The sequence below is a fragment of the Pseudochaenichthys georgianus genome, chromosome 19 (genome assembly GCF_902827115.2).
Source record: "Pseudochaenichthys georgianus chromosome 19, fPseGeo1.2, whole genome shotgun sequence".
Lineage (NCBI taxonomy): Eukaryota > Metazoa > Chordata > Actinopteri > Perciformes > Channichthyidae > Pseudochaenichthys > Pseudochaenichthys georgianus.
In genome coordinates this window covers 18,532,998-18,653,043 of record NC_047521.1, presented here as the reverse complement: position 1 = coordinate 18,653,043, position 120,046 = coordinate 18,532,998, and the positions used below count along the sequence as shown (strand labels likewise).

Below are 120,046 nucleotides of genomic sequence, written 5' to 3'. Positions count from 1 at the left end.
GTAGCATGTAACCGTATAATAAACATATTATATTCTTTGCAAGCTCTTGTGGGGCCACATAAAATGAAGTCGCGGGCCGAATGTGGCCCCCGGGCCTTGAGTTTGACACCCCTGGCCTAGATGTTAGGCTGCAAGAACATTAGCCATGTCTAGGTTCTATTCAGACTAGTAGCACTGACAGTACAGTGAGCCAGCATGCACAAAACCAGTAACCAGAAAATGAGGCGCCTAAATAGAATACAGCCATTATTGATTTAAATTACACCTGGGCTTTTCATGTGACATGTCAAAATGTGTTCTCACCAAAAGGGGTATGTATACAAATATGTTATCATTAGGCAAAAGTGAAGCCGAATTAATATTCCTCCATGATACAGAACCTTGTCATTGATATCCATCTAATACAAATATGTGCACTAATGGATTTATGTTTTAGTTTATTTATTTCCTCTTATTGACACTATATGGTCTGTTGAGATATACGTATCTTAACAGAAACCAGGCTTAAATGGCGGCATGGTTTTGTCATGAACAAACACGGAGACCATCAGATAAATATTTTCGTAAAGAAGAATGAGATAAACTTGTTTAAAATTAGTTGATTTAAAGGGACAGTTTACAAATTAAACTGAATTATCATAGACAAATAGAAATATATCTTGAATCCGCACTGCAGACACAAAAACATATAATAATGGAGATACTGCTAGGGCATTGTGACACGCAGTTTCATGTGTTGTCATGGTGATTCTACTTGGATATACAGCCTTTTTATTTTTCACAGCTGGAAGTTTTTGAGTGGCCATAGTCAGCTCCAAAAGGTATGTAAAAGCTTCTGCTATGAGAGAAAATCGTTGTATTTTCTTGTATTATAGATATTAAGGAATTGGAATTGTGCTGCATACATCCTGTTTTATGTTGACTCAAATGTTTAATGCAAAACTAAGTTTAACACAGTATTAGTGTCAAAGCAATACAGCAAATGTTTGTTTGGGAATTATTCAAATACATCTGTTAGTTCTTGTTTATGTTATTGATTATGAGTAGACCTGAATACTCAAATCCATCTCAGCGTTCCCCAAACAAAACCTACCTGGCAGGCAGGCAAGATTTAAGCTGTCACAAAACATTATTGCCTCCACATTTTCTCAGCCCTCACATGAGTCATCCACACACACTTTGAAATCTGAACAGCCTTTGTTTATTTTCCACAGAGGTTACTGTGAACCTGAGCACACATGAACTAAGAACAATATTATCGCGCTATGACTTAACACTCTTCTGCTTAAGCCACGGGAGAGCCTCTTGGCGTTTAGTCAGGTGCGCACACCTCCGTGGTGCAGTGAAACCAGCACCATCTTTACATGGTGTGTAGTGTGTCTGAAGCCAGTGCCCTCTGCATTTTTGGTCAAAATGCTCTTAAAACAACAGGGAGGTGCAGCAGAGTCAGTGGATTCAACTTTCTCTGGAAATTCCCAGACGTAACAGTAAGAGTTTGGACTATATGAAAATACCTAAATAAATGGGGGGTCTCTTTTCAGGGGATTCTGGGTGCATTATGTGTCTGAGAGTATGTGTGCAAAGATGGGAAATGCCCCCTGAATCAAAGAGGGTCCAGTGCTAATTTGGAGTTGAGTCAGTGGCCTCTGTCCTCTGATTCACAGCCGAGGAATGCTCTTTGTGCTACAATCAGCAGCAGAGAAAAGGAGAGAAGCCCACTGCTCAGTTGCACCTTTGACTCAAAAATGCAATTTTATAAAGTTCAAGTGTGTCTGACTCAATCAGGAACTTTTAGCCACATCTACGCGCAAACTCCGCACACACATGGACAAGCCTTTTTACCCCGAAATAATCCAAATCTGAATGTTCCCAAGACCTGAAACTTCCCGTACAGCCAGGGCCTTCCAAAGGTCTGCTGCACAATAGGAATTCCCCTGCTGGATTATGAAGACAGTTCTTCTGCAGTGGACAGAGAGACACATAAAGGCCACCCTTGAATCCAATTCATGCTGAGCCATCATGCCTGACTCACATTCACATTTTCCCCATTTGCTCAAGGCTCTATGATAAAGTGTAGAAAAACTGTGACATCATCCGTTGACTTTAGCTGAACCGTAAAGTCTGAGCAGAGAATCAGACTAATTCACACAGCTTCAAGGCAAAGTATTGAATAATTTCTGTGAATTGTACAATGGAAGAGGATGAAAATATGTTTTCAATTGAATATTTCGCTTAATATTTCTCATAACAAAAACCTAAACTTATTTATTGTCTTTGGAGACAATAGTTTGACACGCAGACAAAGAACAAGCATGGGAATATATACAAAAAAGACACAAAAGCCAGATTTTGTCTTCAGATTTAAAACTATACTGTAGCTGTTCAAACATTTTAAAGCAGTTTACCATCCAGAAAAGAAACCCTGTAGAGTTTAACATTTAGATGAATACAGAGTGCATTCAGCAGAATATCTATCTATTATTGCTTTTTCCAGTTTATCCTTTCATTGTCAATTCATCCTAACTGACAAGAGAATTTATTCAGATTTTAAATTAAACTGAAACTTCATGCTATGTTATTAAATAGATATATCCCTAAAATAAAATATACCCAGTGTTGAAGTCTCAGAACAACGTATTAGCTTCAGAGGAACCAGTAATGGGAAAGTAAAGATAAGTGCATAGGTTAGGACTGCCTGCAGATGTGTGGATTCTTGAAAAATAGCAAAACTGCTTGATTATATTCATATTAGCTGTTCTTTTATTTATTTGAATCTTGGAATTGAAGGAATTAAGAATAAATCATCATCAAAAGTGTGAGGCTATAAAGGAAGTTTGTTTGTTTGAAATGCTGAAATCTCTTTTGAGGCTGATAGTTGTGACTTTAATGTAAAACATGAAAAGGGTTCAATTTAGCACAACCTTAAACATCTAAAACAGTAAACAGCAATACAATACCAGAAACATTATATTTATAGTAAATCACTGACATTTTTACTGTAGGCTCCACTGAATACTTTTCATACATTAAGTACATGTTTCTATTACCTACATGCAACTAAAGTTTGAAGGACTTTGATTTGCAGCAGAGTATGTCCAGTGTAATACAAGTGCTTTTGGTTGAGTGGAGAATCTAAATTCTTCTTCCTCAACTTTCAGAACAGAATATAGCTTAAAACATCAAAAAACATATCAAAATATCAACTTCTGTCCCAACCTAACCCTCTTCTCTCTCTCGGCTGCAGTTTGATCATTAACCAGCATCAAATTACACCACCTGCTTTATCTGTGGGTTATCTTGGGTGTGACTGGTGGAATTTAACCATGACCAATTGGGTTTGCTATTTTGCTACTCCAGATCATTGTTCCTGACCACGAGCATGGTAGCATATGTTTCAATACAAAATATTCATCCAGATTGATGGTTTTATACAGAACATTTGCATACACGTCACGCGTTTGAACCCTCCTCTGGAGCGTGTTGCGTTTTCTGTGGGACATTCCTCTCATACCTCCACCCGGCCACGCTTCTCCCACGCGGCAGATAACTTCACTTTCTTATTGTTTGAAAGTACAGTTCTCACACAGTTTTTCTTTTTAAATACATCTTTTAAGAGTAATATTATCGATAGCAGTGTTTTCCTCAGGCACTATTTAGACACCATTTCCTCTCTTTCTGTCTCATCTGGCACGGACGAACTGTGTGGTTGTTATCGACTTTTTTCAAACATTTGCCCCATATTTCTGACAGTAGTCCCACCCATTCAGGCTTAACACTTGTATGGGTTTATTTTAAAAACAAAATGTATAGGTTTATCGCAGAAAACAAACCAAACCTGATTCAAGATCCCCCCAACACACACACGCGCGCACACACACACGCACGCACACACTTAAAAACATACGCCCCATAATGCAACCATCCTCTCCTAAAAGTTTGTCCTCTTCCTCACTTTGTTATTGTGGGAGAACCTGAATGACACCTGACGGAGTCTCAAAGCTGCAGTGTGGATGCTGCATTTGGGAGGAGGTGCAGCAAAAGTAGATGAGGAAGACGATGAGAGCGCTGTCGTTCCGTCAAATCTCTCCGTGTCTAACCCAGCAGTCAGTCACTCAGCCAGTCTGTGTGTATTGTTGAAAACGGCAGCGTCGGGCTACAATCCGCACAAATTCTCCGTCCCATCACCCAGAAACTGATCAGCAAACTTTTGGGATTGTTTGATTTTATGAGTGGAGGAAAGCGAGGGACTAGAAGGTGAAACGGCGAGGGAATGGAGAAGCACAAAGGTAAGAGTTTTTCACTTTGTGTCATAACATTAGACTCTGCTGACTTCTCGAGTTTCTCCATGACATCGCTGACAATGCATCTTTACAAAAATGTTTGCTTTTCAACCATTTGCAACAACTTTTAAGTAATACACATTTAATACACACCACATCTGGCATGTTTTTGAATTTGGATGCATTAAAGTCGCCAAAACTGGGTAGAAAGACAACAAATCTGATGTTTTTCTTTAAATTATATTATTTATTTCTTGTTTTGATAATTGGGAAACCACCATTATGATGTATCTTCATGTTGATTTCAGTTGTGGTTCCTCCGTGCTGTAAGAAACATTGTTTCACTTTGCTTAGCTTTGGTATTGGTCACCTGCCACTAATACTGATGCTTACAATTCCTCAGGGGTGGGTTATTTAAGGTAACCAAAGAACAGCCAAAGACTTTCTTGTCAAACTTGTAAGCTGCCTTTGGGCAATGTGTCCCCAGAACCAGAGTTGAATGCAACCTGTGTGTCACCAAGCATATGAAGATTTGTGGCTTATCCCTAACCGCCTCGCCATCCAAGTGGGCTCTATCAAATAGTTTACACTGTGGCCACTGATGAATTCCAATAGCAGCAACATTGTTCTCACAGCATTCCTCAAATTCCTGCGGTTATTTGCCCATGAGGGGATGAGCAAGGCCGTTTAATACTTCTGGATTGGCAAAAGGATCGGCCATGCAATGCACCTCGTCTTGCTGTTAAAACATGTAAAGACAACAAGCAAATAGGCTTGTTAGAAGGAAGTTTATCAAGTCATCTTTGGAGCTGAGAAACATGACATCTGGACCCTCAACACTTCATCTAGTTACCTCATCCACACCAGAGACGGTCTGGGTGAGGTTACTGGGTGAAGCAGCTTGCTGGACTGAAAACAATAGTGACTAGTCTAATTGGAATGGACAATTTGAAATTCTTGCTGCAACATTCCCTATCTCCAGCTGACCAGCAGCCCAGTCTGTTTACTCCCACTGTCTCTCAGAGTGGAAGCCAGTGCTGCAATGTGTTCATTCATGGTCCATCCATCATACAAGAAGTCAATGAGTTGATGAGACGACTGGCAAGGAACTAACATGCATTATTAATTCATTTTTCATGCAGAAATAGAAGTTTCTCTGCTTCAAGCTACTCACATGTATGGATGTGCAACTTTTTCTTCTTTTATTGTTTCAAAAATTGAATATCTTTGTGAATTGTGATGGGAAAGTCCATTATTTTCTGACATTTTGTAGATTAAACCATTTTTCTACTGAGGAAATAAGAGCTATAATGTGCATTATCTTAGGATATATCCTAAGATACATTCATTTTGACAGAATGTAGTGGAGTGATGCCATGTTTCAGCATTAAAGAAATTGTACTGATCTATAGGTTACTTACGTAACCCCAGTATTCAGAGTAACATGAAGTGAGATGTCTCACTATGGGATGCGCCTCATCGCGGAGCAAACAGAAGCATCAATCTCATTACGCCAATCCTGATTGGCTGGTGATCTTGACGTCAGCGTCAGGGAATTCACCCCCTATAAGTAGCCTGCGCCACAACGCATGCGTCATTCAAAATAAGCACCTCTTCTCGCTTCACCATAGCAAGGAGGGCCGTCTGGTGAGACATCTCACTTGTTGCTCTGAGACTGGGGTTACGTAAGTAACCTATAGTTCTCTTTATAACACTCCGTTCGATGTCTCACTATGGGAAATTGTAGCTCCCGTATTGCCAGACGAGCTTATCTCGAAAATCACCAAACCGACCAGAACTTTAACAGGTAGAGCTCTGACTCAACCAGGTGCCCAGCACTGCTTGAGTCACACTGGGAGTAGAACGTCCAGACTGTTAAGAGGCGGACAAAAGTGAGCGGCGAGGACCAGCTCGCCACTTGCACCAATGTCTTGGATGGGAGACAGGATGCAGCCAGACCCTGAGTCAAAAGAGCTCGCGGACCCGAGGGTGCCTGCGAACTCTGACTTGTATGGGCCCCACAGCAATTGCTTCCACAAACAGTGGGAGAGCCGTTGCTTAGTAACAGACTTGCCCTTATAAGGGATAGCCCAGGACACAAGGGGCTTGGTCATTATGACGAAGCACCCTTGATCTGTCCCTGTACGTGCGTAAAGCACGGACTGGACACGGCAAGTCCGGCCGCTGTTCTCCGGAGGAATACAGTGGCGGGGAGGATGCCTCAATGTCAAATATGGTACCTGAACCAACCGCCTTAAAATAAAGGAAGGGTTGGGCTTCAACCACACTCTGTTTGCCCTGGGGCGAACCGAGTGCCTGAAGACTGTACAGATAGCGCATGAGTGCCACTGGCTCGCTTTGCAGCTGCCAGGGTCAGCTTAATGTGTACCACTCACGGGCCAAGCCCATAGAGCCAAGCGCTCTGGGTGTGGGTGAAAGATCGCCCCCCCCGCTTGGGACAGTATGTCCCTGCGTAGTGGGAGCTGCCATGGCTGCCCGCACAGCAGCTGATATATCTCCGCTAGCCAGTACATAGCTGGCCAGTGCGGAGCTATCAGAATAAGTGTGTGGCGTTGCTCTCTCACTCTGGCCAGAGTTGGAGGTATCAGAGCCAGGGGTGGGAACGCGTACAGAAGGCCCGGGGGCCAATCGTGTGCGAGTGCATCCACGCCTAACGGTGCATTTAGATCACGCATCGAAAAGAACAGCTGACACTGAGCGTTGTCTTTCGATGCGAACAGATCCACCGCGGCTCTGCCGTAACGCACCCACAGCTGGCTCACAATCCTTGGATGTAGAGTCCAGTCTGCATAAAGTGGTGTACCTCTGGACAGTAGATCTGCCCCGAGGTTCATCACTCCCGGGACGTGCGTCGCTCTCAGAGAGAGGAGACGTCTACCGCTCCATAGGATAAGTTTGCCCACCAGTGTGTGTAACTGGAGAGAACGCAAACCCCCTTGGCGGTTAATATACGATATTGTGGTCGTATTGTCTGTCCTCACGAGGACGTGATGTCCCCTAAGGAAAGGCAGAAAGCGTCTTAGGGTGAGAAACACCACTAAAAGCTCCAGGTAATTTATGTGCGCCCGCTGGAGGTCTCTGCTCCAGAGACCTCCAGCGGGCGACCTTCATAAATACCTCCCCAACCTGTCAGACATGCGTCCGTGGTGACCACTTTCCGTGAAAGGACAGCACCCATAGGCACACCTCGTACTAGAAAAGTCGGGTGCAGCCAGTGGCGCAGTGCCATTACGCATTTCACAGTAACTATCACTCTCGGGTTTAGTTTTAGGGCGGCCACCCAGCGCTGAAACTCCCTCATGTGTAAGCGTCCTAGTCATACGACCAGGATGGCTGACGCCATGAGCCCCAGCAATCGCAGGCATGATCTGAAGAGAACATGTTTGCGCAGCTGGAAAAGAGCGAGACAAGCTCTGAAAGCTTTCACTCTTTCCGCTGACAAGCGAGCTGAAAAGGGCACCGAGTTCAGGCGTAAACCCGGGAAGAGTATAGTCTGCGCGGGGCACAACATGCTCTTCTCTGTATTTATTATGAAACCCAGGTTGAGCAGGTGCTTAACGAGGACATTTGTCTGCGTAACAGCCTCCTGCTCCGACTGTGCGAGAAGCAGCCAGTCGCCCAGGTAGGTCGCCAGGCGAATACCCTGTTGTCTTAACGGGGCTATCGCGGCTTCCGTACATCGTACAAACACCCTTGGACTGAGAGACAGACCGAAGGGGAGTACTCTGTATAACAGATCCTCTGAAATGCGAACCTCAGATATTTCCTGTGTGGGTAATATACTGGGATGTGAAAATACGCATCTTTCAGGTCGACTGATGTAAACCAGTCGTTTTGTCGCACGAGCCGCAGCAGAGATGTGTGAGTGAGCATTCTGAACTTATATCTTTTTAGATATTTGTTCAGAGCCCTCAAATCAAGTATTGGACGAATTCCGTTCCCTCCCCGTTTGGGAACGAGGAAGTACTTAGAATAGAAGCCGCCCTGACTCTGTTCGGCGGGTACAATAGATATAGCCCTTTTTTCTAGGAGTGAGAGAATCTCTTTCTCCAGAATGAGGGCTGACTCTCCTCGGGCCTGCGAGTGCAGAATGCCCGAGAAGCGAGGGGGGGTGACAGCGAATTGGAGTCTGTAGCCCTGTGTTACTGTCTTGAAAACCCAAGCAGATGATGTGAGCATCTTCCACTGCATGCTCCTTAGAGCCAGCGGAGATGTCACATCTCTTCCCCTCTGAGTCTCTATTTGTTGTGTTATGGGGCCCTCTAGTGTCTGAACACAGTGGTGCCCCTTTTCGACAATACCCACCGACACTGCGCATGCGCGTGACGGTGGTACCTTCACAACCCCAGCCTTCGAGGGAGGCAGAGGTGGAGTGCCTCGTCCTCCTTCTTCTTCGACTCACACCTCCTTTGCATGGAGGCGAGAGCGGAGCTGAAAATTCCCTCGGGAACGATGGGTATATCCAGCACATCCTCCTTTTCCCGGTCTGGGAGGTTGGTGAGGTTGAGCCATCTCGCTCTTTCCTGCACCACCACGATCCCCATTGCCTTGCAATGGACGGCGCAGCATTGGACACGGAGACAAATGTCCGTGACCGCTGCCATCTCGTCCAGAGTGGCTGCCCCCGGGTTACCCGACAGGTCCTCGCAGAGCTCCGCTTGGTAAGCGGTTAGCAGCGAGGACACATTCAGGGCCCTGGCGGACAACGCTGCAGCTTTGTAAGACTTTTCAGTCATTGTCGACTGAAATCGGTCCGACTTTGCTGGCAGCATGGGGTTCCTGCTTGGTGACCGGCCCACCTTCCGTAGGAGGTGGGCCGCTACCAGCGGTTCCATGGGCGGTATGCGGAGCAGGCCGAGCTTCTCCATTCCGTCACAATCTAGGGAGGAGGCACCCTGGATTGGGACCTTGCTGCTGAAGGGCCGGTCTCTCCACGAGACCGACACCTCATCCAACATCTCCGGGAAGACCGGAAGGAGTTGCCTCTTTGTCCGCGCTGCTTGGGGAAAATGTTTCCCCTCGTAGCGGGACCTGGAGGTCTCCTTGGCCATTTCAGGCCACGGGACGTCGAGTCTGGCCGCAGCACGTTTACACACGGCCTGCAGGTCCATGCTCAGACCGGGCGAAGCTGGTGTGCTATCACCCGGGGGAGCAGCCCTCGCTCCAGGCTTTGCAGCCTGAGCCGATGACATGAAGGTGTCCTCTTCCTGTTCATCCGACTCGGACAGGAGGAACGCCAAGGCGTCCTCTTCTTCGTCCTCCTCGTAGTCCAGCTCGAGGACATCCTCCGCGGGTGAGACCATGGTGAGGTCTAACCGGGAGCCCCAGCTTGGTAAAGTGTGGGGACCCGTTCCCGCGTGTCTTGCCGTCACCGGGTCCCGGCCTGCCAGGGCGCGGGATTCCGGTTCTGTGGCCATAGCGGATAATGAGCCCCAGACCGACACGGAGAGGGGTTCACTCTCTGTGGCGGACGCCCCCGTGTCTTGACTGCCGGCCGGCGGATCAGTGGACATGGGGGGGGGGTCCTGCGGTGAAGCGGACACAATGTCCGCACGAGCCGGGGTTGTCGATAGTGCCTCGGGCGTGTTCCAGTCCGAGGCAGGACGAGCAGACCTGGTGTGTGTCTGCGTCCGAGATCTTCAAGCCGCAGAGTCAAGCCACCGAGTCCCTGACTCCTCTGGTGTGAGGGAGAGGGGCGTCCATCTTGTTCGCCTCGTGGCGTGGAGAGAGCCCGCTCTCGACAGGTAGGATGGGAGAAAAAGATGTTACCACCCTGTCCTTAATCCGGAGAAAAGGACGGTGTGGGTCTTTTATTCCCTGAGAATACTGACTGGTGTGACAGTATGCTCCTTTAATCCTTTCTTCCTCCGTGGAAAAGAGAAAAGAAAAAACTTCCTTGCTACCGTGGTATCGATAGAGAGGGAGCTAGCAACAGGTGTGTTGCTAGCTTAAAAAATCAGACCTACCTTACTTTCCCGGGGAGAGAAGGGCGAGGTCGATTTTAATACTAACTGCGTTAGTACTACTGTCTTCCTGCGAAGCAGAAGGAGTAGCCGGCGAGCGCCCGTCAACCGAAATGGGTATTTGGGCTCAGTTTGTGGACCGTTAAGCTTGTCCGGCTACTGTAGAGATGTGCTCTGAAGCGAGAAGAGGTGTTTGAATGACGCATGCGTTGTGGCGCAAGCTACTTATAGGGGGTGAATTCCCTGACGCTGACGTCAAGATCACCAGCCAATCAGAATTGGCGTAATGAGATTGATGCTTCTGTTTGCTCCGCGATGAGGCGCATCCCATAGTGAGACATCGAACGGACTGTTATGAATGAGAACTACATTGTTAACTTGACTGTATCTCTATCAGTTGTATTGTCTAGAGACCAATACAGCATGTGCCAGTATCTTAAATCCTCGAGTGGGGTGGGCCTGAGTAATGAGGATCCAAACCAATTCATAAGAGTAAAGGAGAGCTGAGGGCAGGTGGAGTAATGCAGGTCAATGATGCCACACCTGACAGTTAGAGGGTGCAGAGAATCAGAGTTGGGTGTAACGCGTTACTGTAATAATATTACTTTTGTCGGTAACGGAGTAGTGTAACGCGCTACTTTTATAATTCAGTAATCACTTCACTTCGTTACTTACTAAAATCAGTCATAATCAAACCTCAACAAACACCTGCAAAGAACACATGCTAAGGTGAAGCTAACGGTACGTCCACACAGCAGCTTTTCAAAAATCTTGAAAATCTTGGAGCTGGGCGTGTCTGACAGCTTGGGGATTTTTTGCGAGCAATGCGACCAACAACCAATCACATGAATCTCCCGCCCCCGACATACAAAGCAAAAAACCCCGGGATTTTATGCGAGCAATATATATATATATAAACTCCCCAAACAGGCGAAAACCTACCAGTTTCACCCACTGTCTCTGCCACCTCCCTCCATGCCTGGTTCCTCCGGTTTGTATCCCGTTAATAGTTCTGGTCGTAAAGAACCGGGTGATTTGCTACCGTAATTTCTCGTTTGGAATATGAGGAAATGAACTGCGGTCTGGCTCTCCCTGCTTACACGCGGTTTGATTGGCTAGCGCTTCTACTGTCAGATTTGCATAAACGTGTTTGATTGGCTGGCGCTTCCAGCTCAGCTTCAAAAGTTGAACATTGCTCAACTTTTAAATCCTGGAGATCCTGGACATCCTGGAAATCTTCGCTTCGCTCCCCCACAATGCAGTTCGGCGAAAAGCGAGGCAAAGTGACGTCATCCCCATTCAAAGTCAATGGGCAGAGAAGCGTTGGAAGCGGTGGAAGTTTCTTCTGAAGCTGCTGTGTGGACGTACCGTAACGCACAGCTATTTGTTGTTTGTTTATATCACGTCTTCTGTTCTTCTTCTCTGTTTTCCGGTTGTTGCCTGTTTTGAATGACGAATACACACTACCGCCGCCTGCTGGTAAGGAGAGTTATTGCCACTCACGCATGCGCAGTTCGTACGTGCTCGGCTGAAGTCTTTGCGGTGTCTGGTTCCAGTGCAACACATGACCAACACGCAGGAGAACACGCCGACGCAACAGCGTGAGCAGAGATAGACTGCGCAAAATATACAGATAGCAGGAGACAGAGGACAGCCACGGTCAGATAGGAAAACATTCAGGATCTGGATCAGTCTTATGCGACAATGGAAACTGAACTAAAGAGAACATTTGAAACTTTAGCAGTCTGCGTGATCTGCCTGCAGGGAGGGGCGGGCCGGCCCTGCGAGTAAAGTAACGAGTAAAGTAACGAGTAAAGTAACGAGTAAAGTAACGAGTAAAGTAACGAGTAAAGTAACGAGTAAAGTAACGAGTAAAGTAACGAGTTACTTTATGTAGAGATTAACGAAGTAGTGTAATATATTACTTTTTTTTTTTTTAAAGTAATATGTAATATATTACTTTTTTTTAGTAACGACCCCATCTCTGCAGAGAATGAGGTGGTGTGTGTGGGGTCGGAATAAGAACTAGTTTGTCTTCTGTTGGCAGCTGTATGCAGCAGCACCAGGACACCGAATTAGATACTAACAGCCACAGGCAGCAAGTGGAGGAGGTACGATAAAGGGAAACCTGGGAAAATGCAGGGAGAGACAAGGCAAGGCATTGTTTAGTATTCTGGATATGCCGTTTCTCCCAAACCTGACTCGTGCAGGTTTCATTCCAGATAAACAACTTTCGGCAGCTCATGTCTCTGATCTTCAATCGTTCTGCTGGAGATGGAGATCACACTAGTGAAGCTACCAGGAGCTCGGATATTTAATGAATATCAGTTGGGCTATCATCAGAACGGCAGATTTTTAAAAGAAACATTACACATAATTGTGTTGTAATTTCCCGTAAATATAACAATTAAGGGGAATGGAAAAGTGTGTTTATTTATCCTTTTTGTGAGTTCCTCTCTAGTATTTATTATCTCCATTTCCTTGTCAATCAGTGCCTTCCACCTCATGCCCCTGCTTGTTTTGCTTTCCTTGTTATTATGGATCTCACCAGTTTCTGGGTAAAGCATGTCCATGTTGAATTCACTGTGCTGGCTGCACACTCTTTGCGGTTGGGTTCCTTCCCCCCCCCCAAAAAAAAAGCAGCGATGGGCTCTAATAGGATGGCTCCTTTTCTTGCCTCGAGTGTCAGTCGTCTTCTCCAACAATAATTTGATACTGTGATCTCTGCCAAAAAGAAAAAGACAAATGATAGCATATACGTAGACAGATGTATTGATGGGCATTTTTAAAGTGGATTATTCGCTTGAAACACAAACTACGAATCTGGGAATTGACAGAAGACGTCTTTTTTTGGTAAAGTGTCATTCCTTATTTTGCCTTCAGGCCTTTTGATCTGCTGTGGCAGGAAGGTTATGAATGAATTTAGACAGCAATAAATAATATATAGCTCAAATTCAGCTTTCAACCATCCACCGCACCATTATTATGGTTATGGTTTCAAACCATAAAATGTTTGTGTGCAGTATTATTTGATGTATTGAGGAAAACCACTTGTTGCTTAAAAGTTATTCTCATTGTTATTAGCGTGTGTATGCCAGTACTGGCTGGCTTTCAGGGGCCTACAGTCTGGGAACTGCAGGGATCATGTCAGTAAAAATGACTCCCAGTAAAAATATTAAGCAATTTTTGTAAGAGTCTGAAAATTGGAGTGTCAAAAGTGCTTTTCAGTGTAGCATGACAATGTGAAAGAGTCCGTGGGTTTAGTGGGTTTGACCCTGCATAAGCTCAGCGGAGGCAGACTGAGTTTTAGGACATTAAGGCTGGCATGGGGTCCCCCGCTTCACTCGTGTGTGTGTGTGTGTGTGTGTGTGTGTGTGTGTGTGTGTGTGTGTGTGTGTGTGTGTGTGTGTGTGTGTGTGTGTGTGTGTGTGTGTGTGTGTGTGTGTGTGTGTGTGTGTGTGTGTGTGTGTGTGTGTGTGTGTGTGTGTGTGTGTGTGTGTGTGTGTGTGTGTGTGTGTGTGTGTGTGTGTGTGTGTGTGTGTGTGTGTGTGTGTGTGTGTGTGTGTGTGTGTGTGTGTGTGTGTGTGTGTGTGTGTGTGTCATGGGCTGTACTTGCCAACGGGGAGTGAGTGGAGTGCGGGTAATTCAGGAAGCTATAAAAATGATGAAAAGAAAGACGGTCTTCCTGATCTGTGGCAGTGCAGCGCCTTTTCACCCTCAGGCTCTCGCTCCTGTTCATTTACAACACATCAAACGTGGCCTTATTTATTGGATACAGGAGCTCTGGATCAGACCTGTATTTATTTTTTTCGCCAGGTAGAAGGAAATGGTAGATTAGAACAAGAGCTTACTGTCTTGTAATCACACACACATGCACACTCACTGGATCTCACTCTCCCTGCAGCCCTGGCCACATATCTGTGGGATATAACTGAGCACAGAAGCTTTCATGTGGGTGACTCTGAGGGGGCATTGCTAGTTAGTTTTTATTTGTCAGCAGCTGCTTCTAGTCTGTCGCTTTCTTTCTCATCAAGCCAAGAGCATGGAGCCTCGTAATTTTTTCTTTAAACGTGAATCTGCATATATCTGCATTTGGCTGTTGCTGGGGTCCTGTAGAGCGAGGGGACGTAAGAAGAGATTGGAGGAGGGATGTTGGCAGGGTGCTGCTTTAAGAAGAGGAAGTGGGACCACACTGAGCCTCTTCTGCACCATGGCCCAGGGCTGACACATTTTTCATCTCTTTGTGTGTTTGTGAGCAACATGGGAGAGAAAGAGATATAGAGTTGTGTCTGGAGGAGACACAATATTATCATTTCATGGCAAAGGAACTATCCAGCATTGACTTATCTGAATGTACTGCAGATATTAGTCAATGCTGTTGGTATCTTTAGTGGTTTCTGATGTACAATAAGAGAACTCATGTTGGATTTATTACAGCAGTGATTGGCTTTTTCAGCGGTAGTCACGTTCCATTAGTGCCGTAAGATATGATTATATGTTTCAGAGTTGTCATTAAACATAGTTAGCTGCAGGCTACATAAATTCCTCAGAGGTTTCCAAAAATAAGAATAAGAATAGCATAAATGGCAGATTCTGGCATTATCCTTGAAACTTTGTTTTAATTCAGCTCTTTTTCTCACTTCCCACATATTTGACTTTGCTTCGTACACTCTCTCACACACATACACAAACTTCATGTCATCGACTAAGCCAGCATTTTGAACCTCCAGCTCAAGCATTCATCTGCAGGGACTACAGTAACATACGCTGCATCCTAATCAAGATGAAGTTGCTCAAGTACACCATGGCTCCTTCCTTTAAAAAAAACAAAGATTCACTTGGATTTTAAGAGCCCATTAGCATGTTCCAGCTATAAAAACGGATTCCTCCAAGGGCTGAGCTGTAAGGCTCGATATCACTGACACTGCACAGATCTAAAGACAGACTGGAAGAAAAGAAAAGGGTGTTGGTAAGATAAAGCGTGAGATGAATAAAGACGAGGTTCAATAGTTGGGACAGAGGGGAGATGAAAGAGGAGCAACTTGAAAAAGAAAATGGAAGTACGCTTAAAGTGAATCTTCCTCACGTATTTGTAACTTGATAAAAGCTAACACTTCAATCTAGCCTATAGCTATGGTTTTAATATTTGCTGCCCACAGACTCTTTTTCTCTTAAGCCGATTCTGTTTTATCTTGTTCCTCATATGACAATGGAGCTTTGGTTTATTTGCTTATTTTCATACTTACATACAAGTCTGTATCGTATTTTGATATTGGCCAAAAAGAAAAGGAAAACACAAGAGACGTTAATAAAGAAGGAGTCAAAACAGTCTGTACTACAGTAGCTCAAAAGAGTCTTCATGACAAGACTGCAGGTTTTCATTTCACCGAACAAACAGCAACTGATTCCACTGAGTTCCTCTTCTCTGGTCAAAGCTGCAGCAGCATTACATCCAGTTAACTCTTTTGCCATGAACAAACCACTGGACAACCTCAGGCTCCGCCTACATTGCATTTTTCCCATAGTGTAAAAACAACTTCCTGTCGATAGTGAATGACCTCCTTTCCGACCTCAAGCAACTACAATACTGACATTATTTGATTTGAACAATTTTTCCAAATCAGCGATTATTGATTTAAGATGATGACTTTTGAGTCTGTTTTTCCTCCCCTTTATATATGGGCTCAGAACAGTCTCGTAATACACACATGCATACAGAAGGATTCACACTTGTATTTCATAATCCGCAAAAGGATTCACACTTGTGTTTTTCAATGCACACACAAATGTGTTCCGTTTCATATTGATTCGGAAACACAAGTGTGAATCCTTTTGCGGATCATGAAATACAAGTGTGAATCCTTCTGTATGCATGTGTGTATTATGAGACTGTTCTGAGCCCATATACATGTCCATGATAGAATATGTGCTTGTGCAGACTCTGCAGATACTGTAGTGTTGTTGCATGCGATAAGGGGCTAGATGGCGAGAAACATGGTCAGATCTTCTAAAAACCACATCCTCCCACACAACAACACACTAAAACAGAAACTTAAAAACACTGACGCACTTTACCACAGTAACAAAAAGACTTCTACCTGATGCACAGAAGAACCTTGATATTGAAGTGAAAAAAATACTTACTGTAAACAGCAAGTCCTGTCTAGACTACTACTCTCACAGTATGCAGCCATTCCATATAAATATAAATCTTTACTAGAAAACAAAATAAAAAGGGAAAGTGAAAATGACAGAGAAAGCCAGAGGAGCAGCAGTCATTTAATACAAATATTTTTATAAAATGACTGCTGCAGTCGAGGGACTGATATGCAGAGTTTGTCACGGCGTGGCAAGGAATAATATTGAATGGTTATATTTGACATTTTTCCTGCTGGCTAATATTCAGAGAGCATGTAATGTATGGCTAGAAATATAAGGCAAGTCATGACAAAACATCTCTACACTCCATCACTCAATATGCTGTAGTCTCTGATTCAGGGTCATGGGGAGAAATATTACTTATAAGGAAGTAATTGGTATTTGCCACACTTGAAGTTACCTAACTGTTGGAGAAAATACTGTTGTCTCCTCTTTATGGGTTGTTTTAATGCACTGATACTACGTGTGACTCTGCACTGTGTATGACCTTGCAGCTGCCTCTTCTAATGATAGGAGGAGGCAGGGCATTTCAGGTTGTTGATATTTATGAGAAGGCACATGATTGTTGTCTCCTAAATATCCCACTTCTATGAGGTGTGAAGGAAGTACGTGACTCTTTCCAGAAGACGTCGCAGATGTCCCCGTCACCTGTCCGACACCTGCTGATGATATTAGCGCCACCTCGATTTACGACTTTGTTGTTATCTCCGTATTTTGAACTATATAAGCCTGATGTTTTTTCCTGCTCCGTTGAGCAACATACCCCATGTGTGTGAGTTAACCCATATCCTTTGTATGTGATAAATTAGTACCTGATTATTGATTCTCAAGCTGGTGTCGAGTGATATTTTCCTAACACTAACCATAAGATTGCTCAGATCAAGATATTAAAGTTTCTTGCTTTTTATTGGGGAAAAGTATTTTAGTGTAACAGTGCATGCTGTTCGTTCCAGATACATCTGTGATAACAAGATCCGCTACACTCATTATATGTGATGTTTCTATCAAAACCACCTTTTGTTGAAACTCAAGGAAATATTTACTTAATGCCTTGTGAATTAGACTTATGTGCTTTTACCCATATTGTTTGTTGTACCATTTGTCCTTAGTTGTTATATGTTTCTTTAATATTTAACTCCTCTTTTGTGTCCATCTGTTTCCAAAGCTCCTTCAGTTCAGCTGCTATCAGACACATGCAGCCCTCTTCTTAGAGTCATCAAGTTCACACCTGCTTTCTACAGCAATAACACCAAAACACAGGTTGGATTTATCGAGCCATGTCCACGCAGGTCTCTGCCCCACAGCTGAACCCAGCATGCAGCTGGGAGAAGGACCACTGCCTGCCAATAGGGATCAAACACCAATCAAATCAATGTTTTGTCCTTTAATTGACCATTGCCATGAGCCAATTATCTGCTTTATCACCAGAGCCAGGCCAGACTGGAACAAACCAATCCTACGTGGCTTCTTCTCTCACTTGGATGCATTGAAACAAACCCAAGGGTCATTCAGTGTATTCCTCTAAACGTTTGGCATATAAGAGTCAAACGATAGGAAACAAACCTGCTCTGACATTTCTGCTTCATTATACTGAGAATGGCTTTAAAAGTGTTGGTGTACAACCCAAACCTTCTACCGTTGGGTTAGGTCACTGGTTCCAATTCTCGTTATATCAACCACTTCTCTTTTACCTGGAGTTGTATCTCTTTCATTGTCAGTACAAAAATGACACTAAGTAGACTCAGTGCTGTGAATAGTTCATGTTATTTTCTATCAATATTCTTTGTTTTGAAAATAGAATTGTGTAAGTGTGTCTACTTTTGAATTTGATTCACAAATTACATTTACATGAATCTTAATACAAATAGCCAACAGAAATGTACCAACTTAGCACACATTAGATCAATGTAGCACCAACGCTTTACTTACTAGCCATGGGTAGAAAAAGCAATAAAGTGTATTTGTCTAATTTATTCCATTAATGTTGGGTTATTTTCTTACTCAGACCAAATATGGTATTGTCACGCACATCGTTACAATCCACTCTAATGCTTTCATGTCACTAACGTTTGATGTTAAACTTGAGCGGTTTGACTTTGACTCTGCATCACGATAACAGTACTTTAGTTTGGGTTAATAACCCAATTGTAAAATGTTGCTGGGAACTTCTTCAAAACATAATGACAATCAGGCACAGTGGTCTAAAACGGCTGTCTCCTCTTTAAAACATACCAAAGCAGCTGCTCAAGTGGGGTGCCAAACTAATGAAATCACATTTAAATACACTACCAGTTCATCTCCATCATGAGTAATGCAGAGTTGTGGGGTAAACAAGTTTTATGAGTTTAAAAAATGCTTGCTCAGTCTAATTTAATGTCCCATCATTACTTAATCATGTTAAACAAGTTAACACTGTGGTGGTTTGTTGGTAACCGGTATAAAGCCAGCATTGTTTAGCAATGTTCAGCAACTATTGTGCCCTTTGATAGTACGTCATATAAGACACTTTAACATAACATCATATGCTGCATCAAGCTATAAGAAAAACATTGATACTATGTGAGTAAGAGTCTGTTTGGCTTTGATCAACTCTTAAACACACGCAGGACAACTATTGCATCAGTGAACAACTGGATATTTCCTGGAGCATGAATTGATATGCAGGAGTTGTTTTGAAAGTAAGACAGATGGAGGAAGATGATGAAATGATGAGGAAACAGGAAAATGTGGCCAGTTTCATTTGAGAAAGGAATACAGTACAAATGATAGAAGTACAGACCAGACACATTGAAAAGTGGTGGCAAACATTTGAGGTGCTTTTGCTATTAAGAGCGCTTTGATGATGATTTATGGGTTTAGTAAGGGTTACATATTGAACGCTCATTACTGATCAGTATGGATACTTTCTGTAGTTGATACTACACTTGGAAGGAATGCAAATTAGATTCTTATCAGATTATATTAGCCCAATATGTTTTGAGACCATGTTTGCACGAACATTTGCACGAACATTTAACCCTGAGACAGTGTAATTTAAATGAGAGGCCATGCCTGTCTCGTTAATTCAATAAAATGAAATGCTTTCACTCGTCTCTGCTAAAATGTATCCTGTCAGTGTTGATGGAGGACGTCAAGCTTCTCGGAACAAGAAAGGCTGCCAGGATCCCAAAATGACCCTGTTGTTTGGCAGAAGATGTTGTCAAAATTAACATGGAGAGTCGTGATACAAACCCAAGTTCAATTCCTTCCCTCTTTTGAATGAAAAGCCCCTATTCAGTTCTATTTTGGTCTAATCCCTTCCTTCGCTGACCAATTTGTTTCAGTTTCAGTAGGACCTTGTTGTCATCTCCCTCCTAACAGGACACACAGGAGGTTGACAGATGTGGTTGAAGATTAAGAGTATAGGCTATCATTTGTAGTCCAGATGCACAGTTGGAACAGATAGAGACAAAGCACTGATAAAAAACGTAAATAGCTTAAATCAAATATTGCAGGAAGCATTTGTTGTGTATAATCTCTGGTCTTTTTGGCCTGTTTATGTTAATATAATGGTGGATGACTTTCAAATCTAACCCATTCTTTCACTATAGTAATCTTGTTTTGGAAATAATCCCAAATGTAACTCTTTAAAGTGGACCTATCATGCTATATTTGAAAAATATATTGTAGGGTCAAAATATCAAACAGATCACCCATTGTAGCCATCCCTCATACTGCTCAAACCCCTATTTTGAAGCCCTGTTAGAGAAACGCAGATTTTGGGTCCTTAGCTTGAAAAAAATAAATAGGAGGAGGCAGAGCTAATGCCTGATCAGAATTCTACTGGAGATAAAGTTAAATTCGGTTGTGATAAAACGCCATCCTGTTTAAACCACGTCAAGGATTATTTCTGAAATAGTATGGAGCTCAAATGCCTTTTCTCTTGCAGGTTTATCACAAGGTGAGTTCCTTTCTTTATTTCCTGCTTTTTAAACACAGGTTAGCTGTGTGTTAGCGAGGCTTGCTAATGTAAACAAAGACGTCCAAAACACGTCAGGCATTGTTTCTCATAGCAACTTTCTGTGGGTCCGCTGCCGATTTGGCGTCAGTTCGGATGGAAATCTGTATCTACTCGTTGTACACACGTTTTTAAAAGATTTGGGGTTTTATTTTCTGACGCTGCGTGAGTTCCCCGACGCACCGGAGACACATATTTAAGTATAAAAGACGTCGCAAAGTGCATTTTGCAAGATAAGTCCCCTTTAAATGTAATCTAATCAGGCCTTTCACAATACTGTACAGCGTGCTGATCGGCAAACGTATCAGAGCACTATCAACCACACTTTGAATGGATATCTTAAGTGTGCGAGAAATCAAACAAAATGGCTTGGTTGTATTGAAGCAAAGCAGGAAGTACAACCACAGGCATGAGGAAGAGAAATTCCCCTAACCCTCTGTGTGTTTGAAAATCCTATCAACTGATTACTGACACAAAAGTTGTGTTGTTAAGCGATCTTATCTGCCCAAGTTTGCATCACAGAAATATATTTCTTTAGTTGGGAATGCTAAGGCACCTTTGATGGCTGATGGTCTCTTATTCCTTTTGGCCATTCGACAGAAGGGAATTGTTTATGCTGTGGAGGCTGCGGTCACTCACTGGATGTGCAGTGGGCGTCTGGCCAACCTGTAGCCCACAGAGACTGCCTGCTACAGACCTCCCTGTCCTGTCAGCTGACTCTGTTTCCCAGGGTCCCCCAAACCAAAAGGCCATCGGAGTCAATCTCTGCAAACACACAAGAAGGGGAAACCGGAAAATGTTTACATTCGTAGTGAGCAGGCAAACATCAGCAGCTAAACAACTCTTCAGAATGTAATGAAAAATCTGTATAGTAGCATTTTAATTACTTTACATCCCCTATGTGCGTGCGTGCGTGTGTGTTGGTGTCTATATATGTTCAGACCCATGATGTTTTCCATGGTGCACGTCCTCCCACCACATGGCCTCTCAGCAGACATTGACTCAGCTTGAGCAGGAGTCATTAAAAACAACCCAGCTCGCTTGGAGCTTTGGGAAAGCCTCTCGTCATCATCGAAAGGCAAAGCTTAGGGGGTCTGACACCGTATTTTGCAGAAATTCTCCCCCTTTGCAGAGGTTCTTTGATGTGAGGGAGTGTAGGGAGGAGGGGAGAGGCCATGAGTGTACTCCCCTGCAAGGCCCAGTTATCAGTTTGAGCCGGAAGGAGCCACTAAAGCAGAATAGCTGACAGTTTTAAAAAGGGTTCAACAGAGAGAAGTTTACTCTCCTTATTATAACTGTGAAAGTTGTGATAATTAATGTGGAGTAGAGTTCAATTACTGAGTAGAGTCTGATGTTTTTGACATATAAATGTCTGTTTGTTTCTATTTTTCTAAAAAGTTTGTTTTACAGTAGTTATAGCAGGTTAGTCCTCAAGGGTACAAAGGCAGGCACTACTTCAGGGGTTTATTGTTATTTATAAGAAACAAAGATCTATGTTTGGTACTCAAAACAGGATTAATCTGAATGATCTGCCCTAACATGAGCTGCCCTGTTAGCTTGTCCAGCTAACCACCTACAGTAGGTAGCCTACCTAATTCAGCGTTTAACTGTTAAAGTTGTAACTTTTACATTTCATTAATTTGAAAGTATAAACAACAAGCATATACAGTATATAGCCTTTGTTATACTTGTTCTACTTTGAAAACTTGATAGCTGTCAGCTTGCCTATCATTAGACTGTAAACAGGGGCAAGAAAAAGCCTCTATTCAAAATAAAAGAAACTACTCTGGCTCCATACTCCATGCACACGAGAGTATTATCAATTCCTATTAATTGTAAAATGTTTTATGATTTATTTTGTACTTGACTTTGAAGCAGAAATCACTCAGCCTATACTTTTACACACAGCTAACTGAAGCTAACATTTTAGCTTTTTCTTTAAACTTAGTAGTACAGAACGTGGAAAGCCATGACTGTCGTCCGGGCTTTACATTTTGTCTATTTTTAACATTTGCCGAAACTGATTTTTAAAACACAGACACATCTAAGAAAACATCAAAAGGTAACAGTGTAGGCTGAATACTGTGGGTGATTTCATACATTCCAGTATCTAAGAACAGTATGACACCGGATGACACCCCCTCTGATCTTTGCCCCACCTTTTCCTTTAATAAGGTCTCTCTTCTTTATCCCCCTTCTGTCTGGTATTTCAGTAAAATGCTCAAACACTGAGGCCCACTGTAGCAAGGGGCCGATTCATAAGGCCGAGAGACAGTGAAGGGAAGCACAAAGAGCTCCCCACACAGGGGAGAGGGCTGTGAGCTCAGCGCTGACCCCTGAAGGATGTGTGTGGGCTGCACCCAGACTCAGACACAGAGGCCCCGCCGACTCAGGGCCCATATTCCGCACTCCATTGGACTTGACCTTACACTAAACCCTAACAACTCCCAAAACAACCTCAAACAGACTTGTAGCTGTCAACATCAACTGGATGAGAGTTATGACTGAATGACATAAAGTCTGAATGGTTATCGACTTGATTCCAGCTAAAGACCACTGAAGAGTGTCTCCCATGTTAAATGTTGGCATACAGCTCACAGCCTGAGGCACGATTCCCAGCAGTGAGAATGAAATAGCTAACAAACTCGCAGCCGAATTTAGTGTTAAAAGAAAAGTCATTGAGTTTAACTTTCAGCCATAAATTAAAGTATAATGTGCAAAATATTTCTGCCTGGAAACTTCACAGGCTTTATATCGCTCGTAGCTCTTCTCTTTCTTGCTGATGGGAACTGTCACAGCTCTGGTCTCAAGCCATTGTTTTTATATTCTGACTGCAAGAAACATGTAACACCATTTAGCATAAAGGAATTTTGACTTTGCTCTACCTCTGAGACCTTCTCGTCTGTCTGCTTGCAGTGCTGGACCAGCTCCTGATGGAGCTCCACCGCTTCCTGCTCATCCTGGATAAGGAGACCCTGAGTGGGAACGCCACCATCCAGAAGGGCTTGCTCTCTGATCTCCTCCGGTCCTACAGTTCCTCCAATGGTATGAATTGAAAATATAAGTGCTGGCTGTTGAAAATTGCGGGAAGGCACCATGGACATTCTTTGGTTTTATTTGTTATATATTTAAAAGAGCATATGCAAAGAGCCTTTACCGATATAGATTATTTGCTAACTGGCTTAACATTTCAGTGCTAAAAACCTTTTATCGACCTGAACTCAGCATGTGCCTAAGGAGTGCATACCTATAACATTACATGTCATTTGTTAGACGCTTTTATCCAAAGTGACTTACATTACATTACATAACATTCCTTACCATCTTTAAAATCCCCTTAACTGTATTAATGAATAACAAAAACTTGGCAGTGTACAAATAAGGAAATAGGTTCCTCAAACTGTATGATGTGTATGAAAAATGTGAGGAACTGATTAAAGTGGCTGAAGTCAGAGGTGGGAGAAGAATAAGTACTTATTTTGCAAATTGGACCATCTCAGATTAATATACATGATATGTTTTGATTATAATTACTGATGCATTAAAGTGTTATCAAAGCTGGTAAAGGTGCAGCTAGTTTTACAGTAATGACATTGTATACTGCAGGCAGGGTAGCTTGTGGATGTGAATTTAGTTCAGGTGTAACTTAAGTCTTATTTTTCATTAATCCAAATCTGCAAAGTAACTAAAGGTACAACATAAATGTGTAAAAGTACACAATTTAACTCTTAATGTAGCATAACATGGAAATAGTAAAGTACAAGTATTTCAAAATGTGTACTGAAGTACAGTACTTACTACTTCGAGCTCCAAGAAATATAAGATCCCATCGACCCTTTTTGAATAATGAAGGCAGGTACATTGAAAATACCAAGCGTGTTCTATTAACCTTGGTACATAGGGATATCATGAAGGATATACGCAACGAAAGCTTGGTTGTTTTGAGAAGAAAACAAGTAGTCTAAAACATTCCCTGTGGGTTCCTTTAATTTTTTTCTTAAACGTGTTACCTAACATTTATTGGTTGAGGTTTAACCACAAATATTTAACCATGGATCTTTAAAAACTCAAGCAGTAAGCCTGCATTTATGCAAAGCACCTTATGTAACATGTGGTCATGCCCTGCGTTTCCCACAATGCACTGAGCTTACACTGTCGCCTACCAGTCTTTTATTATGATTTTGGTTACTTAAAACCACATTGGGATGTTTGAATGAACTAGTTTTGCTTGCATTTCTACTTTCCTTGCAAAAGTATCAGAATGATATTTATTTATATTTTGTAAATACTTAATTGTAGTTCCTCTCGCTTCATTATATAGTGATGCATGGACCGGTAATGTTTCCTGTCAAACAGCTAAAGACAAGTTTGTTGTTCTTGCTCACTGGCTCTGACACTCAACATGAACATGTGGCAACCGCTGGTGTGCTGGTGTGATTAATGGTGCCTGGAAGTCAGTTACAATGTGAACCAGTGCTACACCGAGCCCCGTTAAGCCTCTGCCCCTAGGTGTGTGATAAATTGGAAATAATAAACGACTGTTGCTCCTTCAGAAATCTTAGCTTTGTGTGATGTAAAGAAAAGTAACTTTGAGCTATGAAAACATTAGACGGCACAAAAATCCCTGCTTCATGATTTTTACAACAAAAATACTGGGCACTTTTGTAGTGACCCAATTATTTTACTGCCATTTTTATATTGAAAAAGGCAACATGGGTTTTGCTTCTCTTTCTCAGTGTTTCTCTGTTCCAAAACACACACACACACACACACACACACACACACACACACACACACACACACACACACACACACACACACACACACACACCAGCAGTCGTGCTTTTCCATGTTCAGGTCCTGGACTCGTCTCCGTACTTCCTCTCCTGGCTCCAAGCTGTATCATTTTTCCGAAGCTACATTTATCCCTTGAGGACGCTCACTTCCTTTAAGCAGCAGCTTATAAATAGCATTTCAACTCTGTTCCCCGAAAATCTGTTTTCACTGTACAGGCAAAACATACTTTCAATCTGCTGTTGTTTGGTTTCACCTCGCAATATCAATTTCAAAGGAGAAAGCTTCTCCAGAGTATCACACAAGGTTAGAGTTTTGTTTGATTTCCTCTCAGGGTATAAACTTAGTCAGCTAAAATATTTAATTCAATGAAAAAACCTCCCTTAAAACTGTGCTGAAGCTTCGAACATTTTTCCCAGAACAGGTCACTGCAACCGGCTGGAGCCTGCTACGCTGAAACCACACAGTTTATTGTTTAAGAAAAGACATTCAAACTGTTTATGTGGCAATGTTATGGCGACGTCTTCGCCAGCTTATACTTATTCCACCATGCTAAGACCAACGTTTAACCGAACACAGTCCTTTTCTCACTACGCTGACTTCAGCATCAATGTATTACATGAGGTTTCATCATCTCATGCTCACACTAACCCATACACATACACATTTCAGGCAAGTTCAATGACCGCTCTGATCATTTGTTCAGCAATGTTTAACTCCTCACATCATGTGAAGCACTTCCGATTCACTGTGCTTTTGTATTTGCCACAGGAAATCAAATTATATTTTAATATTGCCTAAAAAAAAAAAGATTGCTTCAAAAGATACTGCTGTCATTATTATTTGTCAATACAGGTTTCATGCAAATACTGAGTGGAAACATATTGTAAAACCAAACCACAGTCCTATGTTTTGGTTACATCAAAACTATTTTGGACTGGACTCAGCAGATGTAACATGTTCAGGAACTTCATCATATATTTAGTTGTGCTATCTTCAAAACGTCAAAGATAGAAAATTGACACAGCGCTCTATCTGTGCAAAGTGTTCTGACTAATGTCCGATGAATGCCAGTCACGGTGAGAGTGGGTGTCAATAATGGCCCCATCTGTCCACACAATAGGCTACTTGTTTGGGTCAAGTTCCCCCTTTAATCCTTGGCTTTTGACTAACATGATGCAAGTTTGTTTGGCACTGGAGGTACATTTTCCTGTCAAGTAAGGCAAGGCAAGGCAAGTTTATTTATATAGCACTTTTCGACGCAGGGTAATTCAAAGTGCTTTACAAAAAAGAAAAGTAGTATCAAATGTCCTCTTTAAATAATGTGATGATAGTGTTTGTTGTAGCTACTGTACCCCAAATGTAAAGCGTGCTTTCTGTCTCCATGCAGGTGCTGACGAAGAGTATATCTACATGAACAAAGTCATTGTTACTGGTAAGGACAAAGGTGGCAAAGGTGTGATTTTCATAAGGCTCCTCTCTGTGTGATACTGATACTTGAAGATGATTTATTTCCCATTTATAATAGCTGAAATATAATCTATAAAGAAAAGGAGTTTTATCCTTGCCAGCTGTGTGGCTCTATATATTTCAGTGTAAATTGGACCGCCAACTGCTGGATGGATTGCCATGAAATGTAGTGCAGTGATTATTTGAATGCTCAAGACATGTTAATTCTTAATTACTTTAGTGATCCCTTAACTTCTACTTGTGACACCAGTAGGCCAATATATATAACCAGTGAAATGCTTCATAACAAGCCTGCTAAATATTATAATTGTAGCTTCATCATGACCATGCTACTGTAGACTACTGGCTTTAGCATTTGGCTTCAATAATAGCCTCCTTGAGACACCAGCATGGCTGTATGTTTATCTCATGCATCCTTTTTGTTAGCAATAAATGTATCCTTGTCAAAAAATATTATGCAATCTGGAACTAAACTTTGGTATTTTAAGGTTGTCCAAGTCAGTCAATCACCATAGCGTGCTTGTTATGTCATTACATTTAATTTCAATGCATTTGCCTTTCACATGATTCAAGTGTATACTGTAGCAGATATGATAATAAGCTGCAACAAGCAGCGCCCCCTCCTCAGCTCCCCTCCTTTCACCCACCATTTCCTGCCTGTTTCTTCAGAGCTCCCCACCATCTGAGACCGACCTGTTTTGTTTGGACAGTGATGAAGAATGTGGTTTCAGCAAGCGCTAGACTTAACGCACATATTTTCAGTAACAACACAAGCAAAGCCACAAGTTTTCTTTCACAGAGACTGAAGGAAAGTGTGCGTCGAGTTGTGAGAATTGAAATTTCTCAATCATTGACCATTTGTTAAACCTGAACCACAGTCGAGGAGCAAGAGAAAGACGTTTAGATCTTAATGTCACTATTAACAGTGTTAATTAAAAAAACACTTAGGTACATTACCGGATATCTTACTGTCCTGAAATAAACTCAACAAGTCTAGGCCTTTTTTTCAGTCATGTAATACTCAATGATTTTGTAGTTACAGTGAGTGTATATTTAAGAGTAAGGTACAAAAACATTTCAAAATAGATCTTTAAAGTGTTTCAAAGCTCTTCCTATTCAAGTAGAAACTAGGTGAAATGTCTATTGGGAGAGGAAGTAGCTTAGACATTTGTATTTTGAGAGATTAACTCATCATGTCAACCTGGTGGACAGTACAGTCTAGGCAACAGCCAGCTGAATGTTAACTTACATTAGCAGGCAGACTGGCTGCAGGGCTAAACTATTTGCCTGACTTTATCCGAATTAACAAATGTGCTTACCAGCACCGCTAAAGCTCAATGATTACCATGTAAAATCTCAATTGTATAAATATAGTTTAGGTGTTTCCCACCGTCTCCAGGCTTTATGCTTAGCCAAGCCAACTGTCTCCTTGCTGTAGCTTCATTCATCTCAACGGAGCTCTGACCATTGTTAATGAAAGGGAAAATCCACTGAGAACCATCATCCCTAAATCTCTCATACAAAGTCTTCTCAAATGTTCTCAACCTTGAACTGTGGTGTTTGTTTTGCATAATAGGGTTGTTGCTATCATACAAATGTTTCCCTTGACTTGGGTTATGCGGTCACTGTAATTTAACAATGAAAGGTCTGTACAGTCTGTGAGAGTTAGGGAGGAGCTGGTATGTACAGTATAGGAGACATCTGGAAATAGTGATAAATTGACAACATTTTGACCTTACAGTTGTTTGATTTATCCAGATTCTTGTACATTCCTTTTTCAACATCCAATATAAATTGTTTCTGTTATTGGCTGACATCCTTCTTTGTACTTGTGTGACCTAGATGACAGATCAGATGCCCTGGTCAATGGAAAAGCAGCAAAATATGTCCCTGTCCCAAAGAAGAGCCTCCCTGACTTGCCGCCCCCCAGAGCAGTAAGTGATTACTAGCTTGATTGCATCAGAGTGGATTAACATGTTGTTTTTATGATGCTACTGTTATGGGAATGGTAATAGCACAATTGACCCCAGTAGAACTCCTGAACTCAATGAAGTACATGGGAGAGTTCAGTGGAAGTCATGATTTTCAACGGTATGCTAAAAGGAGCCCAAAGACAAATTCTGACTCTAAATGCAATTGACAGTATTTTGGTCTTTGGTTACCGTAAGAACATTACTATGACAAAGCACCCTAAGTGTTCAAACTAAACGGCTATGGATTGATATCACATGTTGCCAGATAATTCCATTGGTTTTTAATGTACTTAAACAAATTCAGTCCAGAAACATTTCCCACAACCGTCAGAGTCACAAACTTGAGGCTATGTGAAATGTATTCTCCCACAGAAACAGGTATTTAATCAGTCACGGGGCAGCAAACCTGGGAACGTGAGTATCCAAGAGTGTGTAAGGGAGCTGTGGTGTGTTTAATGTCGGCTGGGAGGCCGTTGGCTCCTGAATTGGCCCAGTGTGACTTCAGGAAAAACGTAGAGAACGAGAGGTTTAGGACATCCCGTCAGTGCCTTTGAACTCTGCACTCACACACACACACACACACACACACACACACACACACACACACACACACACACACACACACACACACACACACACACACACACACACACACACACACACACACACACACACACACACACCACACACACACACACGCACGCACACACAGTGGCCTCCCCTAGTATAAACTACAGTAGCAGCTGTTGCTAATCAGAACAAATGTGTAGTGTCAGCATGTGTGTGTTAATATGTGAGTGCATGGGAAAGTGAATGCATCGACACATTTGTGACACTTAACATCAGAATATTTTTCTATTAGTGTTTTACAATTCTTAGTATTTTAGCTAAGAAACCCGAAAAAACAAAACATTGTTTTTCAATTGTGCAGTATTTCACATTTGGAGCAGAGCTTCCACAAATCCCTCAGATGTGTCTGTCAAAGTCCTTTCTCCTTCCTCTCCTCCTGCATCCAGCTGTGGCACAACTGACCCCGTCTTGGGAAGCCTGAGTAAACACGTCCACAGTGAGCCACTCTTTGGAAATCCCTTCATCTGTCTGCGAGGCTTCCATCCATCTCCAGTGATGGAGTATTCAAGAGTAAGCATGTGTTTCACAGTGAACACAGAGTCCCCCCTTATCATTGCAGAGAACAGCGCCCCCTTGCTGTTAATGTAGTCCCCCTGCATGGCAGTCCACTGGCCTGTCGTGATGTTGTAGAAATCCATCCGGCAGCGAAGGAAGTCGTCAGAAGGCCCGTTGCGCATCACATATAAATTGTCTCTGTGGGCTACCATACAATGGCCATAGCTCTGAGGTTTGATCATAGTGGTGACAAGTTTCCACTCGTCTTTCACTGGTATGTATTCGTAAATATCTGTAGTGTCTGGGGGTTTCCAGAAGCAAAGAAACATCCGCCTTCTTGCAACAGCACAAGCTGCAGATGCTACAGGTCTTGGTGCATTTTTTATAAATGTCCACTCTCCTTTTCCAACGTCGTAACTCTCTGCTGTGGAAATTGTCCGTTTCTGGAATTCGCCTCCAATGGCGTAGAGTCGGCCTTCGAGCCCCAGCAGGGTGAAGTCATATCTTAGTTGCTGAGGACCTGGAAGAACAGTCCAAACCCCAGACTCAGGGTTAAAGCAGAAGCTGCTGTCCACTGTGTCTTTACCGTACCCGTAAACTCCCCCCACAATGTACAACTGATTGTCAAGAACTGCAACTCCTGCCATGGAGGTGCTACAAAGAGTTGGAAGGTTGGTCAGATGCTTCCAATCTTCCTCTTCTTCATCAAGGTAGCAAGCAACCCTAAAGGAGTCGTGATGTCCTTCCATTGAAGGAGAGTGCGTGCCAAGAGCAATGTAAGAAGCCGGAGACAATGCTTGAGAATATTGAAGCAGTTCATCAGGGATCATACTCTCGGCTGCATCCTTCAAATCTTCAAAAGCATCACACAGAAAAAGGGCAGCATTGTGATAAAGTGCATGCACCCCGAAGATGGATGCTGCATGGTAAAGCAAGAGGCAGTTGTCTGAGTCGATAATGTCACAAAGATGCTGCACCAAACACTCAACCTGCAGGAAAGCTGCACACTCAACCGCTTCTAAAAGCTCATCCGGGTCATTTAGAGGTGGGGTCTCTCCCCTGCAGACAGCTAGGGCGATGAGGAAACCCCTTGCATGTACTCCTCCTTTCAGGTAGAGCTCGTCCTGGTGAATTTCCGTCATCCCAGACTGATAGAGGGCATTGAAGTAGTTGCTTTTCTTCACAAGCAAGTCCCGCTCCACAGTGAACCAGCTCTCCTCCACACTGACTCTCACACAGCCCCCCCGGTGCTCTCTGTCCTCCAGACCAAGGGTCGCATTCCCTGCATGAATATCCCGGTTGACTCCCAGGCCTTCAGGCTCTTCCATGGTCTCTTAAACCCTGGTCTGTTCTCTTCCCAAATCTCAAGTGACAATGCAGCGTGTGACTCGAGTGTATTTTTGCCATTTTTTCCCCACAACTGGTCGGTAAATAAAGGCTTGTGAGACTTCCATTGCGTCCCGTCTGCATGGTCTGAAAATAGAGTCGTACTATAGATAGCAGCTGCGCCGCTCGCAAGCGTCAGCCAAGGAAACGAAAACTGTTGACATGCACACTGAGCGGTAATGTGGCTGCCGGCAACTGGTCATTATCATAACCCCAATATAATTGGCTAGCAAACACTACGCACTTGCTGAATTATTCATGATTAGACTGCCAGCACTGCCCCTTCAGGTCCGGTTTAGTTGACTACAATTCTTACACATGTGTGTTTTCTTCATCCATGGTATACAGTTAAAATGAATACATAAGCATGGGGGGGAAATAAAATACAGCTGATAAGAAGAGATTCCCAATAAGACAAAATAATACACACCATGCGTAAAATCTGTGTCATGTGATATTTTTCTTGCTTCTCCAGCTCTCTTATTTTTTCATTTTCATTCAGGCTTCAAACATTATAAAAATAGTTTGCATTTCACACAAGTGTGCCCTACCAAAAAGATACAGAGCAGTGGAAGGATAGGAAAGGCCAAGAGAATTGTGTGTGTGTGTGTGTGTGTGTGTGTGTGTGTGTGTGTGTGTGTGTGTGTGTGTGTGTGTGTGTGTGTGTGTGTGTGTGTGTGTGTGTGTGTGTGTGTGTGTGTGTGTGTGTGTGTGTGTGTGTGTGTGTGTGTGTGTGTGTGTGTGTGTGTGTGTGTGTGTGTGTGTGTGTGTGTGTGTGTGTTTTTTTTGCTGTGCTGTGTTGGAATCTTGGCATGGGAACCAGGGATTTTCCATGTTCCTCCGAATGTTTCGTTTTTTGGCCTCTTTTTCCCACTCTTTACTCGAAGCCCCTCCACCACACCCCTGTTCCTCCTCCGCCGCCCCTCTCCTTGCTTTTGTTATTTATGCTCTGACATCCATTCCTTCTACCCGATGTCTCTGTGGTTAGGATATGTGTGTGAGAAGTGCAAGAAAGAGACTAAAGTGAATAGTTTAGTGTTGGATTAATTGCTCAGTCTTCTAAAGAAATACACTTACAGACAAACTGTTCATGTTCATTTTCCCTTTTGCTTTAATATCAGTCCAGCTGGTCTGAGGAATGGGCTGGATACTCCTCCTTAGCCTTGGCCCAAACAACAGGCAGATTATTATTATTTTTTCAGATAAGTGAAATGTGGAGAGAAAGAGAAAGAAGATAGAGATAAGGGTGGGTGGGCGGTCAGGGGGGGCTGCTGCTGCTCTGGAATGCCTGCCTCTTTGTTTTAATTAATAACAGATGCCTGAACTGCTGTTTTTTCACCGTGGAGCGGTTTACACTGAGCTTTCGTGTGTGTGTGTACGTGTACACTTCTACTCAAGTCTCTTTCCTCACAGGAAACACTTTTTCTTATGAAGTCCCTCACAGGTCTTGAACTTTTGAAGCTGTTCCTCTTACTTTTTGGGTTATGTGTTCCCAAAAAAACTCTTTTATGGTTAGTCATATAGATGTTTTCTAAAACCACAACATCACATATTCTATTCCCTATGCCTTCGTCTATATGATGCAATCAAGTTACAATATTTGATTATTTATACAAAAATTATTTATCTTCAATAAAGCCCTTTTTCGTTTTATTTTAATATGCAAGTATTTTATCAGAGTCAGTGGCACCATTTGTATTAGATCCCTTGATCCAAAGTCTTGTTTATTACCACCATTGTGAAAGTGGCTTAATTCCACTTTGTTGCTGTGATTCGTGGCATCGTCCATCTTGTTGTTATTTCAAATTTTGGCTGAGATTCTGGGACAAAAATTCAGTAGTGAGAGCCAAATAAATTAATGACACACTTAACTCATGATGGCAGACATTCTGGCTAGTTATATGTGTAGCTGCAATCATTAATCATGCTCCACCTAACTGTTGGTGTACCGGTGATAAATTATGCACATATCTAAGGCTTTCATACTGGCACATGTAAATGTAATGCCATTTTTGATGGTTATCTGTTACAACTATATTTGAAAAGTCTGTTTTACCCAGAAATACAAGTTGAAACTTCTCACATCAGTTTAGAATTAGGTCATAATTATTATTTGCTTGGCATTGTATCATTATGAAGAGAGAAACTGTAAGTGATATGACATTCTGACATTTGTTTTTGCTGATATTGTGAAAACAGATCTATAATGTAAAACTGATGTTACTCTCCTTAAACCGCAGTGATAACATCTGAGTTTTTGAGGCTAATCACACAAACAAGTCTCCGTCACTATGACTGTATGCTCACTCTGACATGACGCCAGTTATTATGACGGCTTACTGCATCTGCTATGTATTACTGGAAATGTGTAAGATATGGTGGGAAAAGAGCTCAAGAGCAGGGAAATCCCTGTTCACTGGAGTCTGACTGTCTAACAGCCCACATCAGAAATCCTGATTTTTATACAAAGAGATGTGTTGTTTAGTATTTTTGTTGGATTGTAAATCTAAGCTGCACCAGTAACTCTGGTATAATTATACTGCCACAGATTGGTAACCACCATACATACTGAAATACTGACTTTTTTTATTTTGTTTAATTCATTTTGTCCAAGAGAGAAACTTCATTTCACACCAAGCATTATCAAGTTGAGTTCAGGGTTATATTTCAGGAAGGGAATAGCTTGTTGCTGTATCAAACATAGAAGGGAAGCAGTTTTTACCAAGTGATCCCCAGCCTAAATTAAACAAACTCTGATCTTGTGAAATACTTTAAAATGTTCAGCTTACACTTTTTCACAGCTATAGCCTCCCTAAGGCATGGTTTGCATGATTACTGCAGCTCTGCTCTGCTCCAGGATTTCATTTCATATTTATATATATATATATGATCTTGCAAAAATTGTGACAGCCTTGGGGTAAATAAAATAAATATGAAGGATCACTGGTGGGAGGAAACATTAGACATACTGTAGTTAAATAATCGCTTTTTGTCACTCAACTTGTCGGGTTTCACAGAGTTCACTTGAGAACAAACATCAAACTTTTGCAACATGCCCACATGTGACTTTTCCCAAATGTTTTGCCTTCATGCCACATTAACAGAATAGTTTTGATCTGTAAGAGGGGGATAAGTATAAGCAAGAATCCTCTCTGTATGGATGTTCATCTTCATCGTCCATCTTTCCTCCATGATGTTTCTCTCTATGTTGGTAGAGAAAAACATCATCTTCACTGGCAGTCACTGAATTTTTATAGCAGGTACGTCATCTTAGATTTCGTATGTTGCAGGACAAAACTTGTATATCTTTAATCTTCTGCTTGCCACTATAGATACGTAGATAGCTGGAGACTTGTAGTCACAGGTTAAAGAGATACAGGATAAATTCCAACTTATAGGGAGTTTCAGGGTATGATTCAGAAAGGGATTTGTCAATGCTCAACACCTGATGATGTAATTCCAGCGTGACATTTAAATAAACTAATCACCAGGAGGTTGAAGTAATGTCTTTCACAATTTCAGAGGATAATAACATCTATTGTTTTTAAATAAATATGACTGTATCCCTGAATCCTTGTTTATACTGGATCTATTGTATTTTTGTGTTGTTGATTTCATTAGAATTGGCAGCAAATGTCAGATGTGTGGTTGTATGACACTGCACAAATGGATAGATAATGAAACATTGCACAACTTTCATGTTTTAATAGGCAAGGCAAGGCAAGTTTATTTATATAGCACCTTTCAACACAAGGCATTTCAAAGTGCTTTACAAAAATGAAAGACATTAAGAGCATTACGAAACATATTATAAAATGAGATTTAAAAATACTCATTTAAAAGCAAAGATAATAAAAGTTACAGTGCCGTTTAAGATATGAATATATCAATTAAAAGCAACGGCAAAAAGAAAAGTCTTCAGCCTGGATTTAAAAGTAGTAAGAGTTGCAGCGGACCTGCAGGTTTCTGGGAGTTTGTTCCAGATATTTGGAGCATAATAACTGAACGCTGCTTTACCATGTTTAGTTCTGACTCTGGGGACAGAAAGCTGACCAGTCCCTGAAGACCTGAGAGATCTGGATGGTTCATAATTTAGCAGGAGGTCAGAAATGTATTTTGGGCCTAAACCATCCAGTGCTTTATAAACCAGCAGCAGTATTTTTTAAATCAATTCTTTGACACACAGGAAGCCAGTGTAAAGACTTCAGAACTGGAGCGATGTGATCCACTTTCTTAGTGTTGGTAAGGACTCGAGCAGCGGCGTTCTGAATCAGCTGCAGCTTTCTAATGGATTTTTTTGTGAGACCTGTGAAGACACCATTACAGTAGTCCAGTCTACTGAAGATAAAAGCATGGATACATTTTTCCAAATCCTGCTGTGACATTAGTCTTTTAATCCTAGATATGTTCTTTAGGTGATAGTAGGCTGATTTAGTAACTGTTTTAATGTGACTGTTGAAACTCAGGTCAGAGTCCATGACTACACCTACATTTCTGGCTTTATCTGTTGTTTTTAACATTGAACTTTTATACGTTCTGCCTTGGCTCCAAAAAGCATTTCCTCAATTTTATCTTTGTTTAATTGGAGAAAGTTCTGTCACATCCAGTCATTTATTTATTCAATGCACTTAGTCAGTGTTTTGAATTGGAGCATAGTCTCCTGGTGAAATGGTTATGTAAATGTGGGTGTCATCCGCATAGCTATGGTAACTTGTTTTTTTGTTTTTCATTATCTGAGCCAGTGGTAGCATGTAGATGTTAAAGAGAAGAGGCCCCAAGATGGAGCCTTGAGGAACCCCACGTCATATTTGTCAACTCAGATGTGTATTTAGTTACCTATAGAAACAAAGTTGTTTCTGTCCTTTAAGTAGGAATCAAACCAATTTAGGACTGTTGCCGAAAGTCCCACCCAGTTTTCCAGTCGGTCTAGTAATATGTTGTGGTCAACAGTGTCAAACGCAGCACTGAGATCTAATAATACTAACACTGAAGTTCTGCCACTGTCTGTGTTTAAGTGGATGTCATTGAAGACCTTTACAAAAGCTGTCTCAGTGCTGTGGTTTGGACGAAAGCCTGACTGGAACACATCGAAACAACTATTTAAATGCAAGAAATTACTCAACTGTTGAAAAACAACTTTTTCAATGATTTTACCTAGAAATGGCAGGTTTGATATTGGCCTGCAATTGTTCATTACTGAAGCATCTATTATTTTTTAAGAGCGGTTTAATTAATGCAGTTTTCAGGACCTGTGGAAAAACACCTGAGTGAAGAGATTTGTTTACTATATGAAGTAGATCTGAGGCCATGCAATGAAAAACATTTTTGAAAAATCCTGTTGTAATAATATCAAGGCAGCAGGATAAGGATTTCAGATGTTGAATAATGTCCTCTAGGTTTTTATCATTAATCTGATAGAATTGTGTCATGGTGTTTGAATTGATTTTAAGTGGACACAGGGACAAAACATTTGCTGTACCTGATGCAGAGGCACTGACTGCTTGTCTGATTTTCTGAATGTTGTCAGTGAAGAAGGAGGCACATTCATTGCAGGCCCTGGTGGATAGAAATTCAGAGGCTACCGACAGTGGGAGATTTGTTAGTCTGTCAACGGTAGCAAACAAGGCACGTGCGTTGTTTTCGTTTTTGGCTATGATGTCAGAGAAGAAAGACTGTCGTGCGTTTTTCAATTCCAAATTATAAAAGCGAAGTCTCTCTTTATAGATTTCAAAATGAACCTGGAGATTTGTTTTTCGCCACCTGCGTTCAGCTTTTCGACATTCTCTTTTTTCTGTTTTCACGGTCATGGCCTTTCTCCATGGAGATATTTTCTTCCCAGTCACTTCCTTTACCTTAATTGGAGCAATGGCATCTATAACATTTTTAATTTTTGAATTAAAATGATCTACTAGCTCATTTACTGAGATGTTAGCAGGGGCAAGTGTAGAAGAAAAATTCTGAGTAAACATTTTCCTAGTATTTTCAGTTAAATATCGCTTTGTGGTTACCTCTTTTTGAAAAATGTTGTGAACAGAAATAGAGCTCTCAAAGAAAACACAGGAATGATCAGAGAGTGCAACATCAGTCACCACAACCTTAGAGATATGCAGACCCTTTGAGATAATTAAGTCCAGAGTGTGCCCCTTATTGTGCGTGGGCTCCGTCACATGCTGAGTCAGTCCATAGTTATCATAGGTCAAATCTTGACATGTTTTCCCGAACGCTCTGCCTATGTTGAGAAATGTTACACTTTCAACAATTAATATTCATCAAACATTTGGTTTTACATTTCAAATCCATTCTTTAAAATGTACAACTCAAGAAAAGCTTAGTAGAAAAAGTGTTGACAGATGTCTCCAAAATGTATTTTCAAACTGATCAACTGACTGATTATTGAGATATTCTAAATGAATTGTGACGCAGCCAAGCAACAGAGAGTCTGGTGTTTTCCAGCGGTTTGGGAAGGAGCAGGCAGACAGTCTTTGACCACACAGGAGATTTTAATTAGGACAGAAGTAAAGCCAGACTGCTGATTGATTTCAGGAAAACCACGGGGCACACACACACACACATTTAAATACACACTTTTCCACGCTCTCACACACCCGTCCCTGAAAGTTAACATGTAACTCTCTAGTGCACGGGGTCAGACTGCGATTGGTTACATGAGGAATTTGCTACTTACTCCTGAAGTGACAGCTGGATTAGACACATGTATGTTTAGCCTGGGGGGCGAATACATGGATTATGTGCGTGTCTACAGTAGGTGTGTATTTGTTAACCTGGACATTTTCCTCCTCAGGACAATCATTGGATATATGTGAGTGTAAACCTTCATATTGTCTCTTCCTCCTCTCATCTGTCAGGGTGTGGTGAGTCGAGAGCCATTCCCCTTACCTCCAGTTCCTGCTCCCGCCTGTTTAGACCCTTCAGAGAGCTACTATGAGGAGGCTCAGCCCTACGAGGAAACTTTCAATGGTAAAAACACTTGTTGAATGTCACTCTTCTTCTACTCTTTAAACCTACGTCACAGAATTTTAGAATCCTCTCGGTAAGGCCTAGTTAAAGGAAACTAACACTACGTGAGTTAAGAACCTATTTTGTTTTTCACAACACCTTAACCTCTGAGCTGTTTACTGTCATGGAAACAGTTTGACACACTTTTCTGATGTACCTATTCTTAACAGGAAACATCTCTGGTTATCTGAGAAAGCGGTTTCACGCACTGCAAGAAGAACGTTACACAAGAAATACAAGACGTTATCATACACACATGCATTTCCAAACATTTGGACTACCTATGTTGCAAATGTATTATCTTTTCAATTTACACACGGCATCTATTGCACGTCTGTCCGTCCTGGGAGAGGGATCCCTCCTCTGTTGCTCTCCCTGAGGTTTCTCCCATTTTTCCCTTTAAACTGGGTTTTCTTTGGAAGTTTTTCCTTGTACGATGTGAGGGTCTGAGGACAGAGGGTGTCGTATTGTCATACTGATATTCTGTACACACTGTGAAGACCACTGAGACAAATGTAACATTTGTGATATTGGGCTATCTAAATAAACATTGATTGATTGATTGACATTAAGATCACATGAGTAGTTGGGGCTTGCTGTGGTAAATAAGTTACATTAACAGCTCACAAGGTGTTTTATCAGAACTGCTGCATTACTTAAATATCATTAAACCACAGCTATGGTGTCATGGATTGGTCTTGTTGTTTTAACACCTGCTGCTCTTATCGCTGATACCCGCTATAAAAATATGGTTAATTCGATATATAGGTGAATAATGTTAATCAGACATTTTTTATTTTAGATGTAACTTCTCTCTTATTTATTTTCGTTTTCTTCTTGTTCTTGTTCTTCTCCTTCTTTTTCCTGTTTTCTATGATGTTGTTAGATCTGGACTGTTTTGGCCTCTCAGGGCCCTGGATGCGAGTGCACAGCTCTGACAGTGTGATCTATGCTGTTATCAACAGGGGTAGCTACCTCTCGATCACTGGATGTGTGTGTGTTTATGTACGGCATATGCACGGGCCATTGTCCAGCATGACCAGCATCTCGCATGTAGAGAAACAACCTCATGACATGCGACAAAAGTCATTAATCAGTCTTATCTTATCAATTTCCTTCGTTTGTTTTTCTCCTTTTCACCATATCTTTATCCTGTCACCATCTCTCATCAATACTTCAACAGCTCATGTGGCTGTTGCAAGGAAATCCTCCTCTCTGGAGGATGTCATCGTGATCAAGGAGTCATTGACATCATTTAACAGTGTCATTTGTGTTGCTGCTACTCATGCCGTTTCACCCCCAACCCACCCACCCTCTCCCCTTGTGGTTTCTTATCATGTTTTTGTTTCTTAGATGACGGGGATGCAGTTAGCAGCTCGTACGAGTCCTACGATGAGGAAGAGGTGACCAGAGGAAAGTCAGAATCGGCGCAGCACCAGTGGCCGTCAGCGGAAGCGTCCATTGAGCTGATGAAGGATGCTCGGATCTGCGCCTTCTTGTGGAGGAAGAAGTGGCTCGGACAGTGGGCCAAACAGCTGTGTGTCATCAAAGACCATCGCCTGCAGGTCGGTGAAAGGCATTGCGGGAGTTTGAATTAAAGCCCCTTTTTGAAGGTTAAAAACCACAATGGTGCTCTAGGAGGAGATTCAGGTGATAAGGTGGGCGGGTGTCACTTTGTTGGTTATTGGCTAATAGTTACACAACCCAAAAAAACATTATGACATCACAAAGTAGCCAAGATCCGATTAGCTCATTTTCAGACAGGATTTTCTGTAAATAGATCAGGACAAAAAGAGAGGGGGTCTTTTTTCCTGAAACTTTCAGAATCTCTTTACACAGAGAGGACACATGTTTATGTATAAAAGACATGAACAAGTGGATTTTGCATAATAGGTGACCTTTTAAGAATGGAAAAGTGTAATCCAATGTAAATAAATGTATAAGTTGGTGTATTATGATGTGGTCCTAATTTGGGTTGACAATGGTGAGAAAGCCCCCCGTGCCAAGGAGCCAAAATGCCTAATACCAGGGTCCTGGAGCAGGATTTGTACTATTTCTTATTACAGTGTTGTGTTATCTCTGCCTCTCACAGTGCTATAAGAGCTCCAAGGAGCAGACGCCTCTCCTGGATGTGAGTCTGCTGGGCTGCAGTGTGGTCTACAAGGAGAAACAGATGAAGAGGAAAGAGCACAAATTAAAAATCGTTCCAGTTGGAGGGGAGGCCATCGTGCTCGGCCTGCAGAGCAAGGAGCAGACGGAGCAGTGGCTGAAGGTAGGACTCAGAAACTGTGTGGATCATGTTGTCATGGTTTCTTTACCCTATTAACAATAGTTAATACGTTTGTTGTGTGATTTAGATTGTGTTTTAATTCATAAATAACATTTGAATATGTCAAGACTCATCAACCTCCTGTTCATTAGGTGATACAGGAGATCAGTCCCAAGCCAGCTGAAAACTGTGACGCACAGCACTCACAGTCTGACTCCCCAAGGCTCATTTGTACAAAGGTACGCTCATTTTAAACATTTTGCTTTGGTGTGTGCGTCTTTCTTTGCTCAGATAACCTGTAGAGGAGATCTGAAAGGCATATATATAAACTGTAGGGCTCTGTAACAGTCTTTTTGTGTATTTGCCTAATACAGTATATGACTAATATGTTGATTTGAACTCTCAGGGAGAACTGAGTGAGAGATACTCAGTGGCTTCAGAGAGTGGAAGCAGCACTGACAGCCATGCTGACACTCCTGAAAACAAAGATGGTGAGTCACTCCTCAACGCTTTATTGTTTCAGTTTTCCAACATTTGGGTTTAAGACCATTGGTGATGCTGTACGTATCTGATAGTATGAAATGTTTTTATTGAATCAGAATTATTCTCCTCCCCTTCAGTGAAAAGAAAATATGGAGCAGGGTTGAAGTTTAGCAACCTCATGAACATTGGCAAGAAAAAACAATCTTCGTTGGAGAGCCCAGAGAAATGTGTGGACACCTCAGGTGAGCAGAGAACTAATGTGCATTTTGTGCCATGAAATAAGCTCCCAAAGTATGAACACAGTTGCACTTCCTCTCCTTTGACACAGTTACTTTTTATTCTACAGCCCTTGCTAGGTGGAAAAAAATTGGGCAGGGGTGGTGGTAGCTTCAAAACCTTTCATTTCTTGACACAAAGAATTTGAAATTCACATGTGCGTCACACATCATTTTTCATGGTGGGGCTAAGCCATTTTCTTGGTATGGGTGTAGCCTACCCCAGCCATACCCTGGCGCTGCCACTGGTGGGATGTATGGGGCGGGCCATTCTGCACATGCGTTAAATGCGTTAAATATTTTAACGCAATTAATTCAAAAAATTAATTACCGCCGTTAACGCGATAATTTTGACAGCATTAGTCAATATATGTTCTTATGTGCCTTCTTAGCTTTAAAAAATGATAATACTTTTATTGGAATAATATCATGAAACAGTACTACTAGAAAATGTCCGATATACTGTATGTATTTGCAAGTATTATTATTTTTGTATTTGATGCACCCCACGATACAAATTGAAAAAGCATAACATGTTCCTGATATACCTATATACCCATATACTTTATACGTTAAATAAAATCATTTTGATCATACTAACTAGGGATAACCAGAGACATGGATTGGATAGAGGGGGGGAAAAAAATGGGGTAGGGGTGGTGGTAGCTTCAAAACCTTTAATTTCTTGACACAGACAATTTGACCTCTTTTAGCCACCAAGAAAGTACCACAACAGTTTGTTGGATTTAAGCAATAATCAATATGACATTAAACACAAGTAGATAACTATTGATAAGGTCAAATGACCATGGAATGAAGAAGAAGAAGTCATTGTAAATGTCTCTCCTCTGTCAGGCTACCTCAACGTGCTGGTGAACAGCCAATGGCGGACCTGCTGGTGTCTTGTAAAGAAGGGGCAGCTATGGTTTTACCATGACAAGAGCAAGAACAAAGTGAGCCAGCCAGCAGTGAGTCTGGGGGGCTGCAGGGTCCTGCCCGAGCCCATCCCCGAGCACCTGTACTCCTTCAGGATCAATATGGATGGCAGTCAGCTGGCCACCCTGGAGGTAAACCACCACTGTCTGTTGTGCTGCTTTGTAACATCCTGACAAATGTCTTGCATCTCAGTAAATGGTTTGACACTGTTTATCACGTAAGAGTTTGACACCCTGACGTCTTTCTCGTCTTTTATCTAGTGGCGTACAAACTGTTTCCTGAAGATAATATGAGCAATTGCCTCAAGTCTAACTGGAGAAAAAAAAAAACAGTCAGCAGAAATGGTGTCTACAGTTTATTATAGGAAACACTAACATGTCCTCATCTGGAATTGACTTTCTGCTGACATCTAACTTGTGTGTATTATATGTGTGCACACAAGGGTGGTCTGCGTGTTTGTGTGTGTTTTACTGAAGGGTGTGTATCGTCTGGGATTTCAGGGACTATTGCTCACGCCCTTATTCATTAGGTTTCCAGTACCACCCTGCTACAGCGCATATTTGGTCCTAGGCCATGGAATCCAATGTTTAGTCTTCAAGGCTTTGACACCATTTTATGAGTCCTTTTTGCTTTCTAACAAAATGAAACTTCACAAGTACAGTATTTACCAAAACTTCAGCAAGATTATCCCCCATTGAATTCATACAAAGCTGGACCAAACCATTATGAGTTGCTTCACACTAGTTTCTATTAGATGAGCTTGTTGAATCCCCCAGAATAATAATAGCTGTTTTATATGTATCAGAACAATGTGTTCCTAAACAGCATTTTCAAACACATTATTTAATTATCAAGAGACTGTAATTGCTAATGCTCAGCTGGGGACATGGTAACTCCTTAAAAACATTTTGCATATTGAAATACTGCTGGCACCCATGCTGTTGAAATCTTTTCATTAAAACAAACCGACGCAGGGTATGCAACATTAGCCATAAGCTTGGGACTCATGATGTTGCAAGTGCATGGTATGAACTAAATGCACTTTGATCTTCTCCTCTTCTCTCAGGCTAAAACGTCCGCAGACATGGGCCACTGGCTGGGCCTCCTGCTGTCCCAGACGGGGAGCAAGACGGACCCCGAGGAGCTGACGTACGACTACGTTAACGCTGAGAGGATCTCCAGCATCGTCAACGCTGCCAAGACTTCCTTATAGTAAGATCATCACTACTGCTGACTTTAATGTGAATGTATACTTTGGCCCGATATTCAAGTGGAACTTCTCTTTTTGTGTCTCTCTAGCTTTATGCAGAGGAGGTATTCAGAGCCAAACAACTACATAGACACCCCCCCCTCCATGCCTCACAACTCTGATGAACTCTATGATGATGTGGCGTCTATAGCTGATCCAGAGGTATGGTATCCAGGAACAAAAACTTGAGATATTTCTCCATTATTGATGCATATTCCTGTTTGTTGAGTTTTTAGAAAGTCACCTTTGAAATGTTATAAAATATGTTTACCCACAAACCAAAAAATCTTATTTAATTTGTAGAAAAAAGGACATTGATTCAGCATTAATGTCCACAAATATGCAAAATGTTAATCTTAGAAAATTGTGATTTTTTTTTCATGACTACCTTTTACCAGCTAAAAAACTAGTAAATACATGAATCATTCATGTTGATTGGTGTAGCACTTTCAGTTTCATTTTTTTACCTTGTGTCCTCAATTTGGCTCCGTTCCACCTCATAACTTCCTGTTCCTGTGTAATACAGGATGCTGAAGAGTATGTCCTGCCAGAGAGTGAGGACAACAATCCTCAGGAACAATTTGAGACATGCACACAGGACAGCAAAGACTCAGAGGAAACAGAGCAGGACCCTGACAACAGGATTTACCTGGACCTGGTCCCTGTACGCTCCTTCCTCCATACGTCCTGCGGGGGTAAAGCCCCCCCTGCCAAAGAGACTTCTAGAGAGTCCCCAGTCCCAGTAGAGGACCCAGCATCTCAAATAAAAGAGGTAGGTTATATCATTTAAAAACATATTTGATATTTTCTGAGCATAAATCACATATTTTGTGCCGAAATTTTTTTAATTTCCAGGCCAACTCAACTAGCCACACAGAGCCAGATTCATCACCTGTGGTAAATGGAACAAGTTCGACCTCTATAACCAGCAAACCAGAACTACCCCAGACTCCCCCTCAACCAGTCAAGACCTCCTCCCAGAGCCAGGAGACCCCCAAGAGGAATAGTGTGGGAATCTCACAGGCATTCACCTCCCCTGGGGTTCAGATCAATAAAGGTCAAACGGTTTCTACTGGATTCCCTCACAGTCCTGTCCCCCTGCGGCCCAAGGCACATACCATAGGTGAGGACGGAAAAACATTTTCAACTTTAACTGGAAAACCTCCTAAAATAATGTTTTATTGAGAAAAAGTAACTGTTGTCTTTACCATTGAGTTAGATAAACTGCTTCCCTTCCTCTGTATTCTTACATTACCATGGCTCCCCCTAGTGAAAAGCTGCATCCTCTACACTCAAAGAAACATACATACATTTTTATGCGGATGATACTGTGATGTATTGTGCAGGTCCCTCCATTAAAGAGTCTGTTGTTAAATTACAAGCTGTTTTTAACACTATTCAGACTCAGCTCTCTGAATTAAAGCTTCTTTTAAATGTGGATAAAACCAAGGTAATGCTCTTTTCAAAAGCTAAAAAGACACCAGAGCCTGTTTTAGATATTGTAACTACGCAAGGAACAAAACTTGAAGTTGTTGCCTGTTACAAATACCTGGGTATCTGGCTTGATGATTGTCTCTCTTTTAAACTTCATGTCAATAACCTGCTTAAAAAACTGAGGGTTAGGCTAGGGTTCTTTTTCAGAAACAAGTCCTGTTTCTCGCTTGAGGCCAGGAAAAGGCTAGTCACTGTGACCTTTTTACCTGTGCTGGACTATGGGGATCTGGTCTATATGAATGCACCTGCCAATTACCTGAGCAAATTGGATGCTGCGTATCACAGTGCTCTGAGATTTGTCACAAATTGTAAAGCGCTTACGCATCACTGTACACTGTATACCAAGGCAGGTTTACCATCACTCTCTGTACGGAGGCTCAGTCATTGGTACATGTTTATCTATAAAGCTTTGTTGGGTAAACTCCTGTATTATATCTGCTCTCTGATAACACAGAGAGTTGCAAGCAGCTATTGTCTGAGGTCATATGATGTAGTCTTGTTAGATGTGCCAAGAGCAAGGACTGTCTAAGGTGAGACAGCTTTTATGTGCGCAGCTCCACTTGCTTGGAACAATCTTCAGCAAGAATTGAAACTGAGCAATCTCATTCCTCTGCATGTTTTTAAAGCTAGGCAAAATGAAATGCTTGCTGATACAATGGGCACTTGTAAATGTCTATAACTATGTATCCTGTAAATATAATGTATGATGTCCTTTATTGTTTTATGTTTCATGTGGAATCTATATGCTGCAGGTCTCCCTTGAAAAAGAGATCTATGATCTCAATGGGACCAATCTGAATAAATAAAGGTTTGAAATGAAATGAAACACCTTCAAAACATAATGCAGATTTAAATTCCAAAAGAAACTAGCTTTTTAAATCACAAATGCATCTTTTTTTTCATTCTTGGCAATGGATTTGACCAAATGTTTTATTATTTGCTGAATTCAAAAAGGTATTTTCTCAGATTCAAAGTTTTTTTTAAAGACATGAATTGATAGCTGAACCACTGTTTCTTTGTTTGCTGTGTGGAAAAAGCTAACAAGGATTTGGATATTAAGATAGATCTAGATTTGGATTGTTATACTAGCTAAAAATGTACAATATTTAAATCTTTCTTTGATTCCCAGGATGTCCCGGTGCAGTGGAAGGGAAACTGGGCAAAAACCGCACAGAGGCAGATATGCGGCGCTACATCGATGAGCGCGACCGCCTGGAGCGAGAGCGGGAGGAGGTGAGGAGCAGTCTGGGAAACCTGAAGAAGGAGAGGAGGGAAACCAAAGAGGAGCTCAGCGCCTGCCAAGGTACATCTGCACTTCCTGTGACACACACTGAAGGTCGTCACTGATCTGTGTGACTGACAGCTGCATGTTATCCTCAGATCCAAAGCAGCAGGCCTCATTAGAAGCCCGATTGAAGCAGAAGGAAGAGGCGTGTCGGGAGGCGGAGAACCGCAGGGTGGAGGTGGAGCTACAGTTGATGGAAGTAAAGGAAAGTCTGAAGAAGGTGGAGTCAGGGCCGTTCACACTGGGGACCACACTGGACAGCAGCCTCCAGGACTCACCTATGGTAAGTGTGCAGGTTATCAGAGGAAACATGATTTATATAAGCCTTTAAAGGTCTCCTATTATACTATTTTTAGGCATACATTATAGGTCTAAAATATATAAAAAATATGTCTATAAAGCGTTTTGCTCAAAATACCAAACAGATCACCCATTCTAGCCATGCCTCATACCCCTCTATTTCAGCCCTGTTAGAGAAGTGCTGATTCTGGGTCCTTAGCTCTGAGTGTTAGCGATGCTTGCTAATGTAAACAAAGACCATATTACTTCCAAAATACGTCGCGCATAGTTTGTGATACAGCAACGTTTCTGATAGGGCCGTGGGTGTGAAGCCAGCCCACATTTCCGATATGTCGTAATGACCGCAGCAAATCTGGATGAGCTCCGTTGTACCCCCATTTTTAGAGATGTGGGTAAAGAGGAAAAGGTTTTATTATTTTCGGACACTTTGCGAGTCTACTGACACACTGGGGACACATATTTAGGTATAAAAGACATCATAATAGGAGATCTTTAAGCCAGGGTCCTGTTTGCTTTGCTCCCTTACCAACTGTTGACTGTTTGCCCTCAGCCTAAAGCAGCAACCCTGTCTGCTCTACAGTCGACATCATCATCCCCATCACCTTCATCCCAACCCTACAACACCAGTGCAGACCCAGGATCCCCAGTCAACTCTGCATCTGCACTAAAGAGCAGACCTACTTCCATCATGGCCATCAAAGGAAAAGTCCTGCAGAAAGCCATGGTGACACTATACATACTTCTAAATGCAAATGCTTCAGTTAAACAAGATACTTCCATATGTGAGGAAGTATGTATGTATCAGGATGCATCATAGCAAGTGTATGAACTTGTATTAAATGCATTTAAATAACATCATTTCATAATTCTTGTATTTTCAGGAGTGGGAGAAGAAATCCACCACCTAGAGGGAAACCTGATTTGAACTCTCAAATGCACAAGTTTCTCTTGGTCTAGTCTGTTTTCTGCAACAGGAACCACTGTGTTACCAGACGGTTAAATCAACATTCTCCCTACTCCCTCTGGATTCCTAATCAACTTTTTGCCAAGACTATAAATCAGAGAGCCAATCAGAGGGATGTCTTCTCAAACACCACTGGATAATCTGAGTTTTAATTACTTTTTCATGGCTGTTTTTCTCCATTTGCTCAAGGGAGGACATTGATGAAGTAGCATTTTGGCCAGACTAACAATTGTTCTTGATGATGATGCACGAATGAAAACAGCCAAACATTTTTAAACCACTGAGACCCTCTACTTAATTGGCAATGTTGTACACTCTAGATTGTAGCTTGGTTCATATATGCTGTAAACCAAGATGTAAATATATTTACGCCATTATTCAGCCTAATTTGGCTTGTATTGCTAGCTAAAAATGCACTTTTTATTCAAATAAAAATGTACTGACAACAATGTTGGCTGGTAATTTGTTTATGAAAATGTCCTCTCATCCAGTGAAAATGGATCAAAGGTTCACTGTAACTTTAAAATGCGTGTAGCATTACAATTTCACAGGGTAACTATACACTTCTTAAAAATGAAAAAATAAAGTATTTATGAGGGAAAGTCAACTGATAATAGGATGTTCACATTTCAAACATTTATCTAGGTTCAAAGAGTTTAAATGTTAGTTTTGGTTAAGAATTTGAAACATCAGCCATTTTGAATTTACAATTGTAGGGCTTGACAGGTGGTCATTTTCCTGTTTTGTTTCTCTTTCAATAGTGAAACACATCATTATTTGTATATCTGAAATTATAAGGGTCTTTTTGCAAAAATGAATGTCAAATATTATAATAAAACAATAGCTGAGCATTTGGTTTTAAGCTTTTTGGCGAAACCTTTATGTTTTTGTCTTTTTTGTAAGTAGGAAAAAGGGCTGTGTATATTATACAATAAAAAGAATACAATCATGACTCAGATATACTCTATATTATAATAAAATATAAAAGTTTACATCTTTGAATAGACAACAACAAGACACAGTCTCTGACTAGGACACATATAGACACTGGCACTCAGAATCTCAACAAGTGCCTTAAACTCCAGTTTAAATATTGAAACAGTAACATTAGCTTTCCCTTTACTCCGCTATCATCCTCGGTTCTTAAGTGTCCGTACGTGGCTTGTTTCTGTGTTGGTGTTGTCAGACAGCATGCCTCCTGCGGTGCAGTTTGTAGCGATCCAGGAGCTCCTGGTGGCTCTTCTTCCTCAGACCGACAGGCCTCGGGAGATCTCCTCTGGAGGAAGACCTGATGCTTTCTACGGATAAAGAAATAAATGAATGCACTTGCAAAGCATGCTGTTACTGCAAAGTCTTGTTGTACAAGTAAGAAAAGCAGTCAGACAACTAGTCTTAAAATGTATGTAGCTTTGACTCATAAACAGATTAGAAGAAAATGATCTATATGAAGTAAAGATAATGTATTTAAAGGAAGGCAGGAAGGTGGATGTGAAGGAAGGAAGGAAGGAAGAAAATAAGGAAAACAGACTTACTTCTTTCACAGTGAGGTCCTTCATAGCCTTGGCACTGACAGCGGAAGCCCCCTTTGGACAGGATGCAGGTCCCATCATTCATACATGGGTTAGGCCTGCATAGGTTTACCGGCTTTTTGACCTCTAAAAGAAAGGAAATGTATCATAAATGAGTTGGATACCACAGCAACATTTTTACATAATTTGTTCAGATCCCTTCAAACCCGTCCGCCATCCTTCCACACAATTTCCTGCTGAAAAATAAAGTATTCTGATTCAGTTTCTATAGATGGAACAAGCTGTCCTAGAAAGGTGTTCCTACCCTCTCACCTGAACACAGCACCTGCACCAGCACATCCTCAAAATATTTGAGATCCTCGTAAAAAGGCACGGAGATCATGTGTTCCACTGAACCCGCGATCTGCACCAGCCTGTCTTTCTGAACGTCTCCAATCCCGATGACAAACACTGACACTCCGTTATCTCGGATCTTCTGAGCTGGAACGGCAGCGTCGTCCCCCCCCGAGCCGTCTGTCAGTAACACCACGGCCTTGTTGACCCCCGGCCGGGCCCCTTTGGACGCCGTCAGGATCTCGGAGTGGATGTGAAGTAGAGCGGCGCCCGTTGAACCCACTCCACCCATGTAGTTGGCCTCATCTACAGCCTTGAGGATGGAGGAGCCGGTGTCATGCTTGTCCAGGTTGAAGACGGTGGTGGCTCTCCGACCGTAGGACACGAGCGCCACTTGAGCCACGTCGCGGTTGATGTCGAAATGGACGGTGAGGCTGCGTACAAAGTCACGCAGGATGATGAAGTTATCCGGGCTGACAGCACTGGAGGAATCCAGGGCAAACACCAGGTCCACTGCTTGGTCCAGACAACCTGAATAAGAAAATAAATAAATAATTGTAATGTTAAATTACACAGACAATTTGTATTTATTGAAAAGTACACAACATGATCTTGAAGAGGTATTTCAAGACCCTAGAAATGCACTTTCTGCTAAATCCAGGTTTAATTGATCCACGTCTGCTCGAAAATGAAGATTTTAAAGATTTAATTCTATCCTATCATCTGAGTATGTACTCAGATATTTCATGTGGTGTTGCTGTTGTTAAACATGGCAGGAATTACAAATAATTCATCAAGCATTATATCTTATTTTGGATTATTCCTTCATTGTCGAAAATAGATAAGATAGCAAAGTAAGGTAACGTGCAACTTCCAAAATAAATTACCATAAAATAGTTAATAGTTAATCACATTTGGAATGACTGACTCCTATTGGCTTTCACCTATTTCATAAGTAATGAAGTAGTCAGTCTCTACCTTGCTGATCCACGCTGCAGATCTTAGCCTTGAGCTCAGGGATCTTGGCACTGAACTCAGCTGGTGTGAAGCTGACAGTCCTCTCGGGATTTCCTGTGATATTATTCAGTTGTTCCCTTAATTTGACTGGTCCCACCCCGATCAGGAAGATCTCTCTGTCTCGTGCATATTTAGAGGGCTCCACCACCTCGTCTGCAGCAGGCGTGGCGGTGATCAGCACCACCACGCGGGGCAGGTCGTCTGTGACGTCCGCAAAGACTGGCGCGCTCACAAAACCGTGACGTGTGACGTAGCGTATTGCCTCGCCTGTCAGGGCCTCGCCGCCCATTGGTTGAAGGGCCTCCACAGCCCTCAGCAGACCCTTCACGTCCCCTTTGTACTTATCCACCGGTGCCACCACCCGGGTCTCTCCTCCGAACACCGCCAGGCCCACCTTGCTGGGGCTGTTGGAGCCGATGACGCTGCGCAGGAACCGCTTTAAGAAGGACTTGAGGCTGAGGAAGCCTTCCAAGGTGAGGGTGGCAGAGCCCTCCACCAGGAACAGCAAGTCTACGGAGCAGTCCAGGGACATGGCAGGGGCTGGGGGGGAGGGAGAGTCAAGTTAGTTAGTTTGAGAGATAGTATGCAGCCAATATAGTCAGAGGTGGGAAGTAGTGGAGTACAAATACTTTGTTATTGTACTTAAGTACATTTTTCTGGTATCAGTACTTTACTCCGCTACTTTTGACTTTTACGTCTTACATTTTTAACACAAGTTTGTTACTTTAGTTTTAATCTGTGTTTGGTGCAGTGATCATTATTATTAAGAGTCATTGCGTGCCTATTGATTGAACACGATCCGTGTATCCATCATTTCCTGGTCTTCTCTAAAGAAGAGCGACCAATGAAAACGTTTTCATGTTGCCGTTGTTCAGCATGGAAACATTCATTAGCTAGCAATGACATGATTGTTCTATTAATATAAAGGGAGGTCAGTTACTCTTTAAAACAGTTGGTAGTTATGGGTACTTTTAGAAACCCATACTTCTTTACTTTTACTTGAGTAAAGAAGTTTAGTCAGTACTTCTACTATTTTTAGTAGGGTCTCAGTATTTTTAAACACGAATATCTGTACTTCTACTTGAGTAAAGAATGTGTATACTTTTGCCATCTCTAAATATAGTATCTCAGTGAGTGTACAGACCACAGTGTGGGTTTCCTCCATAGCCAGGAAGACATAAACAGTTGTATCCCTCTTGCCCATCTGGTACACATGTGCCTCCATTCAGACAGGGCTGAGAGTCACAGGGATCTACAGTTCAGTGGGAGAGAGAGAGAATGGCAGGGAGTTACACAAATACACTTCATTTCAAAGAAAGGAAGAGAGGGAGTTATCGGTGTTGTCACCTGGGCAGATAGTCCGATGGCAGACTGTCTGGTGTCTCTTGTACATCTTTGTGTACCTGAAAAACACACATTTAGACTAACACAGGTTGAAAACGAATCAAAGATTTGTACTCTGAGGTATGCATTACTAATATGATAAGCAGCCTATATGGAAGGCATTATATATTTACATGTTTTCATTTGACAGACAGTTTATGACCAGTATCGTAAAAAAAAGGGGTATCTCACTTTGATTCCAATGTGTTAACTGCAATTTATTCAAATCTCTATTTACATGAATATCTTCGAGTCTTATTTCATAGTGTCATACAAGCAGCAATCCTACTTTGTGCTGTACCTAAAAGTGCTTGAAGTCAGCTTTTGTGAAGAAATTGCTGAGCATTTCACAGTGGGTTACGAGAAATATTTTAAATGAAAAGTTTGTTTTCCCTAAACAGTGAGGCCAGTTCACTGTGGTTAAGTAGTAATGTGCCGGGAAATGTATTTGTTCCAAGGCCGTTTTAATTTGCCTCGGGAGCTTCTGGCAGAATCACACCTCGCACTGACACAGCACATTAACAGATGGGAGTTGCCCTGTTGAACAATCATTGTTGTCCCCAGTCTGAGCTAGAATGACACCAGCTTCCTTCTTTGATTATTAACCTGTCTCTGTCAGACACTGCTGTGGGAACAACATTCCTACCAAATTCTTCTTCTGGTGATTTACAGGAAAGTTTTTACTGAAGAGTTATGCAGAAAGTGACAGAACATTTTATTTTGAGATGACATTGAAGCTATTTAAACGTTGACACCAGTTTCAGTGAATAGGGGGGCTTTCCTTGTCAAAAGTGCAGGAATTCCTCTCAGGTGAGGAAGACAACAAGGACATTTGCATTTTCTGAGCATTCACTAGCACTTGCCTGTAATATGGACAGAGAGAAGTGTATGGGGAATAACCCTTGGAGCCTTTCCAACACATGTAGTTCCCCTGCAGCTCCTTCACGGTCTCCAGTGTTTTCCTCACACAGGAAAACACCTCCACATGACAGCCTGGGGAACAGGACAGAAGGATGGCAGAAAGACAGGTGTGGATATGAGCCAGATCAGGACAGGACAGTAGTTGGAAGGAGTTAGAGAGAGAGCCACCAGAGAATGAAGATAGTGAGGGAGAGAGTACTTATAAATACCGATAGTGAAAATCTGAGGGATCCCAACTTCAGGAATGGCATTGCAGACAGAGAAGGTGCTGAGTGAGGTGAACAGGCCGTTGACAGCATCATTGAAATGCTCGGCGAAGAAGACATGGCTCTCCATTGGCTCACTGGCCAAAGCATGTAGCTCCTCCCACCTGGAAAACAAGAACTTTAAAGGTCACCTATTGTGCAAAATCCACTTTTTCATGTGTTTACACATTTGTGTAAAGAGATTCTGAAAGTTTCAGGAAAAAAGATTCTCTCACTTTTTGTCCTGATCCATTTATATAAAAACCTGTCTGAAAATGAGCTGATCAGATTTTGGCCACTTTCTGATGTCATAACGATGTTTTGGCTCGTGTAACCATTAGCCAATAACCAACCAATGTAACCCCCCCCCCACCTTATCACCTGAATCTCCTCCTAGAGCACCATTGTGTTCTTTTTAACCAAATCTCTCTCAGAGGGCCTTATTTTCATCTGAAGTAACAGACAGAGAATCAGCACTTTTGAAACAGGGCTGAAACAGAGGGGATTATGGGATGCTGCAATGATCTGTTTGGTATTTCGAGCCAAACACTTCAGAGACATGTTTTGTATATATCTGAGACCATGGCCATACCCACCATTGAGGTCCGGACCTCGGTAATTTTTTCGAGGTGGATAATAAAACCCGTGAAATAACTACACATAATTAACATGGTTCTTTGTAGTACTTCCATTTACTGGCGGTGGGGGCGCTGCATAACTAAGTAGCCTACATACAGGAAACAGAAGAAGACGACACTAATTTATCAACAAACAGCCACAGTCTGGACGTATACTGGATGTATAATAAGGGAAGCTGAAATAAATACTTTACATTAAGTTATTTTCGTGTTGTGTGAATAATTATGTAATGCTTTTGAAAGGCAAAGAATAATAAAAAATATATATATATATGCTGAGCCCAGAGTAAAATGCTTTTCTGTGCACAAACTAAAGGGACAGCAAACACCAGTGTGATTTTGGTGACAGTACGACTATCTTGGAGAAAGTTATAGTGGAGGTGCCAAATCCGGCAGCACCAACACCTGGTCTGCCACATGTGGAAGCCCCTCTTTAGTTTTTAACCTGCTGAGCCCAGAGTCAAATGCTGTTGTGTGCACAAAACAATTTAGGGGGGCCTGCCCCCGAGCTCCCCTAGCATGTTTTGGACCTCAGTATTTACGAAATTCTGGGTACGGGCCTGTCTGAGACCTATAATATATTGATAAAAACAGTATCATAGGGGACCTTTAAGAGACTCCAATGCAGACAAAATGCAATCTATTATCTTTTCTACTATCAAACGTACTTGGGGAAGCGAATGCCCACTGCAAACAGGACCACTCCCGTCTCTTTGAGCTGCACAGCCGCCTGCACCACGTTGCCCTGGGACCTCCCGTCTGATAGGAGGATGGCGATCCGGGCCACAGTGGAGGAGTTGCGTCCGCCTGGGAAACCTTTCTTCAGCACATATTTTAAAGCCAGGCCTGTCTGGGTGCTGCCTCCCCTGGAAATTCAGAGTTTTTAAAGTTATTGTTAGAACCAAACTGAAAATATGTAATAATAGGTAACAATTGACCACATATGACTGCCAAAGCAAACCACAGATCAATTTTGGTTCGATTCCTCTTTTATTTCTTGGATTGAACATGTTTATGGACTTTGCAACATTTCATCACAACCCATTTTAAACCCATGAATGTCAGTCACGATAGGAGCCTTTTTTTTATCTCACCACTAGACACAGGAAACAGATTCAGAGTGTCTCATGACTGTTAGTAGACTGACCTTCTGAAACATAGGAAGTGCCTGAAGTGAGGTGTTTAGATGCAATCTTATCATATTTCCCATTTTCCCAGCTGTGAAAACAATGCTTTCTCTAGGGCGCTGAAACTACAAAACATTATAGTGAAAGCTTCAAAGGCCTTCAGGACTGATAACCAACAACATTGGCTTCTTAGCATACAAGTGCAGATTTATATACATATGTTTTTCTTTCATTAATTGTTTTTTAGGATTTGCTTTTGCAGCATTTATTTACAGATGTTGACTTATAGACAATTCAACATAACCAGAGACAACTACAAATAAATTGGTTATTTTTGAGTCTTTTTTATACTTTTTGTTTAAAGAAATATTGCAAATACAGAATAGACAAGTATTGTTTGTAAGGTAAGGTAAAGTAAGAAATCATGATTAAACATACACCTACATTATACAGCAGTATAATACAAGGTACTATTTTGATTTGAGGCAAGGGGACAGCTAATATAATTAAACCTGGGTAGCAATTTCAAAGCTGATGGCAAGCCAATAATGTTAATTCCAAACTACAAAAACCATACACACATGCACACACACAAATTATCTTCGTCTTTCTTGGCTTGTGCACTAATCCAATATCCAGTGAGCACCTGCGGTGTACCCCGCTAATCTGAAATTAATTTGTTTTCCTTTCCAGGGAGTATTTGTATTACATCTGAATCAGTGTTTTGCCTTCAGGAGCTGAGTTTAAACTAAATCCCGTCCAGATCAAATTATTTGTCAAACATTTAAATACACCTTTTTCTATTTTTAAGTTTAAGTCTTGAAACAACATAGACACTTGTGGTTTGGATGTATTCAAAAAACTGATTACCCCCCCCTAAATGTTGTTATCTGAGGGTGTAAGGAGAGCATAAACACACCTGTAAGAAATCTTCTTCATGTGCTTCTTCAGCTCTTGTTTGGTAGTGTATGAGTCCAGGGCGATTTCCAGCCGAGGAGAGGAACCAAACTGAATCACGCCGACCCGCATCTGGATGACGATTGATAAGGATTGTGTAAATGAGAGAAAGAGGGAGAGAGGAAGACACACAAAACAAAAGCAAAAGACAAACCTTGTCTGGAGCGATGTCCAGTGCTTGACACAGCTTTATTGCGTAGTGCTTGGACCTCTCAAAGCTGCCCTTCCCCACGCTGTAAGAACCATCCAGGAGGAAGAGGATGTCCATGACTGCCGAGCACTGCATTTCTTCCCATGGGAACACAAATATTGTACTTAAGCACACATGTGAGGTACATGCTACTTTATACTTCTACTCTACTACAATTTGGAAGCAACATAGTACATGTTATTCCTCTACCTTAATTTGACAACATTAATGTAGCTACATTTCAGTTTCATATTACTCAAACAAGGTATTAATCAACTAATGAGTTATGACGTACTGTTAAGGATCAGGACATGAGGCATCTTAAAAAGTAATTAAAAGTTTGCTCCACCTTTTACCAGCTTAACTTAAAATAAGCAAGTGATGTTATATAAACTCAGAAAATAGCCAGTCTGCATAATGAGTACTTTTTGTTTTGATACTTTAAGTGATTCTAATATGTTTTAACTTGTATTAAGGTAAAAAATGAATGCAGTGCTTAGTATATTTACACTGTGCCACATTGACTGTGGTATTAGTACTTTAACTGAAGTAAAAGGTCTGATTACCACCTCTGGTAGGTCCACACTCTCAGTCATTGTCTGCTTTTCATTCCCGTGAATGAATTGGTATTCTTTTGTTCTTTGTGGATATTATGGGATTATCCTGACAAGGGGTAAATGGGCTGTAGCAGATGAAAGTAAGACCTTACCATAAAAAGAGACAAAACAGCTTAGCATGCTTGTTTCTCTTTTCCCAGGAGCACTCACAAAAACATCCCCCAGGACAAAGCAAGTTTGTACTCGCTGGCGGCGTAAATAATCAGCGGTGTTGCCGTCACGTTAGAATTTGCAGCTGATCATGAAGAGGGCCATTAGAGAAGAGGAGAGTGTGCCGCCTATCTGCTTACAAGAAAGTAATCTCCAAACACTTTCCTCTATGACACACACACCGGGCTAATAAGACCACCCACCACCTCAGAGGACTAATCCGAGGTCATGTGCTCAAGAATTTATTAACTATTTACTAAAACAGGCTTTAACATGTTTATGCATCTCTGTCAACAGATTAGATCTCCCACCACAATCTTGTTTTTACTCACTTTCTGCTGCTGAGTTGATCTTTACAATGGTGTTATGGTCGGTTTGGATCTCCTGCACCGAGGTGCCCTGCTGGACTACAAGGGAGAAACAACACAGAGGTCAGGCAAATGTCCACACATATGTAAGTAGACAGTATTATATACATGCGTTTTGGATAGAGTGGTTGGGCCAACCATAAAAATCAACACTCTATTTAAACGGGTAAGGACTTTTTCAAGAATTACACACACAATTGGTTAATAAATGTGGATAGGCTACCTATTAATGGCATGTAAAAGTATGAGACCACCACAAGATAAATCTGAGTGGTTTTAAGATGATTACTAGGACAACAAGAACAACAACCTTTGCAAAACGAATGGATACCAAATGTTTCCCTATCATTGCTATTTATCTCATAAAATGACAACTAAGGAGGAAAAATAATCACACTTATCTGTAAACCTCAACAATTTCCCATGTTAACTGTCTCTATTTAGTATCTTTAAAAAAAAAAACATCAGAATTATAATTAAATAATAAATAGGAGGCTTTCCCTGAAGTGTATACAGTTCATTTACTCCTACTTGACCCCCTTTGCAATGGATAATTAAGTATTCAAAGCTAATGTGAGTGGATAAGTGAAGAAAAAACATTCTTTCCCTCCATTCACTGAATGGACGTCGCTCTATTCAGGCATACACGTACAGCCTAAATGGGAACGAGGGGCATGTGATTTCCTGTTTAAACCCATGTGATCACGCCTGGTTGTCCCTGGTAACCCCACAGAGGCATTTGTCCGGCACAGAGACAGAGCGTTTGACATCTCCACATGAAACAGAGTCAACTCTCAGAATAGAACAGAGCTTCTCTCAGATCACAACAAGTAAAAAATATGTCAGTCTGTCCCCTATCAAAGAAGATGTAAAAGGAAAGAAACATCAAAGAATGTTTAAGTAATATGTCTGCATGACAGAATTTGGTGCCAATATTGAATGTGTCCTCATCCTCTGCTAATCTTTCTGTGAAAGAAAGTTGTGCAGTTAGTATTTGTATACTCTTTTGAAAATAGGGTGGTATACGTAACAAATGACACTAATGACATTCAATTATGTACTCTGAAAATCATCATCTGCAACTTAAGAAAGACTACCAATAATACTGCTATTTACGAGACTAGTGATTACAATTATTAAGCATTTTTGAGTAAATAACAAAACCTGAAAAAGGGCCGTAGCGTACATACATGAGCAAGAAAACATGTCACAATAAAGTGAAGAAAGAAAAGTACCACCTGCAACTTAGAGGCCTAAATTCCCTCCTTTTTCTATCATGACCCCTTTCATCTGCCCCTAATTCCAATGTCAGTCCAGCCCCTAAATCCTCCTGACAGTGAACGTTTTCGTTCTTGGCAAGGCTTCTGATGGTCAGCAGGGCCCCAATGTTCAGAACAAAAAGTCTGTCTGTTCAGCCAAGTGCCTCTAGCAAAATGACTGTATCTTTAATGACTGTGAATGAAAACATTGCAGGAAAATCAGTAGCTAGAAAATGACCAAGAAACACATTACTGCCTCCGTAGTCTGGAAGATTACCTTGAAATCAGAGTTAAAAAACACAATCAGTTCACTGACTATCTGGGAAATGTGACCTGACAGGGTGGATTAGGTGGATATGTATCTGGTGAAGCACTGCAACATGCTATCTGTGTTATCAGCACAGCAAGAAAAGAGGGCGTCTTGACAAGGTGAAACGGTCTGGTTTGCTCAAGTTCAAAGTTTTTAAAAAGGCCAGTAATAAATACTTCAGATGGTGCTAAAGCTGTCATTTTTGAAAACAACTCAGGATTATATTGCTCAAAGAATCCCGCCTCTCCCCTGAGGCAAATACCAACTTCCTCAGGTCCGAGACAACAACTGACACAACCCAGTCTCACGGCATTTCGTGTTCACCAACACGATTTTTAATCTATTGATTCGTGTTCACCAACACGATTTGCCCCTTTTTTTCGTGTTACACAGCACGATTTTAAAAGCAATGTATTTCTACTGGTAATGTGTTTCGTGCCTGCAGGCTGCAGCACGTATTTTTCTCCGGTCGGGTCGTGGAAGACCGGAAGCTGTGTGGTTCATAAAAACATGTTATTACTCAATATCAAGCCACAATTATTGCTTTTATTTTAAATCGTATAATTTCGGAGTTTTGTTGCCGTCTGTGAGGAAAATAAATGGGGCTCAGAGCCTCAGGATACTGAAATCTGTATTTTTAAAATCTTTTTTTCCTTCTAATTTGTTATTCTTTTCAAAATAACACACTGTTATTTACTCACCAATAACACACAATTATCCTTGCTTTTATTTATTGGTTTAATTCCATAATCTCGGGCTTTTTTGGTGTCCGTCAGGAACTGAATTTCAAAATAAAATAACCGGAAACAGACGTAGGCCTATAAGGGACATTTCGAGCATCATTGCGATTGTCAACATTTCTGAGTTTAGGATGGCCGAAGACACTACACTACCCATAACCCCCAGCTATCGTTTAGGACTACAGTCCCCGTAAGGTTACGCAGAGCGTCAAACAGCTGTGTGAAATGGAACGAAACCACGCCAGACTATCCAAAACTGGAATCGAACACCCCCCCAGAACTACACATGCTGGCTATTGTGTTTCGCAAAATGTTCTGTGGGACGTCTCTACTGAACGTTTTCGTTTTTCCCACAATTTGAAGTTGCCAGTATTAAACACATTGGTGTTATCAAATGTAAAACATATAATTAATAAATGGGTGAAAATCGCTTGTGTCCATAATGCGCAGCATTAATATATAGCATTCATATATACCCACATGACAGCTCATTGCTACTTTGTAATTCTACTCCACTACAATTCAGAGGTTAACCTGGTATTTTTACTCCACTGCATTTATTTGAGTTACTTTGCAGATTCTGATTAATTATGTGAAATATAAACAACCCTTAAATCAGACTTTAGTTACACCTGAGTAAAATTCAGGTAAGGTGATTGTCAAGTGCCAACAATCAGGAGAGATATTTGATAGTTGGTGCTTGAGAAGACTAAACATGTATCTGCAATTGACATGAATGGAAACGAGTAATAAAGTATATTCATTACTCGTTATTCTCTACTAATAGTTAATTAAAGACTGTATATTATGGCTATTTTGCACATCCCTTTCAAGATTTTCAAAGGTTTATTGACATATCATACACAACTACAGTGCAGTTATGCAATGAATGAAACACTTGGGTCACAGGTTCCTCAACAGTGCATTACAAGACATCTATCAATATGTGTGTATACCTCCACCATTAAACTGTCATATTCTGCACATTTCTTATTCTATCTACATACATAAGAGTATAATTAATGTGTATAATATCAGTTAAAATAAGTGCTTCAACATAGTTAACATTGCAGGAAAGCAATATATTAGACGTTAAGTACTTTGTCAGGCTTAATATTTATCTGTAGATAGATACCCCCAAAGTTTTTTTCTTATTTAAAAGAAGACCTTAATCTGTTATTTAATGTTTAAATAAAGGTTAATCCGTTTTTCTGTTTTGCACCTCCTCCTATTAATATCTTTGTACATCCTGCACTAAACGGTTTTATTGTGGAGATCACTTATAGTATCTTCTTGATTTTTTATATTCTATATTTCTATATTTATACTTTCCCCCTATGAAAGTATGTACTCTTAATATTTGTTTAATCAAATATAACACATAAAAACAATAATGCAATAACGTGCTTTAACCACTAGGAGGTGCACACAAGGTACACACAGCCATAATAACTTTGTATTATTAGTGTGTATGTACAACATCTGAAGATGTATAGTTTTATGCATGCTTTCACATAATTTTACAGCATATTGCTATACTATTTCAGACTCAGTATTTACATTCTTACATTCAAAGAAAATCAGTAATATTTTTAAAAACTACAGTCCTTTTCTATCAGCTGTGCACCGTTATGGTGTAAATATAACCTATCTATGAATTAGATCAAATGTAAAAGTCAGCCGAATTAGTGTTGATACTGCAAGGAGACGTATTGTGTGAAGAGAAATTGAAGATGTTGTTTAATTGTTGATATATTTATGATCCACGTCAAGTATTCAGTTTCGGCGGCATTTCTTCCAGTTTTTCCAAAGGTCTTCTCATCAGGGCTCTCTAAATAAAGAACTACGGCAGATCTGTAATATGTAATGCAGCCGAACCGTGTATTACAATGCCGTTATGTGATGACTTTCAAAGAGAAAAGCAAGAGCACTCGGAATTAAGTATTATTTTATTATTTTAAAATGTTTTCCGGATTTCATATAATATAAACACCAAATCCCAGCATGCATTTCGGCTAACACATCCAATCAGCGAGCTTAAAACCATAGCTGAGGATCTTGGGTAATCGCTCGAAATGCCTACATCTGTTTCCGGTTATATTTATTTTGAAATTCAGTTCCTGACGGACGCCAAAAAAGCCCGAGATTATGGAATTAAACCAATAAATAAAAGCAAGGATAATTGAGTGTTATTGGTGAGTAAATAACAGTGTGTTATTTTGAAAAGAATAACAAATTAGAAGGAAAAAAAGATTTAAAAAATACAGATTTCAGTATCCTGAGGCTCTGAGCCCCATTTATTTTCCTCACAGACGGCAACAAAAGTCCGAAAATATACGATTTAAAATAAAAGCAATAACTGTGGCTTGATATTGAGTAAGAATGCTTCCGGTCTTCCATGACCCGACCGGAGAAAAAGACATGCTGCAGCCTGCAGGCACGAAACACATTACCAGTAGAAATACATTGCTTTTAAAATCGTGCTGTGCAACGCGAAAAAAAGGGGCAAATCGTGTTGGTGAACACGAATCAATAGATTAAAAATCGTGTTGGTGAACACGACATGCCGTGAGACTGGGTTGACTGACAATATGCTATAAAAGTGATGCACAATTTTGGAGGCAATCACTTTGAAGAGAACATAATGGTCTTCAGAACAACAGACATGACAAGTTTAAGCCGTTAAATGTCTTAAAAAGTATCTCAAGTTGACCAGAAGAGCACCAGTGTAGCATCATACTTTTTCCACCACGCACTACACAAACATAGACCTCATATACCCCCACAAATACCAACACACTGAACATTTTACTCACTGTATTTGTGAGGACCTTACAACATACTTTCCCTTCAAAAACACTGTCAAAATATGCCTAATATTAACAATCATCTCAACTTTAATCACACATGGACCCTAAAAAACAGCCTTTTTTAAGTATTGAGGTTGGAAAAAACTATCTAACAGTTTTAAGGCCATGTTAGATTATAGGTAAAGCTAACTTGTTAGCTGTAGCTTCAAGCAAACACTCTTAATTCCCAAACTGTTGAACAATTACAATAATAAACAATAATGTCTTTGATTAACAAGACAACGTCATCTAATTTTTGGTTTCCTTTGGACAGAGCAAGGCTAGCTGTTTTCCTTTGGTCCCCGTATTGATGCTAGGCTAAGCTAACTGGCTGCATTCTCATCTAACGCTTGACAATAGAGAAGCATATTTCCCAAAACTTTAAACTATTTCCTCAATGTATTGTTATTTTGAATTCCATCCAATCACACAGGTGTACCTGATTGAACTGTTGGTTGATTCAGTCAATCAAGGATTAACTAGCACACCTGCCATTTTCTGCATTTTCATTGCAGGGTACACATAAGAAGTTTTTTATCTACAGAGATAGAGGTTCAAACATCACTTCTCCACTGAAACTGACCAAACAGTAACACAACCAAGGAACCAACCTTGAAGAAGCACCAGCGTTAGGAGGAGAAGGAGATGGATATCAGGGAGCATGTTGAGACCTGGAATGACAAACAAGGCAAGGCAATGCAAGTTTATTTATATAGCACCCTTCAACACAAGGCAATTCAAAGTGCTTTACAAAAAACGAAAGACATTAAGAAAATGGCATTTAAAATCAGTCATTAAAAAGAAAAGATAATAAAATAAACATTAAAAGAAAAAGTACATGGATAAAAGTTACAGTGCAGTTTAAGATGTGAATAGTTCAATTAAAAGCAGCGGCAAAAAGAAAAGTCTTTAGTCTGGATTTAAAAGTAGTCAGAGTTGCAGCGGACCTGCAGGTTTCTGGGAGTTTGTTCCAGATATTTGGAGCATAATAACTGAACGCTGCTTTTCCATGTTTAGTTCTGACTCTGGGGACAGAAAGCTGACCAGTCCCTGAAGACCTGAGAAATCTGGATGGTTCATAATTTAGCAGTAGGTCAGAAATGTATTTTTGGGCCTAAGCCATTCAAAGCTTGATAAACCAGCAGCAGTATTTTGAAATCTATTCTTTGACACACAGGAAGCCAGTGTAAAGACTTCAGAACAGGAGTGATGTGATCCACTTTCTTAGTGTTAGTGAGGACTCGAGCAGCAGCGTTCTGAATTAGCTGCAGCTTTCTAATAGACTTTTTTGTGAGACCTGTGAAGACACCATTGCAGTAGTCGAGTCTACTGAAGATAAAAGCATGGACAAGTTTTTCCAAATCCTGCTGTGACATTAGTCTTTTAATCCTAGATATATTCTTTAGGTGATAGTAGGCTGATTTAGTAACTGTTTTAATGTGACTGTTGAAACTCAGGTCAGAGTCCATGACTACACCTAGATTTCTGGCTTTCTGTTGTTTTGAACATTGCCGACTGAAGCTCAGCGCTAACTTTTATACGTTCTGCCTTGGCTCCAAAAACCAACAAGGAGACACACTTATCAATAGGAAGCACAAACTTTAGACCCATGAAATTGATATTGGTATCCGAGGTTGGGAATGACAGGTGTATGAGAAATGCTAATTATGCTTGAAGTAGTTTTTGTTAGGTTTTTTTGTCTAGAAATGTTTTTTCTTTTTGTATTTTTTCTACAGGAAGACTTCAATCAAGTGGAGACGGATGATGAAATATAGTTCATGACCCTGGAAGTGTCGTGCAGGTGGAAAGCTCAAATTACAGGGCAAACTGAGGTAACCTAAGCTAACATGCTATACGGATCCTAAGTAGCCGACACGTGTTTTCATAGCTAAATGTTGGTTGAACTCTGACCTTTCAAGGAGGACTGAAAAAAGACATACTTGATAACTGATAGCTTTTAGAGGAACAGTAAGATGTTGGTAAGAGTATTGCACAGCTGAATGGTTAATTTCCCAAAGACCAATCCCATTGTGGTGAAGAAATTGACAACAGCAAGTTACACAAATGCAATCACAATGCACAGGTAAGCTGTAAGTGTTTGTAAAACGGCATACAAAAAGGATGTCCAGATGAGCATACTAAACACACACACACACACACACACACACACACACACACACACACACACACACACACACACACACACACACACACACACACACACACACACACACACACACACACACACACACACACACACACAATGGTGGGTATGGGTGGTCCACCTCAGTGTTAAAAATGAAAACCATGGAAGAGTGAAAGGGAGCCAATTGACTGCAAAATATGACTATTCCTTTAAAAAAAGTGTTATTTATGCAATAATTAAGCACTTTATTTAATCACATCTACAGTGGTGGAGTCTACATTATGTTCATCTGAGCTGCATTTTGGCATTTAAAAAAATCCCCTTCTGTGTGCAAATATGGGATCAAAAATATTCTGACAGCTGCAGCAACAACAACAACAACAACAACATATTAACTATTATACGCATCACAAAGATACAACTAAATGCAAAACTGTTATGTAAAATGTCAATCACACAGGTGAACCTAATTAAATATTGATTGCATCAATCAAGGATCAACTATACCCCACCTGCCATGTTCTGCATGTTCATTGCTGGGTACAGAAGTTTAGGGGCTAGAGCTATGGTTTGATTAACTCTGGCTGCTGATAAGCTCTGCCATAATATCCTGTGTGTGCGTGCGTGCGTGCGTGTGAGGGGGTGGGCTATAGAGGACAGACATGCCAGAGAAACCCTCCCGGCAGCTATAGTTGTGTGTACTTCTAACAGAGATATAATTGTGTGCAGGACGGAGGCTCTCTTTTAGTGGAGTCTGTGTGTTTGCAGATACAGATCTGCAGAGCTGATGTGCAGCGGCTGTTTGAGAAGCCGCAGGCTGATAATCACCAGGGGCTATTGATGCTATTTGTGCACTCGCTGGTACACACACACGCGCGCACGGCACACACCTGTCTTAAAATTGGCTTCCCTCTTCACAAGCATTCTTCTGGATCCGTCAACCTCTAATTTTTATGTTTTCCTCCTTTCTATTCATCAGTGAACACTTGTATGTTCAAATGACAAAGCCAGGTGATTTATTTTGAGTAGTTCAGTGATTCTTGACTTGAGATGGTTTACATACTACTTTGGGCTATCAGTTATTATCTTGAGGGATACAAATTAAAAATATATTTACAACCTGGGACATTCCTAACATTGTTACCTTGAAAAAGGAAGGCCTTAGCCATGTTTGTGCCTCCGCTCTGGGTTGGTTGGCAGGTTGGAAAGTGGCTGCGCTCTGTAGGGTATAATTATAAAGGAGTGCTAGTTGTTGGACCAACTTCATGCAAAAATCCTTAACCAGTTCTCAGATGTTTAAAAAGTTCTAACGGCTTAAATTATTTTCAGGGTTAGTCACCTTTAAAATAGCCACTTTTAGAACATCTGTTGATGTTTTCAGCAACAATGTGACATATTTAGTGATTTATAGCCAAAACTACCTACAATTCAAAATGTCCTGGAATGCATGGGAAGTGTTGAAAGAGCAAACAGGTAACCACACACAGAGGATGGAAAGCTCCAGCCCCCTATATGTAATTACATTTCCCAAGCTACTCTGAAACTGAAACAAAACCCCAATCGAATACAATATAACCTTCGATTTGAAAGTTTATCTTTCTTTACTATCTTCCAACACCTGGTCACTCGTAAACGTGTCATTGGTCAAGGCAGGTTTAAGATGGGGCCAGAGGTTTTGGCCCTGACATGCAACAGTAGAAGAGGTTAAAGCCTGCTTAAGTACCAAGTAGGCAGGTTAAGCTAAAGGAAAACATTTTGATGCTTTTAGACCGTAAGACCCAGTTTCTACACTTTTAAGACTCTACATTCACAAAAACATACTGCCCATTTTGCAACCGGCATGGTAATATGTTGACGTTTATTTGAATACATGAAACCGATGGAAGTTTTTTTTTCTTTAACTTTGTCAATTCATCTGTAAATGCACGGATACTCGGTCGGTACCCTGACCTTCTTAAATATAAGGCAGGTCATAAGTATCATTGTGAGACACCCACAATAAAGCCAAGTGCATCCAAATCTGACGGGCTGCACTACAGCAGGTTCCGCCACTCAATACAGATGTTCCTCTAAATGATTCGACTTACCATGCGCTGTTCAGTGCTCAATCCTTTGTTTTCCTTCGGGCAGCAGTCCAAACCTGTTTCCGCACTGGTATGATCCTGGGGATTTCTGCTACAATCTGGAGAGCAGCGACCCCACCTACTCGCCATGCCCACCTCTGATGTACCTGCTCCGGTAGGGTCTAATTTGTCCTCCTCTCTTCACGCACAGGACACGTATGGAGGCGGGGAGTGACTCAGACGCATTGCAAACTTTTAACTATGACTTAATTTTAAATATTTTTGACATTCTGTATATTCGTTATGTCTGTTACATGATGTGTATTTTGAAAATTATGTAACTTAAAAAAACAAAACGTTATTTATCACTACTTTTTAATGCATGTAACATATTTAACAGTAAGCTGTGGTGGCTCTTTTTTCTGCTGTAACTAACTACACATTAACCCTCTGTGGGACTAATGAAAAAAGGTATTCTGATTCAGCACTCCAAGTTGACAAGAAAGTTCGATCTTACCTGTATTAGACTGAATGTGTTATGTACAATTACTTACAAAGTATTCAAAATAAATGTTTCTCTCACAAACATCACACAATAAACTTCAACAGTTCACTGTCAAGAGAACCTTTATGTAAAGACTGAAACACATGTCAAACATAAATCAATCAGGCCAAAGTCCCACCTGAACAGGTGATTAGGACAGAACAGATGACAGCACCGTGTGCTACAGCACACTTACAGGAGACAAACACAGGCTGAGCTAATTGAGGTGTAACATCTTTTGTTGCAGATTTTCTGGCAACTTTAACAAACGTAATAAGTACATAAAGCATTTTTTTATGAAAACTTTCAAAAATATTAAAACATAAAATAACCACAGGTTGAAACATTAAACACTGGATATGGAAATTAAATTAAATTAGAAAAGCTAAATTAAGAGCTGGATGGCTGCTTCTGGTTGCCACATCAACATTTAACTTGTTTTAAGAAACATAATAACAGAATTTATTTTAACAATATGGCGAACTGGACTTAAAAGACTTATGGAATTCTGTACATCTTATTTTGTCTTTCCCACTAACTGCTGGATGAGAGACAGCTGCACCTGCACCAAATGTTCCAGGTGGTCAATCTGTGAAAGGGAACAAAACATGTCATTTATTTGCACTTCAAATTTCAATTTTATGTCAAATGCAGCTCAAGCTACTTCTTAGCATGAATAACAATATGGTGGTATGTGAAAGATGGCTATTAACTCGGCTTTAAAAACAACAAAGATGCTTTCTAAAAGAATGTGTGAGAAACCACCTTAGTCGTCAAGTTCAGACAGCAGCAGCTAGGAATCTGAGAATCTAAGCAAACAGAAAAGCAAAGGTGATGCTATACAATCTTGATCAGTCACAAACTCATCGTAAAAACCAAAGTGGGATAGAAGTCTAACTTTTGTAAACATTGATCATTAATCTTATTTAAAAGCATACCGTTAGTTTTTGAGGTTTTGCATGGAGCCTCCATTTGCGCAATAATGTTCTGAACTGGATCTTCTGAAAAGAGAGACACCATTACAACTGCTGTTAGCTTCAGCACAATACATAACGCATAAACCATCCTAGAATTAATCAAGTGTTATATCCATTAATGACCCAGGTAATCAGGCCAGTATTTTGAACCCAAGTAAGCCCTTAAAGCAAAGATGAATCGCTAAATAATAATACAAACATCGAAGTTGTACACAAACTCGCTCGGATCAGTCATTAGCCCGCATGGTTTTTCATACCACTGCTACGCTGCCGACACCCAATTCTGTCCTTTCCCCGCTCAGAGACCCAGGTCGTCGCACGCATCTCTGCTTGTCTAGCTGACATCTCTCAGTGGATGTCTGCTCATCACCTCAAGCTCAACCTTGACAAGACTGAACTGCTTTTACTTCCAGGAAAAGATTGTCCCACTCTTGACCTAACAATCAACATCGGCACCTCTGTTGTTTCCCCGACTCAGACTGCAAGGAATCTGGGTGTGACCCTAGATAACAGCCTGTCCTTCACTACAAACATAGCTGCTACAACCCGATGCTGCAGATACACGCTTTACAACATCAGGAGGATGCGTCCCCAGCCGACCCAGAAAGCGACGCAGGTTCTGGTCCAGGCTCTCATCTAGACTACTGCAACTCCCTCCTGGCTGGTCTACCTGCATGTGCCATCCGACCTCTGCAGCTCATCCAGAATGCAGCTGCTCGTCTGGTCTTCAACCTTCCTAAATTCTCCCACACCACGCCGCTCCTCCGCTCCCTCCACTGGCTTCCGGTAACTGCTAGAATCCACTTCAAGACAATGGTACTTGCGTACCATGCTGCGAATGGATCTGGCCCTTCCTACATCCAGGACATGGTTAAACTGTACACCCCAGCGCGTGCTCTACGCTCTGCATCAGCCAAACGGCTCGCTGCACCCTCGCTGCGAGGGGGACCCAAGTTCCCATCAGCAAAAACACGTGGGTTTGCTATCCTGGCTCCAAGATGGTGGAATGAGCTCCCCATTGACATCAGGACAGCAGATAGCCTGCACACCTTCCGGCGCAGACTGAAAACTCATCTCTTTCGACTCCACCTCGAGCGATAGAATTACTAACAAAGAACTGCTAACAGAGCACTTATATATTAATAAAGGACTGGCTTATCTATAGCCAGTTGAGTAGCACTTGAAATGTTTGGCTCTAGGAAACCTGATGTACTTATATGATTCTGTTTTCTTCAAGGTTGTGTCTTCCTGGTCGAATGTACTTATTGTAAGTCGCTTTGGATAAAAGCGTCAGCTAAATGTAATGTAATGAAATTGTGATTTGACCAACCATTGACTGACACTGCTGGAGTATTTTTGTTCTGCTGGGGGGTCTGGGGGGACGCCTTTGGGGTCATGGTTAGGCTGGGGGTAGCTGGTGTGTTTTCCGTCGCCTTTTGGGCTTCAGGTTTAGGTGAGAGCAGGGGGCATGCAGGTGCAGCTGTACTGTTGGCAGGAGATGTGCTCCCGTCAGTGTGGTCATCCTTCAGGGTGGGAGATGGGGGGCTCTTGGCCTGCAGTGCCTCCAGCAGCATGGCGGTGAGGTCCCCCCCGCCCGTCTCCGGGGGCTGGCTGAGAGAGAGCACGTTATCAGAGCCGTCGAACGACTGGACCGTGGCGAGGACGCCGCTCAGCAGCAGGCTGTGAAACATCTGCTGCAACTCCTCTGGAAACTTTGCAGGGAAGTGCTCCTTTCCTAGAAACAAAGAGTGGACGGTGGAGAAGTGATTTGAAACTAAACTTTTTAACACTGGTCAAGATGGAAATAATTCATTCATTCATCCTGAGCCTCACCAGTGAGGGTGCAGCGAGTGATCTGAAAGGGGAGCTGCAGCAGGCGCGCTGGGATGGGCAGGACACGGGAGAAAGGAACCTTCTCAGTGTTACCGTAATCTGCGTAGATGACGCTCATCTCCTTCTCTCCGACATCAAGGGCCATCGCACGGTACCAGTTATTGTCAGCTGAAAATTAAGTTCAAACTGGGTGATAACAGTTCATCATTTGACAGTAATGAGAGCACCAACAGATGATTATCATATAATTAGACAGGGATATCGGTTGCCCATCATGTGACAACTTTCATAAAGTTATTTTTGCATATTTATATTCAATTTTGGAAGAATGTATAAGGCTTGCCACGTGCAAATCTTCATTAGTTGACACATTTCTGTATTATGTTTATAGTCAGGGTTCAAGGCCTTTTTGAAAGTCTTGAAATCATCCTGAAAGATATGACAAAGATAACTCTACCTACTAGGGGTGTAACGGTACACGTACCGAAATTATTCGGTACGGGCCCTTCGGTTCGGTACACGTGTGTACCAAACGAATATAAAGTTAAACGTAAAAAATTGAGAACGTGAACAATTTCTTGGAAGTAATCTCAGGTGCTGCGTCGCAGCATTCAGAGTAATTTCCTCACATTGGGCTCATCGCGTCATAGAGCGAGCAAGTCATTCCATTGGATGAGAGGGCATGCTATGAGAACTGGTCAGAGGGATGCGTTCAAATGTAGTCAGTAATTTGAGAAACTGTCGAAAATTAATGGCGAACGCAGATAAAGTTGAGCTCGAAAATCCTCCAGCATCATTGAAGTCTCCGGTTTGGGAACATTTTGGTTTCGCAGTTACGTACAAGGATGACGGACAAAGACAGGTGGACCAAACCAAAGCTGTTTGTCGGCATTGTTCAACTAAAATTGGTTATGCGGCTGGCAATACATCAAACTTGCACACTCTTGAAAAGGCATCACCCGAACGTGAATATCACCGGTACCAAAAGAAAAAAGACTGAAGCGCAAACCCAACTCCCACTAGCATTTGAGCCTCCACCACTCGCAAAAAGTTCAGACTGAGCCAAAGCTATTACAAACGCCAAATATCCTTATGTTGCCATGTTAGCAAAGCGCTACCTGGCTGTATCTGCTACCTCTGTCCCTAGCGAGAGGGTTTTCTCCACAGCAGGAGACATTGCTAGTGCCAGCAGATCTGCCCTTTCGGCAAGCAATGTGGACAAGTTCATTTTTCTTTAAACAACATGAAAATACAATGACAAGCATGTCCTAATGTCAAACTGGCTGCTTAGGTACTAGTACAGTACAGTTCAAATACAGATAATTTCAGTTCATCGAAATGCTGCACCTTAATGTTCATTTGATTATATTTTGTATTTATTTGAGTGAATATTCACAGTTTAATAATAATTAAAAACCCAAAACTAATAGTTTATGTTTTGTGAGTACTTGTACAGTAAAGTTAAAATACAGATTATTTCAGTTCATCGAAATGCTGCACCTTAATGTTTATTAATTATTATATTTTGTATTTATTTGAGTGAATACATTATTAAAATACAGATTATTTCAGTTCATCGAAATGCTGCACCTTAATGTTTATTTTATTATATTTTTTATTTAAAAAAAAAAACCGAGGTACGTACCGAACCGAAATGTTTGTGAACCGTTACACCCCTACTACCTACACAGCTGACCTTAAAAATGGATGAGCTTTTACCAGCTTCACACCTAGGGAGCACTGAAAACTCCATTAAAACAGACCCTGTGGTTAGCTGAGGAATGTATGCCAGGCTATAGTCTCCTACTTGCATGCTGTGTTTAAAGAAGAACCGCTCCTACGCGCCGCAGAACTCGCGCTGTGTAATTATATCTACTAGCAGACACCAAATTACCAGTTTAGGTCTGCAGGGCAACAACTGCAGGTGGGGTCTACAGAATAGTCAAAGAGTCAACATAAAAATTCATGATGGCAGACAGTGTGTGTTTCCTCAGAGTTAAAGCCCAATGATGGATCAGCTGTTTTGTCCTCCTATGGTCTCTTGCCTGTTATCATTTAACAATGTGTGGGAATCATACCGTCTGAGCGATGGGGTTTTCCCCGCTGACAGTATCTATTTAACAGCTATTTATTAAAAAAAACAAAACAACTTATTATCCACCATAACTCAACTTCCATCTCGTCTCACATTTTCTCAAACAAGATTATATCATTTTGGCTTAAAAACAAAAACAAGTTAAAATATTCAACATCAATATGTTGGCTTTTATGCAGCGACGGATTGGAATTGGACTTTTTACTGACGAGTTATCTTTAGTAAAAACTGTGCCTCATATAATGATAACATGAGAACTGCCATGAAGTCCGAAGCCTGCGCACACAGTCGTTCACTAATCATTTACCTGTCTGACATCTAGTGGTTTTAAGGGGTCATGGCAAGCATGTGCGTGTCTACAGCAGCAGGAGAGATTGCATGTTATATTCAGGGGTGCACATAACTTTTTTAGTGAGTTACTCAGATGAATACCAGGAGATAGCGTTTGGTACTCACCCCACACGAAGCGTGGTCCTCCTCAGTGTCTCCTTCACTGTCCTCTATTTACACTTCTTGCATGCTAGATGATGAAGATGCACCTCCCTGTCTCTTTTTAAGCCTCCGATTTGCTTTCTCCAAAACTTGTTGCCAACACTGTGAAGTTCTAGCATTTCCTGAGGCCAAGTGGAAGGATCAAATACTAAGAAATTATCACATGACTTGAAGTCATATCTGATTTCAGATGTGGGAAGTTACGAAGTACACTTCTTCAAGTACTCTACTTAAGTACAATTTTGAGATATTTTTACTTGACTTTGATCTAATTTGTAAAACTAGCTGAATCTTTACCAGCTTTGAGAACACTTTAATGATCAATCATTACAAAACATATCATATATATTATTCTGAAATGGACCAATCTACACAATGACTACTTTTACTTTTGGTACTTTAACTATATTTTGATAATACATTTCTAATTTTACTTGAGTAACATTTTGAATGCAGGACTTTTATTTTTACTTGAGTAACACTGGTACTTCTACTCAAGTACAATATCTGAGTACTTCTTCCACCTCTGTCTGATTTCAAACTCTTCCATAACACCCTGAGTAAGTTTGCTACTGTGTGTTTTACTCCACTTTGTTGTAAATAGAACCGCAGCAGCTTCACCCAGTTCTCCAGTGTGTGCACAGGGGAGTCTCCCACTGCAGCCAGTTGGCAGAGTTTTGGCACAATGATGTTGTTCATACTGACGTTAACCCTGTCTGTGCACACGGTGAACACCTCTGTTGTCCGGTGATCTAAGGTGCTGCTCACACGGGAACGTTTGCGTTTATGCACAGTATGCGTTTTCAAAAAAGTCTTCCGTTCACATGTATTAGTTTCATTTGATGCGTCTGTTCACACGAGAACGCTGGAAACGCTGTAGTACATATGCCGGACCTGTAACGTCCGCCACGAAATACACCAAAAGCAGCGAGTATAAGATCTCTTCCCTCCCCCCCTCGGTCAGCTCCAGTTCAGTCAGTCACAGAAAGTCCGAAGACTTTTTGCAGGGAGCGAAACGGCAACGTAGCTGCTTAATGTCTTTTGACATGTCTCGTAGTTTACTCCATTGACAAGAAACACATGTAGACGAAATATGTGTTTTGTTTATATGTTTTGAGGTACGCAAAGGCGCGTAGTGAGTGACACAAGTGACGTTACGCAATTCAGATTTTTGCCACGCATGCGTACCAGTTGTGTGCACCCCTGGTTATAGCAGTGTGTGTTACAGTTTGAGTAAGTACCTTTTGTCTATCTACTTATAGCAGGACAACTTGACCTGATCTAAGTTTATTTCTGGTGTTATCTTGGTATGATATTAAATGTTTTCATGGAATCACTAAGTGTTCCTCACCAGAGAACTGGGCGCAGCAGGCAGCTCCAGCAGTGGGTCTGCTCAGGACAGTGGAGGATAAGGAGGCCTGGATGTTGCTGCAGTACACAGCCAGCTCCATCATCACCTCATGAAGCTTCTGCTGGTCCACTGCACAACAAGACACCGCAATTACAACAAGAAAGAGTGGTGACGTTAACCATTTGTGCATCTTCTTATGACAGACGGGGAAAAAATCAAAGTGTTCTAACCCTGGTTGGGGGCGAGCAGGTAGAAGAGGGAAGGACTGGTGACTGCTGCAAAGCAGGGCTGAAAGGTGTCATTAAGAGGCAGCTCCACTGTCTTCCAGTCCACTGAGAAAGATGGGACTATGACAAAAACAACAACACATAATTGCAACAAGGCAGATAAAAACATCAACGATTCCTTTTCACCTTTTGCCCTCTATCTGACCTTCTGACGGCATTGCAGTCGGCCCTTCAGTTGGTATCTCTTTGGCTCCTGTCGGTGTGGAGGCTTGCACAATTATTTGGGTCTCTTTATGTTCCTGTGTTTTCTCTTGGTGTCCAGAGTCTGAGGTTGTCTCTTTGGGAATCCCTCCAGGACCTATGGCTAGTTGCTCCGAGATAAGAGCAGCGGCCACATTGTGCCCTCTGCTCTCCAGCTCAACACCGTAGCCTTGTTCAGTGAGAGAGAGGACCCGTGCAGAGAGCTGCTCGCCGTCCACCAGATTCTGGAACCACAGCAGTGCTTCACTGCTCCACTCAGATCCCAGGGGCTGCACACCTGAGTCCAAACACAACACACACGCTTTGTGAGAAACCACATAACCTGGCTGAAAATGCCCCCCAGAAACACCCTCTGCTACTTTCTCATCATGGAGAAAAGGAATTAATTTCCAGTGTTTCCCCTACCATTGTCTTGGCGGGGCGCTGCGCCCTGCCAACGCGCACCCCGCCTGAAATTCAAGGTGTTTTTTTATTAAAATAATAATATATATATATATATATATATATATAGCACCAAATTGCAACTGAAGTAATCTATCTACGGTCACTTTTTACATTGAACATGTGCTCTTTTATTAAATAAACTGAACGCCTATGTTATTTATCCAATGTTTGTGCATGTTCCAGTGTCCACTGCTTTGCGTATTCACATTGTCCCTCCGCTCTGTTTCTGAAGGGTGGGGCTCTGCTCCCCCCCCACACAAGAATGCACACACTCACAATCAGAGACAAGAGCTGAGGAAAGGAGGAGAACAACAAAGTGTAAAAAAGTCAAACAAATCTGCATTATTGCCCCGAGCTCTGCTGTCTGCCCGGTACCGCGGTTTTGAACTACATTATTGAATTTGACAGTTCAGTACAGTGTCACACTGTACTTTATTACTTTTTAATGTACAAATACTTTGTTACTGTACGATATCAATAATCTACAGCTCCTCTCTCTGCTCCAGAGGATAACAAAAATTCGGGGCACCCCCCCCCCCTCAGCAGTAAACCTAGGGGAAACACTGATTTCCTTTCTTATTCACACTCTCCTCGCTCTCTCACACCTACCTGTGAGCCAGCAGCGAATTGCCTGGAAGGGTAGAGTCAGGAGTCCAGGTGTAATGGATCGAATGTGGTTCTTTTCCACTTTCATGGTATAACCATAGTCCACAAAGTTTACAGACACTTCTTCAGCCAGCTCATTGACCAAAGCCCGATACCACTCTCCATCACCTGGGGAGCGAGAAAGCACGTTAAAGTAAATCCCAGAAAAACTGAAAATAAAAAGGAGAATTCTGAATATAATCTGATAAAGGTTGTTTGAAAAGTTCCATTTGTCAACAGATCATGCATTGAACTTGCAGATGAAATGTAAAAACTGCATTTCATTTAAAAACAATACAGTGATCCAGATAGCATTTTAAACCAAGATCAATGAATATCTTGTTCTGACTTGAATGCCAACGTTTCAAGCCCTTGATGTTTAAACAGTGTTCAGTCAATGATCTCACCAGGAAACATGGCACAGCAGGACTCCCCCACTTTGGGCTCAAAAGGGGAGGCTTGTGCCTCACAATGCTTTTTCAACTCAGCGCCCAGCTCTATCAGTCGCTGATGGTCTGACAATGGACAAGAGGAGAAAAAGGACACATTAAAGTATAGTAGCAAATCATCAAATCTTAGATGGAAATTAAATGAACATAAGCTTGGCACAATACATCAATTAAAATACGTTGTTAATTTATGTCCATCATTCTGGGAGTGCAATAAATTATGAAATAATCTACAGCCCCCTATGATGGACAAACAACACTACCTGTGGGATTGTTGATGCGGCAGTAAAACTCTAGAGGGTTCTCCACCACGCTGGCCAGCAGCGCCACTGTCTGGCCGTCACTGGGAAGCTCAGCACACGACCACACCAGAGGGTCACAGGCTGGGGGGGACACTGAAGAGCATATTCAAACAACATGATAGATGACATGCCTTACTGTCTGCCTACTTACATTATGTATATTATAGTCAAAACTATAAAGTCGTCATCAAATTCTCTGATTAACCAGTTAAGCCGTGAGCCTGTTTTCAGGTCTCAGGCTCGAAAATGACATTCCCAGAACAATTGACTATAACTTCACTTCTAAAAAGGGTACATTAATAGTCTTTTTTCTCAAAGCAATGATAAACCTGTGAATTGGATGTAGAAAAGTCAGAATCAATATAGATTTTTTTACTTTTAAAGTAAATTCAGATTGAACAATTTACAAAAAATGTAAATTATAGCGTCCGTCCAAAACAAAAGCATTACTTAAAGTGAAAACCACCCTTGAATGATGGGATAGTAGACTGAAAGCTTTACGAATCCAAACTATAACATAGTATCCCTGTATCAAGATTGATGCAAAACAAGTGACATTCCATCTAAACATTACCCATTGGTGAATGAGTGATGCGTAGCCAGAATGCCCAAAACCGGAAGCTGGGTTGTAGCTCTAATAGTGCTAATAACAGCTAATATGAAATCTCCGTTTTTGACAAAAATGGAATGATGGATTAGCAGTAATAATTTCAAAGTGACACAGAAACATTGGATTAAACTTCGGCAGCGTTTTAATGCCATTGAACACAATTTTTGATCAGACAAGAGCAACGGTAAGACTTATTTTCTGTTTTGGTCCCGTAAAGCTACGTTGTGGGATGTCTGAGTTTGCTTCCCCTGCCGCGAGTTTTGATCGCTCAGTGATAATACTTATACCCCCAGAATCTGTGGAATCTCAGCTTGCTAGCTGATTGTTTGTGCAGATCCAATAAGTAATAAATAAATATTTATACCTTGAGTTCTGTGCGTTAGTGGGTATGACACATTCATATGGTTGTTAAATATTAAGAAGCCCTGAGACAGTTTCGTGAAAAAAAAAAGCCCTGTGATAGAATATTCAGACTCAAATAACATTTTAAACTAACATCACCCTTATGTCCAGTATCTGGGAAAGTAGAAATAGTCATCTTTGTAGTTTGTTCTCAACTATTTTAAATAAAATATTTCTTTTAAATAATTGTTTTTTTTGGGGGATTTTTCTCACTGTTTTAGACATACCTTTATATAATGTTCATATAAAGTAACATAATAATTGTAGACATCCCACCGTGTGGTTCTGCAGCAGCAGGTGTCTGCTCAGCCTGCTGCTCACTGCCGGTTGGAGGAAGAGGAGCAGGTACAGCGAAGCCTGCCGCCGTCAGCAGCTCGGCGACATTGGCCTGAGGATCACTGGCCTCATCAATCATGGCCACCAAAGCTTTGCTCTCGTGTGCTCTCTGGATTTCCATGCGCAGTATTCGATTGGATACCCTTCGCTGCAGAGCCAGCAGGCACTCCTCAGACCAGACCTCCCCCACAGGCTGCACCCCTGGAAAGAGCCCAGTGAAAGAGGATTGAGAAGGTTTGAGTGAGAGATCGTTTCAGATATACATTTGTGGTTTTAAATTTGTGTTTAACTCTGCAAACAAAATCCTCAAATGCTTTGCAAAACCTTATCTTTATGCCTTAGAACTCATAGAACATACTCGCATCAAATTCATATTTAAATAGCAAACTGCTTCAGGGGCATTGTAGATATATTTGTTCTAGGAAAATAAATGTGACATTTCATAGCTATTAGAGATAAATAGAAGGATTTGCTTAATTAGTCTTGAGCAAACAAAAGGCAAACTGATAAAATAGCTTTTTGCGGTTGTTGAGGGCCACTAAAGAATGAATGAAAGGAAAACTATGAAAACATTATTTAGGCCTGTCACTCAAAGCAGATCCCTCAAACAATTTAGCACACTTTAGTAAGTTGTAACCATTAAACATGTGCTTTGTGGTGCATACATTACCTGCTAGACCACACGGCACAGCCTGCATGGGCAGGGCCAGCAGTGAGGAGCTGATAGGCCGCAGGTGGCCTAAATCCACCTCCTCAGAGTTGCCAAAATCTAGGTAGCCCACACAGACACGCTCCTCTGATGAATAGGCCAGAATTTTGGCCCTGTACCACTGCTTGTCCTCTGGAGAGAAAAAAACACGCAGCGGTCAGAGCCTTGGGTAACAACGCATGTCAACCAAATACTAATTTGATATCATACTTGTTGCAAATATACAATAACTAGGTTTCAATGTTACTCCTGTGTATATGTTATACCTGAGAACTGAGCACAGCAAACTGTGCCGGGGGCTGGTCTGAAGTTCTTGGGGGTCGGGGTCCGGCTGCCGTGCTCCCTCAGCTTCAGCTGCAAGTCCTGAATGACTCCTGTAAAACAAAAGCTCACAAGTTAAAGATATAGGTTTGGATGGTGCGTTTGTAGTACCAGATGAAATGCTACTTACCAGCGTTCTCCACCTTCTGTACGATGATGTCATCGGGTGACTGGAGGTGGGTGACCACAACAGAGAAGGAGTCGCCCACCGCCTGTGTGAGGGGCTCCGGGGGCTGAGCCCAGGTGTTGTCATCCTTTCCATCAGAGCAACGCCTGAAGTTCTCCAAGGATGCACTCACCATGGCATCTGAGGGAAAACAAACTTTAATTACCTAAATTGGTAGCAAAAACACAACAAATCCAGAAGGGGAAGAATTCCATTACATCAGAGACTCAATGATTTGTCATATTTATCTGAAGTATCCGTCAAATCTATCTGTAAAATTAAGTGACTTTCATTTCTGTTGATACCGCAAAAAGGCATCTGTATATTAGATATTTCAGCAAACTGTGCTGTTGCACATATAACTTGCTTTGAGGCCATGAGCCAAATGGTTGCATCCATTGTTGTGAGAATATTGTATTGCAGTGTTTTTGGACACTTGTGAATTATGCGTTATATGTTTTGTTTTTGTTGAGCGCACAGGAATAAATTCCAAATAAACTTCTGTTGATATGGCAAACGATTGACTCTTGAATCGTGTAACAGGGATGGATATGGATGAAGTTATCTCCCCAGCTCTATCCCTTATGTCACAGCCCTGTTCTGCAGACTGATTTCAGATGGGGTGGCTAAGCACATATGGCTTACTTATTTCTTGGGAAGTTGGTGTTTCGCTGACTGTTTCCTCTGCTGCATATCCATGCTCCAGGAGGAATGCGCTCAACTTCTTTCCTAGAAGACAAAAAATAAAGAGTTTTATGCATGGCTTTAAACGTTTGCAAATCATGTCCTCTATATCTATCACAAATAACACGTAAACCATTAATTACCCATGATTTCATCATTTTCCAACTTTGTATAACCTACCCATGGAAAGCAGGATATCCACAGCATGAATGCGACCATTTTCTAGGGTTTCCTCAAGCTTAACAGTCACAGTCTTGCCGGCCAAGAGCCGTTTCACTGACAAACAGCACTCGGCTGACCAGCTGTCAGTCACAGGAACCACCCCTGCTATACGGCACTCCATTGCCTGGGAATGATAGATGCAAGTGCTAATGTCATCATGCTAGCTGTAAGACACTGAAAGACTGTCTAAAAGAATTGTATGTTGTGACAGTGTGTTATCTTTGCCATGCTTAAAAACTGTATATAGTGGAGCGTAAATGCACTTACACATGGACAAAATGGCGGAATATTAGCTGCAAGAGGCTTGATCCTGTCCACAGGGACATTCTCTTCATTGCCGAAGTCAATGTAAAGGATTTTAGCTGTCTTCTGGTCAGCAGCCAAAGTCTGGACAAGGCCTCGGTACCAGTTCTACAAACACACACAAATAGAGTGAAACATACAAGTGATACAGGCAATGATTGAGCCAATCGGTATATTAAACTTTTTCACTGATTTCATCTAGAGAAGGCCTCTGCTCACCATGTCAAAAGAGAATTTAACCCCGCAGACCTCTCCAACGTGGGGTACGTATGTTGTCACTGATGGGCAGCTGTACGTTTTATGAAGTTCTCTGCTGATGCTTTGAAGAGCGACCAGCAGCTCAGGACTTTGGGCAAGGATGAAGAACTTGCCAGGGCTGTAGAACTCTACAACAGATGCCTGACAACCAAACATAATCACAACAAAGTCATTGCATGTTAGTATTTTTAAACGTTGGTTGGATCAGTCTTACAAATGAAGGCCAACTGGATAGGTTATACCTGGATGTCTGTTCCTTTAATACTTTTTGTCATATGCAAATCCTTAAAATAGACCCTCTCGAGGCTGGATGCATCACATTGCTTAAAAAAAGAAGAAAGAGGTTTAACATAAGTAACAAACATTGACCACAAATCATTCACATTGGCCTATTTCAAATCTGCTAATACCTTAGACTCAAGCATGCTAGCTTGGTCTCCCGTCACTGGCAACGCTTCAGTTTCCTGAGTTTTCTCTCTGAGATTAAAAGAAACGCGTCAGTGCACATTATCTATTGGACAATATATAATGAATCTATTCTTGACTGGTGAATCACATTGATATTTGCTGTAATTAGAAAATCATCACAGCTGACAGTAAGTAGCACTTAGGGTTGACCCAGCTTACTTTGCAGGTTCTGGATCAATGGACTTGCACATGTGTCTGTGTGCCTTCCAATCTTCTGTCTGACACGTCACAGAGCAATAGGGCGTCTTCTTGCAGCGCTTACATCGAAAATGTCCTGTCACGTGAACATTTATTAATTAGAGATGGCTAATTGTATTAGATTTAAATAGAAATATGCACTAACAAAACTTTTCTAAGTGGTAAGAAGGAATTATCTAGTAAAAGGTCATCAAAATTGTTTTTGTTTTGCCTCAATGATGGATCATTCTCTAACAGTGTTTCCCCTACCATTGTCTTGGAGGGGCACTACGCCCCGCCAACGGAGCCCCCCCCCTGAAATTCAAGGTGTCATAAATGTTTTGTATTTGTTCTTTTTATATATATATATATATATATATATATATATAGCACCAAATTGCAACTAATCTATGTCTACTGTCACTTTTCACATTGAACATGTGCTCTTTTATTAAATAAACTAAACTAAATGCTCTCATTTTAAGTTGTGAGTGTAGTGTTTTTGACCCTAACAAACACTGATGGATTAAAGGTGGGGTAGGTAAGTTTCAGAAACCGACTGGAGATACACTTTTTGTTATATTCCATGGAATGCTCTGAACATCCGATAGCAATGAATATCTTAAGTGCTTTGACAAAAAATCCATAAAAAAAATCTGTAGAGGCCGTAATACTGTAAAAAGTACAACCAATCCGTTTAGCCGGGCGGGGCACAAACTTATCTCGTGCCCTCATTGGTCATGTGCGCGTTCGTGTGTGTTGGAGGAGGGGCTCTATAAGGATGTGGCAGATTTTCTCCGGTTGTGTATTTTCAAATTCTAGCGATCTTGAGCCGGTTTCTCAAACTTACCTACCCCACCTTTAATCAATAACAATAATCCACAGCTCCTCTCTCTGCTCCAGAGGATTTAAAAAATATATATCCCAATGCCACCCCCCGAACTTTACATGGTCATTAACATGCCATTTTACTACAATATTACCTTTCTGACCACAGAAGTTGCAGAAGTATACCACCAGTGCTGGTGGCATGGATCCTAACATCTATTAAAAAGGGAAAGAAAATGTGGAAAATGGCAATGTACAGCAAAACATATTTATTAATCTAATAATAAAGAACAGTAAAGTTGTTACATACTCCAGGTTGATCCATGCTGAATGGTGCATTTGTAGGGCCTGCAAAAAAAGATAAATGAACAAATAAGGGCCAAAGTAAGGTTTTCTAGGACCTAATACAATTGCCATGCGTTACAGTTAACGTGGTATTGCGCTGCAGTTACTAATTGCATTGTACAGTTGTCCAGATTAGAAAAAAACAGGTATTCCCGGCAGGTGTCTCCGGTAATAAAAGCCTTTCGGCTAATGATTGCAATGATTACCGTCTCCAACGACGCCTAACAGGGGCTGCACAGGTATTGCATCGGGCATGGTGGGAGCCTGAGGTCTGGTCGGAGCCTGAGGTCTGGTCGGAGGGTGAGGCCTCGGGCCGACAGGAGCGAAAGGGCTCGACAATGGCTTCCTCAGAGGCAGGTTAGGTCGAACAAAGTTTGAAGCAAATGAGCGGGACATGACGGCAGCTGCTGATGTTAAAAATATTCAGTTATGTTAGACAGTTTATTAAAGTATATTTCAAGTATAAAAAGTGAACAAAAACATCGTTATGCTCTCGGGAGGACACGTGCGTTTTTAGCTAGCTAATCAGTATTGACCCGCTAACGTTTCACTTTGCTGGGACTGATGTTAGCCCGCTAGCTCCTTTTAGCAAATTACACGGCGAAAGTTGAACATAACGTTGAACAATACACTGGAGTAATGTTGTTGTCGACACAGCTGTAATTATAAACCACAAAATAATGAAATATATATACTTATAGATTCATATTGCGCAGCCAATATTTGTTACCTGAGTGCACGTGATGGCAGAATGGGTGAAAGTGCCGAACACATGCGCACTGGATTGTGGGTAGGTCGATGCTCAAAGGGTGTGGTCCATGGGGTGTGGTCAGGATACATATATTTGTATTGGGTTAATATTAAGCTGTGACATAATTGGTATCCATACATATCCAACATGATAATTGCTTTTTTTATAGGAACAACAAATTGGCCTGGGAGCTATGAGGAATTTAAGTGACTTGAACATATTGTTAGTGCTCATGCCTGCAACCTCTCCATCATGTGCATTGATTGCTGGCGTTGTCACTCAGTCATTGCACAATGCACACTGACTTTATTAATTGCATTTTAGTCAAATAATGTATCAGTACAATAATCATGGGCTGCAAGTGAGTACATGTATCACATCAACAGTATGTGACATGTTGTATTAAGTGTTTTTGTCTTTGTTATTTGTTAAAATATTAACGTGTCTGTAAATCTATAAAATTATGTGAAAGTTTTCTCTTTTTTATAACAATTTCACTTGTGACGTTTGACATTAAGACAAAACAGTATACATTTAGGCATAATACATTACAAACTTGAGACAGAACAGGCATGGTAGCAGGGTGCAACATAACAACATAGGGTAGCTGTAATCATAGATATATATATAAACATGTTTACATGTTATAAAATGTTTATATATATCTATGGCTGTAATAGTAGAAATAATAAAGAGGAAAATAAAAAACAGAAAAGGAAGGCTATAAAATCCAGTGTCTTCAATGGAGCACATGTAATGTGGAGGTGTACCTGCCATGCGTTTACGTCAGACTGACGTAACTTCTCACTGGTCTCTGATTGGTTTATATCTCCTCATCATTTCTCCTGCAGTGGCCATATTTGTTGATGTGTCATATCAAAGTGACTTGTTAGGGCTATCAGCTGTTAAGGCAGAAAGCTCAAAGTTATCCCTTATACCGGTTCGATCGCATTGGGTTACAACATGGGCTTTTTGCATTCGGTAGGTGAAAATATAATCATGTTTATTAAGCGTCATGTGTCATGTATGTTGGATTGCAGCGTTAGTTTCGCTAGCTGCAGTGTAGCTAACGCCTCTCTTATCAATGTTAGCTTAGCTAGCTACAGTAAGCAGTGGATCCATACAATATGTCAGTCTGCACTTATGCGTAACATACATTTGAACTACCCATTGTTGGTATCATATGTGTTACATTGTGTAAATCGTGTCACTAATGCCTTGTTTTGTTAACTAAGCAGCTAGCAAGATTAAGTTAGCATTGGTATGGCTATCGTTAAATGAACCGAACTGTTAATAAAACGACAGTAAATACAAATGGCACTTCGGCCTGCTGCTATCTAACTACACAGTCACCTACCCAAGGCATGACAACGTAAATCGTGTATTTTGATTCGGCTGGTTACTGATTATTATGTTCACTCATTTTGACATTGATGGCATGACACCTGTCGAAAGAGCATCAACGCCACTGTGTGTTTGTATCTGTTGTGCTTTCACCATTTAACGCGATAAGCTTAATTGGCTGGATATATGTGGCTATGATCTACCTATTACTCATTAACGTAATGCGGTAGTTATGGAAAAACTGTAGTGAGTACGGATTAGATGATAAGGAAAAAGCAATGACAAATTGTTCTGGTGGGATTCAGGGTCAGGAAACATAGTGTTGCATATCATCTTTCAAATGCAATATCTAAAACTAAAAGCCATGGGGATAATGTTTAACTTATATTTGATGTATGAGGTTCAACACATGACTGAATGTTTAAGTATGAGACGGGAAGACTTTGTTTATTAACCATTTCCATGTTTCTGGTGAGAAGAGGTTTCGTGGCCTGTTAATTTAAATCCCTCACATAAAGTCACCAAGAAAAGTGTCATCAAGCTAATCCATAAATGTTATATTTCATGTTCTTAAAAGTAGACATGTAAATAGAAACATGTGTTCATCATGTACCATTGGTCATCCCTTAGGAAAGTGCTATTTAAATAAAGCTTAATTATTAGTAGGAGATATAATTGTTTATATTGCTTCAATTGTATACTGTCATGAGAGATTTGAAAGATAATTGCATTAGGGTGAGGCTTTGTCGTGATCTAAAATACCTATCTAAGTTGTATGACATACAGCGCCACAGACAAACAAGTATAACTCACATAACAGGTGTTGATAAGACCAAACATCTTAGTGTGTGTATGTTGAGCATGACTCTGTGTTATTATGTGGTCCTTTTGTTAACAAATCCTCTTGCAAATAACCATGTGGAAATATAAATCTTGCTCTCTGGTTACTCCGAGCTCAACACAAGGACAACATTGTGCCCAATGACCATGCAAAAAGCCCCCAGCTGCTATATTGGTTACATTCAGGAATTTTAGGCTGTTCACATAAAAACTATTGTGACCAAATGTATGAAAACAGTTATTTTGTTTTGCACAATTTTGAATCTTGCTATCTTCTCTGTGTCTACCTTTGCCTCTACCAGAATTGAACCAGAGAGGGACCATGGAACAGCCTGGTCCTGCCTCGGATACACACATGATGGAGGGATCGGAGGTTGAATCAGTGTCGGAAGAGTCACAACCGGGGAATCAGCATCACAACAGCGCATCTAACATAGAAGAGGAGGAAGACATCTCTCACAACCACAGTGCGGATGAGGCGGACAAGTTCAGTCAGGAAAACGATGAAGCAGAGCTTGCCAGAGAATTCATCAAGACTACAACAGATGTTCAGACAGGCATACAGACAAGGTCGGAAGCTCAAACATGCAGTCAGGAACATGAAGAGGGGAGTGAGCTTGATGCTAGCTGTGACAGCAGTACAGCTTTTATGCAAAGCAAGCTCCCTTCCCTTTCAGATGAGGCTGCTGGAGCTTCAGTAGCCCCAGTCATAGCTTTGGATGAGGTGGAAAGCTCTGATTCTGTTTCTGAAGGCACAGCAGAAACCTTATTGACTCTTAATGAAGTGAAGGATTCTCATGCCACACACTGCAATGAGCAGCCATCAGTCTTGGTCACAAATTGTCCCACAGAGCCATCGCCTGCTGATGATGGCAGCTCAGCAGAGAGTCCATCATCCCCTTCCCTCCAAAGTGCTTCCAAAAACTCCCCTACTGACTCGACAACAACCTCCGGGTTCTGCAACGGCCCTTCTACCCCCAGTTCAGACACAGTGGGCTCATCACCTGCTTCCAGCCCGCAAACTAGTGCCGACAACTCGGCCCCCTCCCATTCCTTCTCAAGTCCGTATGACACTGATTGCAGCCGAAAGCTTATCTCCCAGATCCAGCGCTCGCTGTCACAGGAGTCGCTGCTGGATGAGCTCGAGTCAGAGCTGTTGTCTTGTCAGCTGCCTGAGGGGGAACGTAAAGGTGAGGGCAAAGGAAGCCCACCTATCAACGGACTCCCTACAGACCAAGAGAACTGCATGGTGGTCTTTGAGAAGTGTGTGCAGTACCAGTATGCACAGCAGGAGAAGTCGATTCAGAGGTAAAGTGCTATTTCGTCAGTTAAAATGGACGCAGTATGCCGTCAGTTATTAGATTATTTCTGTGTCTGGTTTATCTGCTGCCGAGAGTAGCTGATTATTTACAAGGCCACCTTCGTAACGCCATTTTAAACTGCTGTTTGTACAGAACAGTTTTGCAAGTGTTTTACCTACTTTCTAAATGCTATTGTTTTTCTTTTCCTTGCACATTCTTTTTTTTGTAATCTCCCTTGATTTAGCAAACACACAAGAATAATTGTTTCAAGTAATCTTTTTCTAATTATTTGGCTAAATGACAGAGAGTGACCCAAATACTTTCCTATCCGGCGCTGTTCGACCTTCATTACAACACTCTACATTCTTCACTAATTGGCTTGGACTTGACCTGAATTGGTATTGTGTGTGTGTTGTTTCTGTCTGTGTGTATAGGCTGCTCGAGGAAAACAAGAGGCACCAGGAGCTGATTTTGGGTATATGTTCAGAGAAGGACAACATGAGGGATGAACTAAAAAAGAGGACGGAAACGGAAAAGCTGCACATGGCCACTATGAGAAAGGTTAGTTTATTTCTCTATTGTCCATTCCCATTGTTCACGGTTCATATGGCACTGACTGTTGGAGCACAAACACGAGTAATGTGCTCTGTATCATCAGTATCCCTGGGTCTAACACAGGCTTATTCTGAAATAATGGGCCATGTTTGTCCTGCATGTCTCTCCAAGCTATTTTTAATCATTTTTGGAACACAATGGAAGCATATGTTTTTCATTAACAAGGAAGCGCTCCTCTAAAATGTTTTGTCTCACTTCCTCCCTGGCGTGGACATTGATTTTGGCTGTAAAATGTTTTGTGTTAGAGACTGACACAGCTGGAGAAGATGCTATAACTAAGTTTATGGTTAAAAGCATTGATTCATTAAAAGTATTTTCGACCTGTAATTTAACGAAGCTTGCGTACAAGTACTTATCTATTAATTGGATCTGGTCTAGCATCACGGTTGCCATAGAAGGAACGATAATTGATTCTTGCTTTCTTGGTAACAGCATTTGTTTAAGCATTATGTAAGCAGTAAGAGGGATTTTTATGGCATGAACCCAATGTATGCTTTTTCTTTTTTTCTCTCCAAACACCATATTTAATTATGTTAGACATATATTGTTTCAGAGATTGCCAGAGATATTTCAGCAATATTTTCCAGTAAAGGTCTCAGATTTCCAGGACTGGAACAAAGCCAAACTGACTTCCTCTTTGTGCGCTTTTTAAATTCCTTCAGCCTCCAACATTGTGAGTCGGTGTGTCACCCAGCTGTCACAGCAGGTTATCCCAGGTGTGGCATTGACTTAAATGTGGCCTAACAAGTTGTTGACGGTCTACTCCCTTTTTATACAGTTGGAGGGCAGGGTGGAGGAGCTGCTGAAAGAACTGAAGGAGTCTCGGGATAAACTCATCCATCAGGACCATGCGGCTAAGGCTGCCCTCCAGCACATGCAGAAGGAAACGTCACACAGGCTTGAACAGGTATAACGGGGACACAAATACTTGACAAGCTGATCACACTATGTAGTTTCGCCCTAGTCTGACCCGTATTTGCACGTCTGGATTTGTTCCAGTTGGCTGCTACAGTATCTTTATTTTGCCAATCGAGTTTAACTCCCAATGAAAAGTTGTAAATATTATTATTATACCCATTCAATCAGATGTTTTTTCCATTTTTTTGTGGAACTATGGTAGGAAATGAAACTTCTGTATTAATTTAATGTAGCGTGCATTTCAGTTTTACCCAGGACCCTTTACATTTCTTTCGAGTCATCTGATCAAATGTTTTAAATGATAGCTATAGACTTGCATTTATCCAGTCCTGTTTGGAATAAAAGGAGATATTTTCCTTAAGTGAAGATGATTACATTTCTTCGAGTTGAATTGGTGATACATCAGACACTTCTACCAAATGCTTTAGGGATACTTGGTGATATATATAAGATAGAATCGGATGCTTAGTTGTTTGAGTATTATTGATATATTGACTACAGCTGCTGTGGTCAGAGATGTCCCTTTGTGCGGCAACTTGTCAGAGAGAAATGGAGAGAAAGGCATTTCAAACCACAACACAGCACTTGTTTGCACTCTTGATCATCAAGACATTCAACATAAATAATTAATGCTGTATGTGTACAAGAAAATGGGTTTTCAATGTCCATTTAAGAGAGTTCAGGGATAAGGACAGTCTTGTGAAATGAATTAAAGATTTGCATTCACATTTGGTGTATGTGTAAACCACGTTTATGCCAATGAATCAATATCACTTGTCCCACTTTAATTAACTAAAGTTATTTTCATCCTAAGATTTAAATTATGGTAAGATACAGATTACTCAGAGCATGACAAAAATGCAGTGTCTTAGTTTTTGCCACTATCTTTGTCAATGTTTGCACAAAACAATTACCTGAACGGTCAAGCTCTTTGCACCCCTAACTCTTGCTATTGCAGATTGAAGAAGAGAACTCCAATAGTTTCTCCACCTTGTAGGGCACATTTCTCTTGAAAGTTTTGTCACACATCCCAATTTTTTAATTTCACTGTTCAGTGAACAATAGGAGGTACATTTTGCACTCGCGGCCGTCTCGTTTAGCCCTTCCTTATATCAGTCCTTCCTTACAATAAGATGGGGGTCCAGTCCTAATCAACTGCTGCCCCAGGGGTTTGACACATTTGTTCCATATATTGTATTATATAAACTAAAACCACATTTCTTCCTTTTTTTTTTACTTACTGTATTTTATTTGAAGTGCACATTGTGATGCTCAAAGCACAACATTGGCTTTATCTATTTCAATGAAAAACACAAAAACTCTCATACAGTTTTCCCTTTCTTCTCTTGCTCTCCTGAAAGTGAATATTTCACATAAAAGATCAACCTGAAACTGTGAAGTGGCACATGAGCATTTTGTTTGCATGAGGAATGAACACACAGGTGTGAGACCCGTAGTATGTACCACAGTGTCCTGCTCTTAAACGTGCAAGAATAATAAAAAAAGGATTGATAATTAAAATATGTTCTAGTTTGCATGTGTACTAAATAATGAAGTATTAATACAACCTAGTAAACATTAAAATAGGCAACATAAAATTGCCTTCGTAACATTGCTGTCAAGCGGGTGCATGTCAGCTCTATTTGTAAAATGTAAACAAGCTGTCAGCTATTTTTTTGCATCCACACTAAAAAAACGAGGTCGTTCTCACCATCTATCAAACTGTCCATAATTCATTACTTGTACAAGTCAACGTTGACATTTGGGAAAATATACAGATCTATTTCATGATACATTTCAGGTGAACAAGAAGTGTGATGAGGCCCGCCTGGAGAAGGAGGGCATGGTGATGAAGTATGTGCGGGGGGAGAAGGAGGCCCTGGACCTGCGGCGGGATAAGGAGAGTTTGGAGAAGAGGCTGAGAGAAGCCACGAAGGAGGTGGACCGCCAGGCCCTGCGAGGAAACCAGCTGGCTCAGGATAAGGGTCGGATGCAGCAGCTGTACGACGCTAAGGTAAACACTGACAGGTTTACATGCCTTGTTAAAGAGTGTTTGTTTTTAAAACCTTCAATATTAGGACCTAAAAACTCAACAACAGCAGCACTTCTTACTGTTTTATCCGATTTAGCCTTAAAGTTACCTATGACAAAGGTACATTACTGTTATTTATGGTAGATTTTTTGTTGCAGTGTTTTCATGTGGTAAATTGAGTGAATTTAGTATTATTTGCCACTCGGGACAATATAAACATATACAACTTATTAGTTTATACTTGAGAGTAAAGGACACCACGTCACATGTTCGTTCTCCATATCAGTTTATTATAGACGAACAAACACTGTTTTGTGCATGCTGATTTTATCTTGCTTGTCATTCTTACCATGGTCTTCTATGTCGGCAGTTTGTTGGATTACCGACTTGTAAGCTTCCTATACATATTAGAATTAGCAGGAGAAACACATCAGGATTGTTAACTATCTCAGCGCAGCCGAAGACCCGTTGCTCTCCTGGCCTCTGATCCTGATCCTGCCCTTGCTTCACCCATCTCTCTGTCTCTCAGGAAGGCGAGGTCAGCAGGTTTACTCGAGAGGTGGAAAAGTTAAAAGAGGAGATCAACTCACATCTCATCAAGGTCAGATGGGCCCAGAACAAACTGAAGAGTGAGGGGGATGCACACAAGGTAATATAAATGTTATTGACCGTCAAACCGGATCATGTTTTCCTACTAAAATGTGCTTTTAGTTTACAGGCAGACATAGGGAAAATACATTTTGGTTCCAATGCTACTGTAAACATATCCAAAACACAGAGAAGAGATCAGTATATTTGTATTACTTTCAGAATACCATTGTGCTTTGGATGTGTTTTGTATTTGGCATGAACCTGAAGTTGCTGCAGTCAAATTGTATTTAAATGATACACTGAACACACATAGCCACATTTACATATCTAAGGTTGACTACATAGAGTACAGTACAGTGGGCATATCAGTTTGAACTTATTTTAGGTTTGTGGTTAATGTTGATTTCCTCCATTCACCTTACAAACCACGCAGTTGTTTGTCAAACATCTGCGTCTGCCAAGTATTTTCAGAATACAAATGGCGTCTCCTTTATCTGCAGCCGCTCCATAAAACACACGATTAGATTTGTCTTTTTGATTCAGGGGCGAAATGAAATGGGGGGTGAAAATGGTACAGTAATGACCCTGAAAGGAAATCATCATTAACATTGTAGCTATTTTGGAAAATGACTATTACAAAATAATGCTTTTGTTTTGCTGCCTCCAAGCAAATGCACAACTATAAACAGAGGAAAGTGTGAATACTCGGTAGTTGCTCAAGGCTGCAGCAGCTGAGCCACTAATGTTTTCTTTTGTGGTGGTTTGTGTGGTTGTTGGGTGTGTCCATCACAAATAACATTATGCATTTGCTAGGAAAGAAACGGAAACATTTCCAAGTTATTGCACAGCTTTTATAAATTACTAGTTTTATTCAGAAGCAAAAAGCCTTTTTTACTGTCATTATTACAACATATTGTTTATCTTATTTATCTGTGTGCAGGAAACTAAAGACAAACTGAGAGAAACCACTTCCAAATTGACCCAGGCCAAAGAAGAGACTGAACAGATCCGCAAGAACTGCCAGGACATGATCCGAACATACCAGGTCTGTGGTATTTATCACATGGAAGCATTAGTAATGTGAGCAAATATGAAATACCTGTTCATGTGTGAGAAACATCTTGTCTTTGTTTGTTGGATGTACTGGAGCTGGAGAATGCATGTTTATCTTTGGCAGTTTAACACTTGTGTGCTTAGCGAAATCTGAGAGTGCAGTCACTGAGCCAACTCACTGAAGATTTGAAACGATTGGTCAAAGAAGGAAGTAGGCAAATCTGATTGGACAGTGAGAAATGCATCACATGCTCCTGCCGTCACATACATGGACTGAGTGATTCTATTTCCATGTCATTACTTTTCATTTCTGATAAACTTTGTAATTTGTAAAAAATCGACTTGAATGATTTAGTTTTATTCGAATGGCAGTTTTCATTCAGTCCTTGTGATGGTAGCAGAGAGCCGCTTAATATTTCTCTCTGTTTGAAAAGATTATTTGAGCCATTGTACTCGATCACAGTGACAGCAGATTTACACAGTAATACTGCATTTATTTAGTTATAATGTACATTGCCACTAATATTCGTATTCACACCATTCTTCCACTTGAACACAGTTAATCATAGATCCCAATTTTCAGCATTATTATTTACACCCTGTTGCCTTATATACATATTATAGTATCTATGATATGCATATTTTGCATACTTAACTTTTCTGCATGCACATAATCCATTATGAGTAATATATGACTCAAAAAAGGTGTCGTTTTTCTGTCTATTCCCACTTATCAGCCATTTCTTATTGATTTACTCTAAGCCCAATAAAGTTGCATGTTAGATTTTTCATTTCAACTTCTTTTTTTGTGTGCTTTGGATATGCTGAGCCGTTCTTATGTTGTTATATCAGCGTTCACTTCTATTCTCTCTGTCACTCTTGATTGTTGTCTTGTTTTTTAATCTTTTGACCGCCCATCTCCTCCAGGAATCAGAGGAAATCAAGTCCAACGAGCTGGATGCCAAACTGAGGGAGACCAAAGTCGAGCTGGAGAGACACAAGCAGGAACAAACAGGCCAATTAGAGGTGCTAACCACTGTGCACACACACAAACACTTTCAAACACACACCTATATGTATACACAAGTACTCATTAGTGTGTACATTAGCTTAAGTAGGCACTTTCAGTCCTGGACCAAAAGTGAAGCTTTACCATAAACATTAGTTGTTTATATGCTTGCATACGTGTTGATTAACTATGTTCCTATTTGGGTCTTGGTGACGATTCACCAAAAAATACGAAACAAACATTTATACAGATTTCCTACTAATTCAAAATTGCATAAACCTTCTGTTCCGCCAGGCCATTATTCAGCTCTTTATTGATGGTTTTGATGTTTTCATCACTACGAGAGGTGTAATTGCCTTAAATAAGAATGAGTAACCAACTGGCTCTACAGGCTGACACGCATGCACACAGCACTGACATGGACTGAATCCAAACACAATGGCCTGTTTTTCTCTCTGCCTCGTTCTGAGGGGAAATGCTCTTTAAAAATAAATGGCCTAGAAATAATCAATATAGCTGTGGGTTACAACAACAACAACCCAGAAAACATCTCGCATGTCTTTCCATCATGCCACACTCTGGTTTGTTTACTCAGGGTGTTTACAAGACCTTCAATTAAATATCACGCCTCAGTAACCGTTTTGTTTCCCCTTCCGTTTGCTTTCACCCCTGTTTTTTTCATTCCATTTGTTCATTTACAGATTACAATGATAAACACTGAGGTGATGTATACAGTATATTGTAGGCCTTTATTGTGTGTCAATTGTTTTTCGAAAAATATTTCGTAATGTCAGTTTAGGCAGGTAGCGCTTCCCTGCTGATGAAAAAATAGATCTAAATCTGTGCCTATTTTAGTATGCGATAGTATATGTAGTATGATGCAACTTAGTCATAAATAATGCAAAACAAAGCAGTTGGGTGTCCATAACGCTGTGGGTGTAACATTAAAAAAGGATGGGCATGATGAATGGAGGGAATAGACGGTACATTTGTCGGCTTCTCCATTAGTGGCATGTTGTCTTGGATACCACAGGCTACTAATTGCTTCTTGGAAAAGTTGACTAGCAGTCGTATCATTAATGGCTTTGTTCCAAAGATGAGACAAGACATTATTAAGCTTTTGCATGTGTAATGGCAGCATAAACAAAATAATGTTAATGAATGTCACAGTAGGATTTCCAGGAAGTGCATCTTCATTGAAAAGATGCTGCAGGATTTTTTTTTTTTCCCAGAAAGCAATTTGTTACATAAGTCTGAATGAGGGTTAAGTTAATGTGTCAAACAATAACTGAATTGGTCCTTTGTAAATTCTGATTGTGATCAATTGGATGAAACACAGATAAGAAACCTTTCTAAAAATGTGATTCAGGGGCCTAGAAACAGAAATTATTTTGAAAGTAGAACGTTTATAAATGGATAATCTCATATCTAATGTATCTGGCAGGTGCATCGAGTGAAGGCCAAAGAGCTGGATGACCTGAAAAGGAGCTACAAAGAGGGCATGGATGAACTCGTTACTCTACGAACCAAGGTTTGTCATATAAATACGCACTTAAACATGTGTGTGTGTGTGCACATGTCACCGGCAGGACTTCACGTTAATTAAGGGTGTGTGTGTTGTAGTTAAAGTGTCTAGAGGACGAGCGACCACGCTGGGAGGACGAGCTGAGCAAGTACAGGGAGATCATCAACCGGCAGAAAGCTGAGATCGGACGCCAGAGAGACAAGCTGGAGGAGATCACTGCGCTTGAGGAGCAGCATCAATGGTACATACATACATACATACATACATACATACATACATACATGCATACATACATGCATACATACATACATACACAGTGATCATGCAGGAACAGAACTTTAAATGCCAGGTATAATTGGTTTGATAGAACAGTGTAATATATATTTCTACTGCAGGTACCTTACTGCAGGATTCAAAGGTAGGCCAGGGACAGATATAGCACACTGGGCAGAGAGGGACTCTGGCCCCTCTGTGGCTCTGCAGGCCGTATGCAGATGACTTTAGAAACTAGAAATTAAAATGCTGCATTCTGTGTGAGCCATAAGTAGGTGGCGCCAACCCAGATAGATTTATGCAAAAGCTTCTCTACTTTCTTTCTGGCTGTCATTCTGAGCAGCATGACGTTCCTTCACCACTCGTACCAAAAACTGTGATTTGTTGGCAGGCAGAAAATAATTTGATTCCACCAGTTCTTTGCTCTGTAGAAAACTTCACTACCAGTGGAGATTGTGACCTTTTATCCTGACTCGCTGGCTGTGGTCGAATAGTCTTTTTTAGCTTGAAGTATCAAGGCAGACGTGATAAGAGCTGTTTGAATCCCCTAAATGCTATGGAAGGCATCTGCAATGCTTCCTTTCTTATCTCCTATAGCATAGGGTACACTGGACCATCCTTTTTGAAGGAACAGAAGATAATGCGATCCCACAATTCCTTGGGTAACATTAAACCACGCGGCAGACGCATATGATAAAATCCTCTGGTGCATAGTTACATAGCCTACTGTAAGTGCAGTCTGCTTAGCCCTCGTGGTAGTCTTTTTAATTCTCCATAACATCCCATACCGTTTTTCATTGATGTCAGGTTTAACGTTAAAATCAAACGGTAAGTGGTCATTTCAGATATTATGTATCTTCAGTGGTCCATTACAAATGACTTATTTGAATGAAATAATGGATTACCAATTGAAAGAGTGAACGATTACTGGTAAGAATCATGTCACTCACGTATTACATTTTTGCATAAACAATATTTCTAAGTCTATTTTCTGTTCTTTATAAAGCAAAATTGCCTGTTTGTCATACAGTGGTCATGTATACTTGTCTCCCTGACAGTACCTATTTCACACACACAAAATAATCAAAGTTCATTATGAATCCATTTAATATGAGCCAATAATAATTTCGTCCCGCAGTGATAAACAGGAGGTCACGTCTCTTCGTGAGGAAGTGGACAGCCTGAGCACCCAGATGGCCGACCTCCAGCGGGACGTCGAGGGCAGCAGGGAGCGCGAGGCTGAGCTGCTGGGCTTCACGGAGAAGCTGAGCAGTAAGAACGCCCAGCTGCAGTCGGAGAGCAACTCTCTGCAGTCTCAGCTGGACCAGCTCAGCAGCAGCTTCGCCGAGCTGCAGGCCAAGCTGGAGGAGACCAACCGGCTGCTGGACGACAAGGTGAGGGAACTCTGGACAGAGGAGGGAGATGTAGGAGTGGTACAGGACAGATGAGTGTTCTGGCCTGGATACAATTTCCTAGGACAGTGGTGTTTTAGACAATCAGAAGAACATATTGAAGCAGTTTCTACTTTTTTTTTTTACTAGTTTTTATTTATTGATAAGGTTTGCTCAAAACACAAAACATATTTCTTCTTAGTTGATGTTAAACTAACAAAGAAAATGTCATATTGTATGTCTTTTTAATCTAAAAGCAGTTTTATTTTTTTATTTTACCTGCATTTTAAAAATAAATTCTTTAAAAAAATAAAACGGGTAAAAAAAAGGAACAATAAGAACATATAGCCAACATAATTAAACAAGTATTATTTAAAATAAACAGCCAAAATAATTATAAAAGTGATAAGTTTAAAATAATTTGGCATGTATCATAATAAGGTACATTTCATTAAAAAGTGAAAAGACCAACACATTTGTACAAAAGTGAATTGCAAATTTCTAAAGGGTTTACGATTTGTCATCAAAGCTTTTCTCCTTGCTTCATGACATAGTAAAACAAACTGCTAGATAGGCTTGGCACAGATATAAATACATAGACGATACAGGTATTTTTTTCTATTCAAACACAGATTGCGAAACTAAGTTGTTTTCGGGACAAGCAGCCGTCGCGGAGTTATCTAGCCACTCTATCATGGCCCCCCCCTGTCTCCATTTCCCTTGCAGTCTCGACAGCTGAAGCAGGAGGGGTCTCTGAGGCAGCAGGAGGTGCAGGGCCTGCAGGAGGAGCGGGCGGTGCTGCAGACGGAGGCGGACCAACTCAAAACCAGAGTGGAAGAGCTGAGGGACGAGCTGGTGACTCAGAAAAGGAAACAAGCCGCCAGCATCAAAGACCTGACGAAACAGCTAATACAAGGTTAGGAAACGGGCTTACAGTATATTTCTGTAGCTCATCACGGTGCAGTGCCCAACTTAATGGAACTGTTTCATCAGCAGATAAAGAGATTACTCCTAATGAGCCATGTAGCTCAGTGTGATGCTACTGTACAATCATGAAGCAGTGTCTCAGCTTGTTCCATAGCTTAAAGACAGACGTCTAATTACTAAATTCCTATATCCAGTTAAAAACGACCTTATAAAGATTGTATTGTGAAAATGTGGTTGAAATTTGATAAGAAAATTCTAGCAGACAACCACAACACTGATGGTTGAAGGGGGAAAAAAAATACTAAAAATAAAAAAAAAAAGTATTTTGTTCTCCCCTTTTTATTTTCTAGAATTACAGTAAATTAGATGATTTAAATTCCAAGGTATCAAAAGTGTTGTATTATTACCAGCCCTGCCAAAGTTGCCACTGCGTCATGTATCTAAAACCATATCGGAAAATGTCATGAGTGAAAAATATAGACTTCCTTCCCATCATCTAATTTGACTCACACTCACTGTGATATTTATCTTTTTATTATGGAATGACCGGACTAAGAGGCTATCTGTCCTCTGGATGTTAAGAGTAGAACGTGCACGGTGATTAGAAACAAGAGAGATGGGAGTGCACTGTTAAAAGAGAGATAATGTTCTCCCGTATACTTGATACACTGAGTCGGCTCCCAAAACATGGTTCTCTGTGACACTAAGGTACACAATTTGGAAGCTTTTCCACCTTTCAGTTGTCAGCTGGGACCGATTTGTATTAGAAGAGTCAGTGTTCATTCATCAGTGTTGCTGTCACAGCTTCCCACTGTCATTTTCAGCCGCAGTTTATGCATGGAAGGTTTGCTGAGTGGGCACTTTTCTTTAAAAGCGCCTGCATCACCTTTATTCAGGTGGACACCTTCACAGAGGAAAAGTTCAGTCAAGCAATGAAGCTTAGCTTTGACTTTCAGACTGCCTTTTTGATGGCTTCTGTTTCTTATAGTTAAGAGTTCCTTTTCGCATAGATGAGAGTAACACCTACGTCACTTCCGGGCGGAAATTATGGCCCCGCCCACTTTTGGGGGAAAACAACGCTGTCATTTGAATGTCGGTCAATACAAATTCTGACGTTTTTGCCAATCCGATCAGACATTTTTGAAAACCGTGCATCTTTGGATCTTCAAAGAGCCCGATTACGATGGCCAGTCAGGCAAACAATTACATTAAATCATTTGAAATCAACGATTGGGCTCGATATATGGTTCAATTTAAAATCAGTAGACCAGGCTGTAATTTCGCCAGCTGTTACTCTCATTGAGTGAGGCAGAAAATAATTGTTTTATCATGCCAAAAAGCTGCGGTGTCGTTTATTGCACCTCAAACATTAAAACAAATCTAGAGTTACGTTTTTTCTGTACTTCCTCTAAGAAAAAAGGACAGTAAAAGAAGAGCTCTGTGGCTTCAGGCTTGATCGCCGTTCAAATGCCAGCGTTGTTTCCCCCAAAAGTGGGCAGCAAAGTGACGTAGATGTTACTCATCTATGGCTATAGTACATTTGTTCAAGTCATAATCCCTGGAAGTGTTGTCTGTTACCTTGAGGATAATGTTTATCAACAGAAAAGAAGCTTCTGATTTTGACAGTTTTCAAAATCAATTATTTTTAAAAGTTATTTATAAAGAGGAACTATCAAATGTTGTCCAGTAATAATAACCCATTTTTAATGCAAATATTTGTTTGCTTTTCTTTTGTTGACACAATTGAATTACATATTTTCCTCACTGCATTATGTTTTAGTTAATAACTTACTCTAATGTTCAGCAGTCAGCAATACCAACAATATATTTGTTGTGAAGGCATGTATCTTAACATTCAGATTGTTTATCATAGAGACTCTCAGTTATTTACTTGTTCTTCTTCTTCTACAGCTCGTAAGAGATTGGAGCATGTTGAGAACGGAGGCTGTGACCGGGATGCCAGCAGTATGGGCAGTCGCTCAAGTTCCTCAGGTACTGCTCCTGGATTTGGTTAGTATTTAACACATACAGAAGTAATACCAATTTAAATTGTACAAATATTTGTCCTATAGTTGTGTAATTTTTTTCTGGTGGCATAAAAACCCCTCCAAAGAAAATATAGTTTATTTAAAGGGGACCTATCATGCAAAATGCACTTTTGTATGTATTGTATACATAAATATGTATCCCCGGTGTGTCGGGGAACTGACGCAGCGTCAGAAAATAAAACCCTCTCTCTTGTCCTCCGTACCTAATTCTCTAAAAACGGGGCTAAAACGGAGCTGATCCAGATTTGCGTCCGATATGACGTAATATCGGAAATGTAGGCTGGCTTTACGCCCACGGCCCTATCAGAAACGTTGCTATCAGAAACAATGCCCGACTGTTTTGGACGTAATATGGTCGGTGCATGTTTACATTAGCATCGCTAACACTCAGAGCTAACCTGTACTGTACAGAGCATGTGTGTGAAGAAGCAGGAAGTAAAAAGGAACTCACCTTGTGGTATAACCGGCAAGAGAGAAAGGCTTTGAGCTCCATACTGTTTCAGAAATAATCCTTGATAATGATCTGGCGTTTCATCACCGCAGTATCTGCCGCTAGAATCTCCCGCTAGAATCTCCCGCATGAGCTCGGCCCCCTCCTTTTTTTTATCAATTTCTTTTTTTTTGTAAAGCTTTATACCCAAAATCAGCACTGTTTTGAAACGGGAAGTGACATAGAGGGATATGAGGCATGGCTAGAATGGAAGATCTGTTTCGTATTTTGAGCAAAACACTTCATAGACATGTTTTTTATATTTGTTTATATATCTGAGACCTATGCTATTGCCTAAAAATAGCATGATAGGTGCACTTTAACACACTTAAATCAAAGTGAAAATGCAATTTAAAGGTATTAACAAATTATCCAACAGCTAGTCGACACATGACCAAAGACACAACGATAAACAATGTTTTCTAAGTTGATCTCGATCTCCATTCCTCAGGCTCTTTGAATACACGCCATGGGGGGGGCGGTGGTGTTGAAGAGCGGTCCCCAGACAGCCAGGCGGTCCCTTCAGTGGTGGTGGTGGACAACTACCCAGAGGTGGACAAGACCGTGCTTGTGGAGCGCATTGTCCGTCTGCAAAAGGCCCTCGCTCGAAAGCAGGAGAAAATCGAGTTCATGGAGGATCACATCAAGCAACTGGTGGAGGAGATCCGCAGAAAGACCAAGTGAGTGGAGGAAACGGCTGAAACTGCTATTTGTCAGTATTTGCTGCAACAATGGTTGGTAGTATATTCAAACAATACTGATAGAGGTTAGTTGTACTGTAGACGCAGTGTTTCAGACCATTAAGCTGGTTTTAATGGAACAGTAGTAGTGCAGTAATAAAACAGTTTTGACTGCAAGGTTGTTGACATGGCTTGTTTTAATAGATGCATTCAAAACAAGCATTGAATTATACAGGAAAAGTCAGAGGGACATAAAAAGTTTCTCACTAAAGAGAAGAGAATGCTCCGAGGTAGAATCAGGTCTAGGATGCCGCAACACGAGTCGTTGAGGTCACATACCAAATACTCTGTGTACTTGTACTTTGAAACATCCTGTGGAAACTTGTTTGGCCATTTTATGTGAAACCTGCATTGGAGAAAAGAAGCAAATACTCATGTAATAGTGATTTTCAGTGTGACAGGAGTAGGAGCAGTTTATTGCAGCTAAGTAAAAGGACTTACTTACTTCCTTACTTAATAATTACACATGTTAAAAACCTCTTAGAATTTCATTTGAATGCACATGGATACACTGAGCAAACTACACTGCTGCATTGACAGGATAACTGGGAAACATTATATTTCATTTATACATATTTATGTATATATTGCCAAACAAAGCTCAACCTTGACAAATATTTGAGCACATCATTCCTCGCTCCAAAGTGTACTGCTTCACCTTGAAAACAGCATAGTGCATAAACAAGCACTTTATGGCCCCCTACCTCCCTGTGTGTGTCACGTCGTTAACTCACGCAGCACACTCCTCCTTCAGAACTATTTATAGTCAAGCTGATCAAGAGGGGAAAATGCATTGGTGTGGCTTCTTAATGATGGCTCATCCATATTCATGGCCATCACCTAGACTAAAGAGACAGTGTGAAGGACGCTAGAGCTATCTTAATCACATCGGTACTTTATGTATAGTTTAAGCCTTGAAGTAGATTGTGCACCAATGTCAGGATTAAATGTGGAGTGGGCATGATTTGAAACTCTCATGGGTAGAACCACACAGAGTAAACATGGAAACCGTTTTCTCTAGTGAGTAACATGTTATTCATTGATCAGATAACTCCAAACAATCATTAGTCTCTTGTTTCCTGATTACAATTAAATCCCTGCTTGATTCTACTTGGATCACTTCTCATATCTTTCTCAGCTCTACGCTTGTATTGAATCCATTAGCCTCAACCTACATTCATGAGTTAAAATTGAGGGCGAATCCCACGGTTGTTGAGCTAAATTTAGCTCTGTAAAATCTCGGCTAAACGGGTGTGGGGGGGGGGGGGGGGTTCACTGCCCAGAATGTGGATGTGAATTTGTCCTTTTTGCCTTTCTGTCCCTATCCCTTCAGGGCAGCCTGGTGAACTCTGATGAGATAACGGTGTCTTTGTTCATCACCTGCTTCACGCTTACAGAGTGGTGGAAGCTTAGTGGGTCTCTGAGAAAGGACAGTCAGTGGAAGAAAAGCTGATGTTTGATTTAGTTTGTTTGTTGTATGATCACAGCAGTGTTTTTGCTACTTTAAGCTCATTTACTATTAATGAATGTCACTCTTTACTATGAATACCCACAATTTAAATAAAAAAAAAAAAAAAAAATAGAGTTTTGAAGTTGGGAGCTTGTATCAGGTAAAAGTCTGAAAGCGAATTTAGAACCGTCCAATCAGAGAGCTTCAAGAGCTTTTAAAAATGCGGCGTTGTTCATTCTATGGTGGTATCTTTTTCTGTCAGTTTTGCATTTATTCAGCCCTGCAACGTGGAAGTGTTTTAAATCTCCTGAGCCTTTGTTTGTTTATTTTTGAGCACACCTGAATGGCCTCTCCTTAAAGTCAAGGGGGCAAAGGCTCATGGGTATTGCAGTATTTAGAGTCATCAGTCATGCCAAACAAATGAAAAGAACATCATTTATTATGAAGTTGAACTACTGTAGGTAAAACCATTGCAATATCTGCGTGACTTTGCTACATGATTATTTTTAGATGCGTTTTGCTTATCATTCAGCCATACATTGTATTTCCCCAGCTGCTCGGAAGTGAAACACGGGTCATTGGCTGCATACAGTATATGTGATTTGTAGCGAATGAGCTAAAACATGCAGAAACAGATCCTTCATCCTTCAAGGGTAATGATGTCTGTCCTTCAATACCCACACCTGGATATGCTGAACATTACGTCTGAATGGGCCTTTTATGTGACTTGAATGAAGCTGATACAAACCCAAGGAGAACGACCGTCTGTTCACTACATGCAGATGGATATTTATCTAGGAAGCAACCCTTTTTCTCTGTTAGTTGTAATCAATGCTCAGCACAATGAGCTCCATTGAGGGCTATTAAGGATGCTGAATATATTAGAACGGAGCCTTTCAAGGTGATCTGGGATCTTTGTCCTGCAGTTACTTCATAATTAATTTCAGTTGATATATAAGCCAGAGTGTAGTATTTTTTGTGTTAATAAAGGAAGATCCATTTAGATTTGATCTTAAGTATTTACATTTATCAAAAATAGATGGTTGCAGCCTTTAACATAAAGCTGGTATTTCCCGACTTAATTCATGGTATTAGTCGTTCTAAAGATAAAACATGTAAAAAACCAAAGCCATATCTTTCTGTTTTTGCATCTTCCCTTTTTGCGCTGCCATTTTTTGGGCACAACCTTAAGAGGGGGGACTTTCACTGTAGTGCGCTCCAATATGTCATATTCGAGAGCTGTACTGCACTCAGAATTGCCACCTTCACTTCCTGCATGCTTGACTTGCCGCCTTCATTGCTTAGTTTCTGCTGGGGAAAAAAGAACATACTAACAAACCCCAACAGAAGTCTTGCTCACACCCTGCCTGCCGCCGGCCTCTGCATGCCATTCAGCGCACCATGTGGCCACATCTTTAATTTCTGTCACTTTTTTTTGTTTTTACTAAAACACTGTCGTGATGGAACTGGGGTCCAAATATGGACCCTCACAAGTCTAGTCCGAGGTAAGTCCCCTTTAATGTCTGTGCAAGCCCAGCTGTGGTGTGTGTTTGTGGATGGGGAATCTGTGATGGTGGCTTTTTCTGTAGTGCTTCCATAGCTACTGTTTCATTTCGATTTTTTTGCATGGCAGATTTCCTGATTTTATTTTTTATTAAACATAGACTGTAACAAACTGTTTGAAGTCTACAGTAGGTCATGCATAAATATCAGGTTGACAAAATTAACGACTTTGAATACCAAGGAAGAAAATAGATTAATTAATTGTTATATTAAAGGATGAAACTGATTTTCTTTTTCAGCAACACAGAGAAAGTCAGAGTTAACACTGTAATTGTATCCACACTATTTCAGAGTAGTCTTATGGTTTATATATAAAGTAGTCTGTGCAACGGAATTCAGCAGTTTTATCTTCTTATACTAATTCTATTCATACATGTTATATTCAAAAATATATTAAACTTATATCCCTGGCTGGCATGTTTTCAACCATTCAAAGATCTCCATCACAACATGTTTCCTTAAATAGAACACTTACACTTGAAAGCTATAATTAAACTGTAAGCTCTTCAATGAATGCCTATTGCATGTAAAATATTGTAGCTTAACATTGAAAGAGAAAGATGTAGTCCACAAACTGCTTGCCGTTCATTTGTATTTGTTGTATTTCTGACTAATTAGTAGTAGTAGTAGTCGCCGTAGTAGAAATGGTTGTAGTAGTACATACTGTATGTATTCACCTAAATGGATTGACATTCCTTCCTGAGAATCCTTTTATGAGCTCTATGATGGAAATTGCTGAGTGGAAATCTAATTGCTCATCTGACTCAGGGTCAGGACCCTCTGCTCACCCCACAGTTACCCGCCTTTTAAGAAGCCTCTCTCGTGCACGTCCTGAATCTGAACTAAACGACGTCAGTATGGAGCTGAGTATTGTTGATGTTTCAGGTCGGTGCTTCAGGTGAACAGCTGTGTCGAGAGCTGGTTTTAAAATATTGATTAATGCTCCATCTCCAGAGGTTTACCAGCGGATGTTGACCTTTTCTGTAGGGCAGCACCTAACCCTCTTCACCAGCCCACGCTCCAGGAGAAAATGAAGAACCCAGTTGCCATTGCAAAAGCTTTTGAGTTCCAACCTTGTACGCATTTAATTTCTCTTTGATGCCTGGAGGGAGTCTAGCGCGAGCATTCTCATGGAGAAATGTTCTGGATGAGTTCCGAACACTCATTTCCTTAACCATGTCCTTTATCTTGAATACTGCTTTTTATTATTCTCTTTTCTCTGGGGTGGCATATTAACAAAAATATGATAATGACGCACGCGGTAATGAATTCCAGTCACAATGGCATTCTCACACAATCTCTTTGGGTCTGTTTTCGTGTTAATGGAAACGCACTTGTTCGTCAGTATTCTCTCTGGGAAAATTGGACAACAGGAAGTTTGGAGCTATTACGCTAATGAATTTCCCTCTCTGTGACACAAACATAGCTTAACCTCGACGCTGTTTTGTTATTCAGATGAAAATGAATTATGAACATGAAGATTTATCTCTCTTTCACACACACTCGGTTGATTAATTGAATCCTGGCAGCCCATTCCAAAGCTGTCTTTTCCATCACCTTTCCTCCTCTTACTGGCAGAAAAATCATCTTTTGAACTATGACTGAATGTGTCCTGTGCGCACAAGTTCAACAAGCCATCCCACTGGAATTACTATTCTAGAAACGTCCACTGCTGCTGAAAATGGTTTTTATTCCTCTGAAGGATCTCTCCATGCTCCTATAAATCCTACTCTTTCAATTTTCTTTGCTCCACAGCTGTCTCACTCTTTGCCTCTCCTTTATGAAGCATGCTGTTTGACTCCTGCCCTCCTCTTCCTCCCAATAGAATAATCCAGAGCTATGTGCTGAGAGAGGAGTCGGGGGCCCTCTCATCAGAGGCGTCTGACATTAACAAGGCTAACGTGAGTCGGCGGGGGGGCATCATGGCGTCTCTTTACACCTCCCACCCGGCGGACAGCGGGCTGACCCTGGATCTGTCGCTAGAGATCAACAGGAAGCTGCAGGCTGTGTTGGAGGACACACTGCTGAAGAACATTACTCTGAAGGTAAGCAGGCATCATGGATAAGTGTAGTGAGCTTTGGATGTAGAATTCAACGCGGTGGTATTATTAATGATGTGTAGTTTGCAGTGCGTGATTAATTATACGAGCTTAGATGACCTCAGAGGGTAATTAATTGGCTGTCATTGTCATGCGCCACTTTGACTTTTTAAGTGTCTCCGTCTACTTTCAAAAATCATGTTAATGATCAAAATATAAAAAAGTTTTTCATTGGGATTATGTCAGGTTGAATGATTAGAAACGCAACAACATGTACTAAAGTACTTCATTTTTTATTCATATAACTATTATTCAAAAATGTATTTGATTAGCAGTTTATTTGCTCTTATTGCACACAGAGTTGTCATGTTTTGGTTTATCATGCTTTTGTAAAGGTTTTTATAATAATATTATTCAGGCCAAATATATTTCCCTTTTTTATGAAGACGGCATGTTAATGAACAGATCAGTATAGGAGAAATAATGTAAGATAGCAGAAATGCTAATTTACTATCCAAGTCTCTTGATAGGTTACAAAAGTAGTACATTCCGAGTGGCTATATACAGATACTACTATACAGATACTACATTTAATACACCTTTTTGTGTGTGTTTTCATGCATTTATCTAATCAAAGCATTTATATTTTTACTTTATTTTAGCATTTAGAGGTTTGGAATTTGTCATCCAGAAAATGAAGCTCATTTCCTTTAACACATCAAACCCACAGCAGCCTGTGAGCCTGCAGGATGCCTGTACTGTAGCACAGTGTGGACTGCTCATGCAGAATTCTGATGGGCAGCCTTCTTTAGTGTCTTAGGCTCTGCGCTGTAATTATGACACTCGGGCATCACAGCCAACCAGACACATCCAGAAGCACGAGCTGTTCCTGGGTTACTTTCAACATTTTTCCATCCACTTGCTTCCACTGGTTAAAAGAAAGAATTTCACCACTTTATACATTAACTACAATAAATTCATGCAAATTAGTTTGAAATATGTATTTGATGTTTATTTTGGCTACATAAGGCACGTAAAAAATGCAGGTTTTATGAAAGTGGACTAGGTTATAAGGTTATTTACACAGAAATAGAAACGCATATAGCAGAAATAAGTTATAAATAAGATTTTTTTACCGATTCTACTTAAACAACAACACTACAGGGATGGTAAAAAAAACACTACTATCAATATGATAGTTTAAAGGTGGATAAATGGGGGAGTTTAATCAAAGCACAGTGGACATCGAGCCAGCTGCTACTTTCTATCCATTGAGGTTGTCTCACATTTGGCTCGTATATTCCAAACCTTTTTAGAGAGATATTGAAACTGTGGTCTAATAAAAGACGTGTTCCTCCTTCTTTCTACTTCATGAAGTGGATTCAAGCCTATATTCACAGCATCCATTCAGCGCTTGTGTATGTAAGCTTTGTCCGTGTCCTAAGGGTCTTTTATATTCATTTAATAGAATTAGGATTTCAACTGGACAGATTTTCTGATGTGTAGGTGGGAAATGATGAATCCCTTCCACCTCTCAGTTTTTTAACAGCAGCCTGTCTGAAGAGGTGATGCGGCCAAATGACGTAACTATAAGAGATGTAGCGCCAGGGATCAACGCTCTGTTTTTATTTCCATTACATTTAATTATTAAAATCACAAAGAACTTAAAGAATAAACCATGAAGTGCACAAATAGGGACTTATTTTGCTTGTATAAATTAGTCCTCATTGAAATATGCACATTTACCAGACATAGACTTAATTTAATTATGTGTGTGGAAACGAATGAAGAAGATGTTAGTCACTTTTGTTATAAATTCTTAATGAAGTAAATATATACCGTCAAGAGTGCACGATGTACTTCAAAACAACTGAACAATGTCCACAATTTCTAGATACTCGAACGTGTCAAACCTATCTTGATCCACATTAAATACAGTGCGCACAAACTACCTTTCAAACATTGAGATATGCACCTACATAGTCCCGTTTTCATTCATAGTTACTGCCTCTCTTAGGTTCCTTTTTCACACTTTTGTTAGAAGCTTTAAAAACAAAAAAAGACAATAGATGTTAATTGTAATGTGGGAGTATTTTCTTTTTCGGCAGCGACTTTTGTTTCTGTTGATGAAAGATGATTGGCAGTAAGCAGGAAGAAATGAACACTCAGCGTAGGCACACTAATGAGACTATGAAACGAAACACTCTCTCAAAGCCCAATTAAAGCTTCACATCTACCGTGATGAGTAATTTGGCTTTGGCCATTTTCAAATCTGTGATAATTGTTTTTAAATATTGATTGCAGTTCAGTCAGACAACTCACGTGTTCCTTTAACATGTTTAGAAGCAGCATATAGTTGAGTTTGGTGACTAGGCTCGGGCATCATCACTCCATAGATATACATAGCACGATGAGTGATGATCAAATAACTAACCCCTACAGGTGGAAGCTGGGGTGGAAGCTGGGGTGGTGGTGGGGCAGCAAGCAGCAGGGACGTAGAGGTAGCTGCAGCAATAGCAGCAGCAAGCAATGCATGGAGAGAGATCTGGCAGGTTAAATAGAGCGGCATATTAAGGAGACTCTGTTTGGTTGGTTGCAGAGTGGCAAGGGGGCGTTATGTATGAATGCAGCATAAGTGCTCGAGTTGACTGCCTGAACTAGCTCGCAGGCTTCGCCCCATTTTCTAAAAAAAGTTGTGATAATACGTGCTATGTTTCGTTAGTTCCTACTCTTATTATTCAATTAAATTCAAAACCTTTATTTATCCAGGTAAAATCCCATTGAGATCAATGATCTCTTTTTCAAGGGAGACCTGCAGCAGTAGGTTCCACAAGAAGACATAAAAACATAAACAACAGAACAACAAAAGGACATCATACAGCAAAATGTACAGGGATTACAATTTACATATCTAACCACATGTACAGGTACCAACAGCATCTTGTAGCATCCAACTGAGCTTTAAAAACATGTAGTGGTACTAGCTTGGTAATTTTCCATTCTTTTTGCAGACTGTTCCATGTTAGCTTACTTAAAAAAGAAAAGGTCATCCAGGCTTTTAAATGCCATTTTTGTACCAACAATATATATTTCTATATAAAGTAAGAAAGAGCAAAAATGCTGGACATGCAGTCACAGCACACCAGTTAGTCTCAGGAATCCCAAATTAAACGTTGTATTTAAGTCTAAAAGTCTTCATTTTCTTTAACAGGAGAATCTACAGACCCTGGGGTCCGAGATTGAGCGGCTCATTAAGCAGCAGAGAGACCCTGAGAACGCAGTAAGCAGGAAGTGACACTACCATGTCACAGGAAAGAGGAAAATAAGGGCCAAGGATGACTTGTAGAACCTACCATTTTGAAGTGACGGCTATATCCTCACTCTCACATCACATGAAGGAGCAGATTGAATGTTGTAAGTGCCAGTATCACCTCAGGCTGTTTTTTCCGGAGGCCCTGATGAACTCTGTCCATTTGTCTGAACTTACTTGAACTGTCGTTATTCTATCCACATTGTAACACCTCGTCTGACACAACAAATCTTCCTCTGGCTAACGTCCCTCTCCCCCTGAGATAAGATAAGATAAGATAGAAGTCCTCGGGCCAGTTGTTTCAAGCTGAACATTCTTAATTGCCTTGTAAACAAGTTGATTGAAGGTCCATCATCATGAATGTATAGCAAATTTGACATGGGAAGTAGTCAGAAAATGATTTGCCAATGAACTCATCCTATAAAAAGTATATTTATTCTTCATGTAAACTGAAACAAGATCCCCCAGCATGCCCTGCTCTCAGCTTGTCTCCTGCCTGCCAATAAGCCACATTTATTTTTGAAAAGCTGCTTGACGACACAGCACTCCAAAAGCAAAAAGTAGAAAAAGAAACCGATCAGCCGATGCTCGTTGGGGACCTTGTGTGCCACCTGAGTATTTTTCCTCAACTTTTGCTCTGCACAGCACTTACAAAATAGCTGGTGAAGCAAGGTGCCTCGCATCATCAGCACCACGGTGCGACACTGAAGGAAGCAGAGCGTGTCTTTGCCGTGTTTCATGCAGCAAACAGCACTATGCCATCAGCGTGGAAGAATCCTCAATCTGAAGAAAATCCATGACATGTATAATATCATGTTAAGGTTTAAATGTAGAGTTGGTCTTGAGTTTGGCCATTTTGAATATGATTTTTAATTTATTTTAATTTCTGTTCAAATTAAGTTTTATTTGTCTGATTATTTTTCACCTAAAGTTTTCACATTTTTTAGATAACAAATACTTTGTATACGTTTGCCTCCTCTTCACAAATGGTCTACCAAATGGCAACAATTTATCTTTATCAGACACAAGCATCTAAATCTGTTTTTTTATTTGTTGTCCCAATGAGTATGTTCAAGTAATTCAATTCTAGAGGAATCCAAGGGAAGACATGAGATCTGTAGCTACAGAAATGCATCCAGGGACAAAGTGCAATGTTCCTTTCATTGATTTATATTTTATTTACTATTTTGTCTTTTTTTTCTGTTCTGAATGTGTGCCAGTATATTGTTTTAAATGTCTGTTTGTGACTGTGCTGGTTTAGAAATATCCAAATTGTGTGTCTCTGCGTGCGTTGCTGCATGTGTGCCTTTTTAATCTTGCAAGCTTGTGTGTTTACACCATGTGTGTACATGCTTCAGCTGTAGGGGCTTTTAGGTTGACACAAGATTGACCATGAAGTTTGCTTTATTTATGGGGGGTAAACTTAATTTGCATTTAGACCAGAGTCGAACACACACATGCAGCTTCTGTCTCTTGTTCACAGCTGTTAGGAGAATCATCAAAACACACACACACTCGTAAACAGATCACTAGCTTGATTCGAAACTAGTAACGTTTTCAGGATTGTTGAAGCAGCTGTCACAGAACACAGGCCTCCATTTCTTTATTTGGCAGATCAGAAACCGGCCTTTATTTGTCATGAATGATTGTTAATGTGTTCCTTTACCCTACATCCTGAGGCTATGTTGAAATAGCCCGCTACCTGAATAGAAATTATGTTTCCAGGATTGAGGTCATGTTACTGCGGTGGGTGCTTGCGTACCTCCACTGTTATCTCATCCAAATTTCCTTTTGACGTGGGATCAGCATGTAAACATACTGACGGCACACCTTGATTCTACTTGATATTGATAATTAGTAACCTTTTTAAACTCCAAAAGGTTCAGTAAGGTTAAAGTGTTATCAATCTAAATTTCTGTTTCTATCGAGCCAGTTGATTATTTCATAATGAAACTAATCTGGATGTTCATGCATCTTAATGCGAGCTGCTTGATGCTGAATCTGTGAAAATCTGTTTCTGGGACAGAAGTAAAATACAACCTATGCAAAAAGAAACTTGCAAAGGATTTCCTAATTAACACTTCCTAATTCTCAGATGCATGCCAATACATCTCCACTGTTTTGGTCGCAGCGTGTCACCTGTAAGAATCTTGCTGATCCTGGATTTTCACACATTTCCACAGCCTTGAAACCTAGCCATGATGCAGCATTGTGTTAATGAAAAGATCATGTTTCACTATATGGATATGAATAAATCGGTGTGTGCGAGTGTCAAAATGTGAGATTAAATGAGATGTGTGTCATTCTTCTGTTTTCCTCCTGTTGTGCAATGATTCCCCCTTCTTTGTTTTGTGGAATATTCAAACTGTGATCATAATATACATTTGTAAATATGTTATTCTGTAAAATTCTAATGAGATTGTTTTTAAAGATGCTGATTCTGTTTGTGTATATATGGTGTTTCCAGGGAATAAACGGAGACAAGTCTTGACTTTCTCTTGAATGTCCCGCAGTGTCTCATATTTCTTCTTTTTGCCTTTTTTACGCTAAGGTCAACACTAACATCTGTTTGGACATTTTGCACAGAGATAACATCACACACTGGCTATTTGTGGCATGCAGACACTTCAAACGCAGCAGGCTCAGCAGTGCTAGAGGTCACTCACATCTCTGCAACACTGTCAGTCAAACCAGGCAGCCTCTCTGATCATTTAAAACCCAAATGTATGGGAAATCTCCCAATATCCAAACGAAAACATGTCAAGGGTGAACCTTTCCTCCATAGGCTGTCATTTATCTGTCAATGAAAGCATCCTTCTACACGTTTCCTAGCTAGTTCGGGACATTTTAACTCAAAAACAAAATACTTTTCCTCTTACCTGTAGTGCTATTTGCTCTCAAAAATAGTGAAACTATAGATGGCACTTGACTTGTCAGGTTCAAAGCGCAAATAAAAGAGTTGGAAAAACTCAACAGCAGCTTCTCTTTCCAGAAATCAGAACGGAGTTACTTGAGATAATCCACAGACCTACAGTATATGTGAGCAATTTCATGTAGGAACTATTTTCCTTTAACCAATCAACCAACCTCTATTCATGGCACACCCTCTAGATATATCATTTTTGCTTTAAAATGCTAGTTCACATTTTTACACTTATTTTCGATAAAAAATATTGGTTTTGATAAACAATATCTTTAGTCACCCTGTCAACCTGCATCTATGACTCTTTCCCACGCATGCACATGTCCAGACTTTGGAAACACCCACAAACAATCTGATAGCACCTGTCATATCATAATACATAATTTAGAAGGAAAATAAGACATTTGATCCCTCAGACATTCTCGTCACGTATGGGTACAATTTCCCATTTCCTCCGCAGGCATGCACACAGCAGTTCAAATATCCACTTTAAGCCGATGGTAACTGCCGGGGCTATTTTTAGCTGGCTGATAAAGGATTCTCCTATCAGCATAGATGACCACCCTTGAATTCATAAAGCCCCTGTCACACTGTCCCGAAATTGACACCCGATGGACACACGAATATGGAATTGTGAATTTCGCACGAAGATGGCCATGAACCACACACGAAGGCAACATTTACATTACATTTAAGACATACAACTGCAATGAAAGTACCAAAAACAATTATGTTACAGTACTATGATACTGTACTGATATCTTCAGACTTTGTTCTTTACTTTATCCGTCTTTATATGTAGAAAATATTACGTTTTCTCCGTAATGTTGTTTCCATAGCAACAACAACTTCCTGTCAACTCTCCTTCAAAATAATATATTATATTCTTTTTAGTTTCACAGAACACAAATTGGGTTATTTACATAATATGTTTACATGATTTTATTGTGCAATAAAACAACCCGATGGACACACGATAAAGGAAATGTTCAAATTCGGCTGTGATCGTAGCAACGTCGGGCCATTCGTGAGGTGTCAATTTCGGGACAGTGTGACGGGGGCTTAAAGCATTGCCTGTGTCCTTTAGATGCAGCAGCAAACATGACAGTAACTCTCAAAGTGCAGATGTACCAAGCCTGTCTCGCCCTTTTGAGTCTATTTTTGTTTACAATATTCCATCTCAACACAGGCACCGCTACAGCTGCAACATTAAGATAAAAACAGTTGAATATGAATGAGGCTCGATGAGTCCAATTAACGTCCAATTATTGTCTTTTCATTTAAGCGTTTTGTGTACAGAAATAGACTTTTTTTAAATTGGGAATATTCATGTATCCATGTGGCCATCATTAGATTCCATTAGAAAAAAGCAGGCCTCTTACGTGTGGACCGTCTCAGTAATGCGTTGATTGTATGCCACTCTCCTGCTCTGCCTCTTCAGACGCTTCACTTCCACCTTGATGATTGAAATTTAGAGGTCATTTTCTCCAGCAGTGCTCTATTACATTAAGAAACTGAAATGCTGTCATGTTCATTCAGATTTCTGATTAATGGAGAAGAAAGAAAGGTATCAACTTGGCCTAGAGCAGTGGTTCTCAAAGTGGGGGGCGCAGAGGCATGCCAGGGGGGGCGCGAGAGACCAGGAGGAAAAATGGTTATAAAAAATATCATAATTTGAAAAATTATTGATTCGAAAATATTATGATGCAGTACAGTACTATTACGTCTGGGTCTCTGTGTTTCATTAAAGCTCGAGAGTGAGAGCGCACCGGTACTGGAGATCGTTGTTGTTAGCTTCTGGTGCTAGCGAGCTACGCTACGCTAAAGTGGAGGAGAGTCCTCTCCTGTCAGACTGAGAGACTCAGTGAACTAAAGGACTCTCTCAGTGTTATCTCAGTGGGTCTAAAATGTTTTGGTCACCATTAATGTAAACAATTATTTCCGAGGCACACGTTTATATGATCATTATAGTTATACAAAAATAAGAGAATAAATGAAAAACAGGTATGAAATACTAACAGTAAAAAAAGAATAAAGTTTAAAAGGGTTATTTGTAAAATATCCTTAAAGAAAAAGTAAATCTGCAGGTCTGTTTCAAATGGATGTTGAGAGAGGTATCCATAGATCTCTTACTAACTTAAATATTTAAAAATCTTCCCGGGGGAGCTTGCCCCCAGACCCCCCCTTGTGAGGTCCACACACCACCTGTACAAATAGCACTTTACCCCTGCTTACACCTATATGCCGTGAGCTGATTATCGTGCCTTCATTGTAACAGTCGCGGGTACACTGTGTATTTGCGTGGGGATTGTTGCAGTAGAAAATTCAACTGTAGCGCCCGGTACATTAATGGGAATCCCTAAATGTTTGAGCACCCTCTATGAAACGTCAAGCTGCCCACAGCACGCCCAAAAGAAATCTCTGGCGCCGCCACTGAGCCTGACTATTTGTGTTGGGGGGGCCCGACTTTTTTTTCTCTCCAAAGGGGGGGCCTGACAGAAAAAGTTTGAGAACCACTGGCCTAGAGAGTGATGAAGGCATTTAATGCTACCACATAGAGATTTCACTGGTTGTGAATACTAATTTAATACCAATATGTCTACATTGACATGACATAAGCAAACTATACAATCAGGGAAAAGATTGGCTTTTTCAATATAGTTATTCTTGAATGAGACAAACACCTTTTAATGGCATGCAGTTTGGAAGTGCTGACATTTCTCAAGGCAAGATTCACAATGAGGTTGGTACAAAGTTAACTGAAAACTCAGCAGTTGAAAAGAGCTTAACATTGATGCATCAGTAAAAATATTTTTTTCTGTGGAATGAATACTTTTTACCTAACTGTAAAGTGATAAAACGTTAAGTACATTGTGTATACATTTGTTCTATCTTCTTGACAGGCCAGTATAAAGGTGCAGGGGATTTAAAGCAACATGCACAGTGATGTTCTCCTGGTGTTTCACAGCAGACTTAGAGTAAAAAAAACAAAACAATGTCAGTTGGTGGTCTTGCAAAAAGGGTCTTTTACACTTTTTGGACTCAGTTGGGCCTCTCTGACGGCTTCGAACACTCTGTGAAGACACTCATCATGTGTGAGCAGGTCCCAGTCTTGAATCCAAATATTAATGTGAAAAAGGTGTTGTTAATTTAGCCAGGGCTGTAAAATGAAAGGCTTTCAAAAGGACTGGGGGCTGCAAAAAAAGGAGAAAAGTGCAAACATCTGTGTCTCGAAATGCTTGCATGTGTGATGAAGGTGATCGGATCTCTGAAAGCTGGGTGAAAAGTAGATAAAGACCCAGTGGTTGGAAGGGGACCCTTTAATGTTTTATTTTATCAGTGAGGTCATGCCAGTGATTTAAAAGAATATTAAAAAATGTTTTAAATATGTTTTCCTTGCTTGCTGAGTTAGATAAGAACATCAACATCACTCCTAAATAATTCATTCAACATCAGGCTGTTGCCAGCAGCCGATTAGCTGAACATAGCATTAGCAGCTAGCCTTGCTCTTTCCAAATGTAAACAATACAGGAAGTCACAAACCTATTTTCTACAGATTAAGTTTACCTGTCACCACCACACACACTTCCAAGTCCCTTATGGGCTTTAGAGGTGCTGGAAGGCAGATTTTGTTTACTTTAAACAGAGCTAATCACTTGTTTCTGCTCTTTAAGCTAAACTAAACTAAGCTAACCTCAACACTAACATCTAACAACATCCATTTACATTCTCAAAGATGAACACAAATGCTAAACATGACTGATGTCATTGGTCTCAATGGTTACGTGAGCCACAGTCAAAGCAAGCCAAAGCACAGCAGATGGAGAACTCTAAGCGCCAACTTCCCATGGGAATCCAAACAGATGGACGCATGAAGCGTAGCACCTGCTTTTGGCACCACACATCGACAATCGCAGCATGATTAAGAGTGGAAGAAATCACAGGGGATTTAGCTGTACACATTATTATTACCCAATGGAAGTTGAGTTTTATCAATATTTGGAATCAAAGGTGACTACCAGCTGCAGGGTATCCACAAGTACATGCACCTCATTGTACATTCATAAATAAGATTTGAGATTTTCAAGCTATCAGATACATTTCTTTCAAAATGATCATTGTAACAATTATTTTAACAATATTAAATCAATCGCTTAAGACTGTAATTAAATATATATATTTATACATATAATTTATGCAGCTACCGGTAACACTTAAAATGAGTGTTAAAGGTGCACTTTTATGCTCCTATTGGATGGATTTTGCACATGAGTTTGGATCTGATAAGGTTGTAATCATGAGCAATCAGCATTTATTATTAATAATCTTCAGGTGCTGACATTTCTCTGTGTTGCTGTTTTTTGTACATAGAATTTGTACACAGCAAATACTTTTTTAAGGGCTATCCAATCCAACCAATGAGGCATAGTGTCTCAGCATCAGTATCACAGTAGCATTTGGGAAAATACAAGATAACGTATTCACAATGTATTTAATTAGACGATAATGATGTTTGTGTTGGTCTTAATTAAGTAGGCCTACAGATGGCTAGAGGCGTTAATTGGCTGAGAAAATGTTCATGATTTTGACGAGAGGAGCTTAAGTCCATAGATTACTGATTGAAAGCTCACAACTGTTGAGCAGATTCGAACACTCCCGACACTCCTTTAAAGTATCAAAGCGATGTGGTGATTTCGGAGTTTATGCAAAATGTCTGACTTGATTCTGCTGTTAAATCATGTTCTATTTGGATTATCGTCCGGGAATATGGAAATATGTATGATTGCACCTTGAGTTGTATCTTGTCCATTGACAATGCATATCTTTGACAACGCTTCAGCAGGACCAAATTCAATACACCTACATGAACAGTCTTATATTTTAGTCACATATTTGCTGTCTAAAAACTAACAATTAGATGATACCACTCTCACATACTGTATGTGCCATAATTATGAAGCTGGAGCCAGCAGTCAGTTAAGCAATGGTAAACAGCTAGCCTGGCTCCATTCAAAGCTAACAAAATCTGTTTCTTGGCCATAGCAAGAGTCTCCGCTGCTTGCTGGCAATGACTCCCAGCCAAGAAATGGTTGGTCACAAAACCCGCCTCCACCGCCACTATGTTTTATATGGAATAAGCTAAAGAGATATAACATGTTTATCAGTGAGCTTTATGAAGCTGGCATACGGACTAAAATGCTAATTTACAGACCTAGGTTAGCTGGTAGCCCCTGATTCCAGTCTTTATGCTAAGCTAACTGGATGCTGGCTGTGGCTACACTTTGTAGTGTTATCAGTCTTCTCATCTAACTCTTGGCAAAAAAAGCATATGAGTGTATTTAGCAAAATGTCCAACTATTGCTGTACATTTGGGCTTTTAATGGGGCACATGATTGCACGTTGACCACATCAAAAAATTGTTTTCCAATAATCCAGAAGATTCCAGCCATGGGACTCGGTCTGTGCATCCACCCTGTCAAAGGCAATTTGCAAAATAATATGGTAGAATATGATGTAAATATATATACATGAACATTTATATGCAACTAATTTGTGGGGTTTTACCCGGTTTTAGAGGCATAGTTGATCGACAATAATCCAGTGAAACACAGAGGTATATCACTAACCAGTGACATTTCCTGCTTTCCAACATGTGACCGCAGTTACTGCTGTGGTGACAGTGATATCAGTTCATCTCCTTTGACTTGGAGCAGCCAAAATGTGCACTGATACACATGCAATTTGGGACAATTATTCTTAAAGCTGCTGATTAGCTCCTCCATCTGTGAGCTCACCACTAATCTGAGCGAACACATACTTCCTGCCAAGCAAACACTGCTTAATAATGAAGTGGGACTTTGCCAAGGGGCCATCGATGATTTTGGCTGGTCCGCTGTTGTTTTCTTTTGTTTTTTTTCACACACATTAGACCCAGCCCATAGGCGGCGCGTGAGGCTCAGGTTTGGGAAGGCTAAATAACTTTGTTTTTACCTGACGCTACCCGCCTCCGGCCTCTATAGAAAAGAGATCAACTCAGTGAAAGCACCGCCTGCTGACCAATCAGAGCTCATTGTGCGGAGTTTAAATCTATCAAGTCATATTACAGGAGAAAGGAAATACAGTTTAAACTGCCTATGCAGAGAAGACGCCGAGGTGTCGCACTTATCATTCATATCACACTGATATCACATCATCAATCAGATCATCGATCATATAATATCACAATATTTCCTTATCTGAGTCAGCTTCTCGAGCCGTACTGGCCGTGCAACACTCACAGTGTCACATACTGTATGCAGAAGTATTATTTTAAGCAACACATTAGGTTGACGAAACACTCAACTCAAATGTAATGAAAGTCAGATCCACGCATGTCTTAGATCGGGCAGTGATATCATAACACTGTTGTACGCTTTCAAACACTCGGTAGTTCTTTTTTAACCAGTTGTTCTATATTCTCCTTGCAGCTTGTGGCTTGTATCCTGGATGGCCGAGGCTATATACAGGACCGTCCTGTACACAGCTCTCTGAAATGGCTATATACAGGACGGTCCTGCACAGAAGCCCTGAAATGGCTATATACAGGACGGTCCTGTATATAAGGTCTCTGAAATGGCTATATACAGGACGGTCCTGTGGATAAGATATCTGAAATGGCTATATACAGGACCGCCCTGCAGCTAACGTCAAATGACTATATACAGACCGGGCTATTATAGCATGCTTAAGCAAGTTTCGCGGGTGGTAATGTAGGGATAGGATTCACAGATAAATATTCTCACGACAACATTATTTTCAATGAGTTTCCCCTCAATATAAAATTGTGGCAATTAAATCTCTTTCCATACCAATTGCTTACAACCTGATCTCACCAGAATGCGACTCCACCACGACTCCTTAACACCGCATTGCGTGGTGGTGTCACGAACTTTGTTACATTTACGTGTCTGCACCACGCAAACAACCCCAATGTAAAGTGAATGAGGCTCCTTTGTCGTGGTGCACACACGCATTCCTACAACGTCCCGCAGTGAGCTTTTATTCTATACAACGTTTTTAAAATCTACTTTATAGCTTGTAGTAACTCACGGGAGGCTTTTTTTATTTTATTTGTATTCATAATAATTTTTATTTTTCGACAGAATGTATTATGGTGCATTAGTTACGAATTTTTGTTCTCAAAAAACAGTGCATTGTGTGTAATACAACTGTGATTTGTATTACATTAGTTTGTTTTTAAGGAAGGCCAGAGCTTCAGCTGTGTCAAATAGATTGTTCCCTTTAGTTAACGTTTTTTAAAAGAACATTATATTCCGATTTGATCATGTCCCCTTTATTGTATTACGGAGAGCAATGTGAGCATCCATTCCCATTGGATAACGCAGGATTTTACACCCGGAAGTAAGTATTCTCTGTCGATTGATTTTACAGTGCTATCTGCACTACTCATCAACTAAAAAACACCAGATTATCCTTGTTGATTACACAACATTGATTGGTTTAGATTGTGTACAATGCTTTTGTAATTTTCCCCTTCGATTAGGAGAAACAAACATGTGTTCAGTTTAGGATGGCCGAAGACACTACACTACCCAGAATCCTCAGCTATCGTTTGGGACTACACCATGTGCTTTGCTTGACAATGTTGAAGTTTATGCTGAGCTACAAACAGCATTTTGAAATGGAATGAAACCCATCAAAGGCACACTATTCAAAACAGGAATCGAACGTCTCCTCCCCCCCCCCTCCCCCTTAGGTCACAGTCTCCCCCAACAGTGCAACACAATAAAACAGATAAACAGAAAAAATAGTGCAAGTCAATACAAAAAGAAAAATAGTAAAAAGTGAAATAGTGCAATAAGAGTCTATACAAGTGATTGGAATATGATATATTAGACAAATCATTTCTAAGTAGCAGCCAGATGAATGTTATGGATGTTATTTCAAAGTTCAGGTGTTTAATAGTCTTATGGCCTGTGGGATGAAACTGTCCCTGAGTCTGGTGGTTTTGGTCCGGATGTAAGATAAGATAAGATAAGATAAGATGGTACTTTATTGATCCCAATTTGGGACATTGTTTTTGTTGCAGCAGCATAAAAGACAAGGCATTTTACAATAAAACAAAACCACAAATAAACAAGAATAGAAAGAAAAGAAAAGAAAATAGAAAATATACGTGTTGAAATAGAAAATATACATGTAGATATTATATATGCAAATATACATATTCAAAAATATATGACAATGGAATATGGAATATCAAATATTGAACAGATTATATATGTGTACAATGTACAGCGAGGTTGTATTAGAGAAACTATGGAGCAGAGAGTTCTCTTCCAGCCAGAGGTGATTTATTGTACAGAGTTATGGCAGTGGGCAGGAATGTGTTCCTGTATCGGTCCTTGTGACAGCGGAGCTGCAGCAGTCTGTTGGAGAAGGAGCTCCGTTGACTGTCCAGCTGCAGGTGGAGAGGATGGGTGGGTTATCCATCATGGACAACAGCCTGTCCAGTGTCCTCCTCTCCACCACAGCTTCAAAGGGGTCCAGCTTGATGCCGATGACAGACCCAGCTTTCCGGATCACTTTATTGATCCTGCTGGTGTCACCGGCTCTGATGCTGCCCCCCCCAGCAGACCGCAGCAAAGAAGAGTGCACTGGCCACAACAGACTAGAAGATCTCCAGCATCTTGCTGCACACGTGGAAGGATCTCAGCTTCCTCAGAAAATAGAGTCTGCTCATCCCCTTCTTGTACACAGCATCAGTGTTGATCCTCCAGTTCAGCCCATAAGTGCACTCCCAGGTACTGTAGTCCTCCACAACAGCCACATCCTCTCCTAGAATGCGGCTGTTGTGCCAGATGGCAGCAGACAGAACAGTTTGTGGCTGGGGTGATGGGGGTCTTTTATAATCCTGAGGGCTTTCTTTAAGGTTAACCAGGTATTTTTACTCCACTACATTTATTTTAGTTACTTTACAAATTCTGATTAATGATGTGACATATAAACAACCCTTAAAGCAGACTTTAGTTACACCTGAGTAAAATTCAGGGAAGGTGATTGTCAAGTGCCAACAATCAGGAGAGATATTTGATTGGAGGACTGGCTTATCTAAAGCCAGTTGAGTAGCACTTGAAATGTTTTGGCTCTATGAAACCTGATGTACTTTATGATTCTGTTTT

At 40.8% G+C, this 120,046-nt stretch overlaps 5 protein-coding genes across 8 annotated transcripts; 2 read left to right on the top strand and 3 right to left on the bottom strand.

Moving 5' to 3' along the window:
* The first annotated feature begins 3,754 nt into the window (after positions 1 to 3,754).
* afap1l2 (actin filament associated protein 1-like 2) lies at positions 3,755 to 47,889 on the top strand. 2 transcript variants are annotated; one of them, XM_071206864.1, is made up of 19 exons: positions 3,755 to 4,286; positions 23,337 to 23,465; positions 26,605 to 26,649; positions 28,527 to 28,618; positions 38,035 to 38,146; positions 39,539 to 39,750; positions 40,278 to 40,457; positions 40,607 to 40,693; positions 40,861 to 40,945; positions 41,075 to 41,179; positions 42,068 to 42,279; positions 43,215 to 43,360; positions 43,448 to 43,559; positions 43,924 to 44,169; positions 44,253 to 44,520; positions 46,021 to 46,194; positions 46,272 to 46,459; positions 47,057 to 47,200; positions 47,358 to 47,889. In XM_071206864.1, exons 1-19 carry the CDS (start codon positions 4,271 to 4,273, stop codon positions 47,382 to 47,384), a joined length of 2,580 nt encoding a protein of 859 aa, XP_071062965.1. In that variant the 5' UTR covers positions 3,755 to 4,270; the 3' UTR covers positions 47,385 to 47,889. The 2 variants fall into 2 exon arrangements, with proteins under 2 accessions (XP_071062965.1, XP_033962973.1); XM_034107082.2 differs by having other exon boundaries at positions 3,873 to 4,286; positions 47,027 to 47,200.
* LOC117464564 (kelch repeat and BTB domain-containing protein 13) lies at positions 29,347 to 31,410 on the bottom strand. Its single transcript, XM_034107085.2, has one exon. It carries the CDS (start codon positions 31,108 to 31,110, stop codon positions 29,593 to 29,595), a length of 1,518 nt encoding a protein of 505 aa, XP_033962976.1. The 5' UTR covers positions 31,111 to 31,410; the 3' UTR covers positions 29,347 to 29,592.
* Positions 47,890 to 47,975: 86 nt separating the features above from the next.
* Positions 47,976 to 66,451, bottom strand: vwa2 (von Willebrand factor A domain containing 2). The gene is made up of 14 exons (XM_034107084.2): positions 66,307 to 66,451; positions 62,685 to 62,744; positions 56,880 to 56,954; positions 55,745 to 55,878; positions 55,553 to 55,662; positions 54,175 to 54,372; positions 52,833 to 52,993; positions 52,566 to 52,695; positions 51,667 to 51,722; positions 51,464 to 51,571; positions 50,281 to 50,859; positions 49,282 to 49,833; positions 48,973 to 49,095; positions 47,976 to 48,738 (listed from the first exon to the last, which is right to left on the bottom strand). The coding sequence occupies exons 2-14, from the start codon at positions 62,734 to 62,736 to the stop codon at positions 48,623 to 48,625; spliced, it is 2,394 nt and encodes a 797-aa protein (XP_033962975.1). The 5' UTR covers positions 62,737 to 62,744; positions 66,307 to 66,451; the 3' UTR covers positions 47,976 to 48,622.
* Positions 66,452 to 66,878: 427 nt separating this feature from the next.
* tdrd1 (tudor domain containing 1) lies at positions 66,879 to 82,533 on the bottom strand. Of its 2 annotated transcripts, none has more exons than XM_034106958.1 (26): positions 82,462 to 82,533; positions 81,938 to 82,135; positions 81,697 to 81,734; positions 81,542 to 81,602; positions 80,541 to 80,655; positions 80,324 to 80,390; positions 80,156 to 80,236; positions 79,875 to 80,054; positions 79,620 to 79,763; positions 79,311 to 79,476; positions 79,092 to 79,175; positions 78,411 to 78,587; positions 78,226 to 78,333; positions 77,921 to 78,091; positions 77,191 to 77,451; positions 75,864 to 75,995; positions 75,559 to 75,666; positions 75,116 to 75,280; positions 74,007 to 74,339; positions 73,805 to 73,921; positions 73,575 to 73,703; positions 69,637 to 69,804; positions 69,134 to 69,538; positions 67,765 to 67,827; positions 67,592 to 67,635; positions 66,879 to 67,415 (listed from the first exon to the last, which is right to left on the bottom strand). In XM_034106958.1, exons 2-26 carry the CDS (start codon positions 82,125 to 82,127, stop codon positions 67,344 to 67,346), a joined length of 3,579 nt encoding a protein of 1,192 aa, XP_033962849.1. In that variant the 5' UTR covers positions 82,128 to 82,135; positions 82,462 to 82,533; the 3' UTR covers positions 66,879 to 67,343. The 2 variants fall into 2 exon arrangements, with proteins under 2 accessions (XP_033962849.1, XP_033962847.1); XM_034106956.1 differs by having other exon boundaries at positions 81,938 to 82,138; positions 82,462 to 82,532.
* Positions 82,534 to 83,346: 813 nt separating this feature from the next.
* Positions 83,347 to 110,448, top strand: ccdc186 (coiled-coil domain-containing protein 186). 2 transcript variants are annotated; one of them, XM_034107383.2, is made up of 16 exons: positions 83,347 to 83,463; positions 84,969 to 85,974; positions 86,402 to 86,528; positions 87,361 to 87,489; positions 89,302 to 89,514; positions 90,062 to 90,181; positions 91,064 to 91,168; positions 92,104 to 92,202; positions 93,630 to 93,716; positions 93,809 to 93,951; positions 95,122 to 95,377; positions 96,101 to 96,290; positions 98,213 to 98,293; positions 99,291 to 99,519; positions 104,418 to 104,637; positions 107,843 to 110,448. In XM_034107383.2, the coding sequence occupies exons 2-16, from the start codon at positions 84,989 to 84,991 to the stop codon at positions 107,924 to 107,926; spliced, it is 3,069 nt and encodes a 1,022-aa protein (XP_033963274.1). In that variant the 5' UTR covers positions 83,347 to 83,463; positions 84,969 to 84,988; the 3' UTR covers positions 107,927 to 110,448. The 2 variants fall into 2 exon arrangements, with proteins under 2 accessions (XP_033963274.1, XP_033963273.1); XM_034107382.2 differs by having other exon boundaries at positions 98,213 to 98,311.
* Positions 110,449 to 120,046: the final 9,598 nt, after the last annotated feature.

Bases quoted from the DNA above. Each gene is read 5' to 3' on its own strand.
- afap1l2 (XM_034107082.2), top strand. The intron at 42,280-43,214 runs GTAAACCACCAC...CTCTTCTCTCAG, and splicing joins GTCAGCTGGCCACCCTGGAG to GCTAAAACGTCCGCAGACAT. The intron at 43,560-43,923 runs GTATGGTATCCA...TGTGTAATACAG, and splicing joins CGTCTATAGCTGATCCAGAG to GATGCTGAAGAGTATGTCCT.
- LOC117464564 (XM_034107085.2), bottom strand. From the start codon at position 31,110: ATGGAAGAGCCTGAAGGCCTGGGAGTCAACCGGGATATTCATGCAGGG.
- vwa2 (XM_034107084.2), bottom strand. From the start codon at position 62,736: ATGCTCCCTGATATCCATCTCCTTCTCCTCCTAACGCTGGTGCTTCTT. The intron at 51,572-51,666 runs GTGACAACACCG...ACTGAACTGTAG, and splicing joins CCATCGGACTATCTGCCCAG to ATCCCTGTGACTCTCAGCCC. The intron at 49,834-50,280 runs GTAGAGACTGAC...TTTCTTATTCAG, and splicing joins CTGCAGCGTGGATCAGCAAG to GTTGTCTGGACCAAGCAGTG.
- tdrd1 (XM_034106958.1), bottom strand. From the start codon at position 82,127: ATGTCCCGCTCATTTGCTTCAAACTTTGTTCGACCTAACCTGCCTCTG. The intron at 80,391-80,540 runs GTAAGCTGGGTC...TTTTAATCTCAG, and splicing joins ATTGATCCAGAACCTGCAAA to AGAGAAAACTCAGGAAACTG. The intron at 80,237-80,323 runs GTATTAGCAGAT...TCTTTTTTTAAG, and splicing joins CTAGCATGCTTGAGTCTAAG to CAATGTGATGCATCCAGCCT.
- ccdc186 (XM_034107382.2), top strand. From the start codon at position 84,989: ATGGAACAGCCTGGTCCTGCCTCGGATACACACATGATGGAGGGATCG. The intron at 93,717-93,808 runs GTTTGTCATATA...TGTGTGTTGTAG, and splicing joins TCGTTACTCTACGAACCAAG to TTAAAGTGTCTAGAGGACGA. The intron at 96,291-98,212 runs GTTAGGAAACGG...CTTCTTCTACAG, and splicing joins GACGAAACAGCTAATACAAG to CTCGTAAGAGATTGGAGCAT.